Here is a 143,822-nt window from a genome sequence, read left to right on the forward strand (position 1 = left end):
GTGTAAGAGATAAATTCTCGTGTAAGAGATAAAATCTCGTGTAAGAGATAAATTCTGGTGTAAGAGATAAAATCTCGTGTAAGAGATAAAATCTCGTGTAAGGGATAAAATCTCGTGTAAGAGATAAAATCTCGTGTAAGAGCTAAATTCTTGTGTAAGAGATAAAATCTCGTGTAAGAGATAAAATCTCGTGTAAGAGATAAAACCTCGTGTCAGAGATAAATTCTCGTGTAAGAGATAAAACCTCGTGTAAGAGATAAAATCCGGTGTAAGAGATAAAATCTCGTGTAAGAGATAAATTCTCGTGTGAGAGCTAAAGTCTCGTGTAAGACATAAAACCTCGTGTAAGAGATAAAATCTCGTGTAAGAGATAAAACCTCGTGTAAGAGATAAATTATTGTGTAAGAGATAAAACCTCGTGTAAGAGATAAAATCTCGTGTAAGAGATAAAATCTCGTGTAAGAGATAAAATCTCGTGTAAGAGATAAAACCTCGTGTAAGAGATAAAATCTCGTGTAAGAGATAAAACCTCGTGTAAGAGATAAATTCTCGTGTAAGAGATAAAACCTCGTGTAAGAGATAAATTCTTGTGAAAGAGATAAATTCTTGTGTGAGAGCTAAATTCTCGTTTAAGAGATAAAATCTCGTGTAAGAGATAAATTCCGGTGTAAGAGATAAAATCTCGTGTAAGAGATAAATTCTCGTGTGAGAGCTAAATTCTCATGTAAGACATAAAACCTCGTGTAAGAGATAAATTCTTGTGTAAGAGATAAAATCTCGTGTAAGAGATAAAATCTCGTGTAAGAGATAAAACCTCGTGTAAGAGATAAAACCTCGTGTAAGAGATAAAACCTCGTGTAAGAGATAAATTCTCGTGTGAGAGATAAAATGTCGTGTAAGAGCTAAAATCTCGTGTAAGATATAAAATCTCGTGTAAGAGCTTCTTGTGACACTGTCAAATAATTTTGTTGTAAACTCTCATAGAATGGTGTTTCAGCACTTCTTCAAAAGATCATCTAAGTTTCTGGGATTGGATTTTACTCTTTCTTTCTCCAAATAGTCCCATACAGCTTCATTGATGTTGAGATCTCGGCTATGAGGGTCGTCAATGGGTTGAAAGACTCCACTTCCTGTTTCTTTTAGAAATAAGTTTTCATGATTTCAGCTGAACGTTTTGAATATTTATCTTGCTGTAAGATGATGTTTGGACCAATTCGTCTTGCACCACTGGGGATATGGATTAACATTTGTTTGTAAACCCCCAAACTTCAATTGAACCTCCTCCATGCATAATTGTTGGCTTCAAGCAAGACTCGTTCTAAGTTTCGATTTTTCGTCGTCTCACATCTGCAGATGGGTTTGTCAATTACAGATGATGGTTTTGTCAATTACAGATGATGTTTCTCTGTACTTGTTGATTGTGCTTTCGATATGACACTTTGAAAATCGAGTGATATGACCTATTTCACTCAGGCTTTTTCCTTCTTAATGCAGAAACAATTACTATGGTGATCTTATACAGAAAAGTTAGCCATTTTGTTTAAAGCTAACAGTTAACACTGATGGATCCGTATTCTACTGGACGCAAAGTGGCCTTTTCGCTTTGTTATGGATGTTTATGTCGAGGAACACCTGACGACGAGTCATCAATTCACATTTTTCAGGAGGGAGAGAGGGAGGGGGAAGACTGAAAGTAGAAGACAAGAAAAGGAGAGATGACGAAGCTGAGGGTGACGAGATGGATGTGTGGGATAACACAAAATGATAAGCAGGGTAGTGTGGACATTAGAGACTCAAAGCTGAGAGTACTGAGAAAGACTTGAGAAAGAGAAGACCAAGATGGTCTGTGCTTGTGGTGGCGAGAAAGAGAGATATGTCTGTCAAGAAAGTTCATGCTATATTTGTAATAGAAAACTAACTTTTTATTTACAATTTACACATTTTAAACAGATTACCCAGATTATCTTAAACCTATCTTTCACTATGAAAATACACAGAAGTTACAGTTCACCAAAATGCATCATCACGATTCACTCTCTGAATTCTGAAACCAAGGCAGCAGTCGTAGTCTGTGAAAAAATTCACGCACACACACACACACGCACGATTATTGACTCCACAGTGCAGTGAGCACTTGAGGCACCTGAAACTAATTTATAATGAAACAGTGCATGGTCAACTTGTCAGTAAAGTGAGCGGTGGAGGCAGTAACAATTTGCATTTAAGGCACTTGTGAACCAGGTGACGGAACAGTATTTGAAGACGACCTTATAAGGTAAGTGCATTGCGATAGTGGTCAGAAATGGTGCTTTGTTTAGCTCATTGCAGAACAACGCTAGCCAAACACAGGATGCTTCGGACATCACATCAGTTTCCCTCAGGCCAGAGCACGATGAACACCGAGCCTCTGATAAATTCCTTATTTTGAAGGGGGTAAAACTCACCTTGAGTGAAACTGAAGTAATGAATGGGGCTACACAAATATCTCCTCTTTCCTTGAATTGCTCCCTCCGTTTCTCCACCCTGCCTCAGCAAAAGTCGATCTCTCCTTCCTTGCTCTGTCTGTTGGCGCCCTCTCTGCTCTGCCCGATTCACAGTTTATAACTGCGTGCCTCTTCTCTTGAGGGCCAATCATATGCCCCCACCCTCATACCTCGAAGGCCATAACTTGTTCAGACATGGATCCACACGTGCCTGGGAAAATTCCCTACCCTACCACTCAGCTGTAATATTGTTTAACAACGATGACTGCTTTTGACTGACGTTGAGTTGCTCGTTATGTTCCGTTTTTACAATGATTATCCACCAGTCACATTGTTCTACTTTTTACTTAACATTGCAAATACGGTACTAAGGAATTCCATGACAAAAACAACTAGGGAGTTAATAGAACACCTTACCCCATGCAGTCTTGAGAAAAAGTACATGGGAAGACTCCTAATTGTCTCACTCTCTGCGCACGCGCGGTCAGGACAAATTCAGACTTCATGTTCCGATTCGTGTTCAAAATGTAACATTCGATGTAGATAAGTGGTTCTTCGATCATAAACTGATCAGACGGACAGACTGACAGACATGAACCATGACAAGTTGGAAAAATGAAGTTACGCGTAGCCCCTTAAAGTGCAAACTTTTATTTCCAAATGCCAATTAAATCGTCACATTAACATTGCACATTTGGCAGAATTTGTCTGGCAGCCAAGGTTTTGTTTTGGATTTCAAATTTCAAAGTTTCCCAAAAGTTTCCTGAAGCTGAAGTTTCTCAAAACAGTTTTGTCACATTTTCAATTCCAAAAATATTAAATATTGCATATTTTACATCGGCATGTGATCGGAGGCACCACTGCTCTGAATTTATCAAAAAATAGCATTTCAGCCTCCCAATAAATTATATTCCCAACCTGAACAGCCACATCATCTTTTCCTTCCCAGTCTGTTTCCTCTACCTCCAAAATAAATTCCTTCAAATCTCACCAACCAAACTGCCTTTGCAGTTCTTGCACCGAGTACAGCATTCTATTAAAGTATCCCTCCGGCTCATTCTCAATCTGCTCCGTAGCCGCCAGCTTTTGGTACTCTGACTGCAGCTCCCCCAGTGCTGCTTGTAAACCTGATGCACTAAGGAACTCCTCACGACATTCCCTCATCAACTCGGCCATACATCGGAGGACCTTCTCCCGCGCGTCATGATCTGGGTGCGCGAGAAGAGCCGGCAAACGCTCGCACCAACCGTGCTGCCGTAGGGTGGGCAGTAGGGAAATGGCGCTGTATTGACGTGCCCGCTCCACCTTCTCTGCACGTTCCCATTGTGATTCTGGTTCCACCTCAGCCCGGCGATCAGCCTCGTGCTGCAGTGGCAGCGTAGGATTAATGAGCATGAAAATAAGAACGTTCTATTTGAAGAAGCAATAATAAACTCGATCAAATCATGTGCATTTAAATCAAACTCCAGAATCATTTTGATTAACTTATTTTGCAAAAAAAAGAAAATGACATCATTAAAGACACACAATTAACATGACCCACTTGAATTCCAGATCTACAGTTGAAAGAGTATGTTTTTCTTTACAGGAGTGAGGCTCATGGAAGAGCAAGGTAGAACTGACATTGGGACAAACCTCCATAACGAATGAACAGGAAAAGAGGAGGGAAGGGAGACAATACTGAAAATAACAAGTAAGAGGTTTGGGTTAGGAAAGGTAAAAAGGCAGGTAATAGATCGTGGGTCAGAATTGGGATCGATTTTAGATGGTAGTACACTGTTTGAAGTCCGAGAGGGAAGAGTGAGACAACATACAGTCACGTGAAAAAGTAAGTACACCCCATGTAAAGTTTTGACTTTTTCAACATATTTCAACGTACAGCTATTTGATCTACATTTCAACAATATTGATAGATAAAGGGGATATAATATAACAAATATCATGAAACATTTACATTTTGTAGTCCATTGTATAATTTAAATAAACATAAATGCAAATTTCGCATGTGGAAAAAGTAAGTACACCCTTGGCTCTAATAGGTGGTATTGCCCCCTTTGGCAGAAACAACCTCAAGTAGGCATTTCTTATAACTGTCTACCAGTCTCTGACATCAACTGGAAGAAATTTTTGCCCACTCCTCCATGCAGAATTCTTTCAGCTGTGCGATGTTTGAGGGGTTTCTTGCATGCATAGCTCGTTTCAAATCCCCCCACAACATCTCGATGGGATTTAGATCCGGGCTTTGACTTGGCCATTCCAGAACCCTCCATTTCTTTCTTTTCAGCCATTCCTTGGTGGATTTACTGGTATATTTAGGGTCATTGTCATGTTGCAAGGTCCACCTTCGTTTGAGCTTCAACTTTCCGACAGATGGTCTCACATTATCCTCAAGCACCCGCTGGTACAATGAAGAATTCATAGTGGCTTCTATGATGGTGAGCTGCCCAGGCCCTGATGCAGCAAAGCTGCCCCAAACCATAATATTTCCACCACCATGCTTTGCAGTTGGTATCAGGTTCTTGTGGTCAAATGCTGTCTTTGGTTTTCACCACACATGTCTTCTGGTACTGTGGCCAAATAGCTCTACCTTTGACTCATCTGTCCAGAGCACATTGTTCCAGAAGTGCTGGTCTTTGCCTTTGCTGGTCTTTGCTGGAGTTCATTGGCAAACTTTAGTCTTGCCCTGATGTTCTTTCTGGACAGCAAAGGTTTCCTCCTGGCACACCTCACATGTAGATCAAATTTGTGCAGCCTCTTTCTAATGGTAGACTCGTGCACTTTGACATCAACAGTGGCGGGAGCTACCTGTAGGTCCCGTGATGACATTCTGGGGTTATTAGAGACTTCTTTCAGCATCTTGCGGTCTGCTCTCGGGCTGAACTTGCTGAGGCGGCCTGGCCTGAACAAGTTGGCAGTTGTTTGGAATCTTCTCCACTTGTAGATTATCTTCCGGACAGTCGAATGATTGATTTCAAATTGTTTGGAGATCTTTTTAAATCCCTTCCCAGACCCGTAGGCATCTATAACCTTCTTTCTGAAGGCCTCAGAGAGCTCTTTTGATCTAGGCATGGTGACGCCACACACTTCAACAACAAAACAACAACAACAACAACAGGCATTTTAAGGCCATTTTCCCTGCTATAGCAGGGGTTAGCCTTGCAGACCCCATGACAATCTTCTCCATTTTGCCCTATTTTCTGCATCTCCCCGTATTAACCCCCTTGGCCGCATTTCTTCTTCCACCACCTTTAGCCAAGTCTTTCTCTGTCTTCCCCATCCTCTACTTCCTTCTACATTCATTTCCATCACTCTTCTCAACCAGTCACTTTCATCCTTCCTCAACACATGACCAAACCATCTCAACCTGCTCCTCTTCACAGCATCCATCACAGGCTCTATTCCCATCATATTTCGCAATTCATCATTTGTCTTCCTCTCTCTCAACGATACTCCGCACATCCACCAAACCATTCGCATTTCCACCCTTTCCAGCCTTCGTTGCTGCTCTATATTTATTCTGTTGCATCAAAATCCATTCAGTACTCTAGCTCTTCGCCTTTATTTTATGTACAAACTAGAAGGGCAGTCTTCAATGTCGCGACGTCGACCGATATACCTCCACCCACATTTTTACATCCTTATACATTCTTGTGCCAAGTTTGATTCAAATCCCTTCAGCTTTTCTCAAGTATCACATTTTTACCTGACATGACCTCTGACCTTTGATGCAGAAATCTAATCAGTTCATCTTTTCATCATAATATACACTTACACCAAGTTTGGTCAAAATCTTATCACTGGTTCACAAGTTAGCTCAGCAACAGTATTTTTACCTAATGGGACTTTTGCCCTTTGACCTCTTAACCCCATAATCCAATCAGGTAATCTTTGCGTCATTATACATACTTGTACCAAGTTTGACTTAGTTACCTTCAGTTCTTAAGTTTTTGCAGTAACAAAAACCTATTACAGACTCTGACCTTTGACCTCTTGATCCCAAAATGAAATCAGTTCATCTTTGCAACATAATACATACTTGTACCAACTTTAGTTAGAATCACATTATTGGTTCACAAGTTATCGCGGTAATGGGAATTTGATCCAATGTGACCTCTGACCTTTGACCATGTGACCCCACAATCTAATCAGTTAATCTTTACCCCATTATACATACCTGCACCAAGTTTGACTAAGATCCTTTCAGCCGTTCTCAAGTTATCACGGTAACGAAAACCTATCATGGATGGACGAAAGGACAGCCGGAAGGACAACCTGAAAACATAATGCCTCCAGCAACTTCAGCAGCAGAGGGATAAAAAAAAGAAGCAAGGAAAAAAGAAAGAAATGAACAACAATAAAAAAAAGAAGTTGAGATGTGCCCTCGGCCTGGATTTTGGAAGCCTGACAAGGAGGGGGTTGCAGGAAGAAGATGTGCATCTTGAAGTAAATAAGGAGGGTCGTTGAACGGAGAGCAGAGGGAGCAATATTAGAAAAGAGACAGTAGAAAACAAATATACCATCAACCTGTCTGTGATGTGAGAGAAACATACTCTGTGCTTCGGCCTCATTATGGGAGATTCCAATAATTTTCAGAGCTTTAGATTCCACAGAATCCAGGAGAGCCAGATGTGATGTTGAAGTGTCAGCCCACAGCAGAGAGGAGTATACCACTGAGCTACTGACAATGGCATTGTGGATTGTGAGTAGATCTTATTTTCCATGGAAAGACTTGGATCGATGGAGGATGCCCAGTCTGCGGCTGGCTTTGGAGGTCAGGATTGCTACCTGGTTAGCCCAGCAAAGGTCATAGCTGATGGTGAGCCCTCGATGTTCAAGAGACAATCTTTGAGTGGCTGACCAAGGAAATAGATCGATGGGCTCATTTGACGATCCTTCCATAGCGATAGGGTTAGACTGATATTTCCCAGGATTGAAGGACATGTTCCATTTTTTTTTCCAGACCAGTGTATAATCATTTCTAGATCAGCGGATAGAGGAATGCAGCTGCTGTCTGCCGAGCAAAGGGATAGGGTGCTGTAAAACACAATGTGGAGTCTTCTGCAAAAAAAATGGATGAGAAGGTTTCCCAGAGCATCGGAGAGGTCATTTATAGAGAGGAGAAATAAGACTTGGCCCAAAACACTGCCTTGGGGAACTGCAGCCTCCATTGGGATAGGGAAGGAAAGGGTTACATTGATGGCAACATGTTGATTGCGTGAGTTGAGGAAGTCAGTAAGTCATGTGTGGAGTTGGCCTTGGATGTCGTAGGCAGAAAGGTTGGAGAGCAAGCAAGACATGATGCCAGACCAAATCGAAAGCTTGAGATGTGTCTAGAGAGATGACCTTGATCTCATGCCTGACATTAAAGGCCTCCATCCATTGTTAGGAGAGTAGGAGCGGCATGTTCAAGGTGAAGTGACCTGGTTTGAATCTGAATTGATCTGAGATTAGGCCATTGGAGAAAAGGAAGTATTTCATAATCAACTGTGATGATGGATTCAATGACCTTGTTGATGATTGGAAGCCGATAGGTCTGAAGTTGAGGGGATCAGTTTTGTACCTTTTTATGTACTGCTGCGATGTTGGCGGATTTCCAGGCAGATATAAGATGACCTGTGGTAAATGACAAGGTGAAAATGGCAGAGCGAGGATGTGCAAGAGCAGCAGAGCAGGTTTTTAGGACATGCGAGCTGATGCCGTCTGGTCCAATTGCAGAATCAGAGTCCAGGGTTGAAAGAAACGTATCCACCTTTTCTGGTGCAAAATATAGAGCACAGGAGCAGTTGGGTATGACTGGGAACGGTGAATACAGAGAGCGAGGGGTTGGTGACACGACATTTGGAAGCAAACACAGAATTGAGGCATTCGGCCTTCTCATGAGCAGAGTCAGCTGTGGTACCATTTGAAGAGAGGAAATGGATGGAAGGGGAGCATACACCAGAGACAGACTTAACAAGGTGCCACCAGGATTTAGAGGAGGGAGACAAGTTTGAAAATTCAATCTTGAGGTTGGTGAGATGTTGTTTTCTGGCTCTACTGCAAGTGGACACACTCCTTGCGGGCTTTATGGAATGATTTGAGATTGCCTTTGGTTGGCATTGCTTTCCACGAAGAGAAGGCAAGTTGTTTCAGAGAAATTGCCACACCACAAGATTCAGTGTACCATGGACGGGGAGGAAGGGTAGGATAACTGAAGACGAGATGGGATGAATCTGTGTATAAGAGAGAGAGCAAGTTTCTGTGGAAGAATTTCCAGGCTGAGTTAACATCAGAAGCGGTAGATATGGGAGACCAATTCTGAAGAGAGATGGCGGCTTGCAGTCCCTACCAATCTGCTTGAGTGAGCTGCTAGACTCACCGGCGATGAGGCAGCGCTCTGAAAATAGCCAGAGAGATGTTGACTCTCTCAAGCACATGATCTGATGAGCCAAATGGAGTACAGGAATAACAGGAGACATTTGTGGGAAAGTCAGTCATCACCAAGTCCAGAAGGGAGGATTTGCCATTGACAGAAATCTGGGTTGGAAAGTTCACCGATTGCGTCAGTCCCATGGAGAAGTCCTTTGCTGAACTGTCATGGATGGTGAGAGGTACCAATAACCAGCCATGTTGCAGGGTGACAATTAAAATCGTCACCTATGAGGAAGAAATAGTTGGGATGAGTAGTTAAAAGTTTGTCCATGTTGTCTGAGAGAGAGAGAGATGTAGATGAAGTCATCACAAACAAACAAGGGGTGGGAGTGATGGGGAAGTTGCAGCTAAACATACTCCTGGGGGTTGGGAGGTGTAAGATCAATGCAAGGGCTGTGAGAAATTGAGTTACTGAGCTAAAGTCCAACTCTGCTGCCGGGTCAGGTTTTTTTTGGTTTTTTTGTATACAAGATCGAGGCTCGTGAAAGAGCTAACATTAATCACACAAAAAGTCAAACCGACACATAAAACACAAAATAAGGGGAGCGGTAGACAAGATGGGGCGAGAGGGGGAAGGACACAAACACAACATTTGAGAGCAAGGACATCGAGAGAACTGTAGGAGGGAGAGGGCTTGCGGGGAGGTGGGGGAGGTATAAAACATATGGACACTGCAAGGACTTCCAGGAAAGAAGTTGAAATTTCAAAAAAGTGTATCTGGGGTGAATTAGTGGGGGTAGAAAAGATCAAGGTTTTGGATGGGGGAAGATAAGAGATGGTGGTGAACAGCTGTTTTGAAGACCGGGAGGGAGGTGTGGGATTGAAGGGAGTGGGGGAGTTTGTTCCAGAGGCGGGAGAAAAGAGGAATGAAAGAGTGAAGGTGAGCAGAGAGACTTGATTTTGGCAGTTTAACCATCAGAGGGTTGCTGGCAGATCTTGTGCGACCTGTAGGAATATTTGGGGGACAGAGCACAGAGAGAGCTGGGGGAGCAAGGCCGGAGAGGAGTCGGTAGAAGACAGAAAGACCACCAACATGCCTGCAATGTTCATGCCTATCAAACTGGATGAGACCCTAAAGAGGCAAGGACGTCCTGTGGGAGGAAGGATTATGTTAAACAGATGATGTCCGGTTTATTAAAAACTTCCTGAATTGAGAGATCCATCAGGTCGGAACGGAGACATCAGATGTTTGAGGTCCACACAGTGAGGGACAGAGGAGGAGGGCATTGGGAGGGTGCAGGATGGGGGAGCGGAGGCTTTTACTGGGTGGGGTGAGGGGAAGCTTTGAGGGGGTTTGGTGAGGTGGACAATTTTGAGGGGGTAGGATGAGTGGGGGTTGAGGGGGGGGGGGGGGTTTAAGAGGCTCAAGGCACACCTCCAATCTCTTGTGTTCCTCTTTACTCCTGGTTGTGGAACTGCCTTGCAGACTATTCAATCACACTCTTCCCTCTGGGGTTTCAAACAACAGCGCACGACTATCTCAAGTCACCCCCAATCCTACCCACATTAGCCCTACCTAACTGAATCCAATTGTCTTATGTGCAGGTAAATGCATTTCCTTTTTGTCCTGTTCTCTCGTTTACTTGCTTACTGTGTCCAATTGTGGCCCCACCATCAGTTTGTTGCCTTTTCCACTCTCTGTCACCTCGTTCTTCTATGAGCCACGACCTCATGTAGAGAGAGGAAAACAGAAACTTCTAAGACGTTGAACAAACATTGCTGCACACCCTGAATTTTACAAACTATCGGAATGTAGAATCACCTTCTCCCACAACATGTCGTAGGCCAAGGTCACGATTCGTATCCAAAGAGATCGATCCCTGTCGGTCTCAAGCAGCTGGCTGAGGAGAGAGATCCCACCGAGGTCCAGGAAACGGCGCTGGGCATAAGGAAAGTGGCGCAGCATAGTGGCAATAGCAAAGAGGGCCTATGGGCACACAAGCATGGGGAGTGACGTTAGTGTTGTATTCTGCACAAACGTTTGACCAAGCTTTATAATTCTCATCAAAAAAGTCCAAAATGTTTGTTTCATTAAAAATAAATGAACTAATAGATTCAGGCTTTGCATTCAGTGAGTGAAGAAATCAGATGTACCTTCTTGCGCACAGGTAGGCTGTGGTCAGTGGCCAAGAGCACAACCAACCTCTGCAAAAGTCCTCCCTCTACTGCCTGCACTTGCACTTGTGGATTGCTGCGAATGTGGACAAGATTTGCTCACTTGGATACCTTTCTCCATATTCACATTACTTTCTTTACTTTCAGATAAGTCCTGGAATCACATATTTGCTTTAGGAATGGGAGTTAAGAGGTGGTGGAGGAGGGGGAAAGGCTGATGATGAAGAAGAGGATGCACATATATAATTATCAATGTTGAATGATTACAGAGTTGACATTAATAAAAGTGCCACGCCCTGTTATGTTGAACAGACAATGGCAGAAGGATCTACGCAGCCTTATACCTGGACAGAGCTGAGCCGAGGACAAAGGCCGAGCCTTCGCGGATCTCTGGCATGCTGTCATTCAGGGCCCGGACAAGTATAATTAGGCCTCCAAGTTTTACAAGGTCCTGAGCATTGTCCACCTGTTTGAGACAAAGGCACACCAGTCATGACAGCATTTCCCTCTAGCCATTTTTACGTTTCCCCCCAAACTACCCATGCTCAATAGTTTATTATTATTTTGTAAGGCACATTAATAAACAAAGACGCTAACTATAACAGCACTCAGTAGAGAGCACACCTCCGCCTGGTTGGCCATACCACTCAATGGTGAAGAATCACTTTTAAAATTCTAGTAGCCGGATCCGGATCTGGATCTTCACCAAAATCTAATCATTTCGTCCATGTCACATACACTACCTCTCTGCCAAATTTCGTCTGAATCCGTCCACAACTTTTTGAGATATTTTGTTCACAAACAAACAAACCGACAGACAGACAGACAGGGGTGAAAACATAACCTCCATCCACCTATGGTGGTGGAGGTAATCAACATGCCTGGGTAAAGGTTCAGCAACACCCCTTTTAGGGTCCGCCAAATTCACAAAAAAAGATACGAGATCTCTTCCAAAAGACCTTCAATAGCATTTAGCAGGATCTACAAGACCATGATTATCTCCGTCAAACAGTTATCCCAACGTACCTGGTGCACATGGTACTCGAGCTCGCGGAGGGCGTGGCGCCGAACCTCAAGCAGAGATCTGGTGTTATTTATCACTTCGAGAAGGCGAGCCATAACCGCAGAATCTGGCTCCGCAAACAGCCCCAGCTCTTCAAAATCCTTGCGAAGTTCCTCCATAGATCGAAAAGATTGCCTCGAATCGCTCTCAGTTTTGACACCATCCATCTGCTAAAGAAGAAGAATCATCATTGCAAAACCTCAACCCAGCTGTTTCATGGTCCCAACTGTCCTTTGGCTCACACCATTAGACTGGGGGATATCGGTCGCGATTCCAAATCCTAACGCCTTGGCGAATTGTTGTAACTCAGTACACGTTATCTGCTAGCAATTCATCTGGAACCCGATAGAGTGCATACCTCCTCCAGAATGAACAGTTTACGTTTGTATACTTCTGATAGGCCGGATCTGCATCAAGCCCTTAACCAAAATCAAATTGGCTTGTTCTCGTCACCATCCCAAATCATCCACTAAATGTCACATGTCCCCAATGTTTTGAAATATCATGCTACACAGTATATAGTTTTGGCCCTATATCTTAATTGTGAAGAATCACTTAAAAAATTATTGTATCCAGATCTGGATCTTCACCAAAATCTAATGAATTCTTCCTCATTACACACCCATCCTGTCCACCAAATTTCGTCCGAATCCGTCCACAATTTTTTGAGATGTCTTGCTCACAGACAAACAGATAGACAGAGGTGAAAACAAAACCTCCGTCCACCTTCGCTGGTGGAGGTAATAACATGTCACTCAAAATGAGATCCCAAGCGATTGATGCCGGTATCACCTGTCTTAAGTTTGGGAAATTTGAAATAGCAATCCACAACGCACAGGTAATTTTGGTCCCAAAGCTGAAACACGTCTGCGTCCAGCTTTTGCCATGGATACCATGGAACTTCATGAGGCAAGAAAGGCTTCCCTTGGTTGTTTCTGTGACATTGGGCACATTTGCGACAGCAGTCTCTTCAATGTGCTTTTAAATGCCAGGCCAGCAGACTATTCCTCAAACCTTACACCAGTCTATTACCTCGTGGCTCATGGACCCTATTAAGGACTTCATTTCTTATTCCTACAGGAACGATAGGTTTGTCACCAAGGTGCTGCACTGAGGCTTCGGCTTCAAAGACGTGGGTTCCTGTCCCACCACTGCCACCATGCAATATTCACACATGGAAAAATATACGAAAAGGTTGAACTTCCCCAACTCATTTATACCCGATTCAACATTTTGCCTGGAAAACGACAACCCCCGAGCACATGCCGCAGAACTGTACAGTGTTCCCAATGGCTGCATAAGGTGAATCCAAGTATGCAGAAAATGAACAGGGGGGAGGAAGGGGATTACTCCCAAAGTGGGATGAATTAATTAGGATAAACGTAATTCTAAGTCCTGTGATATAGATTATAGACCATATATAGTCACCATATCTATATAGACTATAGTCATGTGATATAATCAATGTAAATATCCATATATCAAAACAGGAGTGTCTGTCTGTCTGTCTGTCCGTCCACAAACTACTCCCTCAGTTTTGGGGCTAGCCCCGCCAAGCCTTCTGCGGAACGTTTTGGGGTCCCAGCGGATATTGTAAGGTAGGTAGGAGGTTTCATAAATTCCTCAATAAAATTATGATTTCGAAATTGACTCGATACGGACCTGATCCCTAATCCGGAAGTGAACAGATGACGATATGGGCTGGTTTGATAATATCTCGATACAATCGTGCTTTAACACAGTATTTTGTTGTAGTATCAATTTATGATTGGAATGATGCTGTTTGGAATGAAAAGAGATATTTAGGTTAAAAATGAATGAATAAATGACGTGAGTGCCTCTACTTTCTAACCGTGACATTCGCGGGTTCACCATATGCAGATTCGCCATTGACTGGGTGGAGAAACATTGAGACGGGGTACGTTTTTTGTCCAAGTCCTTCGCTAACGTGCTGTCAATGCCTGACGTTCGACTTCAGGTGAAACAGGAATGTGGACTTCATTGGTTCCATGGTTTAGCATTGATCATTTCCACATTGTTTGCTTGCTTTTGACTTCCAACCCGTGCATAGCACCGGTACCTCACTAGTAGACAATATAGCGGGAAAAGTCATGGAGTCACTTGTGATCAAATAGGATTGTGCAACAACAACAACAACAACAACAACAGGCATTTTAAGGCCATTTTCCCTGCTAGAGCGAGGGTGAGCCTTGCGGTCCCCATGACAATCTTCTCCATTTTGCCCTATTTTCTGCATCTCCCCTTGTTAACACCCTTGCCCGCATTTCTTCTGCCACCACCTTTAGCCAAGTCTTTCTCGGTCTTCCCGTCCTCCACTTCCTTCTGCATTCATTTCCATCACTCTTCTCAACCAGTCACTTTCATCCTTCCTCAACACATGACCAAACCATCTCAACCTGTTTCTCTTCACAGCATCCATCACAGGCTCTATTCCCATCATCTTTCGCAATTCATCATTTGTCTTCCTCTCTCTCAACGATACTCCGCACATCCACTGAACCATTCGCATTTCCACCCTTTCCAGCCTTCGTTGCTGCTCTACGTTCATTACCCATGTCTCGCTCCCATAAATCACAACACTTCTCACACATGCGGCATACACCTTTCCCTTCAGCTTCAATGACACTCCCCTCCTCGTCAGCACGCCACTCAGTTCCCAAAACTTCTTCCATGCACATCTCACTCGAGCAACCGTTGCCGAGTCTGATCCACCTTCTCCATTCAGTATGTCTCCTACGTAACAATATGTTTTCACACCTTCCAGCTTCACGCCGTCTCCAAGATCCAACTCAACAATTCCTCCATTTGCAGCTCCCTCTGTGCACACCTTACACTTGAATGTAGCTGCCACACTGGTTAATGACCCTCTCAAACCACTACATTTTTGATGAACCCACACAGCACACATTGTACATTGAATGGAATTCACTCCGACACCCTTCCTGCACACAGCACACAGCCACTTCCCAGTTCTTTCCACCTCACCACATGCTTTACCACTTGCCATCACCTTCGTTTTTCCGATATTCACCTTCAGACCTTTTGTCTCCATACATTCCTTCCACTTGTTCATCTTCTCCTTCAGTCCATCCATACTTTCTGCAATCAACACCAGATCATCTGCATACAACAACTCCCACGGTAAACCCTCCTTTACGTTCGGAGCCAGCACCTCCATCACACCTACAAATAGTAGTGGACTTAGTACCGACCCCTGATGCACTCCAGCCTTCACCTCAAACTCACCACTGTTCCCGTCCTTCGTCCTTCCAGCTGTGCGTGCTCTTTTGTACATTGCCATCACTACTCTGATCAACCATTCCTCCACTCCTAACTTCCTCAATGCCAATGTCACTACTTCACGTGGAACCCTATCGAATGCTTTCTCCAGATGAACAATCCCAAGAAACAACTTCTTCGTCTTCTCCATGTACTTCTCCTGCAACTGCCTCACAATAAAGAGCGTGTCTGTCGTTCCTCTTCCTGGCATAAATCCAAACTGCATTTCGTCGATCTTCACTTTCTTCCTTATCCTCCTCTCCAACACCCTTTCCAATACCTTCATTCCATGCTCCAATAACTTTATCGCTCGATATGAGCCACACTCCAGAGGGTCACCTTTCCCCTTGTATAGAGGGACGAGGGTACTCAGTTCCCAATCCACTGGAATGCGGCCTTCTTTCACAACCAGATTGCAGATATCTGTCATTCTCTGCACACCCCAATTTCCCGCTGCCTTCAACATATCTCCCACAACTCCCGTCGGCCCTCCCGCTTTTCTACTCTTCATTGCTTTTATCGCTTCCTCAACTTCCTTCTCGGTTATCTTCTCTGCCGGTCCTAAAACTGGGTTACTCTCTATGTTGCCATCCCATTCATTCTCTGCATTCAACAGTATTTCCATACATCTCTTCCATCTTCCTTTAATTCCATCTGGGTCCACAACGATTTGTCCCACTTCATCCTTCAAGCAACTCACCCCCATCACATCACACCTCTCTTTCGCTATCTGCTTTGCAATCCTGAATACCGCTCTGTGACCCTCTTCCAAATCCAAGCGTTCTCTGAACATTTTCTTACATGCCTCCTGTGCCTTTGCTACCTCTTTCATTGCAGCCTTCTTGGCTGCCTTATAACTTTCATGCTCTGCCTTTTCTGCCCCCATACCCTTTGCCTTCTGCCACTCCTTGAACTTCTTCCTCTTCTCGTCAATCTTCTTTCCAACTTCATCATCCCACCACCATGTTTCCGAGTGTCTCGGTGGTCCTTTTGTCCATCCACATACTTCACCAACGGCTCCCAACAGACTATCTTTCATTGACTTCCAACCACTTTCAAGTTCAACCACATCATCCTCTCCCATAGTCAGCCTCTCTTTTAATGCCCCCCCTCACTGTCAAGTCTTTCAACCTCCACACCTTCATTCTCGGTTGGTACTTCACCCGCCGAGCTCTCCTCGCACCTTTCACCCTTATGTTGCAGACAACCAAGTGGTGCTGTGAAACAGCCTCCTCCCCCGGGATCACCTTTGTGTCCCGGAGGTGCCCCCTATCTCGCCTACGCACCAGCAGGTAGTCAACGGTTGTCGTCGACCCACCTGACGTGTATGTAACAAGCTTATTGTCCTCTTTCTGGAACTGAGTATTACAAATCAACAAATCAGCTCCATCAGCGAACTCCAAAATCCTTTCACCTTCTCCATTTCTCACACCATATCCGTAACCCCCATGAACTCCCTCAAAACCGTCCATACTCCTTCCCACATGTCCATTTAGGTCTCCTCCTACCACAACAACTTCCTCATCTTTCACGTTTTCCATCAGCTTCTCTATCGCACACCAGAACTTGTGCAAATCAAATAGGATTGTGCAAACGGAGAAAATAAGTTATTCATGGTTCATAGAACATGATCAAAAAGGCACAACTTGGACAAGTTTCTCACTCACACTGACCTTAGCCTGCCCAACAGTATCATCCTTGAGAAGCTTCAGAGTCCTCTTCAACTCAGTGGAAGAAAAAACTCTGCTGTCATCATCTGCCACACCTTCCCTGAGGGTGGCACGAGTCAGACACAGCAACGGTGACAATTGCTTCCCATGAAAACAGAGTATTCTCACCATGGACCCAAACCCAGCAGTACTTGAGTGTTAGCACAAACAACCCATACCAATCTCCTTTGCTTGGACCACCTGCATCTCCCACTTTCTGGTCTAGTAGTTTAGCTTCTCGTTCCCCTGTCTGCAGGTTGAGTCTGACATGCAGGCCGGCAGGAACACCTTGCCCTATAAACAAAGAAACCATTTGTCAAATCTCACTTAAAATTGTTTTTCTATTTAATTTTACCAAATACACTTTGCAGTTGTTCACTCAATACTAGTACAAGATAAGCTTGTCCGCACACACTGTACAAAATCCTAACGAGGTTTGAAAATGAAAAACATGGAAACAATGATATACTGAGCACAACACTACAAACAGAGCAACATCTTGATCTTCATGCTGGCAAAAATTCAATGTGTAAACAACTGTCCCACCCACGTGTACAACATGCCCCCCAACACCCCATCACCTACAACATTTCACTCCCGTCGTGGACCAAGCCCACCTGGATGCACCCTCTGCCAAGTGTTTGTTGGCTGAAACACCGCGAGGTCTTCCTCATCCAAGTTATCCACAACACTCTCATCGTCATCCTTTGTAGCTTTATTTTCTTCAGTGTCCACCAGTATCAGCTGACCCTGTTGAGTCAAAGGCGCACGTTGACCTCATTATGCTCACCGAATAGAAAGGAAATTGGGGCTACAAAAGGGAGCTCAACAAAGAACAAGTCGTGGAAAGGGCGAATGAGAGTTGAGGAAGGTAACAAGTCATAGGCAGAATAACGAGTGAAATGCAGGTAACCCAGAAATCGATCAGCAATAGTGTATAAAATGTAACGGTGACACTCGGGAATACGAGTAGGCAATGAAATTTAATTACACACAACGAAGGATAATGAGAAACAATGATGACCCCGAGTACAATGTACTGCAAACGGTCAGCCTATCCCTGCCACCTTACCCCAGGTGTACCTGTGAATGGTCCACAGCTTTAAGCTTCATGCTGCAGACCCAGAGCACCAGTACGAAAGCCATAAACAACCTCATCGATCTCATCCTTTCAGGGAATTAAAAAGAAATCAAATTTAACAAACAAAGCAAAATAAAGTACAAAAGGATAAAAAACAAAACAAATTTTGCATGCAAAGTTACACGACCGAAAACAATTAATGGCATCAACCATTATCGTGTTAAATGGAAGAAAGAAAGAGAACTACTTTGTTTTTTTTCCTGTAATAAACCAGTTTTAAAACCTTTTAAATATTTGGTCGTGATAATGTTTAATCAAACAATTTGGTAATTTATAAAAAGCTAGAGTTTATAGAACACCTTATGCCACACAGTCTTGAGAAAAAGGACATGGGATTTTATTGGAACTTGGACTTGATTGGAAGAAGAAGAGTCTCAAAGTTCCCCAGCCCAGAGAGTGTGAGTCTTGAAATCAAGTTGTTCCTCGATCAAAGACTGGTGTCTGTCAGACAGACAGCATTACAGACAGACAGAGCAATTTCTTGCTTCACACGCTATGGTGTAACCAAGTAAACAAGCGATGGGAAGAAGCTTTAGCTCAGATTCAAAGAAGAAGCTCCAGCTCGGAATTAAAAACAAGCTTCAGCTCGGATTAAAAAAAGAAGCTTCAGCTCGGAATTAAAAAGAAGCTTCAGCTCGGATTTAAAAAAGAAGCTTCAGCTCGGAATTAAAAAGAAGCTTCAGCTCGGAATTTAAAGAAGCTTCAGCTCGGATTTAAAAAAGAAGCTTCAGCTCGGATTAAAAAAGAATCTTCAGCTCAGATTAAAATAAGAAGCTTCAGCTCGGATTAAAAAAGAAGCTACAGCTCGGATGAAAGAAATAAACTTCAGCACGGATTAAAAAAAGAACTTCAGCTTGGATTGAAAAAGGAATCTGCAGCTAGGATTAAAAAAGAAGCTTCAGCTGTGATTTAAAAAAAAAACTTAAACTCAAAAAAAAAAAGTTTAAGCTCGGATTAAAAAAGAAGCTTCAGCTCGGATTAAAAAAAGAAACTGCAGCTCGGATTAAAAAAGGAATCTGCAGCTGGGATTAACAAAGAAGTTTCAGCTCTGATTAAAAAAGAAGCTTCACCTCCGATTAAAAAAAGAAACTTCAGCTCAAATTAAAAAAGAAGCTACAGCTCGGATTAAAAAAATAAACTGCAGCTCGGATTAAAAAAGGAATCTGCAGGTGGGATTAACAAAGAAGTTTCAGCTCTGATTAAAAAAGAAGCTTCACCTCTGATTAAAAAAAGAAACTTCAGCTCAAATTTAAAAAGAAGCGACAGCTCGGATTTAAAAAATAAACTGCAACTCGGATTAAAAAAGGAATCTGCAGCTGGGATTAACAAAGAAGTTTCAGCTCTGATTAAAAAAGAAGCTTCACCTCTGATTAAAAAAAGAAACTTCAGCTCAAATTTAAAAAGAAGCTACAGCTCGGATTAAAAAAATTAACTGCAGCTCAGATTAAAAAAGAAGCTTCAGCTCAGATAAAAAAAATAAACTGCAGCTCGGATTAAAAAAATAAACTGCAGCTCGGATTAAAAAAGAAGCTTCAGCTCGGAATTAAAAAGAAGCTTCAGCTCGGAATTTAAAGAAGCTTCAGCTCGGATTTAAAAAAGAAGCTTCAGCTCGGATTAAAAAAGAATCTTCAGCTCGGATTAAAAAAGAATCTTCAGCTCAGATTAAAATAAGAAGCTTCAGCTCGGATTAAAAAAGAAGCTACAGCTCGGATGAAAGAAATAAACTTCAGCACGGATTAAAAAAAGAACTTCAGCTTGGATTGAAAAAGGAATCTGCAGCTAGGATTAAAAAAGAAGCTTCAGCTGTGATTAAAAAAAAAAACTTCAACTCAAAAAAAAAAGTTTAAGCTCGGATTAAAAAAGAAGCTTCAGCTCGGATTAAAAAAAGAAACTGCAGCTCGGATTAAAAAAGGAATCTGCAGCTGGGATTAACAAAGAAGTTTCAGCTCTGATTAAAAAAGAAGCTTCACCTCCGATTAAAAAAAGAAACTTCAGCTCAAATTAAAAAAGAAGCTACAGCTCGGATTAAAAAAATAAACTGCAGCTCGGATTAAAAAAGGAATCTGCAGCTGGGATTAACAAAGAAGTTTCAGCTCTGATTAAAAAAGAAGCTTCACCTCTGATTAAAAAAAGAAACTTCAGCTCAAATTTAAAAAGAAGCTACAGCTCGGATTAAAAAAATTAACTGCAGCTCAGATTAAAAAAGAAGCTTCAGCTCAGATAAAAAAAAGAAACTGCAGCTCGGATTAAAAAAGGAATCTGCAGCTAGGATTAACAAAGAAGTTTCAGCTCTGATTAAAAAAGAAGCTTCACCTCTGATTTAAAAAAGAAACTTCAGCTCGGATTAAAAAAATTAACTGCAGCTCGGATTAAAAAAGAAGCTTCAGCTCAGATTAAAAAAAGAAACTGCAGCTCGGATTAAAAAAGGAATCTGCAGCTGGGATTAACAAAGAAGTTTCAGCTCTGATTAAAAAAGAAGCTTCACCTCTGATTAAAAAAAGAAACTTCAGCTCAAATTAAAAAAGAAGCTACAGCTCGGATTAAAAAAATAAACTGCAGCTCGGATTAAAAAAGGAATCTGCAGCTGGGATTAACAAAGAAGTGTCAGCTCTGATTAAAAAAGAAGCTTCACCTCTGATTAAAAAAAGAAACTTCAGCTCAAATTTAAAAAGAAGCTACAGCTCGGATTAAAAAAATTAACTGCAGCTCGGATTAAAAAAGGAATCTGCAGCTGGGATTAACAAACAAGTTTCAGCTCTGATTAAAAAAGAAGCTTCACCTCCGATTAAAAAAAGAAACTTCAGCTCAAATTTAAAAAGAAGCTACAGCTCGGATTAAAAAAACTAGGGCATGCCCGTACGTGGGTGCCCGTTCCTTGCCAAAAAAAAAAAAAAACGCTACCCGTACGCTCTACCCCGCCCGTACGCCCGTACGCCCATAAACAAAAAAAACAACGCTCTTCGCTTCCGCCCTTCGCTCTGACTGAATTGGGAGAAATAATGCGCATAAGAAATCGAGAAATTATTATTTTCTCCGGAAGAAATCGAATTACGAACCGTAATGGCGCACGCGCTCGGCTCGGCTCGCTCTCACATCGGCCACGCCTACGCAACAACGCGTTCTGTGATTGGCTGCCGGAAGTGCAGTCTTCACTGTCCGGAAGGTCGCAAATCGCAGTTACGATGAATCGCAAATTAGTTTTAATTAGTTTTAAAACATAGTTTAACGGCAACATAGTTTTCCAACGTGAAATAAATGAATACGCTCTCAAATGTGCCGTCCGAGGCAGAGTCTGTTCGCCACGTTCGGCACACGTGATAGCTCGCTGCTCTCTGATTGGTTGAATCGTTTTTTGGACATAGCTCGGTAACTACTTCTCCGATTAATATGAAACCTTGAAAAGGCACATCCTCGGGTCCCCAGCAATATACCTGGCAAGTTTCAAGTATATCGGACCCGTGGTTGTCGAGAAACAGCGGTCACAGACATACAAACATACAAACATACAAACATACACACAGAGATTACTGGAATTATAGATAGATTAACTACAGCTCGGATTAAAAAAATTAACTACAGCTCGGATTAAAAAAAGAAACTGCAGCTCGGATTTAAAAAATAAACTACAGCTTGGATTAAAAAAAGAACTTCAGCTCGGATTCAAAGAAGCTTCAGCTTTGATTCAAAGCACTTTATATTTATTTTGGTTTTAAACATGAAAGGAATGATGTTGATAACAATGGTTTACCATTTGCTCATTAATTTATCTTGTACAAAGATAACAGCGTACAATTATTCCCATTAATTTTTGAATAATTAATATCTTTAATCAAATTTGTTGAAACTACGATTTTTACCTCCACCCCGAAGGTGGAGGTGGTTACATTTTCATCCCTGTTTGGGACTTATGACAAAACTTGGTGTACGAGTTGGTTGGGTGACAAGAACAAGCCAATTCGATTTTGGTTCAGGTCCGGATCCAGCCCATCAGTGGTATACAAAACTTAAACTGTTCAAACTGGCGAAGGTATGCTCTCTGCCGAGTGGCTTACTTACTTGAATTTACTTGGATTTCGAGGCTGGAAGCGATGCTTATTTGCCCCACGTTACTGTGCTGATACATGTATTTCTCTGGTGGGGTTGGTACTTCAATGGATGATTTGCCCAGTGTACTTCCAGTGCGGACTTGAACATGGTTAACCATTTTTGTGTTGACTGACTTTTCAGGAAGTGAGTTTCAGTTGTTGATGCATTCTGCCTTCGTCTGGTGGTATTTGGTATTTCTTAATTTTCAGTCTGTGACCTCTGGTTCTCGACCCCTCATCCATCTGAAGAATTTCATGACCTCTAGTTTATCAAACTTCTTGACAATTTTGAAGACCTGGATGAGTTCTGCCCTTTGTCTTCGAAAGGGCTCGTCTTGGTAATTTCAGGGCTATCAGTCTATCTGGGTATTCCAGGTGTCATAAATTAGGTATTAGTCTGGTAGTTCTTTGTTGTACTTTCTCCATCAGGTCCTTGTCTTTCTTGTATGTGGGGTACCATACAGAGTTGCAGTATTCTAGTGTAGGCCTCGCGATGGTGTTGTGGAGTCGAATAATTCCTGTTTTAGAGCCGAGAAAGATCTTTTAATGATTCCCAGCTTCATGTTCGCTGTCTTGGCAACATGAGTACTGAAGGTTAGACCTTACTATCAAATATAAGGCCCGAGTCTTTTTCCTCTTTCACCTCCTTGACTTCCTTCTGCCCCGAGTCATCTACCATAGAGTATGTGTATCTGATTTTAACTCCTATAGTGGACTACTTTACATTTCTATTCATTGAATGGTAATTTACACTTTCTAGACCATTCAGTGATGGCATAAACGTCTCTTTGAAGGGCTTCAGCATCATCTTGCCAGTCAACAATTCTGCAGAGCTTAATGTCATCAGAAAAGAGCTTCAGATTTGAGTCAACATCCTCTGGGAGATCAATGATGAAGAGGATGAGCAATACTGGTCCCAGTACACTTCCGTGTGGAATACTGCTCAGAACATCCACACTGTGTGACAACTTTCCTCTCACTTCAACTTTTTTGTGAGCGTCCAGTCAAGTACTCCTCTTTAAATTTAGCAGACATTCCCTCAATTCCACACGACTCAAGTTTACGAAGAAGGCGCTGGTGTGGCACACTGTCGAAACCCTTTCGATAATCCAAGTACATGCAGTCAATATTGATCTCTTGTCAATATATCTTGATCCCCATCAATATCTCTTGCCCATTCCTCAAGAACCTCCAGTAGTTGGGTTGCACTCGATCTTCCACTGTGAAATCCATACTGCTCTGTACTTAGTGGATCGTTTTTGTCCATGTGTTTTCATCAAGGCTTTTCTAATGATCTTCCCCATCAACTTGCACACCAAGTAGGTCAGGCTTACTGACCTGTAGTTACCTGGATTAGACTTCTTACTCTTCTTGAAAATTTGCACTACAATAGCTTGTTCCCATGACTTTGGTACACCTCCCTCTCTCAAGAGTTTGGTGAAGATCATCTGAAGAGGTTCTCAAATTTCCTGACTAGTTTCTCCTGGAGACTCATGTCCATGTGTGCAAGAAGGATCTAGTATCGATCTAGTATTGATTATATTTTGTGCTTTTTCCTTTTTAACGTCGTTGTGGTTTCCGAAATTGAGGTTTTAATTGCAAAAACCTATTTGAATGGAAATAGAACGCAAAAACCTCACACAGCATTTTAATTAAAACAACAACAACAACAACAACAGCGAATGGAATAATTTTCAGGACTTGGTTTCCAGTGCCAACGGGCACTCTTTCACTCACCGCCACATCCGCATGGACTTGCCAACCAGTTTCCCTGTTTTTCGTCTGAGGAACACGACGATTCAAGCGGAAACGCTTTATTAAAACAGATCACGTGATAACTCAGGTTAACACTGTGCACACAAACGAGCAGGTACGAAATCTGAAGAAACAATAACTGATATCAATAAATAAACAACACGATCCACCTCGAACATCCGCTTCGTTGCAAACTTATGATTGGCTTGGATTGGACGTCACTTCCGCTTCCTCCAATCTTAAAAATAAAAATCTAAATTATTCAAATGTTGAATGTAATTATGGGTTAAAGAGGCATTACAGTATGCACCATGTCCATATGTACGGATAAAGCGTCTTCATTAGTGCCGTATATAGCACTGGTCTTCACAATTACTACAATCACATCAACGTCACTGCCACTGATTACTCTGCCATGGCCATTAAATATTACACAAGACAGGAATCTTTCGTGAAAGGGAAAACGAATGCAAGACGTATTCATCGGCTTTGTTGCAAGTTGGTATGATATCTTCTATATGATTACAAGTTCTGAATCAGAGGAGATACCATCTTGGCGTTGAAGCTCAATTCAAGGTCATCTAGGATTCTGAACAACAAAAATAGGGAGTTTCTATTTTGCAAATAACCACCACTTTTCAACGTTTTATATGTAACAAACGGTTGATGACCCAAATATTTAAAAGAGCAGAAACCAGGTTAACATATATGACTTTGAATAGCCTATCATTTTCAAGGTTATTGGGATGAAAAATAAACAACATCAATATCAACTATACAGGATCACAAAGCGAGAGCCAAGGGTAAGCCCCCCGGGGGTCTTGAGGCTTACCCTTGGACGGAGCCATATTTTTTTCGGACCACACTATATGACCTTGACCTTCAATATTTGGGGATAGAGAAAATTTTCACCCCATCTAAAATCTATCCATGAAATTCAACATCATGAAAATCGTGGAGAAATTATTCAAGTTATTATGAAAAATGTTTTTTGTTAAATTCGGTCACAATCCGAAACTAGCACGCCACTCAGTAGAGCGCATACTCCCGCCGTGGGTCAAGTTGGAATAGTACGATTTCACAAAAGCTTGAGGGAGTAGTTCAGTGACAACACAAGACAAGACAACACAAGACAGACACTGCACCGATATATATTTAGAATATATAGAACATAATGTTAAAAAAAAACAAGGCAATTTCACTTACATTTTCGGCTTCAGCGTTCAATTCTATATAAGTGAGTGCATTTTGAGGCATGTGTGACTTCAAATAAAATTGTAAGCCAGGAAAACGTTCGTTTCATTCCTTAGGGATACAACATGTAAAACTGGCCCAAACGTCAAAACAAAACTCGCTCATTTTAAGTCGTACAAGCTAATGCGACCACTCATTATTCTGGGAAGAATCCCGTGCACATGCTTGTCACACTTATAACTCACCTAAGTCTTTATAAGTTCATCAAATACTGACACCGCGATTGACATTCGCTGAGGTAAATGTTGATATCTCTTCTGAGGTAAAAGAAAAAAAAGAAATTTTTTTTTAAAGCGTTATACGTATCAAACGATACATTTTATGAAACGGGGAAACCGAATACACACTTTGGTGGTTTTAAAATGACAGAATATGTCTTTATTAGAAAAAAATGAACATTGAAGACGACGCTGCTAAAAAAATACACCGCTCTAACGCATAACCACGAGTTTAAACTACATTTACAACAAATATGAAAGCTATAAAAATACACCGCTCTAACGCATAACCACGAGTTTAAACTACATTTACAACAAATATGAAAACTATTTTCATATCACAATGTTAATTAAAAACACCTCACAGCCACGTGATTTAAAAACACCTCACCACCACGTCATTTTACACCTCACCACCACATAATTTAAAATACCTCACCACCACGTTATTCAAAACCACCACGTGATTCAAAACCACCACCATGTTATTAAAAACACTTCACAACCACGGAAACAAAAGTTTCAGGGAATAGTTCAGTGACAACAGACACTGCCCAGATATGTAGATATATAGATAAATAAACCTGAAAAACGCAGAGCCAGAATTATTTTTTGGTCTGGAAAGCCCATGCGAGGTTTCTTCTTCTTCAGCTTCTCACAACCCTGGGTGAATATGCGATCTTTTAAAAAAAAGTTCGAATTTTGCCAAATCTGTTTTATTCGTTTGTTAATATACCTCAGCCATTGACAAATCTGGAATTATAATTTTATTTGAGGTTCAAATTACCCCCGGGACATTGTGTGAAATGATGCCTGCATGTCTGCACATGTGATAAATAATTAATCGTCCACAGTCGAAGAATCTTCTTCTTCAGGCAATAACAACTTCTAGCTTCCAGACCGTACATCCAATCATCTTCATATTTTGCACACTTGTTACTCTTCATGACCTCCACTACAGTATGAAGTTTCACATCGATCAATGAAGTGGTTCAAGAGATATAAATGTTTTTATTATTTGCGTTTAATTAACGATATCTGCCAAACCACGTGACCTATCGCAAATTCCAAAAAGGCATTTTAGTAGACTGATATGCTGAACAGATCTGTGAAGTTTCCCCTCGATTGGATCACAAATGAGGGAGGAGCTAGGTTTTAAATGTTTGTGCTTAAAAACGTCATAACTCTGAAACCTTGTGATGCATGACGTCATGCTCGCTGACTTTTTTGTTCGTCATGCGTATGCGATTCTGCCTGCAAAGTTTGGCCTCGATCTGTTTAGGCGTTTTGGAGAAAATTGGATTTTAGTGTTTTTCACTCAAAACAATATGGCAGCCAAACCACGTGACCTGTGACGTCATAATTACCATTAAAATATTCTGCAGACCGAGTCCCTCCTATGGTAAAAATTTGTTCTCAATCGGTCCAATTATTGCAGAGAAAATGGTTTTTAAAGGAAAACAGAAAAAAAAATTCCCCAAAAAACTTCCTGGATCCGGAATAATTTCCTGAGCTTCACCAAAAACTAATCAATTCTTCCTTATCCCAAGTGCAAACATCCCAGCAACTTTCATCCAAATCCGTTCAGAACTTTTTCAGATATCTTGTTCACACACACGCACACACACACACACACACACACACACACACACACACACACACACACGGACACACACACACGGACACGATCGAATGCATTACTCCCTAGCGGGAGTAAAAAAAAAGTAAGTCATGGACATGAAACAAATATTAGTAGGGTCAATATACGAAAAAAACTCACCTAACTCCCAAAAAATTGATACAAAAGGTTTTTCAATGGATTCTGGTACCATTGGGCATGCTAAATAACATACTAAAAATCTAGTAACATCTGACTTCCGGAAAGGGGTCATTTTCAAGATGGCGTCCAAGATGGCCGCCGGGAGCTTAAAATGGCCATATCTCAATTATTATTCAACCTAGAAAGGTGGTTTTGGTGTCTAACCCTAGGTTTTAGGGCCCAAGGAATCCAATTGAATCAATAAAATTACCATCAGTTAATTATTTATTGACAAGTCCAAGAGGGCATCCCAAGGTGACATCCTGATCCACTAAAATGGCTCTGTCGAATAGTAGTCAACCTAGAGAGATATTTTCAGTGTGTATACCTAGGTTTAAGGCACCCAGGAAATCATCAAAATTACTTAAATAAGCACAAAGTAATCAGGTAATCCAGTAAGCCAGGTTTACCAGCCCGTTAGGCATTTGTTGTCTTATACAGTTAGTCGCTATTCATCGTCATCCTCCGACTCCTCTGGAAGAAACTTGTAATGTGGATTGTCACATTCTTCAAGTTGGCACGGTCCACAGGCATGGTAGTCCATATCATGGTAGTCCATATCGTCTACAAGAGCAGCGGAGTGTCTTGCAGGCAGTGGAGCAGTTACAATGAATGACCTTCAAGAGACTGTCTGGAGCATTACAAGTGTACATTTCTTTTGGAAATATCTAAAAAATATGGATTTTGTTTATGCATACATGTACCAAATAATATACTTATTCCTTTTGAGATGAAAATAAATTGTTTGTCAGATTTTTCAGTCCCCCCCCCCCCCCCTCCCCAATATAAAATAGTCTGTCCCTTGCCATAACCTCTCAAGCTTTGTACAAACCTTTGTCTGTAATGATCACTGAATACTGTGGACTCGAGTCACAGGTGACAGTGGTGTAGACACATTACACTCTTATCTCCAATCTGAAACACACACTTGGTTCATTAGCTGGTGAGTCGGAGGATGACGATGAATAGCGACTAACTGTATAAGACAACAAATGCCTAATGGGCTGGTAAACCTGGCTTACTGGATTACCTGATTACTTTGTGCTTATTTAAGTAATTTTGATGATTTCCTGGGTGCCTTAAACCTAGGTATACACACTGAAAATATCTCTCTAGGTTGACTACTATTCGACAGAGCCATTTTAGTGGATCAGGATGTCACCTTGGGCTGCCATCTTGGACTTGTCAATAAATAATTAACTGATGGTAATTTTATTGATTCAATTGGATCCCTTGGGCCCTAAAACCTAGGGTTAGACACCAAAACCACCTTTCTAGGTTGAATAATAATTGAGATATGGCCATTTTAAGCTCCTGGCGGCCATCTTGGACGCCATCTTGAAAATGACCCCTTTCCGGAAGTCAGATGTTACTAGATTTTTAGTATGTTATTTAGCATGCCCAATGGTACCAGAATCCATTGAAAAACCTATTGTATCAATTTTTTGGGGGTTCAACCATATATTGACCCTCTATATCAGGTTGGTGCTTGCGGCTAGGGTGCTGGCTTTAGAGATACCTAGGATCCTGGGTTCGAATCCCGGTCGATCGCTGAATTAACGCCAGGGGGGTTGACTCAGCCTGTCATCCTTCTGAGGTCGGCAAATTGAGTACCAGTTCACTGGTAATTCCCTGTTTGTCGTAAAAGGCGATAAAAAGGGTTGGCGTCAGGAAGGGCATTCGGCCGTAAAACATTGCTTCAAAAAGGGGACCAAAAAAAAACAACAACAACCATGGTTCCCGAAAAAGGCCAACCCCTGCTTGCGGGGAAAAATGGCCTCTAAAAGGTGGGTTTTTTTTATATCAGGTGCACAAGCAACTTCAGTGCAGGACCAATATTATTGATGTAATAACATTATATAATATTATTGATGTAATAATATTATTGATGATTCTGCATTGGCAATATTGAGCGATGACAAAAACCCATTATTTCTTTCAGACCACTTGATCCTCAACTCGGAGGGGTATGATGTAAATTAAGGGTAAATGCACCTTGCCCTAGGCTATCTACAGAGGGCAATTTCGTTCTAATCAGACAAACCTTCATCGACTTTTGGTGAAAATGTTAAAATGACTATAATTAGGTCATGACTTAAAATTAGGTCAAGGTCAAAAAAAATTCAACCCCGCATACTTTTTATTCACATTATTGCTGCAAATTTTCATTCCGAAGGTCCCATCTGGATTCGAGATACAGCTCGGAAATTGGTCGAAAGAAAATGGAGAAAAACCTAAATGGTGGTAATTACCACTCCTCGGGGTGTAAGACTGCTCTGCTCACCTTCACTCCTTCACTCCTCTGTTCCAGAGGCAGGAGAAAAAACTCCCTCACTCTCTTCAATCCCACTCCACCCTCCAGGTCTTTAAAACAGCTGTTCACCACCATCTCTTATCTTCCCCCATCCAAAACCTTGATCTTTTCTACCCCCGCTAATTTCACCCCAAATCCACTTTTTTGAAATACCAACTTCTGTCCTGGAAGTCCTTGGTGTCCTTGTGTTTTATACTTCTCCCAACCCCCCCCCCCCCCCCCCCACCCCCTTCCCACGCCTCCTCCCCCAAGCCCTCTCCCTCCCACACATCTCCCTGCTCTCAAATGTTATATTTGTGTGCTTCCCCTTCTCTCCCCATCTTGTCTTCTGCTCCCTCTTTTTATATATTTTTTGTCTGGTTGATTTCTTTGTGAAATAAATGTTAGCTCTTTCACGAGCCTCGATTCAGTATACAAAAAAAAAGAGAAAAAAAAGACCTTGCCCATTAACCCAGAGTGTTCTTCATCATCGTTTTGGTTTATCGGGAACGTCAAACACTGGACAAGGCAGTCCGAAGACTGATATTTGTCAAGTTTTCAAAAATAAGTGTTTCATAAAACTTACAATTATATACGAGGGTCAGTCAATAAGTAACCTTAAAATATTTTTCACAACTTGTTTATTCCATGTACGTGTGTAACAACTGTTATTTTTCAACATAATCTCCAATGCGTTCAATGCATTTTTCCAGCGCTTTACTAAGGCCTGGATTCCTCCAGAAAAATAATCTTTTGGCTGCTTGTGTAGCCATTCGTGCCCCGCCTCTTGGACCTCTTCGTCGGATCGGAAAGTGGTTCCACCAAGCACCTCTTTTAGTGGCCCAAAGATGTGGTAATCCGAAGGGGCGAGGTCTGGCGAGGAGGGTGGATGAGGAAGACACTGAAAATGCAGATCCTCGATTGTTGCAGCTGTAGCCCGGGCAGTTTGGGGCCGAGCATCGTCATGCTGCAGCAAAACACCGGTAGTGAGTAGTCCCCGACGTTTTGATCTGATTGCTGGTTTCAGATTATTTTTAAGGAGTTTGCAGTATGATGCACTGGTGACTGTGGTCCCTCTGGGCATGTAATGCTCTCCAAGTGTTCCTCGGCTATCCCAGAAGAGCGGCAGCATCACCTTTTCAGCGGACAGCTGTGGGTGGAATTTTTTGGGCTTCGGTGAAGTTGAATGGCACCACTCTTTGCTTGCCCTCGTCGTTTCTGGCTGAAAGTCGTGGACCCAGCTTTCATCCCGTCACTACGTGCTATCAGAAAGGTCGCTGCTTGCCGGAACTGTAAGTAACGTCGCAGAAGTTATTTAGATGCGTCCATTTGCCATTCTTTCAGTTCCAGTGTGAGTTGTCTAGGCACCCACCATGCAGACACTTTGCAGAACCCCAGCACGTTGTGAATGATATGGTGTGCTGAACCATGGCTAATGTTCAATTCGGAGACCACTTCATCCAGCATAATGCACCTGTTTTCCCTTAGCACGCACTCAACTCCTGCAACCATTTCTGGTGTGTCGGCTGTGTGAGGCCGGCCCGAGCGAGCGGCGTCTGCCACACTGGACACTCCACTTTTAAACTTCCTGTCACAGTCGTACACCTGCTGCAGCAATAAACATGTCGCCATATTACATCTTCATTCTGCGATGGATTTCACTGGGATTCACACCCTCACTTCCCAAGAAACGGATGACAGAACGTTGCTCCTCCCTGGTGCATGTTTCTAAGGGAGCCGCCATCTTGGAACTGCTCTACTGACGTCATCTGCTCAATGTTGCCAGATCTAAACAGGCAAAACATGACTCTTACCCACAGCTATAACATATGTTGTCGACAACTACACGCATTACATTCTCGAATTTATATCGCCGTTTTAAGGTTACTTATTGACTGGCACTCATGTGTATGTGTATATAAACATTGTTAAGTTTATAGGGGTAGAAAAGAATAGCATAGGAAAGGTAGGATTGAATAGGAAATAGTATGGACCATGTGACATGTCGGAGCATCTCGATGTACATAAGTAGGGAAAATGTAGCTTAAGGTTGTGTTTAAATGTCATCATACGAGGAATGATGCCGTGTTAATTAGTAGTAGGGTTTCAGGATAATTCCCCTGTTGGTGATACCCTCTGTGGCCATCCCTAACATTTCTAACAACCGCCAGCCAAGCAAAACATCAGCCTGCTAGAATTCACGCTCCATGGACACGATACAGTGAAGACCTGCCCAGGAGAGGCAGAGATACAGTGGTACGATGGGCGGGGGAAACAGGGCCGCAGGCCACGCTCCCCCAGAGTGATGTGGCCTGATGACGGGGGTGGTGGGCAGAGCGTGAGCAGCAAGAAGGAGCTTGGACATTGTGTTCTGCTGAGGAGAGCGCTTGCATTGTTCTGTGGCGATCATGAGGCTTTGGCTGCTGAGCTCTTTGGGGAGCTGAAGGCCATACTGTCCTTCCCCAAACGGAGGAGAAAAGAACGAGGGCCATGTTCCTAACCCGCCGAAGATACCGGCGTTTTCAATGTGCGGCATTGACGCCATTTTGCCAGGCTTCCCGCCTGGTGACTGCAGGCTTCGACAGCCGCCAAACTTACCACAGGATCCAAATTGATGCCAGCTAAGTGCCGAAGGGGGATTTTTATTTTATTACTTTACCCTCTGTGTGTGTGTTTGCCTCTTTGTGGAAGTACCTCAATTTAACATTTTTACCTCAGCATTATTTTCTACATTTTCATTCCATGCCTCATTTTATTATAAATCATTTTTGTTGGCGTGTTCTTGGTTGGGTTTCGGAATAAACCCTTGTGTGCGTGAAGTTAAACGATTCGTGTTTCTTCCATCCCGCACGTGTCATAACCACCAAATTGGAGACCGCCTCAGGAGTTAAAGCTGGTTCCACCCATCCTTCCAAGGGTTGGTGCTAACCAGCTGCGTCTGTGACTATATATATAGATATTTAGATTACAATGAAAGGTATTACATGCATGGGTACGATGTAAATGAAGTTTACATGTGCCTTGCTCTGAATGAGCCAGAGAGGGCAATTTCATTTGCTCTGTTCACACGTACCTTAGTCAAATTTTGGTGAAAATGTTAAAATGTCTATACATAGGTCAATGTCATGACCTTAAAATTAGGTCAAGGTTAAAAAAAGTCAACCATGCAAACTACCATTATCGATGCAAAATATCATTCTGAAAGTCCGTTGGCTCCGATACAGCTCAGACATTGGCAGAAAAAAGTGAAATTAGATGGTATTCATAGAATACATACCCTGCACAACCAACTTTTGTTTTTGAAAGCTTTTTTTTCTTTTTTTTCGATCCAATATGGCTGCCAGACCACGTGAGCCATTACATCAGAAATTTACATTCTAATATAATTGTTGAGTAGATCCCACTCAAATGTTGTTTTTTTTCCGAATTGATCAGACTAAACGTTGTCCGTCAAATGATGGTCATAATTAAGGCACCAATGACGTCATCGTTAACACCTATTCCCCATTCGGAGTTCTTCACAATGAGCCACGTTTCAATTTTTTTTTCCATGGAGCGCTTTCAGAGATAGAGAGGTGCAACGTTTTTTCCAAGATGGCGCCTGTACCACTTGACCAATGTCAAATATTTAAAAAATTCTACAGGAGGTACTCCTTTGGTGAAAAATGTGTCCATCGAAGCTGCATAGAAAAAAAGAAAATTCATACTAATCTGGGCAAGCATTGTACTTGTCGAATTATGTCATAATGAAGGTAAGCATGACATTACCATAGTTTATTCCCCATGTGGAGCACATATATATTATATTTTTTGGTATACAGAATGGAGGCTCGGCTAAGAACCAACACATTGGACATGAAAACATGCACAGACACATAAAACAAGCAATTAAGGGAGCGGGAGACAAGAGGGGGAGAGAGGGAAGCACACAAGCACAACAGAAGAGGACAGCAGAGGACAGGGACATCGGTAGATCTGTGGATGGGGGAAGGCTGGGGGAGGAGGGAGAGGTACATGGTATAAAACAAATCGACACCTAGGAATTTCAGGAATTAAGTCTGAGATTGAAAAAGGTTGATTTGGGGTGTATTAACGGGGTAGAAAAGATCAAGGTTTTGTATGGGGGCAGATAAGAGATGGTTACAAACAGTTGTTTTAAAGACCTGGAGGGAGCAGTGGGATTGAAGAGTGAGGGAGATTGTTCCAGATGTGGGAAAAAGAAATGAAAGAGTAAAGGTGAACAGTCTTGATTTTGCAGTTTCACCAGAAAAGAGTTGCTGGCAGATCGTGTGCGTCGTCAAGGAGTATTGTGGGACAGAGCACAGACAGAACAGGGGGACCGAAGCCGGAGAGGAGTCAGTAGAAGACAAAGACCACCTACCTGCCTGCGGTGGGCGAGTGAAAGGCCCTCAGAATCAGCTTCATCACGGGAGATTCCAACGATTCTGAAAGCTTTGGTTTCTAGTGTGAAGCAGAGCTAGGTGTGAGGCAGAAGCACCAGCACAAAGAGGAGCAGTAGTCCATTGAGCTGTGGATGGAAGCTTTGTATGTGGTGAGGAGCTCAGAAGTTCCAAAGAAGGACTTCGCACGACGGAGGATGCCCAGTAGGCGACTGTCTTTGGAGGTCAGCTTGGAAATGTGGTTTTCCCAGGAAGATCATGGCTGATAGTGAGACCCAAAAGCTTGAGTGACAGAACTTCTTGGAGAGGATTCTTCAGAAAGTAAATGGGAGGGTTGTCCAGATGGTCTTTTCAGAGAGACAGTGAGTGTGAGATTTGTCAGGATTGAAAGACATTTACCACTTGTTTGACCAGTTTTTGTGAATTTTCCAGGTCTGCAGAGAGTGAAGAGGCTGCAGACTGCCGATCTGAGGGTTGAGATATGGAGCAGCAGAGGGAGGGGTTGTCAGCAAAAAGATCAAGAGGATTTTCCAGGGTTGGAGAGATAATTAATGAAGACCAGAAAAAGCACAGGGCCCAGAACACTGTCTTGAGGAACTTCAGCCTGGACAGGAAGGGGGGGGGGGGGGGATGAGAGCATTCCATTCAGGGCCACACATTGACTGCGGCCAGAGAGGAAGTCCACAATCCATGCGTGGAGCTTTCCATTGATACCATTGGAGGAGAGTTTGGTGAGCAGGGTGGTGTGCCAGATCGCATCGAAGGCACAAGATTTGTCAAGGGAGATGGCTCCGATTTCCTGTTTGGCGTTGAGATCCATCCATTGTTGACAGCAGAAGCAGCATGTCCAGATTTGAAGAACTTCCTGATCAACTCATCCAAAAAGTTGATATCTTGCCGTTTACACTGCAAAAATTCCTGACCGTTTGGGCTGTTGAAAGGCCTGAAGGTTCAGACGGGTGCGTCCTACCCAAACGTTTGTGCTTTTTAACACCGATGGGGAGGTTATATCTGTGGTTTGCCGACGCACAGAGAAAGTTAAAAATGATATTTACTATTATTCATGTTTAGGAGGAGGGTGGGTGAAAGAGGGTTGGAGTTGTGTGGGCTGAGTGCCGTTATAAATATATATTTGTTTGGTTCCAGGGCCACAAGAGAGAAATTGAGATTTTTGCATCTATTGGTGAAAGGACAAGCATCCGTTTGTTGTAACCATGGCCACCACTGGCTAATTGTATTAACAGGAAATAGTACAAAACCAACTCATGTTCCTATATTTCCAATTTCCATTCTGGAACAGAACAATTATATTGCAACATTTTAAAATTTCTACTCTCATGGAAACGCTGAAAATTATGTTTAAAAGACATTTTGAGCCACAGATTTTGTGAGCAACGGCAAGTTAAGTGCCTTGAGAGTTGAACCGAGTCACTGTAAACACAGCACATACGCAAAAGGCCTAATTTAGCATTAATACACATTAGTCGAAGGTCAAGATCTGAAAGGTTGCAACATGAAGGCACCACATCAACAGAATACAAAGCTGCCCTGTAGGACTGCGCAGGCTTGGATCCACCAGATTTCTGTGTGGGCTTCATCTATGACTGGGTATCATGGCCCCAAGACAGGCGGTCATCTTGTCGGGGGGAGGTGGAGTACGGTGGGCTCCTCGATTCCTCCTGAAATCTACCAGGACCGTACTCGATTGTATTCACGTCTCCAAAACCATTTCAGCACTCAATTTATGCAGAGATTTCACTCTGCCATGTTTGATGCAACACGTCCAGGCAATTCTAAAATTGACTCTCCAAAACAACATTCCCACACTTGTGGGGGGTGGGAGGAATTGGGAGCCAAAGGAACACCGTAAGTCTGAAACCATGATACCTGTTATACTAATTAAATGCAATCATATGAATTGATGAAAGGTTTGAACAGAACAGGTAGGATTTGACAAATGCCAAAATAACAATCATAAAATGTTTGAAAATTTATTTACTTTCACAAAGTGCAGCAAGAGAAGCAGCCCAGCTTGCAACTCATGTGGATTAAACCAGAATGTGCTTTTTGAACCTCGGATATAATTTACTAAGAAATATGAACACTCAAAAAGGCATTTAAACATCGGTGGCTAATACATTTTATATATATATATATATACACACCTACCACTTACTCCCCCCTCTCTTCACAAGGGCAAATAGGATAAAGATCAACACTGAAAAACTACAACTCGAGTGAAACAATCAATCATGGACATGTGCAAATACATCGCTTAAAATGTTACGAACAAACCAATATGACCCCCTCTTGTGGTAGGAGGGTAACAGCATTGCAAGGTTATAAACTACACAAACTGTTCGTTACAAAATGACAAAGGTGAGCTCGACTCATGGAGTCACAACGATGCCAGCATCTTGCGCCAGGCAATAAAAAAGTCCTCGCTTCCTCAGCAGGTTACGAGGCGAGTCAAACTCCACGATTCGCCCATGATCCAAAACCATGATTCTGTGGTGAACACACCTGGCGCTGTCATTGGCTGTTGTGTCCTCAGACAATAGTAAAATCATGGTTGCAAAAGGTGAGTACAAGTCTTCAAAATATAATTGGAATTAAATAAGTTGTTACTCAATCGTAAACTGATGATCAAACTGATAAGAGCCAGATGGACATGAAGCAATTGCTTTACCCCACTTTTTGCTTTGCATGCTCAGGATAATAAATCATCCTCCACATCGTTCTAGATAGACAAGATATTCCAATTTCAGTCCATGTACTATGATTACCCCTCCAAACACCCACGAAATACATTTGGCTGCACCTTCCCCTCCACACCAACTGTGCAGGTCCTAAAAGTGACAATTTGCATCTCTGCCAACAAGTAAACTTTTAACCACCCATCAACTTTCTTCCTATGTCAATTTCAATCACCATCCCAATTGGCTGGGCATTAGCACCACTCACCTACCATGGCACTGCAGCAAAAGACATCTAACATCCTGGGCCTCACCTAACCAGTGGCTTTTCCAACCAATTTCTGCCAAAGGCAAATCTTGTCTTCTGGACTTCATAATGCCCAACTTTCCTGCTAATGTCTCCAGTTTTGCATTTGCGATAATTTGTTCATCCGTTTACGTGCACGAGTTGAAATCTCTGGCTACTACCAGCTGCCTCAGCACCAGCATGTCTGGTAGCTCACTCAGGGTGACCGATAGGCCCCGAGCTGCCATCTCACCCAAGGACTGGTCTTTCTCCCTTACCGCCCGGTAATGCGGCCTGGGAATTCTTCCATACAAGCCTGCTCTCATGCATGGATTCATCCCATCTCATTCAGCAATATCCTTCCTCCTGCCGATGGGACACTGAATCAGAGGGCAGTTTTTGCCTGCTCTTCCTGGAAGAGAAGTCTGACAGAATGCAACCTCAGATCATTCTGCAGAGCCCATAACAATGTTTTTTTTTTTGTTTTTTTTGTATACAAGATCGAGGCTCGTGAAAGAGCGAACATTAATCACACAAAAAGACAAACTGACACATAAAACATATAACATCGGGAGCGGTAGACAAGATGGGGAGAGAGGGGGAAGGACACAAACAACATTTGAGAGCAGGGACCGAGAGACATGGAGACATCGAGAGATCTGTGAGAGGGAGAGGGCTTTGGGGGGGGGCATGGGAAGGGGGGGGGGTGGGAGAGGTATAAAACATATGGACACTGCCAGGACTTCCAGGAAAGAAGTTGGAATTTCAAACAAGGTGGATCTGGGGTGAATTAGTGGGGGTAGAAAAGATCAAGGTTTTGGATGGGGGAAGATAAGAGATGGTGGTGAACAGCTGTTTTAAAGACCCGGAGGGAGGAGTGGGATTGAAGGGAGTGAGGGAGTTTGTTCCAGAGGCGGGAGAAAAGAGGAATGAAAGAGTGAAGGTGAGCAGAGAGCCGAGATTTCGGCAGTTTAACCATCAGAGGGTTGCTGGCAGATCTTGTGCGACCTGTAGGAATATTTGGGGGACAGAGCACAGAGAGAGCTGGGGGTGCACGGCCAGAGAGGAGTCGGAAGAAGACAGAAAGACCACCTACCTGCCTGCGGTGAGTGAGTGAAAGGCCCTCAGAGATAGCTTCATCGCGGGAGATTCCAATAATTCTGAAAGCTTTGGTTTCAACAGTGTGAAGCCAGGTTAGGTGTGAGGCAGGAGCACCGGCCCATAGGGGAGAACAGTATTCCATTGAGCTGCGGATGAAAGCCTTGTATGTGGTGAGGAGCTCAGGTGTGCCGAGGAAGAACTTCGCACGACGGAGGATGCCCAGTCGGCGACTGGCTTTGGAGGCCAGCTTGGAAATGTGGTTTTCCCAAGAAAGATCATGGCAGATAGTGAGACCCAAAAGCTTGAGCGACAGAGGTTCTTGGAGGATTGTTGAGAAAGTAGATGGGAGGGTTGTCCAGTCGATCTTTTCGGAGAGACATAGTATGAGTGAGATTTGTCAGGATTGAAGGACATGTTCCACTTGTTTGACCAGTCTGTGATTTTGTGCAAGTCTTCAGAGAGTGAGGAGGCTGCAGACTGCCGATCTGAGGGAAGAGGCATGGAGCGGCAGAGTGGAGTCATCAGCAAAGAGATAGAGGATTTTCCAGAGAGTCGGAGAGATCATTGATAAAGACCAGAAAAAGCACAGGGCCCAGAACACTGCCTTGGGGAACTCCAGCCTGAACAGGAAGGGGAGATTAGAGAAATCCATTCAGGGCCACACGTTGACTATGACCAGAGAGGAAGTCCGCAAGCCATGCATGGAGATTTCCATGGATACCATAGGAGGAGAGTTTGGTGAGCAGAGCTGGGTGCCAGACCGTATCGAAGGCACGTGATATGTCAAGGGAGACAGCTCTGATTTCCTGTTTGGCATTGAGGACCTCCATTCATTGTTGAGACAGCAGAAGCAGCATGTCCACAGTAGAATGACCTGGTCTGAAACCAAATTGATGATCAGAGATCAAGCCATTGGAGAAGAGGAAAGATTTCATATCCGAGGCAATGATGGATTCCATGACTGCTGATAATTGGGAGCAGGCTGATTGGTCTGTAGTTGCAAGGATCTGTTTTTGCACCTTTTTGTGTGAAGCGGTAATGTTTGCTGATTTCCAGGATGCTGGCAGATGACCTTGAGCAAAAGAGGGTGAAAAGAACAGAGAGGGTGAGATAGAGCGGCAGAGCAGGATGAGTGAAATGGCCTGAGTGAAATGCCAGACTCATCGACGCTGAGGAGGCTCTCTGAGAATGGCCAGAGAGATGTCCACTTTGACAAGCACATGATCAGAAGAACCGATTGGAGCAGAAGAAGAGCAGCAGACATTAGCAGGGAAGTTTGTCATAACCAAGTCTAGAAGAGAAGATACTCCATTGACTGAGATCCGGGTCAGGAAATTGACAGATTGTGTCAATCCCAGTGATCCCAGTATCCACTCACAAAAGCCAGAAAATATCTGCCCAACCTAAAGACTAAACTTTCAAACTGGTCTCCCTCCTCAGACACCTGGTGGCATCTTGTCAAGTACGTCTCGAGTAAGCCTACTTCAAATCAGCAATGTTGTGGAATAAGTCATTGCAGTTGATGAAATCCTTCCTTCCCCAAAATGGCCTGATCTCAGACCATCAGTTTGGATTCAGACTGGGTCATAACATCTTGGACATGATGCTCATGCTCTCCCAACAATGGATGGAGGCTGTGAAACAGGGCAGTCTCGAAACCAAGCCCTCGATGACCTGGAAAACTGCCTTCACCTCCAAACTCTGCCTATGACTTCCAAGGCCAGCTCCGAGTTGTGGATCTGGAACCACTCAGTGAACCTGTCTTGCCGACTTCCTCCATTCCTCTAGACAATGCGTGGGGCTCAACAAGATCCTCTCCCTGTCATTGATGAAGTTCCACAACGTAGTGTAGTATATTGGGCCCAGTCCTGTTAATCTTCAACCTGGAATAGCCTCTACCTTTTGCTTATGGCCAACTGCTGCTATAGCCTTCCTCAGATAATGTCGCAGCCTGTTCCCTCTGCCGACAGAATTTCTATCTTGACAAATCTCTCACCAAAAGGACCATCTGGTGATCCCACCCTTCTACTTCCTTTAACCTCTTGAAGTTTGGTCAAACCTTTGGGCCGAACCAGCCATGATCCTTGGGCAACCACACTTATGTTGCTCTCCCAAGCCAGGAATAAACCGGGCATCCTCCAGCATGTCTTCCTTGGCACATCTGAACTTTTAACAGCTTGGAGTACTGCTCTCCCTTTTTGGCTGGTACCCCTTCCTTACACCCTCAACAGCCTGATGCCATAGAAAAAAAAGGCGTTCAAAATCATTACTATTCTCCACGAAGCCGAATCTAATCTTATCACCTTCACATCTTACAGGTCAGTGGTCTCTTTTCTACCACCTTTCTAGTTTTGTTCCGACCTCTTCCTGCAGGATCAGTCTGGCGAAACTCCTAAAATCAGGCTGACTGCTCTCCTCTACTCATTTGTTCCTTTTCTCACCGATGCAACAAAAAGTCTGTTCAACCTCTTCCCTCGAGTTTCAAGCCAGCTTTGTAATCCCGATTTCATATCCTTGATCTTTTCTATCCCCAACCCACCCATTCCATGTTTGGTTATTGGGTACCCCCACTAATATCGCCTCTTCCCTTTATGCTTCTTTCCAAGTTATCCACTGATAGAGTTTCTTCCTATATCCAGCTTCTTCACTCCAATCCAATGTGCTTCCTTCCTCAAAGTCTTCTTCTACTTCACCATCAATGTCCTTCTCCACTCTCCTCCCCAAATTATGTTCTGGAACTCATCCACAAGTCCAGACTGTACAAAAAAAGAATCCAGATAATGTATTCGACCAACTCTTGAATACTCCGACAAAATGTGTAAATGATAATGGCTAAACAGATCCATTAGCTGTAAGTGGAGAGCGGGACAAACTCACCGTGAGTAGTCGAGCACGGTGTGCAGGCGGTGAGCAATGGTGATCACCGTGCTGGTCACAAACTCGCTGCGGATTGTTTGTTGGATGAGCCGGTCCGTTTCCAGGTCCACGGCAGCTGTTGCCTCGTCCAACACGAGTATTCTGCTCCTCCGCAACAACGCCCGTGCCAAGCAAACAAGCTGTCTCTGTCCCACACTGCATGCTCCACTCCATTAGCGACAAACCTATTTATTGTATACTCATCTAAGATTTGCAGTTAAGCCATTCCACAAATCACATGCAGGTCAGTAGACTATGCACTTACACAAATCACTTGGAAAGACATTGAAATTGACAAAAATGGGATTTTAATCTGGGTTCTGAGCATCTTGAGGCACTAGTTCAGATGAAAATGTCAAACGGACAAACCCAAATAGTCTCGATGCTTTGCAATGCACGGAACCCTTAATCATAGTACGGTACCTGAGATTTTCACCCCCTTCAGAGATTGGGTAATCGAGCCCTCCAGGCATCTCCAGCACTTGATGGTGCAGATGTGCCATCTCTAGTGCGTGCCACAACTCGACGCTGGAGTGTTGGCCTCGTGGGTCCAAGTTTAGTCGCAAAGAACCAGAGAAGAGCACTGGCTCCTGTTCACATAAAAGCACAATTTAAATTGTTTTAAACAAGTTTAAAAAAAATCACTTTAATCCCCAGATGGGATGTTTGCATGGGCAATTACTCTGGTGGTGTTGCTTTGCTGCACAACTAGAAAAACTATTTTCACCAAACTATGTTTGCCAAGTGTTATTCACTTCCCAATGTACACAGGAAGTGCAAACATGCAATGGTCCAACTTTATCATTATGAACTGGATGATGAACAAGTGAGCATGAACTATGTTCCCATATTGATGAACAAGAACTAGGGTGTGCAGGTGACCTGTGGGATGATTGTGAGCTGGTTGCGGAGATCATGTAGTCCAATGGATGAAATGTCGATGCCGTCAATCAGGATTCTTCCTCGAGCGGCCTCCAGGACACGAAACAGTCCATTTATCAAAGAAGACTTCCCAGAACCTGTACGGCCAACCACGCCCACCTGTAATCCATGCACAACATCCTCAAATCAAACATTTTAAAAAAAATTAAATATAATGGGGGAAGGGGGGATATTTGTTCAATCCTAACGGAAGAGATACATAGAATTTACGTTGTTCAGGTAGCAAAGGCAAATCCAATATACAAATTTCACTGGTATGGAAAAGCAAGCATCCAATCGGATACATCTACCGATGGACAACTATTTATATTGTTGGTTAAAAGACAACCAGGGGCAGACTGAGCAGTCGGGCATTGACTGAGGGTCCAGGCCCAAGGGCCTGTGCGCAAAAATAAATAAATTTTAAAGGTTTACCTTTTCAGAAATGGGAGGGGAAGGAGATCTTTTTTTTTTAAAACCATATCTTCAAACAATATCAATTGAGGGTTGCTAGACGATTTTGATGAATTGCCGGTTAAAAAATAAAAATGATTAAAAAAAAAAAGCAGTAAAGTCGAATGGGATTACTGTTAACCATTTTACCTGGTTTAAACAAAACATTCACTGCTGTTGAAGCTACCGATTCAAACTTTACAGAAAATGGTTATTAACCATAAATATGCATTAAAAAACTGTTTGCATCCTGTGTACAAAAATATACAAATAAAACACCACATGTATGTTTTTGCTAATCTTGCAGAGAAAGTGTTCAATAGACGAGGGAGCGAATTGACTTAGTCGGTCCAAATGTCCCACTAACTCCTTCATTTTAGATCATACAGCAAAAGTGACCACTTCCTTTTCTCAGCAAAATCTTTCGGTAAATGACAAATAATTTTGTCCATGTGTGCATTTTATTATACGGAATAATGTTTCAGGCCATTTGCCATATATTACGAAATATTCCAAGAAGCTTTGGACTGTAATGTATGTTCTGTGCTCTGCAGCATTAGCTGCACCAGTTTGATTAGTAAATTTGTGTTCTGTTCTTCTCTTCCCTTTACAAGTATTGTACACCACTCCTTTCCTATTCCATCTCCAAGCGCTGCATGATGTCATCGCCCGGCACTGAAGGGGCCCGATGACACGCTGAAAGGGAGTACTCAGTTTTCACTCCGTTTTCTTGTTTGTCCGGGCAATCTCAGGCACCGTTTGAGCTATGAAGTTGAAATTTAGATACGACAGTGACAGTGATTTGGATAGAAAGGATATTTTTGATTTGATTTATTGATCAATTGATTATTGATTAATCAAGTAATCAATTAATTATTTTTTCCGATTGATCAATCATTTAAATAATATTCAGTTACAGCTTTGGATGAAACTGCTGGTTTGGGTGTGCTGTCAGCCAATAAATTAATGAATCAATTAATGATTATTATTTATTGATTTTAATGAGAATTAATTAATCAATTGTTGTACACCTCTCCCTCACAATACCATCTATTTGCTGCACTGTGGCCGAAGGTGCCCTGGAGGATATTTTATTTATTTGGATGGTGGTGGTGTACTTTGAATGTATCTATCTATACTTGTTTGTTTTTCATTCACCATCTCATTCTACATATTTATGCACAATTGGTTGTTTTATTAAACTTTTATTTCACAGTAAGTGGCAGCAGAAGATGTATCTTGGGGGCCCCAAAGACCCCTTTTGCCCGAGGGCCCAGAATACCATCAGTCCACCCGAAGACAACCCATGGCAACCACATCCAAGCAAGTAGACTTGCGTTCAATTATGTGATAATGATTAAAATCCAGTGGGTCAGTTTAGATATTTTGGGGTTGCAGAGAACATTTTTACCTTCTCTGCTGGGAGCAAGCTGCAGGTGATGTCCTTAAGAATCAGCTCAAGGTCGGGTCGGTACCGTAGTGAATAGTTCTCAAAAACTATGTTCCCATACTTGGGCCACTCGGGAGGTGGGCGTTGTTCAAGCACCCATTGGGCCTAAAAAAAAAGAAAAAGTTTACTGCAGCAAAACAATCCTCAAGCTCAGCAGCAAATCACTTGGTTTCCACAAGTAGCAGTCCCTGGGTAATACCAAACCTGTTTACATGAGAATATGTAGAGATAGGCCTATCCAATCAGTCTGTACCTTGATAATGTCAAATCAAGAACATACCTCCGTTTCAGCATGACTGTACTCATCCACACGTTCCACTGCTATGACGTTGGTCTCCAGCTCGGAAGTTTGACGCACCAGCCAGTTTAATGTCTGGGTCACCTGCACAAACACACCCATCCTACAACTTCAAAATACCCTTGTCTATCCCACTTTGTTTTTTTAAAGGCTCATTTTATCCTCAAGTCCAACATGACTAGGAGTGAAAAAATAAATAAATAAAAAACCCAATGAAACTACAAAAGACCATTTAAGTCACCAAAATAAACATTGTATACAACTGTAGGTGCCTCTTTCCACCGTACGTTGAGAGCGTATGTTATGGAGAGCCCAACGATGCCACCAAGTAGTTGGCCCCGAGATAACACTGCAAACAGCGTTGCAAAGAACACGACCAACGTACCCACCAGATCCAGCCGTATTGCCAGCCACCTGTCGAAGTCATGCACCAGACATTAGACAGCACATTCACACAACGTTAAACAGTTTCAATTCACCCGTTAACGGCATTTACAGGTTCTAAAAAAGTTAAACTAGTTAAACTAGACAGTTAGGTCAGATTCACACCACACCTGTTTGAGATTATCCACATGTAAATGCTCAGCATGTTTTCATTTAGAATGTCGAAGTTTTGTTGAAGGAACCGGTGTGAATGACCGGAGGCCCGGATGACTGGTAACCCAGAGAGTGTCTCCCCAAAGTGAGAGTAGATGGGAGAACGGGATACAGAATCCAACCGTCGCAGCTGCCGCAAGGTAGCCACGTAGAAGCGCTGTGGGTGATTGATAACAAATCCAATGTGAAGACATGGCATAACTTCACTTCCAACCTGTGCAAGTGCATCCATATGGAATTGTGATGTAAAGGTGGAATGAAAAAAAAGAAAAAAAAGAATGAATGATCGTTTTAAGGCCATTTTTCCCCGCTAGAGCGGGGGTTAGCCTTGCGGACCCCATGACAATCATGGTTCCCTGTTTGAGGCAATGTTTTTATGGCCGGATGCCCTTCCTGATGCCAACCCTTGGTCGCCTCTTCAATGCGCAGGGATACGGTGTACCTATTCTAAACCGGGGTACACACCGTGATCATTCATCCCAGCAAGCTGGTACTCAATTTGCCGACCTCGGAAGGATGACAGGCTGAGTCAACCCCTCTGATGTTAATTCAGCGATCGACCGGGATTCGAACCCAGGATCCTAGGATCCCAAGCCGGCACCCTAACCGCTAAGCCAACACCAGGCTTTGTGATGTAAAGGTGGAATAGCACATTATTCAACTGCAAATACCTTAGCTGGAATCCGATTTCAATGATACCAAATACTGATGGTAGAACATTTGTTGGTCTTGCAAAATAAATCAGTAAGCATCTCAAGATAATTAATTGATAAAACAAACAAACAAACAATTAAATAAATAATTAAATAAATATATAAGTACAATAATAAATAATAAATAATAAAAACCTTCACTGTTCACAAAATATCAAGATTTTCACATTGCAAACAAAAGGCAGTTTAAATATAAAGACTTATAGAATCAGGTTTATATTTCTTGAAAGAATTCAAAGTTAAGACTGTGGGTGCAAGCACCTGCACAAAGTGGTAGAAAATGCTCAGGGGCAACACGACGACGATGAAGAGCGGTGTGGCCAAAGTCACAGCAAACACGGTCACAACCACACTGAACAAGCAAACAAGCCACAGACGGACTGCGGTGGGGATGGCTTCGTCAATTATATCTATATCCTGAAAAACAGGAACAATGGTCGATTGAGAAAAATCACGGACAGGATCATGCAGAGATACAACGTAACCACTTGTACAAACTCACGTTTGAGAACCGGTTGGTGATACGGCCAGCAGGGGTCGTGTCGAAAAACAACAAAGGCAATCGCAACACATTGTGCAGCAGCCGATTGTGCAGCTTCGCAGCAGCTCGGATACCAGCACGACCTAGAAACATGGCGCTCAACAGCACCAAAATACCTGCAAGCAGAATCGATACCTCAGGACGTTCAGGTTTATAAACATTTAATATTTGGACCACCATTTGGTGTCGAATCAAAAGCACTTCCTAGACATGAAAAGCTCCAACTCTGGCAAAAAAAAGAAAAAGATTTTGCTGCACAAAGGTAATAACGACGGGCCCTTTGACTACTCCCGGTCCGAAATGTCATGTGCGTGCGGTCGCATTCGCAGCACCTTGTGCCAGGCCCAAAGCTGCATAAACTCCAAGGCGGACACCGACTTCGACGTTACCCAACACATCTCGGGTCCAATCACTGAGCCACATCCTTTGGGCCAGCACGACCAGGTTTTGGCTGAGCATGCAGATGGTCGTCAGAAGGGTCAGTACACATCCCATTGCTTGGACGTAGTCTTTGTACACGCCCCACTTAACCTGGAAAACACGATCCAACCACCACACAGAAACCCATTATAAATGTGGTCATGAACTTGGTAATAATCGTGAGGTCCACAGGTACAGCACCCAATAATTTGTCAACCCTTTCAATCAGCTCCACACAAACTACCTGTCCAACTTCAACCAATTCCCTCTGGATCAGTGTCCCTCCGATTGAAGAATCGAGAGCCTCTTCATGTGAACATTCCTTTCCTGACCAGCTGTACGAGCCACTCATGTTGCTCAACCTAAATCCAAGAATCAGAACGAAAGCAAATTCAGTAAAATGCATTTGGTGCAGGTGTGAGCATCAGAGCCTCGATTCTTGTTGGAGCTTACCTACGGCCTTGCAGATGTGCACTCATGGACCCTCCGTTGTCTGGGCATACAGGTACCCTCGTCTTAAATAATGCTCCTGCAATATCATCGAATAACAAAGTTCAGAAAAAAAAAAAGTTATCACAAACAAGTTTCGGGGCATTAGCATCCAATGTGAAACCACAAAAGCTTTTGGTGTACAGGTGAGAATTTGCCTTCAACAGGTTGTAACTCCACAGGGGGAATTCAATTCAAAACCTGATTGTCATTCTCCATTTTGGATTAACATTTGCCCTGATTGTTCTCACCGAGATATTCCAAGCTCCTAACATTATTTCTGGCCTCTGGGCAGCAGCAGGCCCGGAGGAGGTCTTGGTCCTTTAGGAGGAGCTGCTCATACGTGCCGACCTCTGAAAGCTGACCCGCTTTCAACACGGCCACCTGGTCAGCAAGTGGCAGAAGGCTGACATTGTGCGTCACAAGCACACGAGTCTTGTTGCCCCCAAAGGTGTTAACATACAAGGGGTGGGCAGAGAGAAGTGGGATAAAGAGATAAATTGACAAGTAAACCATTTCCAATTGAAATCAGTCATTTAATAAGAATAAAATCGAGCCTGGTGTTGGCTTAGTGGCTAGGACTAAGGATCCTAGGATCTTGGCTTGGGATCTAGCCTTGGGATCCTAGGATCCTGGGTTCGAATTCCGGTCGATCGCTGAATTCATGCCAGGGGGGTTGACTCAGCCTATCATCCTTCCGAGGTCGGCAAATTGAGGACCAGTTCACTGGTAATTCCGTGTGTCGCAAGAGGCGCCCAGACCAACAGGGTTGGCGGCAGGAAGAGCATCCGGCCATAAAACATTGCTTCAAAAAGGGGACCATTCAAAACATTGCTTCAAAAGGCCCGGTGCCCAAAAAAAGGCAGTTTGGACAAAAAAGGCAAAGGTGCGGAACCCTGCTCTGTGGGGAAGAATTGCCTCCAAAGGTGGTTCAATGAGAATAAAATCACCTTCATGTATCGGAATCTTGGGGAAGGTAGCCATAAACTAGCTTTGTAGATTATCCAATGGAGGAGATGACCCAAACTCCTTACGATGCAAATTACCCAAGATACTCAATTCCAGGATTCACATTAAGGGATCATATTTACAACCAGAGCGAAATCTATGGCGCACCATCGCAAATCCCCATGCTTCCCACAAAGCAAAGTTTAAAGATAGTGTTGCGAATATGGAATTTGGCCTCCATATCCGCTTGTAAATATTCCCCTATTTTCTCCAATACTCCCCAACTTTCCCCAATCCCCCATTCCCTAGTCCCATTGCATGTAAATAACAATCAGTAGAGCCGACCTTCCCCTTATTCCCCCATTAAATGTCGTGCCCAGGTCCACCGCACCACACGTAGACAACTTTCGGACATCTTCCTAGTTATTCTTATTCTATGTCAGTTAAGGCCTCGTCTCCATTAATTATGACTCTTCGTTGCACCAGAATGTGATTATATGGCATCAGTAGTGAGTTTAGGACCTTTCCCATACCTCCTTCCATCTTCTTCCCCAACAATTACAACAACAGAGGAGATGGCGGCGGAGCGGGGGAGGATGCGTCCTCACACCGGCTCGATTAGCGCCATTGACCACGCGCTCCACGGGGTTACCACGGAGGGGCTGGCTGTCAGCTCCTCCTCAAGGGCGGAGCCTGGTAACCCCCCGCACCCAATCAGAAGGGCGGACCGATTCCATCTGGGGCGGCGCTAGCGAGCCGAGGGCGTGTCACTCCCCGCCGGATATACGCGGCCACGTAGCGGACGTGACGTGAGATGCGCCCCCAGCTGGAGAAAGAAGGACCTGCGAGCGCTGAAACAGATGCGCCTGAGTTTGGAGAGGCCTGAGAAAGACCCGCCTGAGAAAGAACGTCACCTCTGAGCGCTGCGACGAGACCTCCCCGCATCTCTGGACCGAACCGTGTTGATCCTGCCCCGAGCCCAGGTGCACCTGGAGCCATCGCTACCTTGCCTTTCCTAGCCATCAATCCCCGTGTGAGTCAGCTTTGTCCCGTTTATCTGTCGTCTGTTGGGAATAATATAAGATTGTGTCTAAGTGCTTGTCTTTCTATGTTGTACCTCTCGTCCCTGTAATCTGACCTTCCGTAACGAATATAATCTCCTCCGGAGGTCTTGAGAACCGTATCCCTGGTGTCGTCATTTTATAACCCAGCCGGGTGTCTTTTTCTTATTGAGCCAGCGTAACGCAACTTCGTCAACGTCGAGTATAGTCGGGTAATTTGTGCGGACACGACGGCCATTCCGCTCGGCCCACTTTAACATCAAAGTCGTGTCTAACAATTGGTGTCGAGGAGTGAGATTCGGACCCGGGACTAAATTAGTTAGGCCCAAATTTTGGGAGGGAAAATCGGTTCGGAGCGCGTACTGCGCTCGACAAAATCGAGCCGGAGCGCGGTCCCGCGGTTACTGCGCTCGCCGAAATTATAACGAAAAAAAAAAAAAAATTTGGATTTGTTTTACGAAACTCGAATTTTGCAAGTCGCGCTATGGCGGATCAAGACGGCTGGGGTCCGGTAGCGGAGAGTGAAGCAGGGTCGGTCCAGGACCAAATTGAGGGACATGAGGGACATGAGGAGAGCGAAACAGCAAGGGTAGCAGGTGCACAAAATGGCGCTCTAGCGCACGTGATTACAGCGGCGCCACATTTAGCCACGCCCATGGTCGCGGTAGTCGAACCGGAGATGCCAATGGATTTGAACCTTTTTTTTATACAAATGAAGGCCCTTATGGCCCAGAATAGTGAGCGATTGGAGGGCCGGATGGATGCTCAGAGTGAGCAATTGGGGGTAATGGGGAACCGGATGGATGCTCAGAGTGAGCAAATGAGGGTTGATAGTGGGCGATTAGAGGGCCAAATGAGGGGTACCGGTGAGGGATTAGAAAAGAAATTTGAGGGGTTAGACAACGGGATAAAAGAGGTGAAACATGGGTTAACGGGGGTAGAAAATAGAATGGCTGCCCAGGAGAATCAGATAGAGGGAGTGAAAAATGGGTTAGAGGGGTTAGAAAACAGTATGGAAGGCAAATTGAGGGACATGAGGGACCAAGCGGAAAGGGAAGTTAAACAAATGGAGCAGCAGATAGAGGGGGTCAGAATGGGGGTAGAAACCAAACTGGATGCTCACAGGGAGGAAATGGAGCAGATGAGGGTGGCATCTGGGCAGGAGATGCAAGTGATGGGAGAGGAGATCAGAAGAGGAGTGAGTGAGGAGGTCGGAGGAGTGCGCGAGGAGGTGAGGCACTGTAAGGAGCACATGGAGAAGGAGGTGAGAAAGGGGACTGTAAAGTTACAAGGGGGCATAGAGGTCCTGACGCAGGAGGTGGAACAGCTGACGGAGGGACAAAAAGGACTAACGGAGCAGGTTCAAAGGAACACTGCAGTATTAGGAGGTTTAAAAGCGACACAAAACGACATAAAAAACGACTTAATAGCGACAAAGAGGGAATGTCAGATGGTACGTGAGGGACTGACAACGAGGTTGGACGAGGTGATAGAGGTAATGGAGACGAAGGACCGGCAGGTGAGGACGCACATGGAAACGGTCAAGGTAGCCTTGGAGGACGAGCTTGAGGAGACGTACCGGGGAATAAAAGGTGAGGCACAAATTAGAAGAAGTGGAAGAAGGGGTGAGCGAAATTAAGAAGCGACGGAGAGGGGATAACAAAGAGATAAAAGAGGAGATAAAAGAATTGGTCCAAAGTCTGTTTGGATCGTGATGTGCTCGTTAACCGGATGAGGGATTCGCAGGTGATGGAGGAGAAGCGAAGAGGAAGAGGACCCGGTGTAAGTGGTGACCAATATGGTCGTGCGTATGATGCGCCAGGTGATTTAAGAGGCTTGGGGGTCGAGATAGACCCGGGTGTTCGTGAGAGGCCGTTGGTGAAGTGTGCGACAGGTCTGGTGTGCGAAAATGGAGGTGTGCAAGAAAGTCCGACTCTGGGGTGTGTGAGGAAAAAGTGCGTGCCAAGGAGTGAGTGTGCTGGCGAGAGTGAGTCGGTCGTAGCGCGTGTGCGAGGGAGCACGTGGAAGCGCGGTGTGGTGAGTGTTGCAGAGGGTGTGACGGGAGAGTGTGCGCAGGAGTGTGCGCGAGAAAGGTGTGTGACGGACAGGTGCATGAGGAAAGAGTGCGCTGTCAGAAGTAAGGAAGAGTGTCCACCTGTGGTGAGTGTTACAGAGGGTGTGACGGGAGAGTGTGCGCAGGAGTGTGCGTGAGAAAGGTGTGTGACGGACAGGTGCATGAGGAAAGAGTGCGCTGTCAGAAGTAAGGAAGAGTGTCCACCTGTGGTGAGTGTTACAGAGGGTGTAACGGGAGAGTGTGCGCGAGAAAGGTGTGTGACAGACAGGTGCATGGGGAAAGAGTGTGCTGTCAAGAGTAAGGGTGAGTGCGTTGTCACGAGTGGAGGTGAGAGTAGTGAGAGTGACAAGGAGAGTGAGCTGGTTGTGACAGGTGAGCGAGGATGTACACCTGGGATGGAAGGATGTACACCTGGAATGGTAGAGCGTGAGTGGGAATGCACGCTGGAGTTGGTGGTGAGGCACATGGCTGGGTGTGCGAATGAGAGCACACCTGTGATTGTCACAGAGGAGGTGACAGAGGAGGGGCGCGAAGAGGTGTATTGGTGAGGTGTGCGAACAACGAATGTGTGCCAAAGTGTTCGGTGGTCAGGTGTGTGACCAAGGCTGTGAGTGGAATGAGTGTACCTGGGTGTGTAAGGAAAGGTACGAGGAGCATGGGCACGGCTGGATGTGTGAGCAAGGAACGGGCTGCGGGGTGTAAGCGTCCAGGTGAAGCATCGACGTTACACGGGTTAGAGGTTAGAGCGACTTTTAGCCGAAGCAGGCCCTCGGTGCGTGCCGGGCCTCGCTTTGAACGACCGCGTCCAGGCTCCACTAGGCGGAGCTGGCAGCCCGATAGAAAGGGTCGTCATGGCGACCACTTTTTGGTGAGACGTGCCGGCAGGTCGAGATCGGGGCATTGGATGGCTCCGTGCCGAGATGGTGCGTGGGATCTCGGCCCGGGTAAACCTCCTTCCCTGCACCGAATGCGGGACGCACCCAGCCGCTGGCACAGAACAACCAGCATTCATGGCTTGGCTTTACGAAGCCGGGCTTTGGACAGGAATTGGCGCACCGAGAGGTATTAGTGAGTCGACTGGGTGATGAGGTTAGTGTTTTGGACCCAAAATTGGAGAAAAACAAAATTTGATGATTGGCAAGGGATTGGCAGTAGTGATTGGCAGATGATGGGCAGTGATTGGCAAATTTTTGATTTGTTGAAATTTGATGTGCAAAATTGGTAGTGAGAGACCCCCGATGTGGTGGGATGGCATCCCTGCCACCCTTCCCATGGTGGGGCAAAGGAGCAATAGTTTATGGGGTGTATGGCAGTGAAAACTAGCCCGGGTGGGTTAGGATATTGTGTGTAGGGATCTAGACGATGACATTAGGTAACGTTAAGTTTAGTTAGTGACTGATACCTGTAGTGGGGACGCAGGTAGATTAGTATGGATGATAATGACGAGGGAGCGCAATAGTTTAAAGGGACGACTGGGAAGCGCAAGTTTCAGAAGGGAGTAGTTAGCTGAGATGATGCTGTGTGTGTGAGAATTGAACAGGTGTGATTGCACAGGTGTGCAGGTACAGGTGTGTGGAGAGAGTTGGAGTAAGTGGTACGGAGTGGTGTGCATGGTGCGAAGGTGTGGATGGGGGAAGAGTGGACCCCCATCACGGATACCCGGGGCGGGTAGTGTAAGTGTTAGGTAGAGGGTACAGGTAAATTGTGGTTGGATATTGGCACTTGTGGTGCGGTTGCAGAATGGTGTTGAGAATGGGTGCATTAGTGTTGTGGAAATGGCTGGGCGTGTAGCCTGTTAGTGCGTGTAGTTGGTTGGGCACTCCACCACTGTGAGGATGTCGGCCAGGTGAGGCCGCAGGTGGGCTCTGGGAGCCGGTAGAGTTGTGGATGGGGCCCGAGGATCCGGAGGACGGACCCGGGTAGCCCAGTGCCAGAGAGGGCACCGAGTGGGGAGAGTGCCAGAGGGCCTTCCCCAGGTAGTTAGGTTAGGGTAAGGAGCAGGTAAGCTCGGAGGCAACCGCAGTGGTGGAGGTGTGCAGGTGGGTAGACCCACTGGGAGAGGTACACGCCACAGCCCAGAAATTGTGCGAGGGCACCGGGAGATGAATCGGGGGAGTGAGACCCCAAATTGAAAAGCACCACAGTTTGGCCAATGGGAATTGGTTTTTTAGAACCCATAGTGTAAGAGGGCCAATGGTTTGGCCGGAGAAAGACCCCGGGTAGTGTAAAGTTGTTAAAGTCATTTAGGAAATAGTTAGGATTGAAGAACCTGTCGCACCATACGCAGCCACTTACCTGTGGTGATGATGATGACTCCACACCTGTGTTTTCTTTGTTTTGTTGCAGGAGATGAATCGCTGTGTGGATTTGTGAGACGCATCACGACGTGGATGAGACATTGGGGTGATTCCATCTCTCCCTCCCTAGGAGGGACTGATGATGAATTGGTAATGGCAAATTATGATGTTGAGTTGGAGATGGCAAATTTTGATGAGAGTTGAAAATGGCAAATTTGATTGGTTAGGAGGGAGAGAAGACGAATTTGGTATATGGGAGGAACGGGGAAGACAGTAGGGATGTTTGTTGATTTGTAAAGTAGATGTTTATGGGTAGTGTTGTGTTGTGTGGATACAGTAAGGGGTAAGGGAGGGGCCATGTAGGTTACCTGGTGGGGGGGGGGGGGGCGTACGATAGGAACGTACCTGTCTCACCTGGTTCCCATGTGCCCCCAGTGTGCATTACCTTATATTGCGTGCACTTTTGCGCCCTTACCACCTTACTCACTTGTTTCTTCTTTTGTCTCCCACCTCCGAGGATCTGGCTTTGGGGTAGAGAGAGAGGAGAGAGAGGTGCTGGCTACGCAGTTGTGGGCCTGCACTTTCGCTGTTCGCTGCCTGGATCGGTACACCATATGGACCGCAATGTTTGTGGCCACCCACAATGGACCGCAGTTCGTTTGCGGCCAAGCACCACCCGGGGATGGACCTATGGGTCAACGTGGCACCTATGCCATACAGGTGAACCACTTTTAGTTAACACCAAGTGCACCACAAGAAGAGCAAGAGACACCTGCAGGGTTAGGGGTTGTCGAATTTATTTTTATTCCAATGAACAATGGTGACTGCACCGATTGGTGGTGGGGTGGTGCTTTTGATGCTCGGGAGGGGTGCTCTGCACGTTATTAAGGGCCGTCGGCCACAGAGCACTCGTGGGTTGGTGTATCGATGCTGGCAAGCGCGCTCTCTCTATGCATAACATCTGCATGTGTTCCTCCAAAAACAGGTCCTGGATCGTAGTGTAGATATCAGCGTAATCTTGTAAATAATGCTCCCTACCGGCTGTATGTTTAGTTTGCGAATTCTTTCCGGATTCGGTTATCCTGTGGGTGTGGTTCTGTGAGGAGAAGGGTGCAACGTCGCAGGGGGACATATTTACTCATTTGTGAATATCTGTAAAACTGTCGCACTCAGGGTAGAGTTAATAGTAGAGGGAACTACATTGCGTGCCACACTAAAGTAGGTAAAAATTTATCGGGTCGGGACGCCCCGAGGGTAGAGAAGGGTGCAATGTTGCGAATATGGAATTTGGCCTCCATATCCGCTTGTAAATATTCCCCTATTTTCTCCAATACTCCCCAACTTTCCCCAATCCCCCATTCCCTAGTCCCATTGCATGTAAATAACAATCAGTAGAGCCGACCTTCCCCTTATTCCCCCATTAAATGTCGTGCCCAGGTCCACCGCACCACACGTAGACAACTTTCGGACATCTTCCTAGTTATTCTTATTCTATGTCAGTTAAGGCCTCGTTTCCATTAATTATGACTCTTCGTTGCACCAGAATGTGATTATATGGCATCAGTAGTGAGTTTAGGACCTTTCCCATACCTCCTTCCATCTTCTTCCCCAACAATTACAACAACAACAGAGGAGATGGCGGCGGAGCGGGGGAGGATGCGTCCTCACACCGGCTCGATTAGCGCCATTGACCACGCGCTCCACGGGGTTACCACGGAGGGGCTGGCTGTCAGCTCCTCCTCAAGGGCGGAGCCTGGTAACCCCCCGCACCCAATCAGAAGGGCGGACCGATTCCATCTGGGGCGGCGCTAGCGAGCCGAGGGCGTGTCACTCCCCGCCGGATATACGCGGCCACGTAGCGGACGTGACGTGAGATGCGCCCCCAGCTGGAGAAAGAAGGACCTGCGAGCGCTGAAACAGATGCGCCTGAGTTTGGAGAGGCCTGAGAAAGACCCGCCTGAGAAAGAACGTCACCTCTGAGCGCTGCGACGAGACCTCCCCGCATCTCTGGACCGAACCGTGTTGATCCTGCCCCGAGCCCAGGTGCACCTGGAGCCATCGCTACCTTGCCTTTCCTAGCCATCAATCCCCGTGTGAGTCAGCTTTGTCCCGTTTATCTGTCGTCTGTTGGGAATAATATAAGATTGTGTCTAAGTGCTTGTCTTTCTATGTTGTACCTCTCGTCCCTGTAATCTGACCTTCCGTAACGAATATAATCTCCTCCGGAGGTCTTGAGAACCGTATCCCTGGTGTCGTCATTTTATAACCCAGCCGGGTGTCTTCTTTTTCTTATTGAGCCAGCGTAACGCGACTTCGTCAACGTCGAGTATAGTCGGGTAATTTGTGCGGACACGACGGCCATTCCGCTCGGCCCACTTTAACATCAAAGTCGTGTCTGTAACAATAGCATAAAGCTCCACCAGGCAAGACAATATAAAATTTGACTAACTCTTCCCCCCCATTCTGACCCCTGTGAGCAAGTACCCACCCCTGGGGCTTGAAATCCAAGAAATCCTCATGTTGCTTGCATATACAACGCTTCGTTTTTAAAATGCTCAAAACATGCCTTCAAAGTTGCATTTTTCAGTTTGACACCATCCTGGAGGGCAGGACCTAAAATGATATTGCTGTTGCACCTTCTTGCCATCTGGCGATCATTACTACCAAGTTTGGAGAATTCCTGCACAGCGGTTTAGATGACAGCATGACGGACGGACAGACTACAATATCCCCCGATTTTATTTATTTATTTTAAAGAACATGCGGATATTAACACTGTTCGACAAAAATCGAACTCGAAGATGTAAACACTTTTCCAGACCAGTTTTGCACGCCAATTCCAAATCTATTTTTTGGTTTTACTCTTGCAGTTTTCATGATGAGACCAATCAGATTTGAAAGGTTATTACCTTATATTCCAAGGGGTAACTATGGATTGAATCAGGACATTAAAGTTTGCGAACTTCCCCAGGAACCAGAACAGTGGCATTTTGGACATTAACCCCTTGTTGGAGCAATTGGGAGGGGAAGGGAAGGGAGGCAGGAAAAGAAGACGGTGAGAGTGGAAGCCAACCTGCTAGCAAGAGTGATTGGTTGGATAAATAAATGAAAAATAGGGGGGGAGGGGAAGAGTGAGTTAGTGAAACATCACTTTTAGGCCTTGGGATAAAAAAATAAAATAAAACTACAATAATAGTCTTCAAAAGATAGTCTGAGAAAGTTAAGTCATGTATTTGCACAATGTGTAGAACCAAAAATAAAAACATCCGAGCAGAGTTAAATACCCTATAAAGTATTTTATGACTTGTAATCATTGTTTCCACCAGAGGGTGCTGCATGATACTCGCATAGAGAATTGGGGTCTTTCCCCCATCCTGAACTACAAACATTGGACCCCTCAGCTCCCATGCACTCCTACCCCTTCACCCCTCACTAAAACTACAAGTTTGATTGTATTTAGGAGTACAAATTAAAACATGCTACGATATTTAGTATGATCATCCTCACACTTATATGATGTTAAAATTATAATAAAACAATGCCACCCTGACCAATCACCCCCCCCCCCCCCCCCCCCACCCACCACAAAAATTAAAATGAATCACCTTGTTCCAATATCTTAAGTTAATGCATCATTCATTTTCTCGTTTGTTCCACCATCTCGGGGCGGTTTCAATCACAGCATCACAATGTGAATTTGAGCCATGCGGTCGGTCGAGTGACATTTACAAAAGTCAATGGTAACTTTAACCAGACGATTCAACTTTATTTCAAACTACTCAAACCTTGTCTTTGAGAAGACCTTGAGGGCCCAATGCCTGTTGGAGAATGTGCAGTCCAATTTGGGAATCCACAGCAGATAACGGATCGTCCAACAAATAGACGTCGGCCTGGCTGTAGATTGCACGCGCCAAACTCACACGCTGCTTCTGTCCTCCAGACAGGTTCACTCCCTGAGAAAGCATGGCATCGAAACGTCAAGGTGCACAAGTTTACAAACCAAATAACGAACCCCTTTAACCAAAAAACACGTATAAGGAACAGGTACAAGGAACAAGGCATGTCAAAACTTCAAAACGAGGAAAACATTTTGCACAAATTCAACCCACACAATGGACATCATTCATCAATGCAATAAAGGTCCAGCACCTTCTCTCCAATCTCCGTGAGGTCACTGGCCGGCAGGGCGTCGAGGTCCGGGAGTAAAGCACATGCTTCGAGCACACGCCAATAGAGGTTCGGCTCAAAGATTCTTCCAAAAAGCACATTATCCCTGAGACTTGCATTCTGGATCCATGCTTGCTGTGGCACGTACGCAATGGAGCCCTAAATGGGAAGATTTGGTCATCGTTAGATTGAAGACTCATCCGTTTGCACGCATCAGTCATTTAATGCTCGATCTTGTTTCAATGAGATAGAACACCTTACCACAGTCTTCAGAAATAAGGACACAGACTATAAACAGAACATTTCATTGGACGTGATGACTAATATTAAAATATATATATAAATATATAAATATAAACCCTTAATATTTTGTTTAAAATATTGCTAAACGGAAAGTTTTGAAAGTGATAAAATTGTTCCTGTTCCAGTATTTGTCAATCTATAACAATGTCTGTCTCTTCCATAACTCAAAAACCATGAAATCTTGTGGGCCGAAACTTTGCATGCATACCAAGGTAACTCCAAGGAAGTGCATGGGTCAACTTAAACACCTCCATTTTAAGGTAACAGGAGTGTTCACCAAGCCAACTTTGGTCACCCTGCTCTCCCTCACAGGGGTCTTAATTTGTCCAGTCTCTTGCCTAGGAACAGGCCACATAGGCCTCCATGTCCATTTGAAGATGTAAAAACGCATCATTAAATGAAGTACCGTTTCGAGGAAGCAAAAGTTGCTTTATTATTATAGTTCATGCAGAAAAAACGAGGTAATTAATGCTTTCTTTGGAACGATTGTGGTAGCGGTCTAACATACACCGCCCAAAGAAGGTACATTCTCAATTCAGATGAAAGCTCACCCTGCTTCAAGGCTTGCAGACAAACTGATGGATATGTCATTCACACAAAAGTAAATAAACAGAGGCGCCAAAAAAAAATAATTAATAATATAATCGGCCTGGGAGAGCAAAATGTCTGCGTATCTAATTAATCAGGAGTCTGGGAAAATCAGTTTTTCTTTCCCCTCTTTTAGAAGCTACATTCCCCCTCAAGAACTTGTGTACACGTACACTATCATACACTCAGCACCACCTCAGGATTTTTGAACATTTCAAAAACTGAAGGTACGTTTCCATTAAAGCCGGGCGTTCCTTATCAACGGTTTTGAATGGAGTGCTTAAGCCACTTGGGGGGCGTTTTAAAATAAATTTGGGAACGGATCACCTCAGATTCATGAGATGGTGACGAGGATAAACATCTAGCCCGTGACTGATGGGACGAGGGGGGAGGGGTGATGAGGAGGTTGAGGGGGGAGGGAGGCAGGGTGAGGAGATAAGTGAGGGGAAGAGGTAAGGTGGGAGGATGCAGGGGTTGGGTGTGTGCCTGGGGGGGGGGGGGGGGTGGAGAGCATGGGAGGAGGAAAGATGAAGGGGAAGGGGTGGGAGAAGGGATCCAGCATTGCTAACTACCTTTGCTTGTTGAAAATAAAATAGATTTTAAAAGGTTGTAGAAAAATAATTTTCCAGAGGTTTATCACCATTTATGAAGAATCTTTTACACCATAACACATTAGTTCTTTATTCCTTCGTCATGTACAACATCCTCAAAAGCAGTAAGTTACCGGTTTGGAATCATTTCGAGTTTTGTTTGACTGGCAGGCACAAAAGTTTATGTATACATAAATATAAAACGTGCATGCAACAACAAATTCAAAGCCTGTGAATTTACTGCTAAACTACAGCTTTGTTTGGATTAGTGTTCAAAATAACATTCTAATGAAATAAAGTTCCTCGATTATAAACGTCATTTGTGGACTGAACAGAGACGTGAACCAATTGTTTAACCCTGCTCATCACTTGGTGTGCGTGGGATAACTACATGTTAAATGAGGTTCGATTATTTAAACAAGCCGTTCAAAACTACAATCAGCAAACATTACTCACCCAGATATCCACGCTTCCATGCAACCGCTCCATTTCTCCCAACATGGCAAAAAGCAGTGAAGACTTCCCTGCACAGACCTTCCCAACCACAGCGACGAGAGAGCCGGTCTTCACTTTCAAATCCAGCCTAGAATGCAAGAGGACGCCACACTCGGTATCACCCTGTGCAAGAGCAGGGCCATTAATGGCGGTCTAAAAAGGGACATCGGGATTCCAAATCGCCTGCACTTGCCAAAGGATCAATCGTTTAAAATACATTTAGGGAAATTAATCAAGGCATGAGATTTGAGCAAAAGGCCAGCAGTCAAAACACCAACCGGACGAGGGACGGCCAGCACCCTGACCTCCACCCTCATTCGAAATATACTACAAGGGGATAGTTTGTTCAATCTTCAAAACCCACATACCCTTCCAAGTTTGGCTGATCATCATCACCACCCCAACAGAATGAGGCTTCACGGAACTCAACAGACAAACCTGGGAACGGCACAAAGTGACACCAAGCAATTTCCTCCATGATAAAGAAATTCATTCAAATAAATAAAAACGCTAAAGGCAAACGATGTTTAATTTAAATTTTGCCAAAAACAATTTGACCCATAAATCAAGTTTCAATTGATGCATTTTGCCAAAGTGCAGGACAAGATGGAATGTCAGCTGGATGAAAATTTTTACATCACATGGAGTGAAGTTTAATCCTGAAAACGCTTCAAAATTTGAATTTTATCTGGAGTGAAACTCTTCCATTGGTATCAGGGGCCATTTAATGGCCACGATTTTCCTACCAACCTGATAACACGACGACATCTTTGTTACAACAGAATCAACATGGAAACTCGAGCACAAATAGAGCAGCACTCGGTGGAGCGCATACCCTCGCCAGTCTGAACGGTTTGCATTTTGTATTCCACCGATAGGCCAGACCTTAACCAAAATGTAGTCTGCTTGTGTGTCACCTACCCAACTCATCCACCAAGTTTTGACCAAATCAGTCATTTGAAATATATATATATTTTTTATAAACAGGAATGAAATTCTTGCGAGGGCTAAGTGTGAAAATTGACAATACGGGACTCAAACCACAGACCTCCATTGATTAAACGTCAACAGCCCACTGCGCTATGGAGCCAGCCGTAATCTCAGAAAGTTCCACACCGTTTTATATATATATATATATATATATATATATATAGTTTTTGCCTCTATCAATGATGAAAAAAATATATATATATTTTTGTATCCGGTTCCAGATCAAGATCAAGATCGAATCAATTCTTCATATCACACCCAACATGTCCACCAATTTTGTCTGAATCCACAACTTTGAGATATCCTGCACACAGAAACTAGTTAGTGCATTTGCACATCCATACAGTACAGTGTGAATGTTGCTCACCTTCACTTGGTGCACTTCCAACACCACAAGGGTCCAACTCTGAGTTTGCCAAGAACTCCTCCACACGTTGGAGAGAAATACTAGCCTAGAGCATACACGTGCTTTGAATTGGGAAACTATTTAAACAAGGTTGGTGATCAATATAAAATATGATTATCAAATATCAGCCCAACGATGCAAATTGAGGACAACCCAAAACGAATCAAGCTTCGGTATTTGAATGTTAGACCAAATACAGCACCAACGGGTTATGTACCAAACCACTACTGAAGCATCATTTAACAACTGTGGCGTAGTTACAACAAATACACAAACCTGGATAAGGCTGGACGTGAGAATAGGCAACCTTCCCATGGGAAAGCGCAGGATATTGAAGAGAGCGATGGATGTGAAAACCTGCTGAGCATTTAGGAAGTGATTCTTGTTCACCAGGGTACTAACACCGAAGCTGGCCATTGATAACTGGAGACAAGAAAACAAGGCCAAACATAACTGGACAAGCACAACAAATATTGCATAAATTAAAAAAAGAATTTAAATAAATAAATGTAAAATCCACCAAAACAAATGAAACACCTGCAAGCACAACCAAACATTAAGGAGTTTCTTTGCAGTGTATGTAACATGTATGCATGTCCCACCAGGTAAGGAGTCACATGGAAATGAGCACAAAGTTCGAAATCAATAAGCACTGCAAAGCTATCCCTGCATTGGTGTAGTGGGTAAAGCAAGATCAGCAAAAATTTCCAATTAATCTTTTTGGCAGGTGTTGTAATATGTACTACGGAGCGAGGGTGAAGCGATTGCGGTTGGAACAGTTACCAGGAACGGTGCACAAGCAAAGATGATGATCGAGATGGAGCAAAGGTCAGCAGAGCTTGACATTGCAGCCACCTCCTCCACACGGATGTCGATCACACGTTGGAGAAACGCCGGTTCCCAAGCGTACAGCTTCAGAGTCTGTACCAGCGGATATTAGCATTACGCTTCATGGCGATGGATTTAGCATCAAAGATGGCAGTAGAACATTGAAGGACGAAAGGCCCAAAGCACAAGTCCAGTCATATCCTATTTTGTAATCAGTACAACACTTCAAAAATATCTCAATATGGTTTACATAAAATTCAATGTATAAACACAAATGTACAGGAACAGAAAATCTTGATGTAAGCACATGTTGGGTGTTATTCAGCTTTAGTTGGTATCCATTTGTTGTGTACAAGTCAATCCTATTATGTCACAAATCAAATCAAATCCTAAAAAGCTTCGCTTTCAATGCTCTTGAATCCATCCAGTGATGCGACTTTGGGAGAGCTCGACAATTTGGGTGCATCATGCTAAAACGCAATTACGGTACTGCCCTTGATCAAAGGTTCATACTTTAATTATTTATCCACATCAGGCCATGAAAACATTTTGCTACCGAGGAGACATGCTGAATGGAGAAGGTGGATCAGACTCGGCAACGGTTGCTCGAGTGAGATGTGCATGGAAGAAGTTTCGGGAACTGAGTGGCGTGCTGACGAGGAGGGGAGTGTCTTTGAAGCTGAAGGGAAAGGTGTGCTGCATGTGTGAGAAGTGTTATGATTTATGGGACAAGCTTATCTTGTACTAGTATCGAGTGAACAACTGCAAAGTATTTGGTAAAATTAAATAGAAAAGCAATTTTAAGTGAGATTTGACAAATAGTTTTTGTTGATAGGGCAAGGTACATGGAGAAGTACATGGAGAAGAGGAAGAAGTTGTTTCGTGGGTTTGTTGATCTGGAGAAAGCATTCGATAGGGTTCCACGTGAAGGAAGTAGTGACATGGGCATTGAGGAAGTTAGGAGTGGAGGAATGGTTGATCAGAGTAGTGATGGCAATGTACAAAAGAGCACGCACAGCTGTAAGGACGAAGGACGGGAACAGTGGTGAGTTTAAGGTGAAGGTGGGAGTGCATCAGGGATCGGTACTAAGTCCACTACTATTTGTAGCTGTGATTGAGGTGCTGGCTCACTGTAGAGGGTTTACCGTGGGAGTTGTATGCAGATGATCTGGTGTTGATTGTGGAAAGTATGGATGGACTGAAGGAAAAGATGAACAAGTGGAAGGAATGTATGGAGACAAAAGGTCTGAAGGTGAATATCAGAAAAACGAAGGTGATGGCAAGTGGTAAAGCATGTGGTGAGGTGGAAAGAACTGGGAAGTGGCCATGCGCTGTGTGCAGGAAGGGTGTCGGAGTGAACTCCATTCAATGTACAATGTGCGCTGAGTGGGTTCATCAAAAATGTAGTGGTCTGAGTGTCATTAACCAGTGTGGCAGCTACATTCAAATGTAAGGTGTGCACAGAGGGAGCTGCAGATGGAGGAAACGTCGAGTCTGAATGGAGAAGGTGGTTCAGACTCGGCAACGGTTGCTTGAGTGAGATGTGCATGGAAGAAATTTCGGGAACTGAGTGGCGTGCTGACGAGGAGGGGAGTGTCGTTGAAACTGAAGGGAAAGGTGTATGCTGCATGTGTGAGAAGTGTTACAATTAATGGGAGCGAGACATGGGTAATGAACGTAGAGCAGCAACGAAGGCTGGAAAGGGTGGAAATGCAAATGGTTTGGTGGATGTGCGGAGTATCGTTGAGGAAGACGAATGATGAAGGGAATAGAGCCCGTGATGGATGCTGTGAAGAGAAACAGGTTGAGATGGTTTGGTCATGTGTTGAAGAAGGATGAAAGTGACTGGTTGAGAAGAGTGATGGAAATGAATGTGGAAGGAAGTACAGGATGGGGAAGACCGAGAAAGACTTGGCTATAGGTGGTGGAAGAAGAAATGTGGGCAAGAGGGTTAACAAGGGAAGATGCAGAAAATAGGGCAAAATGGAGAAGATTGTTATGGGGACCGCAAGGCTAACCCCCTGCCCTAGCAAGGAAAATGGCCTTAAAATGCCTGTTGTTGTTGTATCAGGGCCTATCAGATTACCACGGTCAGTTTCCACATGAACATCAGTCACAAACATTCAATTTGTTGTTTGTCTTAATTTGCATCAAATGACCAGCTGACCGTTTCACGAAGGACAAACTCATTCAGGTCGATTGATACTTGTGCTCACGCACCAAGGTCAGTTGTCAATTTGAAGGACAAGTGAAGCTTTCCACTTCTGAATAAAGAAATTGCCTTCAAGCAGGTAGTGACATACCTTAATCCCATTCAGAATATCATTCATCATCTTCAATCGCTTGTCTTTTAGATCAATGTTCTTTAGCTAGGAAAAAGGGAGTGGGGGTGAGGGGATTGTCAAACAAGAAGAAAAAAACAATGTCAGCTCCCTTGGTTTTAGTGATTTTGCTGTCCGGCGTTGAAGGCCGGTCGGCCATCTTTGGTCAAATTACAAAACAAATAAAATCTTCTGCATATGTACACTCATGTATTGTCTTGTATCGTCTTTTTGCCAAGTTTGAACAAAATCATTCCATGCATGTCAAGAAATGGTTGGGGATAAGTTTAACAAAATGACCGCCAGTCGGCAATCTTTGACCAGATCGCAAAATAAAGTGAGGCGCACATGTATGCCATCATGTACTGCGCTTGTGCCAAGTTTGAATAAGATCGGTAAATGCATGTCAGAGAAACGGTTGACGTGTTCAACATCGGGGTATTTTTTTTTTCTAAACAACTAAAAGGGCCGCCAGTCAGCCATCTTTGATCGCATCGCGAAACGAAATGATGTGCACATGTATACCATCATGTATTGTCTGTGCCAAGTATGAACAAAATCGGTCAATACATCTCCGAGATATGGTTGCGGATGAATGAGACCCAATTCATAAGCCGTCGTTTCGGACTAAGTCCAACAGGGCTAAATTTCATTTTCACACTTCCCATAAAAAAACAACAACAAAAAACACATGTTCCCTTCCATCGTTAGGGTATGCACGTTAATTTCTCCATACAACAATCGCAAAAACCATCCTCGCGTGAATAAAAGCCGTTCAATTTCCAATGCAAGTTCACGCGTTTATAGTTCTGGCTTGGAAAACCCATTTCAAACCTAAAACTGCAAATGGGTCATTTAGCTTCACTAATTTTGGAAATATCAAAACTGCAACTCCTTTAACATGAAATCAACATAGGCCAAGCAGTTTTCCAACAAATTAATCTTTGAATTACTATTGCCATAGCTTGTGCTAGTATTTCAATAATGTGCTGCGAGGGCCTCACCTGATAGATCCGCGACTTTGTTGTGAGTAAAGCATTGACAGGCAAAAGCAAGACAATGGCGGCCAAGCCTGCCAGGACAGCAGGCCCGAGTTCAACCCAAAGGAAGACCAGTGAAAGCACAATTTGCAATGGGGAAGACCAAAAGAGGTGGATGTATGTTGGGACATCCATGAACCGCTGCATGTCCGTTGACACAAGGTTAACGACTTCACCCACCGTGGAGGCCCGTCGTGCTGCACTGGACATCACCAAAGACTGCCAAGACACATCATTTAAAACTGGAATAAGACCCTATCCGAAAAAAATAAATTAAAAAATCTGATGTAATTAGATGTAAAATTTATTTTTACAGTGTAACCCGTAGGACAAAGCCGTCTAGAACAGCGTTTGTCTGTCCATATGTATGTATGCATGCATGTATGTATGTATGTATGTATGTATGTATGTCCATCACAAATGTACACCAATCAGAGCTGAGGATCTGGTCACATGACACGGGTGATGGGATGCGATTACATCTGTTATGTCATTATGGCATACAACAGCTGACTCCACACAACGCCATTTTGATTTATATGCCGTTCAGGCCGAACATATCGTCGAACTTGTCATATCACAATCTCTATGCTCTACCTTTACGTTTTTCATCCAGTGTGAAAGACAAGACAAACAAACCAATTGTTAAAATGACCATCAAATATCAAAAGGATAGGCGGTAAGGGTCTTCCAACGACAGCATGTATAGGCCTTAGGCGAATGCCTCACCTTCAGGCCACTTTGGACAAATTATTCCAGATTTCCTAATGCAGTAGTATCGTTTTCATCATAATAATAATAATAATAACGTTAATAATAATAGTAAAAATAAAAAATAAAAAAAATAATAATTTGCCCTGCAATCCCTTTGTCGTGACTGAAAAGTTACTGGATTGAAGCGGTGCATGGTTGGTTCATTGTTGACTCAAAACATACAGAATAAACCATATGGTGTCTCAATGCAATCTCTTCATTTCCATGGTGACACAGCTTGGAGACAGAGTACTTTAAAATAATTTAATACTTACATTTGCTCACTGGTATCTCCACCCAGGTCATACTATCCTCTTCAACTAAAGTATCAAACAAGCACGGCTATGCGGCCTCGTTTTCATTAAAAATGGGAGAGACCATCACTAGTTTTGTAAGCCTAGTTGTGGGAAATATGATGACTGATATAACAAGTGAAGAGAAGGAGAGGTGAAGGTAATGTGGGTGGAGGGGAGGGGGGGCGAGGGAGAGTGGTGGGAGAAAACAAAGGAGGTCTGGAGACTTCTATTCCACAGACTTCCATTCAATAAAAAGGAAAATAAATACCAAAACTGGCCGAAAGTGCGACTCAGATGCATGCCAACTCTGCCCCATGACCAGCGGCCTAACCTTGCTGTAGAGTGCCCCAATAATAGTTGTACGGACGTCCATGCCAAGTGCAGTACAGTGAAGAAAATACTGCTGCAACAATATTGTCTGAACAATTCCTGTACCTACGAGCAGGACTGCATACATGAAGCCACGCCACTGCGGTATGCTCGGTGCCTCACTAAAGGTAATCATCAGTCTAATGGAGAGATGGATGGTTTGGGGGAGGGTGATGGGGGAAACAAGTGTTACCACCAATAAATTGATATTTTGCAGTCAATGGTCGAAATTCATATGCATTCGATGAAAACTCATACTTCAGTAGTTGAGGGCTGACAAAAAGTAGCAGGTCATAGAAGAGCTTGTACAGTCCCGATTTGAGCAAAGTGCCACGGTGGGTTCGCAGCAACACGCGCAGCAGGCTCGGAAGGCGCTTTGCCTTGTTTCGTCCCTGTACAAAAAACAAACAAAAAAAAAAAACTGAGACCAAGTGGACATCGACATCTTGCCACAGATAATCTTCACTTCAAAACCAGTTGACAAGCCCATGGTGAAAGGTAACAAGGCCCCGTAATCAAGAGATGGATCAATAGCGCAAGTGCAAAACATTTACAAGTAAAGATGGCATTGTTGATCGATATAATCTCTTCACCTGGGCAAAGCTCTTTCCTTTGACACCACTGAGCTGAGACATAGTCGTCTCAATTGAACCAAGTCTCATGTTCTGCTCAAAAGTGCCGCAAAGCACCTCAGCACGATGCTTCTTCCGTAGCGGCCACAGGTCATGCTTTTTTAGTGGTTTTCTGTAGCCCAGGAATACCATGCTACAGGGAAGGAAGAACTTCAGCCACATTGAGAAAACCACCAATATAAAGCATGTGCAGTCTCCAACAATATTATTAATGCAATTGTGCAAGGGCCACAAGAATGCAACTGAGAAATAAATAAACAAGACGTCATGCAGAGCACGATACTCGCAAACTCTTTCCCTCCGCCTCCCCCCCAAAAATTTCCATTGATACAGCAAATTGTCCATTTCATGAAGATTAAAATTTACGATCTTGATCAAAGCTCAGGTCAACAGGATGAAAAGTGACGATTTTTCAGATGAAAAATGATTAGAAGTTTGACCGAGTTGACCTTTGACATTTTGACCTCAAAAATAGTATGTTTCCCAATTTAGGGAGTCAATATGTAAATGCTGTTCAGGTTTCAAGTCAATCGGTTGAGAATTGACGGCTTTTCGATGAAAATTGATTTTTTAAACTTGACCTCGAGTTGACCTTTAACCCTTTGACCCTTTGACCTCAAAAAGTTCATTTCCCAATTTAGTGACTCGATATACAAATGCTATTCAATTTTCAAGTCAATCTGATTTAAAATGGCGATTTTAGAAATTTGACCTCCAGATGACCTTTGGCCTCAAAATCAATAGGCTTCTCAATTGGGACGACCTATACAACTTGAAGTTTCGTGACGATTGCTTTAGAATTGTGACCTGTAGGCCAGTGACGGACAGAACCACAAACGCAGACAAATATACTTGAAAAATCTTTGATTTTGCAAGTAATAAATAAAAAGACATTTTATTTAGAGGTACTCAAGACCAAGTCAGGTAATACCTATCAAACCAATAAAAGATGAGCTGATTGAGGAAGGATGCGTTGGCTTCTGGACTCTTTTTCTGGAAATACAAAAAAGTTAAGACAAGTGCACACATTTAAAATGACCATTTCATGCTGATAACTTGTACTCGGAAACCAAAGCAAAAAGAGTAGAATGAAAGAATAGCGAAACATTCTGTACATCTACCAAATATTCCAACATTTTAATGCCATCACCTCCATGCTCAATCTTTGTCTATTTATTGCCAAGCTGTCCCCTATTTCAAACCTGAGCCCCCCCCCCCCCAACCCCCACTCGCCCAAAGATGGAGGTGAGGGGAAGGGGCAGGAGGAGCTTTTCCTGTCCTGTCCAAACAGCTTCACAATTCAAGCATTCCAAAAATAAATAAATAGCATCACATTGTACTTTCGATAAATAGCATCAAATAGGATGACATTGTACATTGTAAACAAAAACCAAGTTCGATAGCAAACATTTCAGCTATTAAAAATTAAATAAAAACAACCCCTTATCAACATCCACTGAACAAGCAAGAAGAACCAGTTTTAAACGTCAAGGCCAAAAGCACATACTTCTTTCCCAGAATGTAGGTCAGATGGGACATCCGAAAAGGCGGATATCAGGAGCATGACTATCGAGATCGAATACGAAGTCAATGAAAGGAACGAAGGTGCCAGGTCACGAATTTTCACCTGCAGACAATAATGGCCATCAATACAGTACAATCTTCAACTATGACGACCCAAAGATATTTACAATAGAAGGTAGAAATGGTAGCTTTTAACATGGCATGATACACATCAATCACATGGGCGAGGGTCCGCATCTCCCACACCAGATCGCAATCTAATGCCAGTGCGCGTCTCATGGTGTACATCGTTTAGACCACCGTAAAGTGCAAAAATTGGCTCATTAAAGTTAGACTTAATCAATCTCCAGGACGGAGCATCCAAGAATGCCGGGACACCAAGAATGCCGGGACACCAAGAATGCCGTGACACCAAGAATGCCGTGACACCAAGAATGCCGTGACACCAAGAATGCCGGGACACCAAGAATGCCGGGACACCAAGAATGCCGGGACACCAAGAATGCCGGGACACCAAGAATGCCGGGACACCAAGAATGCCGGGACACCAAGAATGCCGGGACACCAAGAATGCCGGGACACCAAGAATGCCGGGACACCAAGAATGCCGGGACACCAAGAATGCCGGGACACCAAGAATGCCGGGACACCAAGAATGCCGGGACACCAAGAATGCCGGGACACCAAGAATGCCGGGACACCAAGAATGCCGGGACACCAAGAATGCCGGGACACCAAGAATGCCGGGACACCAAGAATGCCGGGACACCAAGAATGCCGGGACACCAAGAATGCCGGGACACCAAGAATGCCGGGACACCAAGAATGCCGGGACACCAAGAATGCCGGGACACCAAGAATGCCGGGACACCAAGAATGCCGGGACACCAAGAATGCCGGGACACCAAGAATGCCGGGACACCAAGAATGCCGGGACACCAAGAATGCCGGGACACCAAGAATGCCGGGACACCAAGAATGCCGGGACACCAAGAATGCCGGGACACCAAGAATGCCGGGACACCAAGAATGCCGGGACACCAAGAATGCCGGGACACCAAGAATGCCGGGACACCAAGAATGCCGGGACACCAAGAATGCCGGGACACCAAGAATGCCGGGACACCAAGAATGCCGGGACACCAAGAATGCCGGGACACCAAGAATGCCGGGACACCAAGAATGCCGGGACACCAAGAATGCCGGGACACCAAGAATGCCGGGACACCAAGAATGCCGGGACACCAAGAATGCCGGGACACCAAGAATGCCGGGACACCAAGAATGCCGGGACACCAAGAATGCCGGGACACCAAGAATGCCGGGACACCAAGAATGCCGGGACACCAAGAATGCCGGGACACCAAGAATGCCGGGACACCAAGAATGCCGGGACACCAAGAATGCCGGGACACCAAGAATGCCGGGACACCAAGAATGCCGGGACACCAAGAATGCCGGGACACCAAGAATGCCGGTGAGAATGGCCCGATCCATTTTGGACCAATTCCAAGCATATTGAAAGGGAAAGTTTTGGTTCTTGAGCGACGCCAGCCTCCCTCGACAACCACACAAGGGTGGCAATGACAAATGGAGAACAGAGGTTGCAAGTCTGAGAGAACAGTCAGGAGGATTGTGGGAGTGAAGAGGGTGGATAGAACGAGGATGCATGAACTGAGGAGATTGGTGCGCAGATGAGAGCGACAGGTGTATTAGAAAAAGGTGTCTGAAGTGGGCTGGACACTTGGTAAGGATGGAGGAAGAGGGAATTGCAGAGAGCTAGGTGGGGAAGAGGGGTATAGTGGACAAGGCAGGGAGGAAGCTTGGTGGATGAACTTCACCCCTTATAAAAAGGACGAGAAGGAGAAGCAAAGAGCACGTTTACTGTAACATGGCAAGTTAAAGTTGGTGCCATTCGGCATTCGGCCTTCATCAAAACTATTCTTCCCCCCCCCCCCCCCCCACCCCCCCTCCGAGGTTACACGACTCCACAGTTTTGCTGCATACTTTACATGGCCACATTAGTACAAGCACCAAATCGATGTACCATACTGTTTAGAGCTGCTGCGGAAAAAAAAAATGCTAGGTGGTTTGCCATTGCTTTCACAGGTCAGTCCAGGCAGGAATTTGTAATTGGTGGGTGCCGGCAATAGCTCTCCTACTCTTTGCGAAGGACCATGCATATTTAACAGCCACTTTTGCTAGCAGACAGGATGTCCGGCTTAGTTTCACCAAGTGAGACATCACGCTGCTCGTCAAGCAGCAGAATAGCAACTTATAGCCGAACCCAGGATAGATGGCCGAGGGGAGCGCACGCACCTCCAGGTTATCCTTCCAGCCCATGAGCATATCCCACTTCGGCCTAGTGCACCAATCACTCCCCAAGCCATGCATATGTTTACCAGGTGCATGGTTTTGTTGATCAGGGTCCAACAGGGGAAAATGCCCAAGAGGAATGAAAAGAACCAGAAGTTGAAGAGAACACCCGAGGTCTTCATTCCGGCACGACGGCCAACCTCATGGATCACCAACAGCAGCACCTGTGAAAGCATCACAACCAACAGAAAGAAATCTTATTAAAATCTTCCTTTTCATTACAGGTGAATGAGAAAATACCTGTGCATCATTCAACTGTAGCTCACATTCAATTAGTTTTTGCCACCATAATCGAACATTGGATCAATTATTAATCTGGAACAAACTCTTCAATCGCTCGCCTCCCTCCAGGTCTTTAAAACAGCTGTTCACCACCATCTCTTATCTTCCCCCACCCAAAACCTTGATCTTTTCTACCCCCGCTAATTCACCCCAGATCCACTTTTCTGAAACACCGACTTCTTTCCTGGAACTCCTAGCAGTGTCCATGTGTTTTTTTATTTATTTAAATCACACCCCACCCACCCCCCACCCCCAAGTCCTCCACCTCCCACAGATCTCCCGATGTCCCTGCTCTCAAATGTTGTACTTGTGTGCTTCCCCCTCTCCATCTCGTCTCCCGCTCCCTTTATTTCGTCTTGTGTCCGTTTGTTTGTTTTTTGTCATTAAAGTTAGCTCTTAGACGAGCTGGAGAGGGGGGAAGCTTCTCAATATTGAATACAAAAAAAAAAAAATCTATGTAAATACGAATTTTGAAGCTTTGGCAGATTTGAATCTGACTGCACACATGTTCGTCATGAGCTCCAATAAAACAATTGTTAAACAATAGCAATTAGTTAATGAATGGGGATGGGAGAAGGAGAAGCTCCTCATACAGATCAGGGTTCATGATTTGATGAACTCTATGTTGATTCAAAGAAAATGTATCGCAAGAGCTTAAAAAATAAATAAATAAACCAAGTCAGGTGAACCCACGTACCCACGTCGCAGTGTACAGAGCTGGGTTGATGTACAAGAGCGGCGGCAATATGGTTTCCGCTTCAACATCCCATAAAACCGCAATAGCAAGCACGGTCACAGAAAGCATCAGGAGAACGAACGTGAGGATCTGTGGAGAGATCATGGAGCAGGACAAATCAGGGAAGAGGAACGGAAAGATGCGGAAGCTGCAATTCCTCAAGTGAGCAATCGAATACAAAATTGTTCGTTCAAAAGTTCGATATAACAGACAAACATACCAAGATTTGCATTCTTATTACAAGTTTAAAATTTACAAACTTAAATTTAGAAGAAAAAAAAAGTGTCACTTCTCACAACAGCAGCCAAAACGAGGAACAGCCTCTATTACTACGAGACAACATTCATTAACCTGAGGGAAGGGTGCAAGAAAAATACGCCATTAACAAATATTAAAATGTCCGATTGTCATTTGATCAGCAAACATATGTAAAACTAGAACGGCACTCAGTAGAGGGCATACCTCCACCTGGTTGGCCATATCACTCAATGGTGAAGAATCACTTAAAAAATTAAATAATTCTCATATCCGAATCCATATTCAGATCTTCACCAAAATGGAATCTGTTTGTCCTTGTCAGACACCCAACTGGTCCAACAGTTTCGTCCAACTCCGTCCATAACTTTGAGATATCCTGCTACGTATCGTTTTGGCCCCATCACCTAATGGTGAAGAATCACTTAAAAAATTAAATAATTCTCATATCCGAATCCATATTCAGATCTTCACCAAAATGGAATCTGTTTGTCCTCGTCAGACACCCAACTGGTCCACCAAGTTTAGTCCAAATCCGTCCACAACTTGATATTTTGTTCACAAACAAAGGGGTGGAAACAACCTCCATCCACCTTTGGTGGCGGAGGTAATACAGCAAAAACAACACGTGACTTGCTGGCTTGGCAGAGAATCTATCAGGTTTTACCCACAAATCGAAGTGTGACAGATTTACAAATCAATTCACATTAATCCCCAAACAGTTTTACCAAAAAAAAAAGAAAAAACTTAAAATAAAGTCTTCCACGAGGAACCCTTTCCACCTCCTCTTCGTCGTCCTCAAAAGAAGAAAGCACAGATCCTTGCCCATAGTAACAGTAAAACACCTGCTCACCTGGCGCAACATATAGTGACAAGAAAAGCAGTCATTGCGAGGTGACACTCGGCGAGCAAGACTTGTGATCAGGAAAGGTGAGCACAACCACAGGAAGGCAATGGGAGGCCAGGTGAGAACCGTTTGCTCAAAGCAAATAGTCAATGCTGGATTGGGTCTGTCCCAGAGTGAAGCATTCTGGGAAATACAGGTAATATTACTGAGATTGAGAAATACAATCTTAACCCTCATAACAAACCACGTTACAAACATTTAAAGTTTATTTCGGGGCATCGAGGGGTGCTGGGGCAAACATCCTCGGTCTCTTTTTACAGACCATCAAAAAAGACTTAAGAGAACAACAAACTCAAAGCAAAATGACAGCAGCCGCCATTTATAGCTCAAACACCAAGTAAAAATTCAAAAAAAGGGACCAAGATGCCCGAAAAAGGCCAACCCCTGCTCTGCGGGGAAAAATGGCCTCTAAAGGCGGTCAACAACAACAGCAACAACAACAACAACAACAACAACAACAACAACCATTTTAAGGCCATTTCGGGGGTCTCCTCTAAAGGTGGTTCAATGGAGCCAACGTAGATGTCACCGAAAATATATAATTTACAAGTGGCAGAAACAGCGCCTCCTTCGGCGATATCCGGTATTACAAATCCTATATTACGGAGTACGACATGTTATGAATTATGATCAACAAAATTTCATGATAAAGAACATTTCCATGACTGCCGCTGCACATTGTCCACTGAAGGTGCACCGAAAAGGGTAGTTGTGGCCACAAACAAAAACAAAACACCAAATTAGTCATTTTTATTTTTAGATCAAATGAAGCTCGAGCCAAAAAGGTGCTTCGTGGACATTACCCCTTAAAACGGTTCAAAAACGATCAAAATCATATTTCCTCACTTGAAGTGCGGCATACAATGACGAGGAAGGGAGGAGGTTTTTAGCTGGACTGGAGAAAATAGGATTAAAAATTTATATTTGGGCGAGGGGTGGTTGGGGGGGGGGGGGGGGGGCGGAATATTAAAAACACCTGACACTGGCTTCTTGACAATCCCCAGGTCCTGAATCATCGACCTCCCCCTCATGGATCTTGAGTATATTGTGAGATACAACAGAGCTTTGAAAATATACAAAGCAAACAAAAATAGGAAGCATTCCCAGATATCACATTTATATAATTAAAAAAATAAAATACAAAAAATACATAAAGCATTTCGTCCCCCCTTCCATTCATGTACAGCTTCAAGTACCTGCATCAAACGGCCAGTTTTTGGGGGAAATGTATTACGTACGCAGAAGGAACGGCGAAAAAAGAAAAGAAACCGATTTATGTACGTAATAAATGTACGTCACAGATACATGCAGTTTTATGTCAAAGTGTCCCGATGACGGGACATCCAAAACTCACCCAGAAAGAAGAACCACAGAGATGGTCCATGGTCGACCTCGAACAGACTCCACCAATCAGCGAGTGCCAATCATGAGTGGGTGTGAACACCTACAAAGGTGAGACCACGGTGGGTGTGAACACCTATAAAGGTGAGACAGGGTTACCCACCGTTATATTGAAGAGCAAACTTTTTCCTTTTTTTTGGCACAATCACAATTACAAAGTTTAAATCAGTAAATGAACAAACTCGATTTATGTTTCCCGTAAACTGCAATTTGTCTTCCACCCGAAGAAAGAGCGAGAACCCAAACCCCTTACGCGATCCCAAGCACCTAACGGACCACTATATAATACATTTAACAAATGATTTCTCACCTGTATGAAGTTTCACACCCGTGCTGTTCGCCACGCCCTCATTCCCTCATTACTCTTCTTCACTTCTTGCTCCAATCACAAATTTCGTCTCATGACGTCATTTCACCACTCAGGTAAGCATCACCACATATTAAAATGATGTCGGTTGTTTTACCGAGAAGCAGAAACGCCTAACAAAGTCCGAACTAAAGATTTATAACAGCGAACCTGTAAAAACAATTCGGGGCGGTGTAAGATAAACGTCAAGTTAAACTACTTTGGTTTATTCAAGTGCAAGTGCCTCGGCAGACAAGATGATACAATGAGGGTAGCGATCAATGCAGGTAAAGAATGAAGGTAAAGTACAGAACGTAAACTACAGAAGGTAATGTCGATTACAATAAACACAAGAAGGAGCAAAATCAGAGCTTGTGCACCTTCGCCAGGATGTGTTTGTGTGGTGTGTATTACCTCTGCCACCGAAGGTGGATGGAGGTTATTCACGGAGCACGAGCCATTTCAAGAGGTTTTTCGCTCACCTGGAACGAAGTTCAGGTGAGCTTATGCGATGGCGCGTCATCCGTAAACACTTTAAACTTCTTCTCCGAAACCGCTGATGGGATTGCGACCAAATTTGGCACAAATGATATTTGTTGTGTTGTGACTAAAGTTTGTTCTCGGCATTAAAAAAAATCTGGGTCCAAGAGGGTTTACCGGGGATCAAGGTGGATCCAGGTTTGACCCCCAAAATAGGTATTTGCTTTCTTCTCTGAAACTACACTCACTATTCTGATGAAACTTGACAAAAACCTTCATCACCTGTGATGTACCAAAGTCTGTTCATGGCATTACAAAATCTGCCACTTTGGGTGCCTACAGGGGGAGGGCGGGGGGGGGGGGAGTTGCCCCCCAAAATAGGTATTTTTTTGTTTGTTTGTTTAAAGTCGAATGCTTATGTTCATATGATTCTACCTGCTGCCCTGTCTCCCAGCAACCATTGAAATTGGTTTAAAATACCTTTAGTTAGTGCAATATACTGTTTATTCTACCAGGTGGGCACCAGGGGTATCTCCCCTATGTTTTTAAACCCACTCCTGTTTGCTCCCATTCGCTCACAGAGGATGTTGTTATGTCTGCAGCGGTACCATCTTGAGGTTGTGTACAAAAGAGGCAAAGACAGGCAGCTCCCAGATACACTGTCTCGTGCTTATCTGACCGACCACCAGTTGTCGGACAAGAAGTCAATCTGGAGCAGGTGGCCATGTTAGACTTCATCTCCATCACTCATACCGACACAGATTCCAGATTTACCCTTCAACCAGGTCCCCTGCACAGTTGCTGATGGGCAGGCCAGGTAACAAGCTACCTGGAAAGCGAAGCTTGCTTGTACTAAGGTCCTATAGCTGTCATGATATTCAGTGACATTTTGACACGGAGAAGACCAAGCAGAGGTTCTATCATGATCATGTAGTGCAAGAGCACCCACCTTCAGTTCAGTCGTCAAGTCCGCATGGAAACACTGCCAGGCACTAACAAATGGGTTCCTTGTGAAATCGTACAGGAACACGAGTCCCCTAGGTCCTACGTGCTCCGAGGAGGTAACCTTTTGTTCCGCAGGAATCGCCAACATCTCCGATCTTCAAGCAAGCTGGCCAATCACACTGGATACGTGTGCGGAGCAGCTATTGGAAGCTCGGACTATGATGAGCAGAGCAATGCTTCCTCCCCTTCTCAGTGGTGATCACCTGCATTTGTTAACAAACCACACAAAGCACCTTTGCTTTGGATATTTGTGAATAAAGAAAATGTTTTGTGTAAATCTTTGTGTTCAATATGGTACCTGTTCAACTTTGTGTGATGAGTGGTTTGAGAGGAGGTGTGGAACTGCCACACAGACATTGGATCATGTATAGATCCTCCGATACAACATCAAATCGTGTGAACACGTTCACCTTTCAACATTAACCAAGCAAATATATTATACACACAGAACTAGAATGGACTCAGTAGAATGCATAGTCTCACCGTCATCAACTAAGTACACTAATATTATGTTCCATATACCCATATAATCCATCCACCATATCATGTCACACACATTGCTATTATCCGTAGCTTTTATTGATTACTTATTAGGATATTTAATGACCACGTTTGTGCACATTAAGGCAACAATGACATCAACTCTTCCTTGGAATTCTTCCAAAGCAAACTGCTCTCTCATGCACAGATTTATCCCATCTCGTCTTCACTGGTCATACCCTTCCTCCCGTCCACGGTACATGGTACACTGAATCTTATGGTGAGGCAGTTGCCATGAAACAACTTGCCTTCACCTCATGGAAGGCTAATCCAACTGAAAGTAATCTCAGTTCCTTTCACAAAGCTCGGAACAAGTGTGTGTCTACCCTCAGGAGAGCCAGGAAGCAATATCTCTCGACTCTCAAAACTTAACTATCAAACCTGTCTCTCCTCCAAATCCTGGTGGCGTCTGGACAAATCTGTTTCTGGTGTTTGTTCCCCCTCCATCCCCTCCATTACCTCAAACGGCTACACAGTTGACTCCGCACATAAAAAAGCTGAATGCCTCAACTCTGAGTTTGCCTCAAAATCTTGTGTCCCAACCTCATCTCTCTCTGTACCCACCTTACCCAGTCAAACCCAGCTGCTCCTGGACTCTGTGTCCTTCTCTCCTGACAAGGTGGAAAAGTTTCTGTCAATCCTCGACGCTGATTCTGCAACTGGACCAGACGGCATCAGCCCACGGGTCCAAAAATCCTGCTCTGTCGCTCTTTCACACCATCTCTCTGTTCTCTTCACCCTCTCTTTTGCTCAAGGTAATCTGCCATCTGCTTGAAAATCAGCCAACATCACCGCTTTACACAAAAAATTTGCAAAAACAGATCCTAGCAACTACAGACCAATCAGCCTGCTCCCAATAATCAGCAAGGTCATGGAATCAATCATCGCTTCTGATATCAAATCCTTCCTCTTCTCCAATGGCTTGATCTCTGATCATCAATTTGGATTCAGACCAGGTCATTCTACTCTGGACATGCTGCTTCTACAGTCTCAACAATGGATGGAGGTCCTCAATGCCAAACAGGAAATCAGAGCTGTCTCCCTTGACATATCACGTGCCTTCGATACGGTCTGGCACCCCGCTCTGCTCACCAAACTCTCCTCCTATGGTATCCATGGAAATCTCCACGCATGGCTTGCGGACTTCCTCTTTGGTCGTAGTCAATGTGTAGCCCTAAATGGATTTCTCTCATCGCCCCTTCCTGTTCAGGCCGGAGTTCCCCAAGGTAGTGTTCTGGGCACTGTGCTTTTTCTGGTCTTTATCAATTATCTCTCCGACTCTCTGGAAAATCCTATCTCTTTGCTGATGACTCCACTCTCTGCCGCTCTATTCCTCATCCTTCAGATTGGCAGTCTGCAGCCTCCTCACTCTCTGCAGACCTGGACAAAATCACAGACTGGTCAAACAAGTGGAACATGTCTTTCATTCCTGACAAACCTAATCTCACACTCTCACTATGTCTCTCCGAAAAGACCAACTGGAGAACCCTCCCATCTACTTTCTCAACAATACTCTCCAAGAAGTTCTGTCGCTCAAGCTTTTAGGTCTCACTATCTGCCATGATCTTTCCTGGGAAAATCAGATTTCCAAGCTGGCCTCCAAAGCCAGTCGCCGACTGGGCATCCTCCGTCTTGCGAAGTCCTTCCTTCGCACACATGAGCTCCTCACCACATACAAGGCTTTCATCCGCAGCTCAATGGAATACTGTTCTCCCCTTTGGTCTGGTGCTCCTGCCTCACACCTAGCTCGTCTTCACGCTGTTGAAACCAAAGCGTTCAGAATCATTGGAATCTCCCGCAATGAAGCTAACTCCGAAGGCCTTTCACTCACTCACTGCAGGCAGGTTGGTTGTCTTTCTGTCTTCTACCGACTCCTCTCCGGCCTTGCTCCCCCAACTCTCTCTGTGCTCTGTCCCCCAAATATTCCTCCAGGTCGCACAAGATCTGCCAGAAAACCTCTTCTGGTGAAACTGTCAAAATTAAGACTCTCTGCTCACCTTCACTCCTTCCTTCCTCTTTTCTCCCGCCTCTGGAACAAACTCCCTCACTCTCTTAAATCCCAATCCTCCCTCCAGGTCTTTAAAACAGCTGTTCACCACCATCTCTTATCTTCCCCCATTCAAAACCTTGATCTTTTCTACCCCTGCTAATTCACTTCTGATCCACTTTTTTGAAATACCGACTTCTTTCCCGGAAGTACTAGCAGTGTCCATGTTTTTTTTACCTCTCCCTCTCCTATCCCTTTTACCTCTCCTTCCGATGCCTCATCCCCCCCAAACCCTCTCCCTCCCACAGATCTACCGATGTCCCTGCTCTCCATCTTGTTCTTCCGCTCTCTTTATCATATGTTTTATGTGTCAATTTGTCTTTTTATGATCAATGTTAGCTCTTACACGAGCCTGGATCTTGTATACAAAAAAACCCCCCCGAAAAAAAGGTGAATATGATAAAGATTCAAATTATATTCCCCATGGCAAGTCAATAATTTGTATAAAGTTTCGAATTTTGATTCAACCAATTATGGCTGGAATACCACTTCTCTGATGACGTCATTATCACCCAATACACGCTATGGGAAATTCATGACAGATGCCAAGTTTTTTTTTTTTTTTTTCTTTCACCGAGCCAATTATGGCACCAATTATGGCTGGAATACCACTTCTCTGATGACGTCATTATCACCCAATACACCCTATGGGAAATTGATGACAGATGCCAAGTTACTTTTTTTTCTTTCATCGAGCCAATTATGGCACCAATTATGGCTGGAATACCACTTCTCTGATGAGGTCATTATCACCCAATACACCCTATGGGAAATTGATGACAGATGCCGTTACTTTTTTTTTTTTCATCGATGCCAATTATGGCTGGAATACCACTTCTCTGATGACGTCATTATCACCCAATACACCCTATGGGAAATTGATGACAGATGCCGTTACTTTTTTTCTTTTCTTAATCGAGCCAATTATGGCTGGAATACCACTTCTCTGATGACGTCATTACCACCCAATACACCCTATGGGAAATTGATGACAGATGCCAAGTTACTTTTTTTTTTTTCATCGATGCCAATTATGGCACCAATTATGGCTGGAATACCACTTCTCTGATGACGTCATTATCACCCAATACATCCTATGGGAAATTGATGACAGATGCCGTTACTTTTTTTTCTTTTTTCATCGAGCCAATTATGGCACCAATTATGGCTGGAATACCACTTCTCTGATGACGTCATTACCACCCAATACACCCTATGGGAAATTGATGACAGATGCCAAGTTACTTTTTTTTTTTTCATCGATGCCAATTATGGCACCAATTATGGCTGGAATACCACTTCTCTGATGACGTCATTATCACCCAATACACCCTATGGGAAATTGATGACAGATGCCAAGTTACTTTTTTTTTTTTCATCGATGCCAATTATGGCACCAATTATGGCTGGAATACCACTTCTCTGATGACGTCATTATCACCCAATACACCCTATGGGAAATTGATGACAGATGCCGTTACTTTTTTTTCTTTTCTTTTTTTCATCGAGCCAATTATGTCTGGAATACCACTTCTCTGATGACGTCTTATCACCCAATACACCCTATGGGGAATTGATGCCAGATGCCAAGTTACTTTTTTTTCTTTTCTTTTTTTCATCGAGCCAATTATGGCTGGAATACCACTTCTCTGATGACGTCATTATCACCCAATACACCCTATGGGAAATTGATGACAGATGCTGTTACTTTTTTTTCTTTCTTTTTTTTCATCGAGCCAATTATGGCTGGAATACCACTTCTCTGATGACGTCATTATCACCCAATACACCCTATGGGAAATTGATGACAGATGCCAAGTTACTTTTTTTTTTTTCATCGATGCCAATTATGGCACCAATTATGGCTGGAATACCACTTCTCTGATGACGTCATTATCACCCAATACACCCTATGGGAAATTGATGACAGATGCTGTTACTTTTTTTTTTTTTCTTTTTTTCATCGAGCCAATTATGTCTGGAATACCACTTCTCTGATGACGTCTTATCACCCAATACACCCTATGGGGAATTGATGCCAGATGCCAAGTTACTTTTTTTTCTTTTCTTTTTTTAATCGAGCCAATTATGGCTGGAATACCACTTCTCTGATGACGTCATTATCACCCAATACACCCTATGGGAAATTGATGACAGATGCTGTTACTTTTTTTTCTTTCTTTTTTTTCATCGAGCCAATTATGGCTGGAATACCACTTCTCTGATGACGTCATTTTCACCCAATACACCCTATGGGAAATTGATGCCAGATGCCGTTACTTTTTTTTCATTTTCATCGAGCCAATTATGGCTGGAATACCACTTCTCTGATGACGTCATCAGACGAAACATAGGGAAATGGACGAATAGGACGAATCAGACATAGGGAAATTGATGCCAGATGCCGTTACTTTTTTTTCATTTTTTTTTTTTCATCGAGCCAATTATGGCTGGAATACCACTTCTCTGATGACGTCATTTTCACCCAATACACCCTATGGGAAATTGATGCCAGATGCCAAGTTACTTTTTTTTCATTTTTTTTTTTTCATCGAGCCAATTATGGCTGGAATACCACTTCTCTGATGACGTCATTTTCACCCAATACACCCTATGGGAAATTGATGCCAGATGCCAAGTTACTTTTTTTTCATTTTCATCGAGCCAATTATGGCTGGAATACCACTTCTCTGATGACGTCATTTTCACGCAATACACCCTATGGGAAATTGATGCCAGATGCCAAGTTACTTTTTTTTCATTTTCATCGAGCCAATTATGGCTGGAATACCACTTCTCTGATGACGTCATTTTCACCCAATACACCCTATGGGAAATTGATGCCAGATGCCAAGTTACTTTTTTTTCATTTTCATCGAGCCAATTATGGCTGGAATACCACTTCTCTGATGACGTCATTTTCACCCAATAAACCCTATGGGAAATTGATGACATATGCTAAGTTACTTTTTTTTCATATTTTTTTTTCATCGAGGCAATTATGGCTGGAATACCACTTCTCTGATGACGTCATTTTCACCCAATACAGCCTATGGGAAATTGATGACAGATGCCGCTACTTTTTTTTCTTTTTTTTTTTTTCATCGAGCCAATTATGGCTGGAATACCACTTCTCTGATGACGTCTTATCACCCAATACACCCTATGGGAAATTGATGACATATGCTAAATTACTTTTTTTTCATTTTTTTTTTTCATCGAGCCAATTATGGCTGGAATACCACTTCTCTGATGACGTCATTATCACCCAATACACCCTATGGGAAATTGATGCCAGATGCCAAGTTCCTTTTTTTTCTTTTCTTTTTTTCATCGAGCCAATTATGGCTGGAATACCACTTCTCTGATGACGTCATTATTACCCAATACACCCTATGGGAAATTGATGACAGATGCTGTTGCTTTTTTTTCTTTCTTTTTTTTCATCGAGCCAATTATGGCTGGAATACCACTTCTCTGATGACGTCATTATCACCCAATACACCCTATGGGAAATTGATGCCAGATGCCGTTACTTTTTTTTCATCGAGCCAATTATGGCTGGAATACCACTTCTCTGATGACGTCTTATCACCCAATACACCCTATGGGAAATTGATGACAGATGCCAAGTTCCTTTTCTTTTTTTCATCGATGCGAAGTTACATTTTTTTTCATCAGAGAAAAACATTTTTATTTTTTAAAATTAAATAAAGCTACCAGACCATGTGGCCGATGACATCAGTTATCAATAAAATATTTTCCATGGGGAGTCCCTCCTAGTCTAAAGTTTTAAAGTGAAAACATGGAGACACGGACACAGACACACGTTGCAATAGTCTCGCAACCCCTTAGGTGGCAGAGGTAACCAGAACGGCACTCGGTAGACTCCCTACCTCCACCAGGCTGAACAGTTTACGTCATGTATCCCGAGATGCCGAATCTGGATCTGAACCAAAATATAATTGGCTTGTTCTCGTCACCTATCCATCAAGTTCTGTCATAACTCGTCCGCAACTTTGAGATATTGTGTTCTACTGCTTATCGTTTTTGGCCCCATCTCTGAATGGTGAATAATCACTTAAAAAAAAAAAACAATTCCGATCCGGATCTTCACCAAAATCGAATCAAATGGTCCTTGTTACACACTTGTCCACCAAGTTTCTTCCGTAATTTGAAAAATTCTGCTCACAGAGACAAACAGGGGTAAATACTTAACCTCTGTCTACCTTCAGCGGCAGAAGTAATAATGCCTTTCACGTTCTTGAATAACCGATACATTCTCTACAAAAAAATTAACAAAACTTTCCAAAAAATAAAGTTCGCAGGGACAATCAAGTGCAGTAAATTCTTTAATACAAAATACAAGTAAATAATTCAGCATATAGAGACACCCATTCGAATATTTGAAAGAACCAATGTTGGCCAAGGAATTGGACATTTTTACCTCCACAACCACAGGTGGACAGAGGTTAAGTTTCCACCCCTGTCTGTTTGTCGAAGAGCATGATATCTCAAAAAGTTACGGATAAATTCATCCAAAACTGGTGGACAGGTTGGGCACATGACAAGGACGAATAAATTCGGTTTTGGTGATCATTCAAATCCAGATACGAGGATTTTTAATCCACCACCGATGGTGGATGGAGGTTATGTTTTCACCTGTCTGTTTGTGAACAGGATGTCTCAAAAAGTTGTGGACAGATTCGGACAAAATTTGGTGGAGAGGTTGGGTTTGTGACGACGCGAATCGATTAGCTTTTCCGATAATTTTTTTTTAAAAGTGATTCTTCACCATTGAGAGATCGGGCCAAAAACACAATATTTCAAAAAGTTATGGACAGAGTATGACAAAACTTGGTGGATGAGTCGGTTCGATGACAAGAACAAAGTCATTAGATTTTGGTTCAGGTCCAAATCCAGATTAGGCCAATCAGTGGGATACAAGACAAACCGTTCAACCTGGCAGAGGTATCCGCTCTACCAAGTGCCATTCTAGTTGGACATGTGATCATAACTACAATAATCCACTTGGTTGCACAAAATTTCTCATCCCTTGCCATGGATGTGACCGAGAAAAAGATCTACCCAAGGACCAATTTCAAGAGTTAACTGCTCACATATCACCTTGAGAACAGGTTTCCAAGTTGCGATTCCCCAACAGATACTGCAGAAAGCGAGTTAGGTCAGATTTTATTGTATTTTTCGAAGGGGGCGAGGAAGAGCAATCATTGGAAATGTGAATGCAAGACACACAAGGGTGTTTTTCCTCTTGCAAGTATCATTTTTGCCATAACGTGTTATGTATTACTCAATCTTCACAGCAATAGTCATAAACTGGGTCAACACCTGGTAGAATATTTAGTTATTTAATGATAAAACTCTACACCTCACCAGCACCCACAACAAACAAACTTTTATTCTTGAAGGATAAGAGAAACTGCAGCACTGAGATCATCAACCACTGTATGTGGTGTTACGCTCGGGTGGTGTTCATCTTCCGGACTGATTTGGGGTGGAGGGGATGACAAAACAAGTCAAGGAGATTAAATTAAGGACCTCTAACACTTTGTGGTGTCACAAGTAAAAGTTGACAAAAATGCATCGCGGTAGAGAAGCATAATCACGAGTTCCACGCATGACGGAATGTGAAACGTACCGGAACTTTCCCGTTCTCACAAGTATTCCCAAAAGGCCACAGTTCTGAGCTCCACCAACATCACCCACGAGATCGTCACCGATCATGGCAACCTGGGGAGCATGTTCTTAGTGCAAAAAGACTACGATAAAAGCCGTTAAACAAAAACAGTCAAGAAAAACTTGCATATATTTATATACCTGGCAGGGCTCTAGCTGCAGCTCCTGTACAGCAGCCGTGAAGAATGCTGGAGATGGTTTACCCACAACTTCAGCTTTAATGTTGCAGGCATACTGCTCACATCACACAGGACAATCCACCTCGGCATTAAACAAACCTCATTCTTAGCAAATCAACTCAAGAATCAATTGTGCTTTAGTCAACATCTATATATATATGTATATATATATATATATATATATATATGTATATATATATATGTATATGTATATATATATATATATGTATATGTATATATATACAGTCACGTGAAAAAGTAAGTACACCCCATGTAAAGTTTTGACCTTTTCAACATATTTCAACATACAGCTATTTGATCTTCATTTCAACAATATTGATAGATATGAATGATCGTTTTAAGGCCATTTTCCCCGCTAGAGCGGGGGTTAGCCTTGCGGGGCCCATGACAATCATGGTTCCCTATTTGAGGCAATCTTTTTATGGCCGGATGCCCTTCCTGGCACCAACCCTTGGTCACGCTCTTACGATGCGCAGGGATACGGTGTACCTATCCTAAATCGGGGTACTCACCGTGATCATTCATCCCAGCAAGCTGGTACTCAATTTGCCGACCTCGGAAGGATGACAGGCTGAGTCAACCCCCCTGGCGTTAATTCAGCGATCGATCGGGATTCGAACCCAGGATCCTGGGATCCCAAGCCGGCACCCTAACCGCTAAGCCAACACCAGGCTAATGTGCACACAATATTCATATCACAAATGGCTATCGACAAGAAAACTTTCACATAAGTTGAAGCAATGCTAAATGGTATCAATATTTCGGTACTATATCAAGAGAATGGGGTAGAGAAGTCCTAAATGCCTAAGCAGCTTGAAAAGCGACATTCAATCGGATGATACAACAAAATACACTTTTCATGTGAAGGCTGGTACCATTCTCTGTTAACGGAAAAGATAAGCACGAGATTTTACCAATTTTTAGTTCTTCAAATCCATCAACAATGGGTCAAATCCCATCGACTTAACAGGTAGTGTGGAATAGGCCACCCACACATCCTCCAGCTAAGGCCAGGCGGTTGTACTCAAGAACAGCAGCTTCAGTCTGAAACACCTTGAGGTTGGCTCCATGGCTCATCACATAGGTCTCAATTTCCTTCGGAACCTGAAATCTCTCATTCATTCCTCGACCGACAATGATCGTGGTTGCACCATGATCCAGCACCTCCTGAATGTCAGCTGGCTGGACCCCGGGCTCATGCTTGGTTCCCGTTTCACGCCAGTCCCAGGCTCTGCTTCCACCCGGCCACACTTTACAGTCCTTGAAAGTACCTCCTCGAGCCCCATCCACATTCACGCTCCCCCATTCCACCTTAGAGATTTGTGGGGAAGTCATGCAGCGGCAAACTACACATGAAGACCTTGTTTCTTCCACGGGTTATGACAGGGGAAGATGTTCTAAAAGCTGCACTGACGGGTTTAATCAAAAGACAGAGACAATGTCCTTCCCCAAACCCACCACTAATATCACACACACCACCAATACACACACACCACCAATACACACACACCACCAATACACACACACCACCAATACACACACACCACCAATACACACACACCACCAATACACACACACACACACACACACACACACACACACACACACACACACACACACACACACACACACACACACACACACACACACACACACACACACACACACAATATTGATAGATAAAGGTGATATAATGTAACAAATATTATGAAACATTTACATTTTGTAGTCCATTGTATAATTTAAATAAACATAAATGCAAATTTCGCATGTGGAAAAAGTAAGTACACCCTTGGCTTTACTAGGTGGTATTGCCCCCTTTGGCAGAAACAACCTCAAGTAGGCGTTTCTTATAACTGTCGACCAGTCTCTGACATCGACTGGGAGAAATTTTTGCCCACTCCTCCATGCAGAATTCTTTCAGGTGTGCGATGTTTGAGGGGTTTCTTGCATGCACAGCTCGTTTCAAATCCCCCCACAACATCTCGATGGGATTGAGATCCGGGCTTTGACTTGGCCATTCCAGACCCCTCCATTTCTTTCTTTTTAGCCATTCCTTGGTGGATTTACTGGTATATTTAGGGTCATTGTCATGTTGCAAGGTCCACCTTCGGTTGAGCTTCAACTTTCCGACAGATGGCCTCACATTATCCTCAAGCACCCTCTGGTACAATGAAGAATTCATAGTGGATTCTATCATGGTGAGCTGCCCAGGCCCCGATGCAGCAAAGCTGCCGCAAACCATAATATTTCCACCACCATGCTTTACAGTTGGTATCAGGTTCTTGTGGTCAAATGCTGTCTTTGGTTTTCGCCAAACATGTCTTCTGGTACTGTGGCCAAATAGCTCTACCTTTGACTCATCTGTCCAGAGCACATTGTTCCAGAAGTGCTGGTCTTTGCCTCGGTGTTCATTGGGAAACTTTAGTCTTGCCCTGATGTTCTTTCTGGACAGCAAATGTTTCCTCCTGGCACACGTCCCATGTAGATCAAATTTGTGCAGCCTCTTTCTAATGGTAGACTCGTGCACTTTGACATCAACAGTGGCAAGAGCTACCTGTAGGTCCCGTGATGACATTCTGGGGTCCTTAGAGACTTGTTTCAGCATCTTGCGGTCTGCTCTCGGGCTGAACTTGCTGGGGCAGCCTGGCCTGAACAAGTTGGCAGTTGTTTGGAATCTTCTCCACTTGTAGATGATCTTCCGGACAGTCGAATGAGTGATTTCAAATTGTTTGGAGATCTTTTTAAATCCCTTCCCAGACTCGTAGGCATCTATAACCTTCTTTCTGAAGGCCTCAGAGAGCTCTTTTGATCGAGGCATGGTGACGCCACACACTTCAACAACAAAGGGCAAACCAAACGAAATGTCTGAGGTTTAAATAAGACAGGTTCCTCCAAGATCCTCTCTAACGATGTTCTAATCATTTGCACCTGAGCTGGTGCACCTGATTCTAATTTTAGGTATTTGAAGTAGTGATAAATGTCGGGGTGTACTTACTTTTTCCACATGCGAAATTTGCATTTATGTTTATTTAAATTATACAATGGACTACAAAATGTAAATGTTTCATGATATTTGTTATATTATATCACCTTTATCTATCAATATTGTTGAAATGAAGATCAAATAGCTGTATGTTGAAATATGTTGAAAAAGTCAAAACTTTACATGGGGTGTACTTACTTTTTCACGTGGCTGTACATATACGAGTATTAAACCTCCTAGCATGATGGAGCAGTGAGGCACAGCTCCCGTACCATAACAGCTGGCGTTGCACGATCTGTGAGCGACAATGGCCGTCTGCTACACAAGCACATAGTCTCTGCTTCACTGCCCATCACCCAGGAAGTGGGGCTGCAGTTGGACATAAGAATCTAAAAAAGCTCTTCTGACCCCATAAATGCAACACAGCATGAATCACCACGTGCGCTTGTGCACCGCTTCGCCTCCCGCCCAGATGGCTTCAGCGGATCATACTGGAGTCTGTTTTAAAAACCAATAAAATCAATAAAATTTCTTTCAAAAGAAACAAAAATTATAAAGTGCATTTCCAAGAATGTGCTGCAGCACATTGCCCACCGAAAGTGGGCCAAGAAGGGTAGGCAGGAGTGCCCGCAAGTTAGCAATGCACACTCACTCGCCGTTATCTACCTGGATCGATTAATAGATCCATATGCACAACTGACTTGTGTATTGGTGGATTCTATCAGATGAGAATTTTTATTTTCAATGTTGTAACAGACAAACAATGACCCACCTCTAGGGCACAAGTGAATGCTCCAACATCAAGCTTCAGTCCATCCGTTTCCTTGTAATACTTCCTATGGGGTTGTTTATGATAGTTGAGAACTGGGTATCACGGAACACAAATGGGGTAAACATTGGAAGAAAAATATGAATGGAAGAATCAGACTGACCCCTTTCCAAGACAGAAGAGCAGTGGCTGTGGCAGTTTGAGGAGAAGCTGGAATGCCTCATTGAGTCGGTCATAGGTAAAGTACTTGGCAGCATCACCGATGACTACACAGTTTGGGTCTCTCAGATCAATGCCATGGTACTCAGGTAGGGCATCTGTAAGAGGTCAACCACTTGCATAAATCGATTTGAATGGTAGAAATAGACTGTCCCACAAATTATTCAACAACTACAGGTTGTATCTGTGCATTGATGATTACTGGTACGAGAGAAATGAAAACTTCTTGGAACGATAGAATGTTTATCCTGTTTATCTGGTCATTTCATGAGAATTATTTTCACATTTATTTGTGCATTTGACCCCCAATAAACCAAGGCACCTGGGTAGACCAATAGGTGAGGACGAAGACTTCGCTCACGAAGAATCCGACAAACAGCAGGGGCAGGAGACAGAATGTCTTCCGAGCAAATGTCAAAGCCCAGGCCCTGCAGTTTGGTTGCAAGTATTACTCGGGTCGTCTGGGACTCGTTGGTGCAAAAGCGCAATGGTAGTCCTGCCTCATGAACTCTGGAAAGTAAATATATTTTAATTTATCAAAGCCATAATTCAAGATCAAGAACAAGACGACTTCAAGGTTAACTAGGACACTCGGTAGAGCACATACCTCCACCAGGATGAACAGTTTATGGTTTCTATCCCACTGATAGGCTGAATCTGGATTCGGACCTGAACCAAAATCGAATCGGCTCGTTCTTGTCACCTAATCAACTCGTCCACCAAGTTTATTCATAACTCGTCCACAACTTTTAAAAATATGTTACATATCGCTTTTCATCCGATCTCTCAATGGTGAAAAATCACTTCAGATATTAAATAATTCACGTATCCGAACCCATATTCAGATCGTCACCAAAATCGAATCAATATGGTCTTGTCACATACCAAATCTGTCCACCAAGTTTGGTCCAAATCCACCTATAATTTTTTTTTTTGAGACATCGCACTATATGTCGGGTTTTTTTTTTTAGCCTGGTGTTGGCTTAGCGGTTAGGGTGCGGCTTGGGATCCTAGGATCCTGGGTTCGAATCCTGGTCGATTGCTGAATTAACACCAAGGGGTGACTCAGCCTGTCATCCTTCCAAGGTCAGCAAATTGAGTAGCAGTTTACTGGTAATTCCCTGTGTCGCAAGAGGCGACTAACAGGGTTGGCGGCAGGAAGGGCATCCGGCCATAAAACATTGCTTCAAAAAAAGGGGACCACGATGCCCAAAAAAGGGCAACACCTGCTCTGTGGGGAAAAATGGCCTCTAAAGGTGGTTCTTCTTCTATTCTATATGTCGGTTTTTTCCCGATCACTCAATAGTGAAGAATCACTTCAAAAATCAAATAACTCGCATCCGAATCCAGATCCAGATCTTCACCAAAATCGAATCGATATGGTCTTGCCTCACACACCCAACCTCTCCACCAAGTTTCGTCCAAATCCGTCCACAACTTTTTGAGATATCCTGCTATATGTCGGTTTTAGCCCCAACTCCCAATGGTGAAGAATCATTTTAAAAATTCCAGTAGCCCGATCCATATCTGGATCTTCAGCAAAATCTAATCATTTTGTCTTTGTCACTTTTTTTTTTTTTTTTTTTTTTTTTTTTTTTTTTTTTTTTTTTTTTTTTTTTTTTTTTTTTTTTTTTTTTTTTTTTTTTTTTTTTTTTGTTGTTTTTTTTGTTTTTTTTGTATACAAGATCGAGGCTCGTGAAAGAGCGAACATTAATCACACAGAAAGACAAACCGACACATAAAACATATAACATAGGGAGCGGTAGACAAGATGGGGAGAGAGGGGGAAGGACACAAACACAACATTTGAGAGCAGGGACCGAGAGACATGGAGACATCGAGAGATCTGAGAGAGGGCGAGGGCTTTGGGGGGGGGGGGGGCGTGGGAAGGGGGCAGTGGGAGAGGTATAAAACATATGGACACTGCCAGGACTTCCAGGAAAGAAGTTGGAATTTCAAACAAGGTGGATCTGGGGTGAATTAGCGGGGGTAGAAAAGATCAAGGTTTTGGATGGGGGAAGATAAGAGATGGTGGTGAACAGCTGTTTTAAAGACCTGGAGGGAGGAGTGGGATTGAAGGGAGTGAGGGAGTTTGTTCCAGAGGCGGGAGAAAAGAGGAATGAAAGAGTGAAGGTGAGCGGAGAGCCGAGATTTCGGCAGTTTAACCATCAGAGGGTTGCTGGCAGATCTTGTGCGACCTGTAGGAATATTTGGGGGACAGAGCACAGAGAGAGCTGGGGGTGCAAGGCCGGAGAGGAGTCGGTAGAAGACAGAAAGACCACCTACCTGCCTGCGGTGAGTGAGTGAAAGGCCCTCAGAGATAGCTTCATCGCGGGAGATTCCAATAATTCTGAAAGCTTTGGTTTCAACAGCGTGAAGCCGAGCTAGGTGTGAGGCAGGAGCACCGGCCCATAGGGGAGAACAGTATTCCATTGAGCTGCGGATGAAAGCCTTGTATGTGGTGAGGAGCTCAGGTGTGCCGAGGAAGGACTTCGCACGACGGAGGATGCCCAGTCGGCGACTGGCTTTGGAGGCCAGCTTGGAAATGTGGTTTTCCCAAGAAAGATCATGGCAGATAGTGAGACCCAAAATGTTGAGCGACAGAACTTCTTGGAGAGGATTGTTGAGAAAGTAGATGGGAGGGTTGTCCAGTCGATCTTTTCGGAGAGACATAGTAAGAGTGTGAGATTTGTCAGGCTTGAAAGACATGTTCCACTTGTTTGACCAGTCTGTGATTTTGTCCAGGTCTTCAGAGAGTGAGGAGGCAGCAGACTGCCGATCTGAGGGAAGAGGAATGGAGCGGCAGAGAGTGGAGTCATCAGCAAAGAGATAGAGAGGATTTTCGAGAGAGTCGGAGAGATCATTGATGAAGACCAGAAAAAGCACGGGGCCCAGAACACTGCCTTGGGGAACTCCAGCCTGAACAGGAAGAGGAGATGAGAGAAACCCATTCAGGGCCACACGTTGACGACGACTAGAGAGGAAGTCCGCCAGCCATGCGTGGAGATTTCCATGGATACCAAAGGAGGAGAGTTTGGTGAGCAGAGCAGGGTGCCAGACCGTGTCGAAGGCACGTGATATGTCGAGGGAGACAGCTCTAATTTCCTGTTTGGCATTGAGGACCTCCATCCATTGTTGAGACAGCAGAAGCAGCATGTCCAGAGTAGAGTGACCTGGTCTGAAACCAAATTGATGATCAGAGATCAAGCCATTGGAGAAGAGGAAAGATTTCATATCAGAAGCAATGATGGATTCCATGACTTTGCTGATAATTGGGAGAAGGCTGATTGGTCTGTAGTTGCTAGGATCTGTTTTTGCACCTTTTTTGTGCAAAGCGGTGATGTTGGCTGATTTCCAAGCAGATGGCAGTTGACCTTGAGCAAAAGAGAGGGTGAAGAGAACAGAGAGAGGGTGAGATAGAGCAGCAGAGCAGGATTTTAGGACCCGTGGGCTGATGCCGTCGGGTCCAGTTGCAGAATCAGAGTCGAGGGTTGACAGAAACTTTTCCACCTTGTCAGGAGGAAAGGACACGGAGTCCAGGAGCAGCAGGGTACGACTGGGTATGGTGGGTACAGAGAGGGATGGGTTTGGGACACAAGATTTAGAGGCAAACACAGAGTTGAGGCATTCAGCTTTTTCACGTGCGGAGTCAGCTGTGTAGCCGTTTGAGGTAAGGGAGGGGATGGAGGGGGAACAAACACCAGAAACGGATTTGACCAGACGCCACCAGGATTTGGAAGAGGGAGACAGATAAGAGAGTTCGGTCTTGAGAACGGAGAGATATTGTTTCCTGGCTCTCCTGAGGGTGGACACACACTTGTTTCGGGCTTTGTGAAAGGAAATGAGATTTCCTTCCGTTGGATTTGCTTTCCAGGAGACGAAGGCAAGTTGTTTCTGGGCAACAGCCTCACCACAAGATTCCGTGTACCATGGACGGGAGGAAGGGTATGACAACTGAAGACGAGATGGGATAAATCTGTGCATGAGAGAGAGCAATTTACTTTGGAAGAATTCCCAGGATGAGTTGATGTCAGAGGTGGTAGAGATGGGAGACCAGTCCAGATGATTGATGGCTGCTTGAAGACCGTGCCAGTTGGCCTGAGTGAAATGCCAGACTCGTCGACGCTGAGCAGGCTCCCTGAGGATGGTCAGAGAGATGTCCACTTTAACAAGGACATGATCAGATGATCCGATCGGAGCAGAAGAAGAGCAGCAGACATTTTCAGGGAAGTTAGTCATAACTCCATAAGTCCAGAAGAGAAGATGTTCCGTTGACTGAGATCCGGGTCGGGAAATTGACAGATTGTGTCAGTCCCAGTGAGTCGCAGAAGTCCTTTGCTGAGGAGCCATGGCTGGTGAGAGAGGTACCCACACCCAGCCAACTGGCATGATGACAGTTGAAATCACCACATATGAGGAAGAGAGAGTTGGGATGAGTAGATAGAAGTTGGTCCATATCATCAGACAGCGAGATGTAGATGGAGTCATCACTGTTTGGTGGACGGTACAACACACATATGAACAAGAGGTGGGAGCGAAGGGGAAGCCGTAGCCAGAGGTATTCCTGGGGGTGAGGTGGAGAGAGTGCAGTGCAGGGCGAGTGAGGAAGAGAGTTTTTGATAAAGATAGCAACCCCGCCTCCAGGACGAGGCTCAGGTCTATCATACCGGAGGAGGGAGTAGCCCGGGAGAGATACTATGGAATCAGAGACATCATAAAGGAGGAAAGTCTGTTAAGCAGATCACGTCTGGTTTGACAGAAGCAACCTGTATGGAGAGATCAGTTAAGTTTGAACGAAGGCCCCGGATGTTTGAGGTCCATACCGTTAATGAAGAGGAAGGGGGAGCATCAGATACAGAACAGGGGGGAGGAGGGGTAGGGTAAGATGTGGAAGAGGTGGAAGAGGTAGGGAGAGTTGTTGAAGGTGTGTCAGAGATTTCAGAATAGCTCGGAGAAAGGGAAGGATGGGGCGGACAAAAGGTTTGATGGTGATTGGGTGAGCCACAATGAGGTGTTATTTGAGGAGGGGGAAGAGCGAGGCAGAAGGTTGGGGGAGATGGAGGTGAGAGTTTGAGGGGGGAAGAAGCGGGGAGGACGCTTTGAGGAGGGGGAGTGAGAGGGGGGAAATTGAGAAGCAATGAGGGTGGGGAGATTTGAAGGGGAGGGGTGAGGGGGGAGTTTGGGAGGGAAGGGACAAGGGGAGGGATTTGAAAGGGATGGGATATGGGGGAGATTTGGAGGGGAGGGGTGAGGCAGGAGTCTAGGAGGGGAGGGGCGAGGGGGCGTCTTGGCGGGGAGGGGTGAGGGGGTAGTTTAGGAGGGAGGGGGCAAGGGGGGAGATTTGAAAGGGATGGGTGATGGGGAAGATTTGGAGGGGAGGGGTGATGGGGAAGATTTGGAGGGGAGGGGTTATGGGGAAGATTTGGAGGGGAGGGGTGAGATTGGATTTTTGAAAGTGTACGATTTATGGGAAACGAACATTTATTGCAAAATGAGTTTCTTGTGACCTTCGAGTTAAAAATACGTTTAAGGACGCTGGATGGAGGATGGAGTGCAGGAGAGTTTAGGGAATGTAGAAAAAAGGCACTATAGGAGATGGATATTTTTTTTGGGATGAATTGATTTGGTGAGCAAGTCGAAAGCAGCCTTTTAAAGAAGAAGAAGAAAAAGGTGTTATAAAATATGACGGAATACATAACTTGAGGGGAAAGTGTAAACATTGAAGGTTAATGAGTGAAAACTATCTGGGGAAATGGGGGAGAAACACGTGGTCGAAGAACGAACGAACGAATAAGAATGAATAAACGAATGAGAACAGAGAAGGAAATGTTTTTTTTTTTTTGAGTTGAGATTTACACAAGGAAGTAGGCTGTGGGTGAAAAGCCTGGGAATACAGAGAACGAAAGTTATTGGATCACAAACAACGGACCACTGAGAGAAAAACAAAGCCTCAAGGTTGTACAGTGCACACTGTACAAGGCCTTGCTCGCGACACGGCAAACAGACGATCAATTTATGACAGATAAACACCGAGAAACAACCAAAGTTGCACACAATAACTTCACACACCGAAAGATAAATACAGTTTCGACAAAATACAATTGTGAACAGACTTAACTTCGAAAAACGTGGAGACCGTGTGGAGCTTCGAAAATCCCTGCCGCCGTCTCCAAGATCTCGCGAGATCTCTCAAGAGAGAGATCTCTCAACAGATCGAGATCTCTCAACATACCCAACCTCTCTGCGAAATTTCGTCCGAATCCGTAATACAACTTTTTGAGATATCTTGTTCACAAATAGACAAACCGACAAACAAAGACAGACAGTGGTGAAAACATAACCTCCATTCACCTTTGGTGGTGGAGGTAACGAGGACATTACAGTGTTTGGGATAATAGTGCGAGAAGGCAGAAGTCATCAGGAGTAAAATAAAAAGAAGTAATTTTTAAAAGCCAAAACGAACGTGTGGCTTAACCACATTGAGCGACGGCCATCTTGGACAATGCATTATGCAGTGATAATGGTTCCTGGTAATGGTAATGGCCTGGTGTTGGCTTAGCGGTTAGGGTGCCGGCTTGGGATCCTAGGATCCTGGGTTCGAATCCCGGTCGATCGCTGAATTAACGCCAGGGGGGTTGACTCAGCCTGTCATCCTTCCGAGGTCGGCAAATTTGAGTACCAGCTTGCTGGGATGAATGATCACGGTGTGTACCCCGGTTTAGAATAGGTACATCGTATCCCTGCGCATCGTAAGAGGCGACCAAGGGTTGGTGTCAGGAAGGGCATCCGGCCATAAAAACATTGCCTCAAACAGGGAACCATGATTGTCATGGGGCCCGCAAGGCTAACCCCCCCCCCCCCCCTCTAGTGGGGAAAATGGCCTTAAAACGATCATTCATTCATTCAAATGGTTGCTGGTACAGTGAGTGTCCTTGACCTCCAATTGTAATATTGACACCTGATAATAACTATCATCACGAGAACCGACAAGTTGGATCTGCATCAGAATCTTAATCAGCTTGTTCTGGTCACCTGCACACATTGACCAGTTTTTATATTATTCAGCCATTATCTGTAAATTCCACTCCAGCCCATATGGAATGCTGGCCGATATGGCAGAAGAGGCAGCATAAGAGAGGCCAGGTTTATAATAAGAGATCAAAAGTCCCAACAACAGGCCTTGTGTTTTGGTCCCATTGCAGGAGGGGCCAATAATGTTGAGAGCTTCAGATTCCACAGAATCCAGAGAGATAGATATGATGCAGGGGCACCAGCCCATAGGGTGGGGCACAAGTCAAATTAACTACAAACGAAGGCCTTGTCAGCTACATGTAGTTTTGATTCAAAGGAATCGAGGATAACTTGGAACTAGTGCACACGTGGAATTGGCAGGCCGCTTATATAATCTGAGGTCGTTGTTAATGATGAGGCCTAGAAGTTCAAGATATTGAATCACTTACAGTGCCTGACCAGAGAAATAGAGAGGAATGTTCATTTGATGATCCTTTTGGAGCAATGGAGTGAAACCTCTTGACATCCCCAATTCTGACTAAAGAAAAGAACCATCTTTAGAGGCCATTTCCCCCCCGCAGAGCAGGAGTTGGCCTTTTTCGGGCACCGTGGTCCCCTTTTTGAAGCAATGTTTTATGGCCGGATGCCCTTCCTGCCGCCAACCCTGTGGGTCACCTCTTGCGACACACAGGGAATTACCAGTGAACTGGTACTCAATTTGCCGGCCTCGGAAGGATGACAGGTCGTTTGCCGACCCCCTGGCGTTAATTCAGCAATCGACCGGGATTTGAACCCAGGATCCGAGGATCCCAAGCCGGCACCCTAACCGCTAAGCCAACACCAGGCCTATCCCCAATTCTGACTCATGAGGGGAAACACTGAAACTACCAACCAAGATGATGGGGTCAGAAGATCCGGATCCGGATCCAGCTGGTAGAATTGTTAAAGTGATTATTCACCATTGTGAGATAGGGCCAAAAACGATACATAGTAAGATATCTCAAAAGGTTATGGACAGATTTGGACGAAATTTGGTGGACCAGTTGGGTGTCTGACAAGGACAAATAGATTCGATTTTTGTGAAGATCTGGATATAGATTTGGATAATATGAGAATTATTTAATATTTAAGTGATTCTTCACCATTGAGTGATATGGCCAACCAGGCGGAGGTATGCTCTTGACTGAGTGCCGTTCCAGTTAAATTTGAGTTTATCATCAGGAAAACGTGATTATTCTGTTTTAATTTTGCATAAGGTGTTAGAATGGACAAATTTAAGGTTAAAATTACTAAATTTCCCCACCATGGGAAGAGGGACACGCCCCTCTCGCCATGGGAAGAGGGGCACGCCCCTCTCGCCATGGGAAGAGGGGCACGCCCCTCTCGCCATGGGAAGAGGGGCACGCCCCTCTCGCCATGGGAAGAGGGGCACGCCCCTCTCGCCATGGGAAGAGGGACACGCCCTCTGTCGCCTTGGGAAGAGGGGCACGCCCATCTCGCCATGGGAAGAGGGACACGCTCCCTCTCGCCATGGGAAGAGGGACACGCTCCCTCTCGCCATGGGAAGAGGGACACGCCCATCTCGCCATGGGAAGAGGGACACGCTCCCTCTCGCCATGGGAAGAGGGACACGCCCCCTCTCGCCATGGGAAGAGGGACACGCCCCTCTCGCCATGGGAAGAGGGACACGCCCCCTCTCGCCATGGGAAGAGGGACACGCCCCCTCTCGCCATGGGAAGAGGCAGGGGCGCTGTAAGGGGGGAAAAGTTAGGATTCCAAGGGCCCTGCACTGACAGGGGCCCTAAAATCCCTGGACCCAGGACAGGCTTTGCAGTCTTGCCGTGCTGTCCATTGAAAGTCAGTCGGCTAGAAAGCTGGACTTCAAAGCCTTGATCAGTGACTTTGCCAGCAACTGCTGGGCTCTTGGTGTGTGAGGCTGAGCAAGGACCAGTGATAACTAAATGGCATGGCTCTTAGCCCAGCGGCTAAGTCGAAAAATATGGCAGTATATTTCACTTTGTGGAGAAATTATGAAACTTTGCACACAGGTTGGGGACCCCAGTAGGAACATTTTTCGATTAGGACCCAACTCAGCATAGGCCAAAAGTCAACAACTTTGTCAAATTTCTAAAATCCTCAATTTTCATCTGATTGACTTGAAATTTGAAGAGCATTTACATATCAGGTCACTGAATACAACTACCAATTATTTTTGAGGTCAACATTGGCCAAAAGGTCAACATAGGCCAAATTTCTAAAATCCTCAATTTTCATCCGATTGACTTGAAAAGGAACGATCTTGAATGACCTGGACATGGTTTATGGTTTTCCACCTGTAAAAGAAAACATGCGTTAATACAATAATGATAACGAACTTTGATGTCTGCAAAGAACTTTCTTGCATAAAAAAGGAAATCTTCTGTCTTAACCTAAACTAATGCAAACAGATGGCAGCACTGAAATAATATGGGGTGCTAAGTAAATTCATATGGGGTGCTAACTGATCACCTGTTCACCAAAATTGTCATGGGGGGGGGGGGGGGGGGGGGGGGGTTATCCACTGCAATCGTATTTCTATCGGCCACCAGGGGGCGCTTCAGAGTTGGGTCCTAATCGAAAAATGTTCCTACTGGGGTCCTCCACCTGTCTGCAAAGTTTCATAATTTCTCCACAAAGTGAAATATTTTTCGACTTGGCCGCTGGGCTATCTGGATATTGGATCATTTCACTTGGTATGTATACTTGTATGTACACTCTGCTGCTGATTTTATTATTTTGTTTGTTATATCATTCCATAGATGACAATGTTAATTGAAGAGGTTAATGTATGTTGTAATTCTTACCATTAAAATTACATTTAGACTGTAAAAGATGGCCTTCAGCACATTTCTTGTGTGGGTATCAGTCTTGCATCAAATAGTGAATTCCATACTGTATGCAGAAATATAAGCATCGTTTCAACCTCCTGGCAAAAATGGCGGGGAAAAAAATTTGGGTGCTTGCTTCATAGTGGTCCATTGTGATATCATTTCATGGGGCCCAAATTCCTGGCGGCGCCCCTGGCCTGAAGAGGGATACGCCCCTCTCTCCACCCAGACCCCTCCCCCTCGCATGACGGATCCCTTTCCATCATATTGGCATACTGCTTTCTCTTGCCTCAATGTAAGCCAACTATGTATTCAGCATCAACATTTAAACGGATTCAAGGTTTTCTACACTCCGATTGCTCCAAAGGACCAGATAAAATAAAAACAACAAACACTCTTGGTTTGAATGGAGGTTGTAAACTTCAGTTTTTGTCTCGAGAAAACAAAACGACATTAGGTGTCCATACATCTTCCTTAATAATCGATGCTATCACTTCGTAAACCTTTTTACACAGTACCTGACGCGATATATAATCACACCTGTAATGCCAAACAATGTAAGCGCGGCATTCATTGCAAGAATGGTGACGAAACAAGCACACCTCCGGACTGCGTCCACGGAACCCGGAACTGCTACGGGTCCTGACGATCCCCCTTCGTACATCACACCCGAGATGTCAAACAACAAACCCCGAACTCCACGAAACGCCATTCTAAATGCCCACTGACACCACGTGACCACCTACCTAACCGCGGGAACGGGAACTCGCAAATATATATATGTATATATATAATTATATATAAAATTATATAAACACACCTTCTACTGTAATCTATCACTAATTGGAATTGATACGTTTAAATTAGTAAGGAAAGTAAAATAGACGTTAATTTAATAAATTGCCAATTCTGTTAACAATGCGACGAACTACTTCATCATGGCTGCCATATATTGGACATGTGCATACAGTTTAAAAAAGACAAGTATATGAAACATTTTCCCCACATTGTAAGCACTATTTGCATATACATTAAGGAAAACTTCAAATGATAAGAAGATAAAGTAATATTTTGACACTACGGGCTTGGAGTGCCTCATAGATCCTTGTAGTTGTAGATCTGCAGGACAGTGCTGGGTCGCGGACCGCGGACGTGATTGGTATTGGTTTCGCACGTGATTGGCGATGGACGTCGCAATGGAGGCGTCTCGTCGATAAACTGATCACCTGTTTAGAAATGGCATCGAGACAACGAGATACGTTGTTTTCGAAGCCGATCTGGGATGTCGACAGAGAGATTCTGCTTATAAACTTCTTTCAGGGTGAGAGGAGAGAAGGAATCAGCGATTGACTTGTTTATTCATATATTAGGGACTCCATGACTGATTGAACTGTTAATGTTATTCAATTTCTAAGACTAAGTCGTTTGGTAATAAAAAAAGAAGGCCTTGATTGATTCTATGGGCTTAAACAAAAGGTAATTTAAAATGAAAGGAATATATTGAACCAATTTGATGGATTTTAATCGCCAAACGTAAAACCGAATGTTTAATATCGTTCTGGTCAGGGATTGTTGTGATGTTGAGGTGAATTGTCAGGTTCCTTTTCCCGCCCTTTTCGTGGTCATTCGGCCGGGCTCGCTCTCGCCAATTTGAATTATTTGAAAATGTATTTTTTTCGTTGATTGACGGATAAAACGTTCATGGTGCGCAACGGTTTTCAATGACATATAGCCTATAGGTGTCCGCGGAACTACGTAATTTCCGGTTAGTGCACCCTTAGCGACAACAGTCACGTGATTGGATACGTTGAAAACAAACCACAAAAGGGCACGTGTTACAGCTTACTTCCGGTAGTCTCACCCTCACCTATGGCCTACGTATTTGTAGCATAAATTTGCATATTAATTAGGTGATGTCCACAAAGTTTCCATAACCCCTTATAAAATTCGAGCCTTCCATGTGACTCGTGTTTACCTGCTCACCTGACACTGACCCTCCAGGTGGGTTGGGTCTTTGAGTGAAAGTGCGAGTCACGTGATGCTTATTTGTATGAAATTTTAAAAATCGATTGCAAAATCCATTTTAATATAATGATCATATATATTGTATATTGACTAAATTTTGGGTTTGATTGAGAAATGACGTAATATTACCATTGTTTCTAAGGTAAGAGACATTGCTACACTGTATCACATCGAGGCTCATGGAATAGGTATAACACGGTATGGAACAGAGCAGCCAGAACAGAAGTGAAAGTGGAGGAACACACCCACAGCAGGGTAGAGGAACCAAGGAGAAGGGTAGTAGTGTATAGTTGTTGTCATGGTGACTGGTGTATGTTTGAGTGACGCGTTTTGTCGGTGTGCAGCGTATCGTTTCCTTTGGGACTCGTCACATGGCGAATACTTTTGTAAGGAGTTGCGTAACATGCGGTTGCAAGAGCTGTGCCAGACGCTGGGCCGAGACCGCAATGGTAACCCCTTCATGGGTACGTATCTCGTCGTGCAAGTGGTCAGATGTATATCAAATTAAATTGCAAAATAATTTGCAAAATGGAACATTTGTTGTTTTTTCTTTTTTTTGCACCCTGACATTGTTTTATATTCACAAAATTCTGGATTCGTAACCATGCTTTTATTTTCTCACCGTGTCACTCTTTATATCCTTCGTGTAATCTATGTACAAGCTCCTCCATGAAACAGAGGGTCGTACACACAATGCATCCGTGTTGAGAAGTTGGCTATAACGATAACTGATTGTAATGGTCGTGCAACGTTATCACATTTAACAAACAAATGTCAGTGGCACCAAAATTAACTTCAAAATTGACCAGAATTTTTGTTGTTGCAAACCTGCATGCAGAGAATGATATAAGGAGTAAATGGAAGAACTTGCGCACGACTTATGGACGAGAGCTGAAACGCATGGAGCGAGTGCGGTTGCTGGGTTGGGAGCGTTGTGATTCTCATTGGTACCACTTTGCCCGACTCTTCTTCCTGCGGGAATCTATAAAGGCCCGTAGAAGTGATAATATGAGCACGAACCAAGAAAACCATGACTGCTTGGATTCCCCACAAGAGCAAACTCATTCGGTAAAGAATATTGAGCTATTTTTTGTTTGTTGTAGATTAATCTGGATTTTTTTCTCACTTACTCCAATCTATATATATAAAACACAGTTGTGTGTGTGTGTGTGTGTGTGTGTGTGTGTGTGTGTGTGTGTGTGTGTGTGTGTGTGTGTGTGTGTGTGTGTGTGTGTGTGTGTGTGTGTGTGTGTGTGTGTGTGTGTGTATGTAATGTTACCGATAGACTCCTAAACGGAGAGGCTTACGTGCTTGATATTTGGCATAGATATGGCCATTGAGCCTGGGACGAACATGGCCGAACTCAAAATATTTGACGATCCATATTTTTTATTCATATTTACCTCAGCGCATTTCAGCGCACGGAATCAACGGAATCGGAGCAGGTGGGCGCTGATTCGCTCAGAGCGATCACGTGATGACGCTATGACACTATGAACGATATGACGCTATGAACGATATGACGCTATGGACGCTATGACGCTATGAAAAAAAAAATCGCTATGACGCTCAGAGCTCGCTTAGAGCTCGCTCAGAGGGATCACGTGATGACGCTATGAATGATATGACGCTATGACGCTATGAAAAAAAAAATCGCTATGAAACGCTATGAACGATATGACGCTATGAACGCTATGACGCTATGAAAAAAAAAATCGCTACGACGCTATGAAACGCTATGAACGCTATGACGCTATGAAAAAAAAAAATCGCTATGACGCTATGAAACGCTATGAACGCTATGACGCTATGATGCTATGAAAAAAAAAATCACTCGCTTTGCCAAGGGGCTCGCTCCCCCCCCCCCCGTTCCCCTCCCCTTCCCCCTCCTCCTCCCTTCCCCCGCCCGGCAATGCCAGGTACTTCTGCTAGTAAGTCTATAACGAGAATGTTGCGCTTCACATTTCACTAAATCATGCTTTGTTTGGTGATGTTGTTGTAGTTAAAATGGACCGAAGTGTTTGTAAGAAATGTGTGGTCAAGCTGGGCGATGGCAGGATGGCCTGGACTGCAGTGGTTCCTCACCTTTTTAAAGGCGCCAAACCCTAACAAAACCCACCGAACACTCGCGGAACCCCTCAAATTTGACCAAAAAAATTAGAAGAATTGCATCTTAATGCGTTTTCTGGTCTTCTTTTCGGGAGGCGATCTGGGAAATGTGTGGTTTTGTTTTGGCAATGAAGAAGAAAGAAGAACCACCTTTAGAGGCCATTTTTCCCTGCAAAGCAGGGGTTGGCCTTTTTCGGGCGCCATGGTCCCCTTTTTGAAGCAATGTTTTACGGCCGGATGCCCTTCCTGCCACCAACCCTGTTAGTCGACTTTTGCGACACACAGGGAATTACCAGTGAACTGGTACTCAATTTGCCGACCTCGGAAGTATGACAGGCTGAGTCAACCCCCCTTTGTTTTGGCAAGGGCCACCCTCACATCATTTTCGCATGCAAGCCTGCACCTTTTCTTTGTTTTAATGTCCACCATTTTCGAAAACGCATGCTCGCAGAGATACGTTGTAACGAACGGCACGGGGATCTCAAGGGCAATTTTAGTGATGTGAGGATACCCATCCATGTGACGGCACCAAAACGTTGAGAGCGTTGTTGTGCCGAAGAGTTGTTGTTGAGTCTGGCTCTGCTGAAGTTCGATGAGGTCGTCGAGGTATTGGTCATTGACATCTGCCGTTGCAACGTCGAAAGTAAACGGCTGCCGCACCCATGCTGGGTATTGCTCTTGGTCGGGGAAGTAGCCGTCGAATGACTTTCCCAGCTCATCCAAGTGCGTGGCAATCGCTTGCTTCAGCTCCCCCGGTACAGCAGTGCCTCCAACTTCAGGCTCGTCTTCGATCCCGCTCACGCACTCGTCCAGTAGCGAAAAGTTTGCGAAGTTGTCATTCTCTGTTCGCCGCCTCCACAACGGTAACTTCTTTCGGAAAGCGCTCAGCTTTTCTTCAGATTCAATGGCATTCACTCCACCGCCCTGCATCTGGCAATTGAGATGATTGAGTGCGTCGAAGATGTCAGCCAAGTACGCCAAGGCGAGGATGAACTCTGACTCTTGGAAGTGCATTGCATGGCAATGCTGGTGTTCTCGCAAAAACAGGGCTAATTCTACACGCAAGGCAAAAACACGGCTCACTACCTTCCCTTGTGATAACCATCGAACGTTAGAGTGGTAGAGAAGGACTTCGAATTCAGAAACGATTTCATTGCACAGCTCTTTGAAGATGCGATGATTCAGAGCATGGCTTCGTACGTAATTCACAGTTTCAACAACGATTTTCAGAACATTGGCCAGTTTTGGAGGCAGGGTTTTTGATGCCAGCGCGTGTCTGTACAGGACGCAGTGCGTGACGATGATGTGTGGTGCATCGGCCTTCACCAGCGCTCCAAAATCGGAGTTGCATCCCAGCATGGCTGGAGCTCCGTCCGAGCAAACTGCAGACACCATGTTCCACGAGAGGCCGTTGCTTCTGAAGAAGTCGTCCACAAGCTTCTTCACGTCAGCTGCCTTCGTCGTTGTTGTGAGAGGCTTGCAGAACAGAAAGTCTTCCTTGATCTCGTCTCCTTTGACATAACGCACAAATAAGATGAGCTGGCTCAAATTCGAAACGTCGGTGGTCTCGTCGAGTTGAAGGCTGAATTTCGTCGGGCTTGTGACTAAATCTGCAACTACCTGGGCGAGGATGTCGTCGCTCATGTCGTCGATTCTGCATCTGATGGTGTCATTTGCGAGTGGAACGAGAGACAACTTGTTTTCAGCAGCTTTTCCCTGCATGATGTTGGCCATCTTCAACGCGGCCGGTTTGATGAGTGTCTCGCCAACGGTGTGCGGTTTGCCCTGCTTTGCGATCAGGTACGCTACTTCATACGACGCGGTGAGGAACGGTTTCTCAATTGGAACAAAGCCGAGAGTGGGCAAGGTAGCACTTGCGTCGAATTGGACTCTCTTCAATTTGAATTCATCCAGTGTTACGTCTTTGTACTGCCCCTCGCTGTGCAGTTTTTTTAAGTGTTCCTGTAGTTTTGCTGGTGCTAGGCTGGAGATGCTCAACTTGACATTGCAAAGCATGCATTGAGGACGCTGACTTCCGTCCCGTTCCGTCAAACACGTGAACCCGTACTGTACGTAATCCTCCGACCACTTCCTTTTTTTGCTCAACATACTGCAAAAAAAAGAAGAAAAAAAGTAACAAACTGATCTTAATTGAGTTTGGGCAAATAATTATATGACAAAAATTAAAAAAGGAACATGCTTAAATACAATCAGTACCCCTCTGAAAACTGAGAAATTTTAACGAAGAAAACATAACTTATAGTTACGATGACGGGATTTATTATCTACTCAACTCTGTCACCTCAAATCCCAGTATTACATAGAAAACTGCGAATTGTTAGTTTTGAATTGCGACAAAAGGAGTTATATCACCTCCACCTAATTTTCTGAGTAATTCAATCATATTTTATAATCACCATCCACTTTTGACTTTAATATAACTGAACCCACCCTGCATATCCACAAACATTTCCAACTTACTTTTCAATTAATCAGTAACTCCAAAGTAACGTACGGCACACGGCAAGCTAATCAAAGCTAATATAACACTGGAATTTCCGAACACCTGCAAAGTCCAAAATCCAGTAAGTAAGTAAGCAAGTAAGCACCATCAACAAAATAATTAGCAAGTTGCTCATTGATTCAACTTACTACAGTCAGTGTGAAACAACTTATCTTAAACACAGACCAGAGAAACCATGAATGGGATGGGAATACAATTACAAATAACATTTCCATTCGTTAGTAACATACATAGCAAAATAATAATAATATTAATAATAAGCGTAATTACACATAGATTCAAAATTGATACAAAAAAAAAATCAACAAAAAAGCAAATTGCAATGCATTTCGGAGGACCTCCGCCGAACCCCTGAGACTGGCTCACTGAACCCCTGGTGTTCTGTCGAACCCAGGTTAAGAACCACGGGCCTAGAGGTACGCAAACTCGCTTGTAAACCATCTAGCCCGGCTTTGAATCCTGACCCAGCTTTAAACTGTCGTCCCGGTGTTTCACAGGCAGGGTGATTCATGAATGTGTGTGCCGTCTCTCGGATGGATGTTGAACTGGGCGTCCCTTTTGTCATCATTAGTTGCTGAACGTTAAAGATCCTACGGTGTCCTTTGCGAAGAGAAGACGAGGCAGCCGGTTCATCAAAGACTTGAGCCATGCTTCCCCCGGCCAACCCCACAAGAATGTGGGAATAATTGTGGCCATTAAAGAAGAAAAAGTACAGACATGCTGGAATTCAGTCAAAATGCAGATCTTCTCTTTATTGCAATAACATTGTTTGATTATGAGTTAATTTTATTGCAAATTCTGTAAATGTACTGAATCTGAGCTTACTATATGATCTGAGTTGGTCCTTTTTCTTTTTTTTTTGCACAGCTGTTGGACGATTCGAGGCATGATGTAATACCCATGGAAGATATAATACGAGAGATCGGGCCCGATGGCCGGCTTGCACCAATTACATCTGGTCGCCTGAATAAGGGATTCCATGTCCTGCCTTCCTTGGGTAACAAATTGAAAACAAGCCAAAACAATTTGCCCAATGGGGATGACCATCGTGTCAACTTAGCGCAGCAAATGGTAGAGGTAGCCCAGCCAAATATCAAGTCGGAAAATGATGCTGAGACACTGTTTGGCTTACATGTTGCATGCAGCTTGCGCCGCATGACGCCATACAGCCGGGAGATGGCCAAATTGGACATTCAGCGATTGTTTGTGCAGTATGCTTTCCGCAACCAGAGCAACCAGCAGGAAAAGACCTTGCAGAGTGAAATTGGCAGTAGCTGTTCCTGGTAAAACCTTATGAGAGTGCTTGGGATCTATCCAGGATTCTTTTAATTTCGTTCACACTTTGCTGGTACCTTGTACACTAGGAGAGAGCATGTGGACTTTAAACCTTTGATTGTCTCCAATTTGATTGTTTAATCTTATAAACTTGGAATTGAAGTTCAACACCATTGAATCTTCATCATCGTGCGGGGTGCCTTATAAAAAGGTCAAATAAGTGCCAAGGGTAGAAAAAAGTTATTTCTTGAGTCACACATCATTTTAGGCCACTGCATCTGCAGGCTTTTATTGATGTTTTTATTGATGTTTATTGATCAATTTGTGTAGTTGTCATCCTTGAGCTGTGCAAGCACCTTATGTTACTGCTGATTTCTGTACTTTTTATGTTTACGGCCTTTTACACCTGCCCTTTTTCAGTAGTTTATGCTGTTTATGGCCTTTTTGATTCCTGCTTTCAGTAGTTTATGCATGTTTATAGATTTTTTTTATACCACATTTTGGTAGTTTATCCATGTTTAGGGCCTGGTGTTGGCTTAGCGGCTAGGGTGCCAGCTTAGGATCCTGGGTTCGAATCCCAGTCGATCGCTGAATTAACGCCAGGGGGGTTGACTCAGCCTGTCATCCTTCCGAGGTCGGCTAATTGAGCACCAGTTCACTGGTAATTCCCTGTTTGTCGTAAAAGGCGACAAACAGGGTTGGCGGCAGGAAGGGCATCCGGCCGTAAAACATTGCTTCAAAAAGGGGACCAAAAACAACAACAACCACGGTGCCCGAAAAAGGCCAACCCCCGCGCTGCGGGGAAAAATGGCCTCTAAAGGCGTTTTTATTATTATTTATTTTTATCCATGTTTAGGGCCATTTGACTCCCCCATTTCCCTAGTTTTTCCATGTTTATAGCTTTTTCTTCGTTTCATTTTGCTAGTTTTAGCATTTTTATGGCCTTCTCCCCACCCCCCACCCCCCTCCTTTTTGGTAGTTGCGTGTTTATGGCCTTTTTATTAATTCCCCAATTTTTCAGTAGTTTCTGTTCTTACAGCCTTTTTTTTGAGTCCTGATTTTCATCGTTTTTCAAGTTTATAGGTTTTTATTATTTCATATTTCGGTAATTTATCCATGCTTATGGCCTTTTTACTTCCCATTTTCCCTACTTTTTGCATGTTAATGGGTTTTCTTAATTCCCCTTTTTCCTGGTTTTTGCACGTTTATAGGTTTTCTTAATTCCCCTTTTTCCTAGTTTTTGCATATTTATAGCTTTTTCTTAATTCCCATGTTCCCTAGTTTTTGCATGGTTATGGCTTTTTCTTAATTCCCATGTTCCCTAGTTTTTGCATGGTTATGGCTTTTTCTTAATTCCCATGTTTCCTAGTTTTTGCATGGTTATAACTTTTCCCTAATTCCCCTTTTCCCTAGTTTTTGCATGTTTATAAGTTTTCTTAATTCCCCTTTTCCCTAGTTTTTGCATGTTTATAGGTTTTCTTAATTCCCCTTTTTCCTAGTTTTTGCATGTTTATAGGTTTTCTTAATTCCCCTTTTCCCTAGTTTTTGCACGTTTATAGGTTTTCTTAATTCCCCTTTTCCCTAGTTTTTGCATGTTTATAGGTTTTCTTAATTCCCCTTTTCCCTAGTTTTTGCATGTTTATGGGTTTTCTTAATTCCCCTTTTTCCTAGTTTTTGCATGTTTATAGGTTTTCTTAATTCCCCTTTTCCCTAGTTTTTGCATGTTTATAGGTTTTCTTAATTCCCCTTTTCCCTAGTTTTTGCATGTTTATAGGTTTTCTTAATTCCCCTTTTCCCTAGTTTTTGCATGTTTATAGGTTTTCGTAATTCCCCTTTTTCCTAGTTTTTGCATGTTTATAGGTTTTCGTAATTCCCCTTTTTCCTAGTTTTTGCATGTTTATAGCTTTTTCTTAATTCCCATGTTCCCTATTTTTTGCATGGCTATAACTTTTTCTTAATTCCCCTTTTCCTAGTTTTTGCATGTTTACAGGTTTTCTTAATTCCCCTTTTCCTTAGTTTTTGCATGTTTATAGTTGTTGTTTTTTTTTCATTGCCATTTCCCCTAGTCTTTGCATTTTATAGCTTTATCTAAATTCTCTATTTCCCTAGTTTTTGCATGTTTGTAGCTTTTTCTTAATTCCCCTTTCCTTCGTTTTTGCATGTTTATAGCTTTTCCTTAATTCCTATTTTGGTAGTTTCTGCATGTTTTTCACCCGCTTCCATTGGCTATGAAAGCCTCTGGGTTATTCTGATTACATTTTTGCTTCTATGGGGCAGGCTTGGTGTGTGAGCGATGTCATGGCATTAATCTGTGCTATTGTTGCTGTTATCAAATTGAGACTGACAGTGGGGCCTATTATGGGTCTTAAATTATTCCGAGTTTATACCCTGTCAGATGACTGTTACGACGAGTGCTTGAATAATTGAATCACTTGGAGACCAGGTTGGTCACGTCAGTTGATTACAAGTCTTTTGAGTTGTGCAAATTTTGTAAGTATCGGTTTGTGAGAATCCTTTGATTTATATGTTATGATTTTTTTTTAATTTGGCCACTAGGGACATTGCAAATCTACAGTTGAGTACTCGACTTGTTCAGTTTATCAAAGCAATATTAAAATCTCATCCAAACAAATTCCTTACTTACGAGTGGCATTCAAAAAGTGATATGTATGTATTTTTGTATTTTTTAACCAAACATTATTTAATGTATCTATATATGTATTTATGCCATGTCATACTTTTGCTTTTTTTTAGTGTATTGGTCAATTCTGAGTAACAGTATCTTGATCGTATAACTTTTTGAACATTTCATTTTTTCCAAAATTCTCTGGATATACTTTGCTGGAAACACTTTTATTATGCTATATATTCAACACAACTTGAAAATGGAGATAATACAGAGTACCTGCTCCTCACATCCCTTTTAAAATACATCTTTTGAAACGGGGTGGGGAGAGCGGGTGAAGGGGGGGGGGGGGGCGTGGGAGGGGAGGGGAGGGTGAAGTTGGCTTACTATTACATTTCGCTTGCTGGTATTTGCAATGGAAAGAAAATTTTTATTCTATAAAATGGTTTGATCAAAATTACTTTTTGATTCTTTCTCTTGCAACTTCAGACCATGACTGCCAAAAATGAAATTATATTTGTGGTCTTCTCATTTAATTGCCCATTTGTTGATGCCCTTGCTTTCAAGGATTGTTATTTTGTCAGCCATTTTTCTTGAGGTTGGTTTGTGTTTTGAAAAAAGAGAGGAATGCATATGCGTCAACAATGAGCGAGTACAACATTTAACAAAAGAGTTCAGAGAAAATGTTACCTCATGCAGTGTATACTTCAAATATACGTGCAAATAAATGAATTTCGTGTTTTGACGCAGTGTCGATTACACCTCATATCTAACACGTTACATTAGTCATCTGTACCTGTTGTTTGTGTCCTTTATGGCATCCTTAAAAACAGTAAGTTTCCTGTTTGGAATGACAAGGAAGTTTCCTCTTCGTTTTCAAAATATAACATTAAATTTAAATTAAGTTGTTCCTTGATCATAAACTGCTGTTTGCGGACAGACGGCCGTCAGACATGAACCAATTTCTTAACCCTGAATTTTGCTTCGCGTATGTGGGGTAACAATGCAGACTAGCCATGACACAGAGATTACAGTATATGTGCAAACCAGCATGAACTCCATTATGCCTTCTTTTTATGTTTGTCCGTCCGTATGTATGTATGTCCCCTCAAACGTATACCAATCAGAGCTGAGGATCTGGTCACATGACAGGGTGATGTGATCATGTCATTACGGCATACAACGGCTGACTCCACACTCCGCCATTTTGATTCCTATGCCGTTCAGGCCGAACATATTGTTACAGACGCGGTTTTGGATGTTAGTTTACCGAGCGGTTTGGTATGACCGCGTCTGCACAGTTTACCCGATTACACTCGAACGTTGGCCGAATCGCGCTACGCTAGATCAATGAAGGAAAGGACACAACGGCTGGGTTAAATGACACGACACCAGGGGTACAGTTCTCAAGACCTCCGGAGGAGGTTATAATATTGGTTTGCAGAACGTTTAGATTACACGGACAAGAGGTACAGCATAGAAAGGTGGGCACTTAAATACGGTCTTATCTTAGCCCCGACAGACCACAGATAAACGGGACAAGACTGACTCACACAGGGATTGATGGCAGGGGAGGGCAGGCAGTCGATGGCTCAAGGTGCACCTTGGCTCAGGGGCAGAATCCACACGGTCCGGTCCAGATATGCGGGGAGGTATCGTCGCGCTGGAGGTGGCGTCTGTTTCTCCTCAAGCTGGGGGCGCATCTGACGTCACTTCCGGTAAGTGGCTGCGTATATCCAGCGGGGAGTGACACGCCCTCGGCTCGTTAGCTCCGCCCCAGATGGAATCGGCCCGCCGCTTCTTATTGGGTGCGGGGGGTTACCGGGCTCCGCCCTTGACGAGGAGCTGATAGTCAGCCCCTTCGTGGTAACCCCGTCGGAGCACATGGGCAATGGCGGCTAACCAAGCCGGAGTGAGGACGCGCACTCCCCGCGCCGCTGCCGCGCCGCCCCCGCTGTTGTTGTAGTTGTTGTTGTTGTTGTAGTTCCATGAGGAAGAGATGCGGGGAGGTATTGGGAGGTCCTAAACTCACTACTGGTGCCATACAATCACATTCTGGTGCAACGAAGAGTCAGAATTAATGGAAACGAGTCCTTAACTGACATAGACTAAGAATAACTAGCAAGATGTCCTATAGTTGTCTACGTGAGATGCGGTGAACCTGGGCACGACATTTAATGGGGGAAAAAGGGGAAGGTCGGGGCTACAGAGTGTTGTTTACAGACAATGGGACTAGGGAATGGGGGATTGGGGATAGTTGGGGAGTATTGGGGAAATAGGGGAATATTTACAAGCGGATATGGATGGAGGCCAAATCCCATATCCGCAACATTGCACCCTTCTCTACCTCGGGGCGTCCCGACCCGATAAATCTTTACCTACGTTAGTGTGGCACTCAGATGTAGTTCCCTCTACTATTAACTCAACCCTGAGTGCGACAGTTTTACAGATGTTTACAAATGAGTAAATATGTCCCCCTGCGACGTTGCACCCTTCTCCTCACAGAAACACACCCACAGGATAACCGAATCGCGGAAAGAATCCTCAAACTAAACATACAGCCGGTAGGGAGCATTATTTACACAAGACTACGCTGATATTTACACTACGATCCAGGACCTGTTTTTGGAGGAACACATGCAGATGTTATGCATAGAGAGAGCACGCATGCCAGCATCGATACACCAACCCACGAGTGCTCTGTGGCCTTACGGCCTTTAATAATGTGCAGAGCACCCCGTTCAAGCACCAAAAGCACCACCCCATACACACAGTCAGCACCATCCAGTGCACCAATAAAGTGTTTATAGTCACCGGTGGTGTCGCAGCCGGCCGATGTTCTGCCGCTGGTCTTGCCTTCATGTGGTGCACTTGGCCTTCTTGCTTCTTTAGAAAAAAGAAAGGCGCCAACCGCGTCCATTTCTGTATTGTGGCCGTCAGGGGGCCAACTAAAAGTGGTTCACCTGTATGGCATAGGTGCCACGTTGACCCAGAGGTCCATCCACGGGTGGTGCTTGCCCGCAAGAGAACTGCGGTCCATGGTGGGCGGCCACAAAAATTGCGGTCCATATGGTGTATCGATCCCGGCAGCAAGCAGCGAAAGTGCAGGCCCACATCTGCGGAGCCAGCACCTCTCTCTCCTCGCTCTCTGCCCCAAAGCCAGATCCTCGGAGGTGGGAGACAAAAGAAGCAGACAAGTGAGTAAGGTGGTAAGGGCGCAAAAGTGCACGCAATACAAGGTAATGCACACTAGGGGCACATGGGAACCAGGTGAGACAGGTACGTTCCTACCGTACGCCCCCCCCCCCCCCCACCAGGTAACCTACATTGCCCCTCCCTTACCCCTTACTGTATCCACACAACACAACACTACCCATAAACATCTACTTTACAAATCAACAAACGTCCCTACTGTCTTCCCCGTTCCTCCCATAAACCAAATTCGTCTTCTCTCCCTCCTAACCAATCAAATTTGCCATTTCCAACTCTCATCACAATTTGCCATCTCCAACTCATCATCAGTCCCTCCTAAGGAGGGAGAGATGGAATCACCCCAATGTCTCATCCACGTCGTGATGCGTCTCACCAATCCAACAACAATTCTCCTTTCCTGCACACAGAACAAAGAAAACACAGGTGTGGAGTCATCATCACCACAGGTAAGTGGCTGCGTATGGTGCGACAGGTTCATCAATCCTAACTATTTCCTAAATGACTTTAACAACTTTACATTACCCGGGGTCTTTCTCCTGCCAAACCATTGGCCCTCTTACACTCTGGGTTCTAAAAACCAATTCCCATTGACCAAACTGTGGTGCCTCTCAATTTGGGGTCTCACTCCCCCGATTCATCTCTCGGTGCCCTCGCACAATTTCTGGGCTGCGACGTGTAGCTCTCCCCGCAGGTCTACCCACCTGCACACCTCCACCACTGCAGTTGCCTCCGAGCTTACCTGCTCCTTACCCTAACCTAACTACCTGGGGAAGGCCCTCTCGCACTCTCCCCACTCGGTGCCCTCTCTGGCACTGGGCTACCCGGGTCCGTCCTCCGGATCCTCGGGCTCCACTGACACTAACGGCTCCCAGAGCCCACCTGCGGCCTCACCTGGCCGACATCCTCACAGTGGTGGAGTGCCCAACCAACTACACACACTAACAGGCTACACGCCCAGCCATTTCCACAACACTAATGCACCCATCCACAATACCATTCTGCAACCGCACCACAAATGCCAATATCCAACCACAATTTACCTATACCCTCTACCTAACACTTACACTACCCGCCCCGGGTACTCGTGAAAGGGGTCCACTCTTCCCCCATCCACACCTTCGCACCATGCACTCCACTCCACAATTTCCACCATTCTCACTCCATGTATTCCACACACCTGCACTTGCACACCTGTGCTCTCACACCTGGTGCCACCTGCACCCTTCTCTCCCCAAGCGCATTCGCGCTGATCCACACACTCACTACTCATACACTGCTCCACACACCTGTCCAGCTCTCACACAGCATCATCTCATCTAACTACTCCCCTCTGAAACTTGCGCTTCCCAGTCGCCCCTTTAAACTATTGCGCTCCCACGTCATTATCATCCACACTAATCTACCTGCGTCCCCACTACAGGTATCAGTCACTAACTAAACTTAACGTTACCTAATGTCATCTTCGCTAGATCCCTACCAATATCCTAACCCACCCGGGCTAGTTTTCACTGCCATACACCCCATAATCTATAGCTCCTTTGCCCCACGTTTGTGAGGGATGACAGAGTTGCCATCCCACCACATCGGGCATCTGCCACTACCAATTTTGCACATCAAATTTCAACAAATCAAAAATTTGCCAATCACTACCCATCATCTGCCAATCATTACTGCCAATCCTTTGCCAATCCTCAAATTTTGTTTTTTTCTAATTTTGGGGCCAAAACACTATCCTCATCACACAGTCTACTCACTAATGCCTCTCGGTGCGCCAATTTACTTCTAAAGCTCGGCTGCGTACAGCCAAGCCATGAATGCGGGTTGTTCTGTGCCAGCGGCTGGATGCGTCCCGCATTCGGGGCAGGGACGGGGGCTTACCCGGGCCGAGATCCCACGCACCACCTCGGCGTGGAGCCATCCAATGTCCCGATCTCGACCTGCCGGAATGCCTCAACAAAAAGTGGTCGCCATGACGACCCTTCCGGTCGGGCTGCCAGCTCCGCCCAGTGGAGCCCGGACGCGGCCGTTCCACGCGAGGCCCAGCGTGGATCGCGCACGGCGGTCCTTTCGAACCCGCCGTGGCTCGGATCCCCGCTGGTTCTCGCGGCACGCGAAGCCCGGCACGCACCGAGGGCCCGATTCGGCTAAAAGTCGCTCTAAACTCTAACCCGGTTACCTTCGATGCCTCACCTGCATGCTTACACCCCGCAGCCCGTTCCTTGCTCACACATCCAGCCGTTTCCATGCTCCTCGTACCTTTCCTTACACACCTCGGTACACTCATTCCACTCACAGCCTTGGTCACACACCTGACCACCGAACACCTTGGCACACATTCGTCGCTCGCACACCTCACCAACACACCTCTTCGCGCCCCCTCCGCGGTCACCTCCTCTGTGACAATCACAGGTGTGCTCTCACTCGCACACCCAACCACGTGCCTCACTACCAATTCCAGCGTGCATTCCCACTCACGCTCTACCATTCCAGGTGTGCATCCTTCCATTCCAGGTGTACATCCTCGCTCACCTGTCACAACCAACTCACGCTCCGTGCCACTCTCACTACTCTCACCTCCACTCTTGACAACGCACTCACCCTTACTCCCGACAGCGCACTCTTTCCTCATGCACCTGTCCGTTACACACCTTTCTCGCGCACACTCTCCCGTTACACCCTCTGTAACACTCACCACACCGCGCTTCCATGTGCTCCCTCGCACACGCGCTACGACCGACTCACTCTCGCCAGCACCCTCACTCCTTGGCACGCACTTTTTCCTCACACACCCCAGAGTCGGACTTTCTCGCACACCTCCTTTTTCGCACACCAGACCTGTCGCACACTTCACCAACGGCCTCTCACGAACACCCGGGTCCATCTCGACCCCCAAGCTTATTAAATCACCTGGCGCATCATACGCACGACCATATTGGTCACCACTTACACCGGGTCCTCTTTCTCTTCGCTTCTCCTCCATCACCTGCGAATCCCTCATCCGGTTAATGAGCACATCATCACGATCCAAACACAAACTTTGGACCAATTCTTTTATCTCCTCTTTTATCTCTTTCGTATCCCCTCTCCGTCGCTTCTTAATTTCGCTCACCCCTTCTTCCACTTCTTCTAATTTCTGCTTCACCTCTTTTATTTCCCGGTACGTCTCCTCAAGCTCGTCCTCTAAGGCTACCTTGACCGTTTCCATGTGCGTCCTCACCTGCCGGTCCTTCGTCTCCATTACCTCTGTCACCTCGTCCAACCTCGTTGTCAGTCCCTCACGTACCATCTGACATTCCCTCTTCGTCGCTATCAAGTCATCTTTTAGTTCATTTTGTGTCGCTTTTAACCCTCCTATTACCACTGTGTTCTTCTTTACCTGGTCCGTTAGTTCTTTTTGTCCCTCTGTCAGTTGTTCTACTTCCTGCATCAGGTCCTCTATGCCCCCTTGTAACTTTACAGTCCCCTTTCTCACCTCCTTCTCCATGTGCTCCTTACAGTGCCTCACCTCCTCGCGCACTCCTCCGACCTCCTCACTCACACCTCTTCTGATCTCTTGTCCCATCACTTGCATCTCCTGCCCAGATGCCACCCTCATCTGCTTCATTTCCTCCCTGTGAGCATCCAGTTTAGTTTCTACCCCCATTCTGACCCCCTCTATCTGCTGCCCCATTTGTTTAACTTCCCTTTCCGCTTGGTCCCTCATGTCCCTCAATTTGCCTTCCATCCTGTTTTCTAACCCCTCTAACCCATTTTTCACTCCCTCTATCTGATTCTCCTGGGCAGCCATTCTATTTTCCACCCCCATTAACCCATGTTTCACCCCTTCTATCTGATTCTCCTGGGCAGCCATTCTATTTTCCACCCCCATTAACCCATGTTTCACCCCTTCTATCCCATTGTCTAACCTCTCTAATTTCTTGTCTAATCCCTCACCGGTACCCCTCGCTTCATCCCTCATTACCCCCATTTGGTTTCCCAACCGCTCACTATCAGCCCTCATTCCCACAATTTGGTCTCCCATTTGTTCCATAAGGGCCCTCATTTGCAGGAGGAAAAGGTTCGAATCCACCAGCGGCGCTACCACGGTCGCGGGCGTGGTCGCCGTGGCCATGTGCGAGGCGCCATTTTGCGCGCCCGTAACCTCGTGCGCGACGACGCTATTTTGCGACCCTGCCACCCTCACTGCTTCGCTCTCCTCATGTCCCTCAATTTGGTCCTGGATCGACCCTGCCTCACTCTCCTCTACCGGAACCCAGCCGTCTTGATCTGCCATAGCGCGACTTTCAAAATTCGGGTTTTTATTTTTTTTGTAAAACACAATCAAATTTCGCTGTTATAATTTCGAGCGCGTGAAATGCGCTCCGGATCGAATCCCACTCCTGACACCAAATGTTACAGACGCGGTTTTGGATGTTAGTTTACCGAGCGGTTTGGTATGACCGCGTCTGCACAGTTTACCCGATTACACTCGAACGTTGGCCGAATCGCGCTACGCTAGATCAATGAAGGAAAGGACACAACGGCTGGGTTAAATGACACGACACCAGGGGTACAGTTCTCAAGACCTCCGGAGGAGGTTATAATATTGGTTTGCAGAACGTTTAGATTACACGGACAAGAGGTACAGCATAGAAAGGTGGGCACTTAAATACGGTCTTATCTTAGCCCCGACAGACCACAGATAAACGGGACAAGACTGACTCACACAGGGATTGATGGCAGGGGAGGGCAGGCAGTCGATGGCTCAAGGTGCACCTTGGCTCAGGGGCAGAATCCACACGGTCCGGTCCAGATATGCGGGGGGGTATCGTCGCGCTGGAGGTGGCGTCTGTTTCTCCTCAAGCTGGGGGCGCATCTGACGTCACCTCCGGTAAGTGGCTGCGTATATCCAGCGGGGAGTGACACGCCCTCGGCTCGTTAGCTCCGCCCCAGATGGAATCGGCCCGCCGCTTCTTATTGGGTGCGGGGGGTTACCGGGCTCCGCCCTTGACGAGGAGCTGACAGTCAGCCCCTTCGTGGTAACCCCGTCGGAGCACATGGGCAATGGCGGCTAACCAAGCCGGAGTGAGGACGCGCACTCCCCGCGCCGCTGCCGCGCCGCCCCCGCTGTTGTTGTAGTTGTTGTTGTTGTTGTAGTTCCATGAGGAAGAGATGCGGGGAGGTATTGGGAGGTCCTAAACTCACTACTGGTGCCATACAATCACATTCTGGTGCAACAAAGAGTCAGAATTAATGGAAACGAGTCCTTAACTGACATAGACTAAGAATAACTAGCAAGATGTCCTATAGTTGTCTACGTGAGATGCGGTGAACCTGGGCACGACATTTAATGGGGGAAAAAGGGGAAGGTCGGGGCTACAGAGTGTTGTTTACAGACAATGGGACTAGGGAATGGGGGATTGGGGATAGTTGGGGAGTATTGGGGAAATAGGGGAATATTTACAAGCGGATATGGATGGAGGCCAAATCCCATATCCGCAACAATATTGTCGCGTAACTACCCTTGGTGAATACCTTAGGGTAGCACAGCAGGCCAAATGAGATTCAACTCCGATGCGTTCAGTTCAAAAATATAGCTGAGAATACTCGTGGGGAAGCAAGAGGGAGGGGGGGGGGGGGGAGATCGGAGCGCTTGCCTTCATGGATCCCACCGACAGTCCTCATACCTGCAAAAAATAAACCCACACAAAACGGATTTTAAATGTCCAAAAATACCGGCTTCATCTCTCTATAATTCCAGTAATCTCTGTGTGTATGTATGTATGTATGTATGTCTGTATGTCTGTGACCGCTGTTTCTCGACAACCACGGGTCCGATATACTTGAAACTTGCCAGGTATATTGCTGGGGACCCGAGGATGTGCCTTTTCAAGGTTTCATATTAATCGGACAAGTAGTTACCGAGCTATGTCCAAAAAACGATTCAACCAATCAGAGAGCAGCGAGTTATCATGTGTGCCGAACGTGGCGAACAGACTCTGCCTCGGACGGCACATTTGAGAGCGTATTCATTTATTTCACGTTGGCAAACTATGTTGGCGTTAAACTATGTTTTAAAACTAATTAAAACTAATTTGCGATTCTTTCGCTTTCCTGCGCGTTTGTGCACGCTATGGCGATTTCTTTACCAAACTCCGCAAGCCGTTCGCTTTGGACCAAACCATTTCATGTAAATAGAGGGGGGGGATTGTCACCGTACTCGCAAGCCGTTCGCTTTGGACCAAACCATTTCATGTAAATAGAGGGGGGGGATTGTCACCGTACTCGCAAGCCGTTCGCTTTGGACCAAACCATTTCATGTAAATAGAGGGGGGGGGATATAATTTTAGATATATATATAGTACGGGCATGCCCTAGTTAAAAGAAATGCCAGTAATGCAAAATAAAACACGGTCTAATAAATTCCTAAATTGGGATGTCCCCACGACAGACTTGAAAACAGACGATGGGAAGAATAACTGAAAATAAATGTGTGTGTGCACTTAACTCTGATTGCTGGTGGGGTCTGGTCAGTAATCGTCAGGCCCTGCACGCAATCTGGACGTGGCTTCTGCCTTGGTGGGAAACAGGCCTCAATACGCTCTCGTTCACCAGGCCGCGCCCGCTGGCGCGAAACAGGCCTTCCGCACGAATCGAACGAGCCGCGTGCAGCTCACTCCTCCAGCCGTGCCTGTCTTCGTCGTCTTTGGTGGGAAACTGCAGCCCTCGGTCCGTGCCTCTGCCTCTGCCTCTGCACGTCGACCAGCAAGATCTCCGAACACGGCCGGTCCAATCGCTTCCTTGAGCCCGAAAGCAAGCACAACTGTTCGCTTTGACATCCAGAACGAGAAGGGCCAATGTCTGCCGCTCCAACTACTTTTTACACGCCGCCTTGACGTCATCGGTCGTGCTTCGCCAATCGGCGAGTTGCTTCTTTCCAGTCCTCCTGTCAATCAAAACCCCGATGAATCACGACTCCTCGGGGCGTGGCCTCGGCCTGCCCGACCTGTGCGCTTCCAAAGTCAGGGTTGTCAGCGGCAGACCTCAATGTCCTGGCTTCCGGTAAGTTTATTTAATGAGTGCCATTAGTGTGGTGTATTGTCAAAAGGAACAAAGGAATAAATACAGACGTAACGACATACAAGGAATAATTTACCCATAATCCCTGTGCTAGTTAACATACCCCACTGCTCGTAATAGGGACGAAGATACACATTAATCTGAACATACGGTCTATCGGATCCCTACTTATTACATGGTGGTTCTTCTTTTTACGTCAATCGAAGCACACTAATCTATACAAATCTACCTGGTTCCTCAGGTAATCACTGCCTACCTCCTACAAACATAACAATATCGTCAAACCTGTCATATATCACAATGACCATGCTCTACCTTTACGTTTTTCTTTCAGTGTAAAGCAAACAAACCGATTCTTAAAATGATCATCAAATATAAAAAGCAAAGACGGTACGGATCTTACAACGACACTATACATATCGGCCTTCGGCTTCATGCCTTCACCTTCAGGCTGCTTCACACAAATTAGCCCAGGTTTCTTAATACAGTAGTATTGTTTTCATAATAATAGCGTTAATACTAATAATATAGTAAATATAATCATAATACTGCAATCCTTGTCGTTGCAAAGTTTCTAGATTGAAGCGGTGTATGGCTCATGAATAAGCGGTGTATGGTACTAATAACCGCGGAAGTAAGGCATTAGCCTTGGTTTTTTTTAAATAGTAATATCATTTTCGTAATAATGACAACGTAACATTAATATTATAGTAAATCTAATCGTAACACTAATCCCTTCGTAGTGACTGAAAAGTTACTGGAGGTTAAAATATATCATCTTCTATATGTTAAAGTAGCGGCAGTTTTGTGTCCGGCCGTCAGCCCGTCACGCTACGTCATGACGTCAATACGGTGTACGACGGCCGACTCCACCGACCGACATTTTTATTTATATGCCATAGAGGTCGAACCTGTCATGTGTTTTTACACACGGACAGCTGTAGGTTGCAGCGAGTAGAGTGGGAGACCCACTTGATCTGCGCATCTTTGCCAACCAGAGTGAATTCCAGATAAGGAGAGGAACTGCACCTGCTGCAGGCCGACTAACCCACGATGTTGTTTATAGTGAGATTATATAAACTCAGGAGCAGCTCGAGAGTGAAACTTGGAGGGTTAATAACTCCCAAGAAAATGTTGCTTTAAAATATACATCCTTCCTTGGCACACCTGAGCTCCTCACCACATGCAAGGCTTTCATCCGCAGCTCAATGGAATACTGCTCTCTGCTCGGGGATGGTGCTCCTCCTCACACCTAGCTCGGCTTCACGCTGTTGAAACCAAAGCTTTCAGAATCATTGGAATCTCCTGCGATGAAGCTGATTCTGAGGGCCTTTCACTCACTCACCCCAGGCAGGTTGGTGGTCTTTCTGTCTTCTACCGACACCTCTCTGGCCTAGCCTCCCCCCACCCCCAGCCCTGTCTGTGCTCTGTCCCCCAAATACTCCTACAGGTCGCACAACATCTGCCAGCAACCCTCTTATGGTTAACCTGCCAAAATCAAGACCTCTATTCACTCTTTCACTCTTTCATTCCCCTTTTCTCTCGCCTCTGGGACAAACTCCCTCACTCTCTTCAATCTCACTCCTCCCTCCAGGTCTTTAAAACAGCTGTTCACCACCATCTCTTATCTTCCCCCATCCAAAACCTTGATCTTTTCTACCCCTGTTAATTAATTCACCCCATATCCACTTTTCTGAAATACCGACTTCTTTCCTGGAAGTCCAAGCAGTGTCCATATGTTTTTTGTTTTTTACTTCTCCCATCCCCCCGCCCCCTTCCCGTGCCTCCTCCCCCAAGCCCTCTACCTCCACAGATCTCCCGATGTCCCTGCTCTCAAATGTTGTACTTGTGTGCTTGCTCCTCTCCCCATTTTGTCTCCCGCTCCCTTTATTTGGTCTTGTGTGTCCGTTTTTTTCTTCTTTTTTTTCTTTGTCATTAATGTTAGCTCTTACATGAGCCTCGATCTTGTATACAAAAAAAAAATGTTGCAAAATGAGTACCAACTCACTGGGTCCTCTCTCAAGGAGGTTGGTGGCAGGATTTGCACTCCGGCCGCCGTAAAACACCTCATTCCATAACACACACAGTGGTGTGTTTCGGGATGGTGTTTCGGTCACTTTGATAGTCTTTGATAGTGTTGACTAACTTACCAACATACAGAATAAACCATATGGTGTCTCAATGCAATCTCTTCGTTTCCATGGTGACAGACAGCTTAGAGACTTAGAGTACTTCAAAATAATTTAGTATATATTATTTGCTAGCTGGTATCTCCACCCAGGTCATACTATCCTCTTCAGCTAAAGTATCAAACAAGCCTGGTTAGGCCTCTGTTAGACTTTCGGGTCTCGCTAGTACACTGAATGGATCAAGATGTAACAGGACAAAGGGAACAGTAGAAGCGGGGGAGGGGAGGGGCACCAGAAGTGGGGGAGGAGGAGGGGCACAAGAATCGGGGGAGGGGGAGGGGCACAAGAATCGGGGGAGGGGGAGGGGCACAAGAATCGGGGGAGGGGGAGGGGCACCAGAAGCGGGGGAGGGGTAGGGGCACCCGAAGCGGGGGAGGGGGAGGGGAACCAGAAGCGAGGGAGGAGGCACCAGAAGTGGGGGAAGGGGAGGAGCACCAGAAGCGGAGGAGGAGGAGGGGGAGGGGAACCAGCAGCAGAGGTAAAGAAAAATATAAAGCGAAACTTGGACAAACAACGGGTGCTTGGAGGAATGGGCATGGGGGTGGGGGAGGAGAGGATGCAAAGGGTGGACAATATGGGAGGAGAGGATGCAAAGGGTGGACAATATGGACACAGAAGGAAACTCCAAGGAGGGAAAAACTTGAAATTTGGAAGGACGAGGGCTAGGGGTTTGGGGGTTACCGAGGGTAATAAAGGTCATGGTTTTGGATTGGGGATGATCTGAGATGATGGTGAACAGCTGTCTTGAAGTTCTGGAAGGGAGAAGAGAATGTGCATGTTGGTTCCACTGTTGGGCAAAAAAGAGGAACAAATGAATGGAGCTGAACTGTGATCCTGGATTGCGGTAGTTTTACAAGGAGGAGGTTGATGGTGGACTGTGTGTGTCCTGCAGACACCTGTGGGTGCAGGTTCAAAGCATGGAAAGAATAGAGGTTGGAAGACCAGAACGGAGGCGTAAAAGACAGAGACCACTGACTTTTCTGCGATGGCGAAGTGATAGACGAGTATCTCCTCAGACCCCGTGTATCTCCTCAGACCCCGTGTATCTCCTCAGACCCCGTGTATCTCCTCAGACCCCGTGTATCTCCTCAGACCCCGTGTATCTCCTCAGACCCCGTGTATCTCCTCAGACCCCGTGTATCTCCTCAGACCCCGTGTATCTCCTCAGACCCTATAGACCCCCTTAGACTCAGAATTTTTTAATGGCGTGAACAAACTTGTCACAACAAACATCATTTGTGCCAAATTTGGTCGCAATCCCATCAGCGGTATCGGAGAAGAAGTTTCAAGTGTTTACGGACGGACTGACGGACACAGACGGACGGACGGACTGACGGACACAGACAGACGGACGGACGGACGGACGACGCGCCATCGCATAAGCTCCCCTGAACTTCGTTCCAGGTGAGTTAAAACCGAGAAAGCTTTTGACTGCATAGTGTGGCAGGGGTATGTAGATTGTAGTAGATGTGAGAATTAATCATCTCTATAACTATAAGTGTAGATCTATGTCGAGGCTGACGCAAGCAGATTATAATCGGTATCCTCGATACAGAGTACGGCCAACTAAACAAGAGACGCCATGTTGTTACCCAATTTGAATTTGTGCTCGCCTCTGTCTTTTGTCATGTAATAAAAATGACAAAAGCATTATGTTAGCAAATGAAGTAAACCTACTTTAAAATTTTTATTCGGTCCGATCAGCGACTGCAGTTTCGTTATGACAACAATTATCGTTGGATCAGCGAATGTAGTTTCGTTATTACAACAATTATCGTTGGATCAGCGAATGCAGTTTCACTTCTGCGCAGTTTTACAGGAATTACAATCTTTTTTTGTGGCTTATTCCAAGAAACGACTTGCACGAGTAAACTTTAACCCGAAATTGATGGAGTAGTTCAAGCTCTGAAATGTTTTAATGCTGAACAAACATGAAAACAGAAATAAGCCATTAAATTGGTAATCACATCTGTTTTAATGCCGATGGTTGTAGAGATGGGCGGGGAGAAGGCGGGGTTAACTTCTCGATCCTGACCAATCAGTAGGCGAGAACCGATGCTGGCGCAGGGCGGAGAGAAGGCGGGGTTAACTTCTCAATCCGGGCCAATCCGTAAGCGATATTCCATGTCGGCACAGGGCGGAGAGAAGGCGGGGTTAACTGCCCGATCCTGACCAATCAGTAGGCGAGAACCGATGCTGGCGCAGGGCGGAGAGAAGGCGGAGTTAACTGCTCGATCCTGACCAATCAGTAGGCGAGATCCGATGCTGGCGCAGGGATTTCTGGGAGTCGGCGGCTTGTTTTAAATCACGTGCTCGGGCCACACGTGTTTCTTTCAGCAGCAACATCGACATCGACATGGACTCCTCGTTAGTGCACGCACCGTGTCCAAGCCGGCGAGAGCGTGGACAAAGTTACCTGTTCGGTAAGTGAGACAATAAAACAAACCTGAGGGATTGTACGATGTATGTTTAGTTTTGCTTTTTAACTTTAATGTAAGTTTATCACATTTTTATGTTGAATGTAACGTTTGTGAAGTTGTTTTAAACCACCTGGCACGAATTTGTGGTGAATTAGTGATCACGTGGTTGTAACAATCGCTTTACTATGAACTGTAACCACGGATATAATACACAAGAATTAATTTTCTCTTTCATATATTTATATATATATATTTTTTAACGAAACATTTTTCGTTTATTTCTCCAATACGTGGAACACGAGGTTTTCAAATTATTCCCTCCACTCCCGAACATGGATGGAGGTTGTTTCCACCTTTTTTTTTTTTTTTTTTTTTTTTTTCTTTTTTTTTGTATACAAGATCGAGGCTCGTGAAAGAGCGAAGACCTTTGTCTGTTTGAACAGGATATCTGAAAAAGTTGTTCATGGATTTGGATGAAATTTGGTGGACAGGTTGTGTGTGTGACAAGGATTACCTTATTCGATTTTGGTGAAGATCTGAATATGGATTCGGATATGAGAATTATTTAATTTTTAAGCGATTCTTCACCATTGGGAGATGGGGCCAAAACGATAAATACCATGATATCTGAAAAAGTTGTTCATGGATTTGGATGAAATTTGGTGGACAGGTTGTGTGTGTGACGAGGATTACCTTATTCGATTTTGGTGAAGATCTGAATATGGATTCGGATATGAGAATTATTTAATTTTTAAGCGATTCTTCACCATTGGGAGATGGGGCCAAAACGATAAATACCATGATATCTGAAAACGTTGTTCATGGATTTCGATGAAATTTGGTGGACAGGTTGTGTGTGTGACAAGGATTAACTTGTTCGATTTTGGTGAAGATCTGAATATGGATTCGGATATGAGAATTTAATTTTTAAGCGATTCTTCACTATTGGGAGATGGGGCCAAAAACGATAAATACCTTGATATCTGAAAAAGTTTTCGACGGATTCAAACGAAACTTTGTGGGCAGATTGGGTGTGTGACGAGGACGAATTGGTTGGATTTTGGTGACTATTCAAATCTGAGAATTTGAGTGAGTCTTCATTAGATGATGGGTCCAAAAACGATATATAGCACGAAATCTCAAAGTTGTGGTCGGATTATACCAAAACCACGTGGATGAGTTGTGTAGGTGACGAGAACAAAGCGATTCAATTTTGGTGAGGTCCGAATCGAGATCTGGCCTATTGGTGGGATACAAACATAAACTGTTCACCTGGCCGAGGTATGTGCTCTCTACCGAGTGTCGTTATCATGCAGGTACCACGTGCTTTGCAGACTGTGGAACTCTATTACTTTTAAGATTATTCTTATTCGTATTATTTCTTATTTTACCGCCATTAAAAAAAATTAACCTTTTAGTTATATATATATATATAAAACGTTGCTTCAAAAAAACAACAACCATGGTTTCCGAAAAAGGCCAACCCCTGCTTTGTGGGGAAAAATGGCCTCTAAAGGTGTTTTGTAAAGTTTTTTTTTTTAGTTATATATATATATATATATATATAATTATTTGTCTTTGCAACCATTGGTCCGATTGACACGAATGTTTCACCAAAAAGCACCTTGTAAAATGTAATCGACACAGGTCACGTGGTATGAGCACCATCTTGGAAAAAAAAAACCGAAGAATTTTGCACCTGTCTCCAAAACCTACACATGGGAAAAAAAAATGAAAGTTGGCACATTGTAAAGAAATCCCGTCGGGGAATAAAATGTAAGATTACGTCATCGTCGAATTATGACGTCGATGACAAAAAAACAAGTATAACTGAATCCGATCGGTTTGAAATTTCTTAAGCGTGGTCCATGCAAATTGTGGGATACGTTTGTCATCGGGGCACGTGGTTTGGCGGCCATATTGGATTGAGAATGCAAATCTTCAAAAATCATCTTCAGAACGGCTTGGATTGATGCTCACTAGATCCACACAAGTTATCTACTCGCCTTGGGGAATATGCTTGCGAACAATTGAGTCGGAGGTCACATGGTCTGGCAACCATATTGAATTTTAAGCAAAAAAAATGCCAAAATCCTTTCTCTGAAAGTTAGAGGTCACATGGTCTGGCAGCCATATTGGATTTTAAGCAAAAAATGCCAAAATCCTTTCTCTGAAAGCGCTGAACGAATTGATGTGAAATTTTAACCATACGTTTGACTCCCCATGCGGATATAATTGATGATGGTTGGGGAGGGGAGAGAAGGGAGGAGGCAAACGGCAACGACAAAAAAAAAAAAAGAAGTCGATCACATGGTTTGGCAGCCATATTGGATTTAAGGAAAATATTCAGATTATTTCTCTAAAACCACTTGCCCCATTGATGCAAAATTTTACAAATATCTCACTATTGTTGCATATAGTAGTGTAGAAATGTGGTTTCATAGGTCATGGGGTTTGGTCAACCTCCCCCCCCCTCCCCTCCACTCCCCTCCACACTCCTCCACACTCCTCCACTCTTTGTTTGGTTCTTCAACTCCTCAACCCCATACCCTTATCCAACATATCCTACCAAGACTTCTTTCCTGACCCCACCGAACACTCTTCCCATACCTCTCCCCTCCTTCCCCCTCCCTCTTCCCCCCCCCCCCCCCCCACCTCGAACACAAGAACAACCTTGCTTCCCCCCTCTCTCCCTCTTCTCCGACTCTTACCCTCAACTCTACCAGGAGCCCGGACTCCAAGACTTCTATCCTGACCCCATTAATGCTTACTGACCCTCGACCCCAAGAACTTCTATCGCCTCGGAAGAAGAACAGAAAGAAGAGAAGGAACGAAAAGAAAGAGAGAAGGAAAAAGACAAGAAGAGAAGGAAAGAAGACGCGACACGAAGCAGCCAGCCACGCTCAGACGACGCACGAAGCGGAAGGACACAGAAGAGCGACGAACGCCCCCCCTTCCCCCTCCCCGCCCTCCAATCTCGCCCTCCTCCCTCCTTCCCCTCCCCTCCTCCTTCCCGCTCCTCTCCTCCCTCCCCTCCTCTCCTTCCCCTCCCCTCCTCTCCTTCCCCTCCTCCTCTCCTTCCCCTCCTCTCCTCTCCTTCCCCTCCTCTCCTCTCCTTCCCCTCCTCTCCTCTCCTTCCCCTCCTCTCCTCTCATTCCCCTCCTCTCCTTCCTCCCTCCTACCCTCCAACAACCTCCTCCTTCCTCTCCCTCTTCCCCTCTCCTTTCCTTCCCCTCCTCTCCTTTCCTTCCCCTCCTCTCCTTTCCTTCCCCTCCTCTCCTTTCCTTCCCCTCCTCTCCTTTCTCCCTCCTCTCCTTCCTCCCTCCTCTCCTTCCTTCCCCCTCCTCTCCTTTCCTTCCCCTCCTCTCCTTTCCTTCCCCTCCTCTCCTTTCCTTCCCTCCTCTCCTTTCCTCCCCTCCTCTCCTTTCCTTCCCCTCCTCTCCTTTCCTTCCCCTCCTCTCCTTTCCTTCCCCTCCTCTCCTTTCCTTCCCCTCCTCTCCTTTCCTTCCCCTCCTCTCCTTTCCTTCCCCTCCTCTCCTTTCCTTCCCCTCCTCTCCTTTCCTTCCCCTCCTCTCCTTTCCTTCCCCTCCTCTCCTTTCCTTCCCCTCCTCTCCTTTCCTTCCCCTCCTCTCCTTTCCTTCCCCTCCTCTCCTTTCCTTCCCCTCCTCTCCTTTCCTTCCCCTCCTCTCCTTTCCTTCCCCTCCTCTCCTTTCCTTCCCCTCCTCTCCTTTCCTTCCCCTCCTCTCCTTTCCTTCCCCTCCTCTCCTTTCCTTCCCCTCCTCTCCTTTCCTTCCCCTCCTCTCCTTTCCTTCCCTCCTCTCCTTTCCTTCCCCTCCTCTCCTTTCCTTCCCCTCCTCTCCTTTCCTTCCCCTCCTCTCCTTTCCTTCCCCTCCTCTCCTTTCCTTCCCCTCCTCTCCTTTCCTTCCCCTCCTCTCCTTTCCTTCCCCTCCTCTCCTTTCCTTCCCCTCCTCTCCTTTCCTTCCCCTCCTCTCCTTTCCTTCCCCTCCTCTCCTTTCCTTACCCTCCTCTCCTTTCCTTACCCTCCTCTCCTTTCCTTACCCTCCTCTCCTTTCCTTACCCTCCTCTCCTTTCCTTCCCCTCCTCTCCTTTCCTTCCCCTCCTCTCCTTTCCTTCCCTCCTCTCCTTTCCTTCCCCTCCTCTCCTTTCCTTCCCCTCCTCTCCTTTCCTTCCCCTCCTCTCCTTTCCTTCCCCTCCTCTCCTTTCCTTCCCCTCCTCTCCTTTCCTTCCCCTCCTCTCCTTTCCTTTCCTTCCCCTCCTCTCCTTTCCTTCCCCTCCTCTCCTTTCCTTCCCCTCCTCTCCTTTCCTTCCCCTCCTCTCCTTTCCTTCCCCTCCTCTCCTTTCCTTCCCCTCCTCTCCTTTCCTTCCCCTCCTCTCCTTTCCTTCCCCTCCTCTCCTTTCCTTACCCTCCTCTCCTTTCCTTACCCTCCTCTCCTTTCCTTACCCTCCTCTCCTTTCCTTACCCTCCTCTCCTTTCCTTACCCTCCTCTCCTTTCCTTACCCTCCTCTCCTTTCCTTACCCTCCTCTCCTTTCCTTCCCCTCCTCTCCTTTCCTTCCCCTCCTCTCCTTTCCTTCCCCTCCTCTCCTTTCCTCCCCCTCCTCTCCTCCACTGTTTGTTCTTCAACTCCTCAACCCCACACCCTTATCCCCACATATCCCTCCTACCCCAACCACCCCAACTCCAAGATTTCTATCCTGACCCCAAGAATGCTATCCTGACCCTCGACCCCAAACCCTCTCACCCCTCTCACCCCTCTCACCCCTCTCACCCCTCTCACCCCTCTCACCCCTCTCACCCCTCTCACCCCTCTCACCCCTCTCACCCCTCTCCTTGTTCTTTAACTCCTCAACCCCGCACTCTAACTTTATCCCCCCTCCCCCCAACCTGTGTGAATTTGTCAGGACGAAAGGATATAGAGGACGGCACAGGTCACATGTCCAATCTCTATTTTAAATTATTTTTGTGTTTGTTTGTTTTTCTTTGTCTGTTTTTCATTTATTTTCTGCACATTTCCTATGTGAGTGTTTAGTTTAATGACGTCAGCACTTTTAAGAATCACAAATGGGATCATGGATGCATCCTCCGATTTGGCCTTTGGGATGATGATGCTGCTTTGAGTGGAAGGGATTCCTGTACCAGGATCGTGTAAAGTGCCGCACCTTCCTTTATTTCATTTCACAATCTCCTTTTCCCTCTTCAGGACGATCCTCCTGCGTCATGGATCCTTTGTCGTACTAAAATTCGCCAATTTTCCAATTGTATATGTCGGAACCTTAGTCGAACACTGCTTAGCCGATCTCGACCAAATTATGTTACCTGCCTGTCCAGGGTCAGGTCGCGGGCATGAAAATAAGCCCCACCCCTCCCTTCCATCTGAGGGGATGGGTGCGATCTGCGATTTTCATCGATACACCTGGAATGGTGTAAGTGCTCTAAATCCTAACATGTGGGAGGGAGGGAGGGGGTATTGAGGGGTCGAGTCCCTATGTACTAGGAGTTGGCGACTTTAACTTCAGCGCCATTTTGTATCCGTGTCACGAGCTATCTTTCAACAGGAAAGGGAGAGATAATGAAATGTTGAAATGGGCAAGTAAAGGTTGGGTTGGAAAGGGTTAATGGGGGAAATAAAGATCATGAGATGGCGCACTGCCCGCTTGAAGTCCCAGAGGGAAGAAACGGCTTCCTTATTGTTGTATCGCTTGTTATTGTGTGCGCAGGCTGCAGTTTGGCTGCTGGCAAGTCTCAGTCCTTCACTCTCTCTCAGAAGTCGCATGATCAACACGAGTTCCTGTTGTTGCACACTGTAAGTACAGCCACCATCCATCGATTATGACGTCAAGGACGTAATGAACGTGGCGTCTGTACTTGTTATTGATCCTCTTCTCCTGGCCCCAGGCTTCTCTTGGTGGTTCAGCACCAGATGAGGTGCACGTCCTCGAGATATCCGGCACGGGCTTCGAGAAAAAGCAAATATCTGTCCCAGTAGCGACGCTGCGGCAATCTGTTCAACCCTCGGTATGCAGTCGCGTTCCCGTCTTTGGCCACTGCAAACCACGAGTATCGTTTTGTGCTTTTACGCTCGGGGATTTAAGGGTTTCTTTGCTTGGTGGTGGTTGCTGCATTCACCTGCATTCACCTTGCTCGTATCTCCGTGTGCAGATTGCTCTCCATGGCTTGGAACTGCATCCTCCCGTCAAATTGAATCTGCTGACTGGAGCAGGCCCCCTGCACGTGTGTGGGCAGCACATTGTGGGTAGGTGCAAAGCAAACTCGAGGAAGTGTTTTGCATTATAATTACATAATGGATTGTACCGGTGATCACCCAATTGCTTTGGTTAACCACGAGTTTGTCTCCAATTCAACGTTGTAGTTGCTGGGTGGCTAAGCTAACTATCACATGCTGCAGAAAATGAAGATGACTTTGAAGAGGAAGAGGAAGAGGATGAGGATGAGGAATTTGATGAAGAAGAAGACGACGAAGAAGAAGAAATGGAACCAAGTGATGAAATTATGGTGATGAAGAAGGGAGCTGCTCTCAAGGTAATGTACCGGGGAAGGGTGTGGTGGTGTTTTTAACCACAAGGTGGTAATCTTAGCTATGGTGAACAGCGATGCAGTAGAAACGCACGCTCCCATAGGGGGTATTGCCCCGTTGTCTGTCATGGGGGAGAGGGGGTGAAGGGTTGGATTTTCGTTTTTTCTCTGGGTACTGCCGAGCCATATGCAAAATTTGATGGAGATTGGGGCCTGCCCTGTTTCCCTGTTTTTTTCCATCATTTTCAGATGTGCAGCCACAAGTATACGTGCGTGGCACTCAAATAGGGGTAAAGTTTCAAACGCATGAAAATTATGGTCTTGCCATTCAAAGTGGTTCCATTTATTGTAGAAACCACACACGTAAAATTGTATACAAATCGTATAATATTTGGGGGTTGCTCACCGCAACATGGCTTGTTGCGGTGAGCATGCAATCTAAAATTGTATAATTATGGTGGTGAGACGACTGTGCGTTCGTCTGTCTTAACCTTATTACCATCTGAGATTTGGCATCAAATTTTCAACCAGGCTTTATTGTGAGACTATTAGTCATATGTCACGTGGTTTGGCAGCCATGTTAGCTTGAAAGCCGATTAGAAAAAAAAAACAAAAAAAAAAACCCCCTCCGAAACCGCCTCACTGATGTGAAACCTGTCATGTCTGGCAAAAATGTGGTACTTCAGAACAGCTGAAGGGTTTTAAATCAAACTTGTTTATTTTTAGGACAGTCAACTAACGGACAGTCTATCACTAACGGGCAGGGCCTACGCGGAGGAATATTGGTGACGAAGGCACATTGCTCTAGTTTTTTTTTTTTTTTTGAATCAAAAAGTCAAGGTTGCATAAAATCGTCAGTTTCCGTCTGATGGACTTGAAATTTGCGCAGGGTTTGCATATTGGGTCCCTGAAGCCGATTGGTGGACCCCAAAAGGTCATGGTCACCCAAAGTTGTCGTTTTTGGATTTTTGTAGCTGTTTTTGTCATGCTTGGCATACCTCTGCTCGGCATACGGAAGAAGTCTCAATACAAAGAGGACGTACACTGGCTTTACATTTTCAGATACTTTGTAGTTTTTTTTTTCCGGCACCCATTGAATGAATGAATGAATGATCGTTTTTTTAAGGCAATTTTCCCCGCTAGGGGTTAGCCTTGCGGGCCCCATGACGATCATGGTTCCCTGTTTGAGGCAATGTTTTTATGGTCGGATGCCCTTCCTGGCGCCAACCCTTGGTCACGCTCTTACGATGCGCAGGGATACGGTGTACCTATTCTAAATCGGGGTACTCACCGTGATCATTCATCCCAGCAAGCTGGTACTCGATTTGCCGACCTCGGAAGGATGACAGGCTGAGTCAACCCCCCTGGCGTTAATTTAGCGATCGACCGGGATTCGAACCCAGGATCCTCGGATCCCAAGCCGGCACCCTAACCGCTAAGGCCATTGCTTACCCATTCCGGCACCCATTGCTTACACAAAAATGATGCAGCCACATTTGTGCAAAATAATGTGGTTCGGTTTCGTGCTAAAATTATCACCTTGCCCAACCATTTGTAGTAAAGCAATTGCACGTCTTGTATCGACTCGACTTTTGTTGCTTTCAGCAGGCAGAGAAGGAGCACAAGGTGGAGTCGAAGCCAACCGGGAACACTCCCAAACGGCAAAAACTTTCACAGCCCCAAGAGCAGAAAGCCAAGCCTAAGGTATGTACCTGTATGATTACGCCGATGATGGTTGTGATATACGAGTGCGTATTTAAGATGGCGAAAGGAAGATCGCAAGCTTGTGACGGCCGCGTCCACCTTGTCAAACATTCCGTACCTTTCGGAACAAAGTTGCCGAGCGGTACTTTTCTTTGGGCACCTCCGATGATTAAACGCTTGATAGACCGAACGTGATTGAAATTGGGAGCAATTGCTGATAAAACTGCATTTTCAGGGTGCTGGGAGAGGCAAAAAGTGACCGTCTGTACTGGAGGCATTGCAGGTGAGTTGTGAATACCACAGGTGTTTCTCCTGTAAATGTTTGATTTTTCTTTCTATTTGGTCTTGATTGTTTATTTTTTATTAACTTGACTGCTTTCTGTGTTTTTGTAGTTCTGATGGAAGATCTCGCTGGAATTGCATTTCAAAGGTTTTTTTTTTTTTTTTTTTTCTTCCCACTTCAGACCACAACCTGGGGCCTGTTTTTAAAGCACGACTGCGTTTCCGCCTTGCACAAAGTTATATCCCTTTATTTATTTATTATTATTTTGAGGGAGACAAACTTTGTTTTAGCTAAACCTCACTATATTTTTTGGGGCACCCGAACTCTTTGCTTGCTGGGGTTTGGTCATGTGACCGATTTGAAGCTTTATTTGTCATAAGGGTTCTGCTTTTGTTTTTCTGCATTTGCTTTGAATTTTAATGTTTGTGTGCACAAAAACCCAGGTTGTTCAAAATGGAATTTATCCCCATTCCCCCTCTACCCCACCCCAAATGTTTTTTTCCAACCTGTTCAATTTACCATGTGAACAATCTACGTTGAGGTTAAATTCATTGTAAATGGGGTTTTCATTAAAGGCTCCAAATATATGGGCATGTGACTTCTCTTGTAAATTTTGTATATTTACCCCCACCCAGAACTGCAAGCGATTGGAGACGAACTTTATGCAGGAATTGTAATTGTGTCGAGACTACATTTGGATGGTGCATCGCCATTACGCATTAATAGCCAAAGAAAGGGCCAAGCTATGTTGTACCCTCACGTATGGCTGGCGCTGAACCAATCGGTCTGATTCCATCCAGACTTGTTACATAGAATCGGCCTAACTCCCAATGAGAGCAGATAGGGGTTTTTATATTTGCTGGTGGAGGAGGGAGAACGCAAATTCTCCCTGTAAATGTGTATCGTGCAGTTGCCTATACACCGCCCAATTAAAGGGGCGTGTGTCAGAAGAACATGTTGCATGTCTGCGACAAAATCGCCCATCGTGGTTAATCTGCTGGTGTCTAACATAATCCAAGTCTTGCAAACATGAAACTAATGGTGCTACAACGTCCTGAGTAGCCATTGCCCACTACCAAAAACATTCTGCTTGTCGCCTTGGCTGCAGAAGTACAAACTACCTCTGTTTTTGCAAGAGAGCTAGATGTTGGATTTTGAATAATCGCCGATTTATGAATCGAAGAACTTGTGATGGACTAGACCCCTGTTCACGTCACACCGGTTGCCAACAAAATGCCGGCATGTTCTCACCAATCCCCCGTCCTTTTCAGCGTGAAGATGGAAAATGCCAGTATTCGTTCGAGGTCAATGGTTGCCAGAAAAAATGTTGGCAATTTCAGGTCGTGGTATGGCAGCCATCTTGGATTAAACGTACTTGAACTATCTCGGAAACCACTGAATGGTTAATTATTTCTTGGAAACCGCTGAATGGGAAAATTTTAAACTTGGCACATTATCAAGTACAGTACTCCCAATGGGGAACAAAAGCATGATATAGGTGAAGTGGTATACCAGCTAAAAATGTTTTAATTGAATTCCTTATCTTAAAAATCTGAAATTGCATGCATGTGACACATTTGAATTGAAATATTAAATTTATGACTGAAGTCATGGTTTGGCAGCCATATTGGATTTAATCTAAAACTCTTAAAAAATCTTCTCCTAAACCACCAAATTGATTGACAATTGTGTCCTTGACTCGGCACGGTGATTAAAAGATAACCACGAAAACGTCATTGGTCACATGGTGTGGCAGCCATATTAGCTTTAAAGCTGATAATTAAAAAAATTCCTTCTCCCAAACCGCTTCACCGATCAATGTTAAACCTGTCGGGGCAGGTGAGTATGTGATGCTTGGAATCAGCTGAAGGGATTTAAATCGATCTTGTTTTCCCTTCGGATTGAACGAAGGCATCTACCCTTTGTGGGACTATGCGGAGGCATATTGGCAAGTCGCATTCCTCTAGTTTTCAATCGATGCTGCATAAAATCATCAATTTTGTATTCCTTGTTAAACTCTATTTTGAGCATATGGAAGAAGTCAAATACAAATGGATGCGGACGGCCTTTGCATTTTCAGATGTTTTCCAGTGGGGAATTAAATGGTGAGGTACGGTCTGATTAAGTTAAAACAAGCCTGCACTCCAGTAACAACGTGAGGTGAGGCCAGCACAGCGAGGATCCATGCTCGATGAATTGTGAGGGGGGTGCGGGGGGTGAGGGGGGTGAGGGGGGAAATGACTTTTGCTTTTTCTAATCAATGATCTCTCCGACTCTGGAAAATCCTCCATCCCTTTTCTAATGCCTGGTGCTCCATATCTGAACCCTCAGATTGGCAGGCAGCAGCCTCTTTGCTCTGCAGACGGACAATAACACAAACTGGTCAAACAAGTGAATATTTGGTGGAAGTACCATGAACTCACGGGGATGGACACTTACCCAACCAAGATATTCTAGTTTGGTATTTTAAATTAATTTTCTGAAATTTATAGAATTTTCTTTTGCACTTGGAAGTTGTGGGTTATGATGCGTAAATAAAGGTGGAAAAAGTCTGATTAAATACAATTTGATTCAAGGCTGTAAGGTAACAAGAGGTGAACATTTTGAAAGGGGGAGACTCTATTGGCACTATGTACGTCGGCCATAATCGTAGCGTGTTCGATTGATCGTATTTTTGTTCAGAATGAACGTGCAAGGCACTCCAAGTGCTGTTCTCGTTTTCAGTGTTTCTTCACCGTTGATTGGTCTACAAACGATATACATCACAATATCTCAGTTGTGGATGGATTTGTGTGAAAGGTGGTGGACAGGTTTGGTGCGACGAAGAATCGATTAGACTGAAGATGAATGAATGAATGATCGTTTTAAGGCCATTTTCCCCGCGAGAGTGGGGGTTAGCCTTGTGAGCCCCATGACAATCATGGTTCCCTGTTTGAGGCAATGTTTTTATGGCCGGATGCCCTTCCTGACGCCAACCCTTGGTCGCCTCTTACGATGCGCATGGATACGGTGTACCTATTCTAAACCGGGGTACACACCGTGATCATTCATCCCAGCAAGCTGGTACTCAATTTGCCGACCTCGGAAGGATGACAGGCTGAGTCGACCCCCCTGATGTTAATTCAGCGATCGACCGGGATTCGAACCTAGGATCCCAAGCCGGCACCCTAACCGCTAAGCCAACACTCTGCACCAGGATTAGACTAAAGATCCAGATATGAATTTTTTTATTTATTACCTTCGCAAAAGCGGAAGGTTATGTTTTGATCGCTGTGTATTTATTACCTTCGCAAAAGCGGAAGGTTATGTTTTGATCGCTGTGTATTTATTACCTTCGCAAAAGCGGAAGGTTATGTTTTGATCGCTGTGTATTTATTTGTATGTCTGTGTGTGTGTGTGTGTATGTTATTCGCATAACTCAAAATGTATTCAACCGAATTGCATGAAATTTGGTGGGATGATTGATTATACGGGACACATTTGATTAGATTTTGGGAGCAATCGGGTCAAAGGTCAAGGTCAAGGTCACGAAAAGGTCAAAATCGTATTTTTACCATAGCGCAGTCAATTTTTATCCAATTGGCATGCAACTAATGCCAAAATGTTCAGAATTCAATGCCCGATCTTGTGATATACATGACCCAGTGAAGACATTACCCTTGTTAGCGGTTGGGGGTCAAAGGTCAGGGGGGTCACGACCTTGCAAAATGTGCGTTTTTTGTCATAACTCGGTCAATTCTTATCCGATTTGCATGAAATCAGCACCAAACTGTTCACTGTTCTGTTCCCTACACTCCCATGCCAAGTACAGAACAGTAGCTGCGGCGAAGGTATGCGCTCTACCGAGTGCCCGTTCTAGTTTACTTTTGATTTTTCTTCAATTGAGAGATGGGGCCAAAATCAGGATCGCATATTTCAAGAAGTTGTGGCTGTGTTATGACAATTAGGTTCACGAGTTAGGCCGGTGACAAGAACAATCCGATTAGATTTTGGTCGAGGTCCGAATCCAGATCCGGCCCATCAGTGGGATACGACACACTGTTCAACCTGGTGGTGTGCGCTCTGCGTGCTGTTGTAGTTTCTTCGTTGCAGTCTGTACCACTATGGGTTATAATTGTATTTGTGCATCATGGAGTCCATGGAACTATCCAATTATGTACATCAATTACGTACTCAGTTATTTTAAATGCAGGTTTGTCTAATCGAGATCGACCCGATGATGTTTGAACAGATTTTGAAGGGGTGGTTGTTTCGAGGAATTGGAATTCAAACTGAGAATGAGCATCAAATTAGGTATTTTTAAAATACCATGTCAGGATGAGGAAGATAAAGGTAATACACCTGAAGAGATAAAGGTGACATACATTACTTTGGAGGGATTTTCTGTTGGTAGCCAATTACATATTTTATTGCACAAACTGAAAGGTGAGAAGGTTAACTTATGAAAGTTGATACCACTGTGGACAAATTTCAGGCTTGGTTGTTAAGGTGAGACCATGGTTTGATCACGTGTTGAGGAAGGATGAAAGTGACTGGGTGACAAGAGTGATGGAAATGAATGTAGGAGGAAGTGCAGGACGGGGAAGACCGAGAAAGACTTGGCTAAAGATGGTGGAAGAAGAAATGCGGGCAAGGGGGTTAACAAGGGGAGATGCAGAAAATAGGGCAAAATGGAGAAGATTGTCATGGGGACCGCAAGGCTAACCCCCGCTCTAGCAGGGAAAATGGCCTTAAAATGCATGTTGTTGTTAAGGTGAGAATTCCAGATGAAATTTCACCCAAGTTTGACCACAGCTGAACATCCATCACCTGGCTGAAAAAAGTTTGACTGTCTGGGCTGGTAATGTTGCACCAAGCAGGTACCTCATCCCATCCTTTCCCTGAAGGTTGGATTTTTAAACCGACTCATACTCAGTTGGATCCTAATGTTAAAACAGCCTGTGCTGTTAGGCCAAAAAATATATATTGCTGGTCTCGAGTCAGACCAAAGTTCCAGAATTGATGCGGCGATGCGGTTTTTTTTTTTTTTTTTTTTTAAGCATGGATTGCACATATAGAGGTGTTTTTTGTGTCCTCATACCTGGCGGTCCTCCTCATCTGCTGTGGCACCATCCAGAGAGAAATTAAAGACAGCCAATGGGACTAGTAGGCCTTTTTGTAAATAATGAACACAAGCTTATTTTAAAATGTATTTTTTCTGAAAATCATTAAGTTCTTCAAGCATATTATAGACTGCCATTTCGATCTCGAGATCGCCTCGCCGTACCGTCAAACATTCCAATGCGTCCATCGCATCAACACTGCGCATGCGCAAGTGATCTAACAGGCCGATGGTCTCCCACGATCTTCTCCCAGTCCACCAGATTAGCACAGACACTTACAAATTCATGACAAACGAGATAGGATCCAGGCCTAACTAACGAGACCACCCGCAGCTCTCTAGGCCTTCTGGTTGCTTCACACGAACCCGACAAAGAACGTCTTCGTTTCAATAAATGACAATATCCAGCCGATAGAGGCCTTGCATCGTGTGAGCGTCGTCCATGGCAACCGGTTCCGGCCGCCATCTTGGGTGGCATAAACATGGCGGGAAAGCTGTCGTTTGATCAGACGGACCTGTCAGTTTACGACCGTAGCTTGCCCGTTGAGGCGTTTTTGCGGTATTGCGAGAAACTGACGCTGTGTCATCTGCCTGTGGACCCGTGTGGACCCACAAGTACGCCACACACACTCCACAAGTACGCCACACACACTCCACAAGTACGCCACACACACTCCACAAGTACGCCACACACACTCTACAAGTACGCCACACACACTCTACAAGTACGCCACACACACTCCACAAGTACGCCACACACTCCACAAGTACGCCACACACACTCCACAAGTACGCCACACACACTCCACAAGTACGCCACACACACTCCACAAGTACGCCACACACACTCCACAAGTACGCCACACACACTCCACAAGTACGCCACGCTCCACAAGTACGCCACACACACTCCACAAGTACGCCACACACACTCCACAAGTACGCCACGCTCCACAAGTACGCCACGCTCCACAAGTACGCCACACACTCCACAAGTACGCCACACACACTCCACAAGTACGCCACACTCCACAAGTACGCCACACACACTCCACAAGTACGCCACACACACTCCACAAGTACGCCACACACACTCCACAAGTACGCCACACACACTCCACAAGTACGCCACGCTCCACAAGTACGCCACGCTCCACAAGTACGCCACACACACTCCACAAGTACGCCACACACACTCCACAAGTACGCCACACACATTCCACAAGTACGCCACACACACTCCACAAGTACGCCACACACACTCCACAAGTACGCCACACACACTCCACTAGTACGCCACACACACTCCACAAGTACGCCACACACACTCCACAAGTACGCCACGCTCCACAAGTACGCCACACACACTCCACAAGTACGCCACACACACTCCACAAGTACGCCACACACACTCCACAAGTACGCCACACACACTCCACAAGTACGCCACACACACTCCACAAGTACGCCACACACACTCCACAAGTACGCCACACACACTCCACAAGTACGCCACACACACTCCACAAGTATGCCACACACACTCCACATGTACGTAACCAAATGCCTAATGCTGCTTTCCGCTTCGCGAGCGAAGGTAACAACCTCACGCGCCATATTCTCACCTGAGAGCTGCAGTCAAGGCAGCCATGAATCGGTTTAGCGCGTTGTGTCGTCCGGAAAACGGTAGAATGACGAGCCCGATCCCTTATGAAATCGGGATGTACATCCGACAGCACAACAACTCTACCATCGTGTCGGGGCCAATTTATATGCGAGACGAGTTTCAAATTGCCGCCATGACGTATGGTGGCAGAAGCAATGTTTTGCCACCCAAGCGGTCACGTGACTAAGACGAAGACGTCACATGTAACCCTCATTGGGTTCATGACGTCACGGCACACAAAACTACTCATATCTTTGGAACGGCTGGTTGGATTCGGACAAACTAAACGCAGTTTTGTAGGGGAGCACCGTGCGCGAACGTCCATACCAAACATTGTTGACGCGCAGGGTCAAAATCGATGTGCGCGCTGACCAGAACCCGGAAATATATTTTTCTCGGCCTCATCACGAGGCTCCATATTTGGGAACATGTTTCGGTTTGATTGTGTTAATCCATTCAAGTTTAAAATGGTGTATGAACAAGGAAACCAGGAGGGGAAGAGGGTTTGTATACCCAAACATATGACCGTGGCTCCTGAAGCTCACCTGTATCAAGAGCAACAACCAGACCCCGATATTTTAAAAATTCCGTGAACAACCTTTGGTACATCACAGGTGACCAAGGTTGTGATCAAGTTTCATTGAAATTGTGTGTGTAGTTTGGGAGAAGAGAGCAAATACATATTGGAAGGGGGGGGGGGGGAGAAGGGGGTGCAAATCCCCCTCCCCCTGCCCCCCGCCCTCCTCCCCGTAGATCACCTATGGTAGGCATCAGATCTGAAGCTTGTGGCCAAGTTTAATCAATATCGATGACTGAAGTGTTTGCAGACTCGCACTGCTCGATCTCAAACTCATCGGCCTAAACCCCAGTTGAGCTAAAAATGAAGATTGCATAATTTGCAGTTTCCAATACATTTTATTGAGACAGTCTTACAAAATTTAGGTTTCCAGACTTTTATTGCAAAGAAAAGTTGAATGGATGCAAAGTAGCACCGATAACGCCACCTTAAAAAAACCCCAAAAACAACAACCATAAGATTTGCTAATTCTTCACATCGTACGATAAAATGCTCAAATCGATTTCAAAATGTACAATCCGTAAAATTTACAAGCAAATAAATAGGTTTTGGTATTCCATCGCCACCTGGTTGGCACAAGGGCTTCAACACTGCTGCATGCAACCATGTTACCTCAACTATTACAGGTCGTCATGGCAACTGGCTTGGTCAGGAAATCCCCATGTGCCGAAAGGTAGCTCGGTGCGCGGAAGACCTACACTGGCTCCTGGCCGGTCGACATCGCCTTCTTCCGAGTCTTCGTCTTGGTGGCTCGATTTGTGCTCTGGAGGAAATGACGGAACAACGCAAGCAAATAAACCATGGCCATCATCAATGAGAAAATCAATTGGCCGAGTGCAGCTGATCGATTACATCGAGAGTATTTTTGTCAAGCTTTATATTTCGATTCCTAAAAAAAACCCCAAAAAACTTCTGGAGTCGACTCGATAATGCACATCTTGGAAACGAGCTTCGTCACCGAGTGGAGCATCGCCTCATCTTATGTGCTGGCGGACAGGTGGCCTAGAATTATGCACACTCGTTTAAGCTTTCTAGCCTGCATTTGAATCTTGGCCTTGGTATAAGCTCTTCGAATCCTGATCCAGCTATAAACTGTCATCCTGGTGGGGTTGTTTTTTTTTTGTATACAAGATCGAGGCTCATGAAAGAGCTAACATTAATCACACAAAAAGTCAAACCAACACATAAAACACATAACAAGCGTTATGCCTAGGTCCCCCGTCGGGGAAGTGATGTGAGTTCACAAAGTGGAACACGCAGAAAACATGCTATGATATGATATTTCGCTCACAAGGGTCAGACATACATGGAGGCGGCCATCTTGGATTTTGACATGGCGACCCAATTTTCAATAGCGTTCTTCCTCATGCCTAGATACACCCACGCACCAGAAGGTACTTCGCTTATTTTTCAAGATATTTCGCTCACAATGTTCAGATATATATATGGTGGCGGCCGTCCTGGATTTTGACGTGGAGACCCACTTTACAATAGCGGTCTTCCTTATGCCGAGATACACCCACACACCAAATTAGAAGTTGGTACTTCGCTTATCTTTCAAGATATTCTTCTCACAAGATTCAGACATACATGGCGGCGGCCATCTTGGATTTTGACGTGGCGACCCAATTTTAAACAGCGTTCTTCCCTGTGCCTAGATACACCCACACACCAGATTAGAAGTTGGTACTTCGCTTATTTTTCAAGATATTTCGCTCACAAGGTTCAGACATATATATGGTGGTGGCCATCTTGGATTTTGACGTGGCGACCCAATATATACACCCACACACCAGATTAGACGTTGGTACTTCGCTTATTGTTCGAGATATTTCGCTCACAAGTTTCAGACATATATGGTGGCGGCCATCTTGGATTTTGACGTGGCGACCCAATTTTCAATAGCGTTCGTCCTTATGCCGAGATACACCCACACAACAGATTAGAAGTTGGTACTTCGCTTATTTTTCAAGATATGCAGGTTACAAGGTTCAGACATACATGGCATCAGACATACATGGCGGCGGCCATCTTGGCTTTTGACGTGGCGACCCGATTTTAAACAGCGTTCTTCCTTGTGCCTAGATACACCCACACACCAGATTAGAAGTTGGTACTTCACTTATTTTTCGAGATATTTCGCTCAAGGTTCAGACATATATATGGTGGCGGCCATCTTGGATTTTGACGTGGCGACCCAATTTTCAATAGCGTTCTTCCTTATGCCGAGATACACCCACACACCAAATTAGAAGTTGGTACTTCACTTATTTTTCAAGATATGCAGGTTACAAGGTTCAGACATACATGGCATCAGACATACATGGTGGCGGCCATCTTGGATTTTGACGTGGGTTGCACCCACACACCAAATTCGAATGCGGTCCTTCGCTTACGCACGCACGCACGCCTGCACGGACGGACGGACGGACGGACGGACGGAGGGGAAAGCCATAGTCCCCCTTCCGCTCCGCTGAGCGACGGGGGACAATAAGGGGAGCGGTAGACAAGATGGGGAGAGAGGGGGAAGGGACACAAACACAACATTTGAGAGCAGGGACATCGGGAGATCTGTGGGAGGGAGAGGAGTTGGGGGGAGGTGGGAGAGGTATAAAACATATGGACACTGCTAGAAGTTCCAGGAAAGAAGTAGGTATTTCAAAAAAGTGGATCTGAAGTGAATTAACGGGGATAGAAAAGATCTGGCATGATGACTTCCAATTTAATTGGGGCGGGGGGGGGGGGGGCGGGGGTTTCACATGCAGAGCGATTCAATGTGTGTGCCGCCCCTCGGATGGACGTTAAACTTGGCGTCCCATCTGCCAGCATTAGTCGTTGAACATTAAAGATCCCATGGGTGAGAAATCTGAGAAAGTGGGTGAGCTTCGCCGGCACCTTCAACAAATTCCAAATTCCTACCCTAACCAGCAGAGGGCACTGCATCAGCAGCATAACCATGCCCTCAGACAACGATGCTGCATACGAACGAACATCCATGATGACCATGATGCATCTACAAGCCTAATTTATCCTACTTAAGGCTGTTATAGGAAACCACCACACACTGGCAAGACCTCAGGTGGAGCGTAGAGAATACAAATCGTGTTGAGGCCTCCATGTGTTCCATGGCTTATGTTAGAGCAAAATACCAAAGATATATAAACACCTTTAGAGGCCATTTTTCCCCGCAAAGCGGGGGTTGGCCTTTTTCGGGAACCGTGGTTGTTGTTGTTTTTCGGTCCCCTATTTGAAGCAATGTTTTACGGCCGGACGCCCTTCCTGCCGCCAACCCTTTTTGCCGCCTTTAACGACAAACAGGGAATTACCAGTGAACTGGTACTCAATTAGCCGACCTCGGAAGGATGACAGGCTGAGTCAACCCCCCTGGCATTAATTCAGCGATCGACCGGGATTCGAACCCAGGATCCAAGGATCCTAAGCCGGCACCCTAACCGCTAGCCCAACACCAGGAAAATACCAAAGATATACGGAAGCAAAAGCAAAATAACAATGCCTCAAAAAGCAAGATATTTGTTTTATCTGAAAGGATCCAGCTGAAGAAATTCTTTTCAAAAGGACATTTTCTCAACTTACGGACAATTAATGGCCATTCATTGCAAACTCAGATAAAATTAAAACAGCGCCACAGATAAAGTGCAAACCTCACCTCTCGTATGACGACGCGAGGAGACTTTGTCGTACGTAAGCTCTGGGTACGTTTGGGTAACGCCTGCTCCATCGCCTCCTCGTCGGACAGGTCTGTC

General features: G+C 44.7%; 6 protein-coding genes and 1 pseudogene across 9 annotated transcripts in view; 2 read left to right on the forward strand and 5 right to left on the reverse strand.

The window, feature by feature from the left end:
• Window positions 1–3,118: 3,118 nt before the first annotated feature.
• Window positions 3,119–24,291, reverse strand: SIL1 (SIL1 nucleotide exchange factor). Its single transcript, XM_078766461.1, has 11 exons — window positions 24,233–24,291; window positions 24,045–24,089; window positions 18,165–18,249; window positions 17,699–17,831; window positions 17,261–17,375; window positions 17,046–17,142; window positions 12,036–12,242; window positions 11,354–11,475; window positions 10,989–11,085; window positions 10,657–10,821; window positions 3,119–3,848 (listed from the first exon to the last, which is right to left on the reverse strand). Exons 2-11 carry the CDS (start codon window positions 24,056–24,058, stop codon window positions 3,471–3,473), a joined length of 1,413 nt encoding a protein of 470 aa, XP_078622587.1. The 5' UTR covers window positions 24,059–24,089; window positions 24,233–24,291; the 3' UTR covers window positions 3,119–3,470.
• An 11,709-nt stretch (window positions 24,292–36,000) lies between these two features.
• LOC137438235 (ATP-binding cassette sub-family C member 2) lies at window positions 36,001–74,812 on the reverse strand. 2 transcript variants are annotated; one of them, XM_068133320.2, is made up of 33 exons: window positions 74,749–74,812; window positions 74,520–74,642; window positions 73,112–73,288; window positions 71,965–72,093; window positions 71,012–71,149; window positions 68,593–68,712; window positions 68,017–68,078; window positions 67,047–67,218; window positions 66,712–66,845; window positions 66,416–66,593; window positions 65,000–65,254; window positions 63,978–64,043; window positions 61,630–61,767; window positions 61,123–61,269; window positions 60,808–60,892; window positions 59,819–59,888; window positions 59,412–59,538; window positions 57,457–57,633; window positions 57,093–57,260; window positions 47,179–47,362; window positions 46,892–46,967; window positions 46,683–46,800; window positions 46,351–46,549; window positions 45,980–46,134; window positions 45,739–45,894; window positions 44,722–44,921; window positions 44,455–44,581; window positions 44,150–44,251; window positions 43,831–43,974; window positions 41,928–42,086; window positions 41,469–41,635; window positions 41,007–41,201; window positions 36,001–36,554 (listed from the first exon to the last, which is right to left on the reverse strand). In XM_068133320.2, the coding sequence occupies exons 2-33, from the start codon at window positions 74,547–74,549 to the stop codon at window positions 36,437–36,439; spliced, it is 4,473 nt and encodes a 1,490-aa protein (XP_067989421.2). In that variant the 5' UTR covers window positions 74,550–74,642; window positions 74,749–74,812; the 3' UTR covers window positions 36,001–36,436. The 2 variants fall into 2 exon arrangements, with proteins under 2 accessions (XP_067989421.2, XP_067989420.2); XM_068133319.2 differs by having other exon boundaries at window positions 74,520–74,609; window positions 74,670–74,801.
• Window positions 74,813–83,320: 8,508 nt separating this feature from the next.
• On the reverse strand, window positions 83,321–99,535 carry LHPP (phospholysine phosphohistidine inorganic pyrophosphate phosphatase). The gene is made up of 7 exons (XM_068103811.2): window positions 99,336–99,535; window positions 89,178–89,365; window positions 88,800–88,953; window positions 88,640–88,703; window positions 84,823–84,915; window positions 84,644–84,735; window positions 83,321–84,489 (listed from the first exon to the last, which is right to left on the reverse strand). The coding sequence occupies exons 1-7, from the start codon at window positions 99,443–99,445 to the stop codon at window positions 84,402–84,404; spliced, it is 789 nt and encodes a 262-aa protein (XP_067959912.1). The 5' UTR covers window positions 99,446–99,535; the 3' UTR covers window positions 83,321–84,401.
• Window positions 85,703–86,329, reverse strand: LOC137438232 (mth938 domain-containing protein pseudogene; annotated as a pseudogene).
• A 327-nt stretch (window positions 99,536–99,862) lies between the features above and the next one.
• On the forward strand, window positions 99,863–110,037 carry LOC137417872 (uncharacterized). Of its 2 annotated transcripts, XM_068103809.2 has the most exons (5): window positions 99,863–100,054; window positions 101,103–101,222; window positions 101,597–101,826; window positions 105,963–106,100; window positions 106,259–110,037. In XM_068103809.2, the coding sequence occupies exons 1-5, from the start codon at window positions 99,970–99,972 to the stop codon at window positions 106,676–106,678; spliced, it is 993 nt and encodes a 330-aa protein (XP_067959910.1). In that variant the 5' UTR covers window positions 99,863–99,969; the 3' UTR covers window positions 106,679–110,037. The 2 variants fall into 2 exon arrangements, with proteins under 2 accessions (XP_067959910.1, XP_067959911.1); XM_068103810.2 differs by lacking the exon at window positions 105,963–106,100.
• Window positions 110,038–123,077: 13,040 nt separating this feature from the next.
• Window positions 123,078–133,305, forward strand: LOC137417877 (nucleophosmin). The gene is made up of 9 exons (XM_068103813.2): window positions 123,078–123,157; window positions 124,091–124,176; window positions 129,911–129,996; window positions 130,089–130,208; window positions 130,353–130,446; window positions 130,600–130,733; window positions 132,333–132,431; window positions 132,667–132,714; window positions 132,825–133,305. Exons 2-8 carry the CDS (start codon window positions 124,110–124,112, stop codon window positions 132,688–132,690), a joined length of 624 nt encoding a protein of 207 aa, XP_067959914.1. The 5' UTR covers window positions 123,078–123,157; window positions 124,091–124,109; the 3' UTR covers window positions 132,691–132,714; window positions 132,825–133,305.
• Window positions 133,306–140,376: 7,071 nt separating this feature from the next.
• Window positions 140,377–143,822, reverse strand: part of REEP2 (receptor accessory protein 2) — a 44,747-nt gene continuing 41,301 nt past the window's right edge. For both annotated transcript variants that reach the window (XM_078766463.1, XM_068103816.2), the window contains exons 7-8: window positions 143,726–143,822; window positions 140,377–140,821 (exon numbers count right to left, since the gene is read on the reverse strand). The exon at window positions 143,726–143,822 is cut by the window's right edge and continues 46 nt beyond it. In XM_078766463.1, the coding sequence (XP_078622589.1) occupies window positions 140,753–140,821; window positions 143,726–143,822 (166 nt within the window). In that variant the 3' untranslated portion in view covers window positions 140,377–140,752. The remainder of the gene's footprint in view (window positions 140,822–143,725) is intronic.

Source organism: Myxine glutinosa, chromosome 12 (assembly GCF_964187855.1).
Source record: "Myxine glutinosa chromosome 12, kmMyxGlut1.1, whole genome shotgun sequence".
Taxonomy (NCBI): Eukaryota; Metazoa; Chordata; class Myxini; order Myxiniformes; family Myxinidae; genus Myxine; species Myxine glutinosa.

What these genes read in the sequence shown, in the direction of transcription:
- SIL1 (XM_078766461.1), bottom strand. An exon ending in TTGGCAGAGGGTGCATCCAG is followed by an intron (nt 17,376 to 17,698) that starts GTGGGCTTGGTC and finishes CTTTGTTTATAG; the next exon opens with GGCAAGGTGTTCCTGCCGGC. An exon ending in TCGAGTACCATGTGCACCAG is followed by an intron (nt 11,476 to 12,035) that starts GTACGTTGGGAT and finishes TGTCTCAAACAG; the next exon opens with GTGGACAATGCTCAGGACCT.
- LHPP (XM_068103811.2), bottom strand. Translation starts at nt 99,445, where the DNA reads ATGGCGTTTCGTGGAGTTCGGGGTTTGTTGTTTGACATCTCGGGTGTG. An exon ending in TCCGTGGACGCAGTCCGGAG is followed by an intron (nt 89,366 to 99,335) that starts GTGTGCTTGTTT and finishes TTTACTTTCCAG; the next exon opens with AGTTCATGAGGCAGGACTAC. An exon ending in CATTCACTTGTGCCCTAGAG is followed by an intron (nt 84,916 to 88,639) that starts GTGGGTCATTGT and finishes TGATGTGAGCAG; the next exon opens with TATGCCTGCAACATTAAAGC.
- LOC137417872 (XM_068103809.2), top strand. Translation starts at nt 99,970, where the DNA reads ATGGCATCGAGACAACGAGATACGTTGTTTTCGAAGCCGATCTGGGAT. An exon ending in GCTTATAAACTTCTTTCAGG is followed by an intron (nt 100,055 to 101,102) that starts GTGAGAGGAGAG and finishes GTCGGTGTGCAG; the next exon opens with CGTATCGTTTCCTTTGGGAC. An exon ending in CACAAGAGCAAACTCATTCG is followed by an intron (nt 101,827 to 105,962) that starts GTAAAGAATATT and finishes TGTCATCATTAG; the next exon opens with TTGCTGAACGTTAAAGATCC.
- LOC137417877 (XM_068103813.2), top strand. Translation starts at nt 124,110, where the DNA reads ATGGACTCCTCGTTAGTGCACGCACCGTGTCCAAGCCGGCGAGAGCGT. An exon ending in TGGACAAAGTTACCTGTTCG is followed by an intron (nt 124,177 to 129,910) that starts GTAAGTGAGACA and finishes TTGTGTGCGCAG; the next exon opens with GCTGCAGTTTGGCTGCTGGC. An exon ending in AGAAGGGAGCTGCTCTCAAG is followed by an intron (nt 130,734 to 132,332) that starts GTAATGTACCGG and finishes TGTTGCTTTCAG; the next exon opens with CAGGCAGAGAAGGAGCACAA.
- LOC137438235 (XM_068133320.2), bottom strand. Translation starts at nt 74,549, where the DNA reads ATGGACCATCTCTGTGGTTCTTCTTTCTGG. An exon ending in GTCACTATATGTTGCGCCAG is followed by an intron (nt 72,094 to 73,111) that starts GTGAGCAGGTGT and finishes ATCTCTCCACAG; the next exon opens with ATCCTCACGTTCGTTCTCCT. An exon ending in GCTTGCTCCCAGCAGAGAAG is followed by an intron (nt 42,087 to 43,830) that starts GTAAAAATGTTC and finishes CATGGATTACAG; the next exon opens with GTGGGCGTGGTTGGCCGTAC.